This window comes from Dermacentor albipictus, chromosome 2 (assembly GCF_038994185.2).
Source record: "Dermacentor albipictus isolate Rhodes 1998 colony chromosome 2, USDA_Dalb.pri_finalv2, whole genome shotgun sequence".
NCBI classification, from domain to species: domain Eukaryota; kingdom Metazoa; phylum Arthropoda; class Arachnida; order Ixodida; family Ixodidae; genus Dermacentor; species Dermacentor albipictus.
In genome coordinates this window covers 4,267,353-4,411,531 of record NC_091822.1, presented here as the reverse complement: position 1 = coordinate 4,411,531, position 144,179 = coordinate 4,267,353, and the positions used below count along the sequence as shown (strand labels likewise).

Below are 144,179 nucleotides of genomic sequence, written 5' to 3'. Positions count from 1 at the left end.
TGTCAAGCACTCTGGAGTGCAAAACAGGACAGAATATTAAAGAAGGTGCTTCCACCTTAAGGCACCTGTTTTTCATGTCCGTTTTATGCTCTGCAGTTTAGTGCAGATAACATGAATCGACTGGCCCTATTTATTGCCACATTATATGCATGTTCATGGTTGGGAGCAGGGCTCCTTGCAGATGCCAAAACACCTTTTAGTTGTTTCTCCATTTTCAAAAGTTTTTTAGTTGTCTTCTCAACCCCCTTTCCCACATTCTTTTTCTGCTCTTTTTCTCCTTTTATTTAGTCAGTGCCTGCTGAGATATTTATTTATTTATTTATTTATTTATTGTACATACTTTCAAGGCCGGCAGGCACAACAGAAAGGAGTGGTAGAGTACATTATTTGCAGAACGAGAGAAAAAATAAAAAAATAAATAACGAACTATAAGGCACTTTGAACAGCAAGCTTGAAATTGGTGCTGTCACAAATGGTGACTAAGGAGGCGGGAAGGCGGTTCCATGCAGTGGCGGTTCTTGGTAAGAATGAAGAATGGTATAAATTAGTGCGGCAAGTGTGCACTTCAACTTTGTGTTGATTGAAGATCAACACAAAGTTGTGTTGATACATTGAAGATGCAGCAAAAAATGTGCTGAAACATACTTTGATTCCCTATAAGAATGCAAGGATTTTAAGAATTTTGCTGAAAACCTTCTCTCATAAACAAATTTTTACCAACATCTTTCACGCCTTAGAAGATCTCATAATGCAGGGCTTTGTAAATGTTTATTGAATTATGTGTACTTAAAGCTTACCATTGTTTGCATGTTGCATGTGTATAATCTGGCATAAGTTTATGATTTTCTAAATGTGCATATTACTCTCAAAAGGAGCAGCAAATAAAATTTGTTTTTCATAATCGCAAGAGAGATAGAAAAGAAGCATATCAAAAAGTGATGCGCAAGCACATACAGCAATCCCTGCACATTCAAAGGTGGTCTCACGGTCTACTCGTCCGACAAAAACACAGTGGATGCTAGCTCTCTATAATGAAGATGCTCGAAACAAGAGGTTCATTATCCTAGATTATTTCATATCCAAAGCTATCTTGACAAGGGATGTCATATTGTGGCCTGTGGATAAGCTTTGACCATCTACGTTCATTAACATGCATCTAAATCAAAGCACACAAGCCAATGCAGACAATCTGGAGTGACTGAGAGGATAGGATAGGAATAAACTTTATTTGTCCAACGGTTGTTGATGTTGGTGCCCGGGGCTAGGCTGCCAGGGGTCCATCGCCCGAGGAAAATCTTTCGAGATCCTCGGCAACGGCCCTGGCCCGCTGGACGGCCCACTCCTGGTCTTAGGGTGCCTCGCTGAGGAGGGCGGCTTGCCATCTCTCAGCGAGGCGCCCCGCTTCAGAGGGTTCTGCTGTTGTATTCCTCCTTCCTCTTTGTCCTTGTTCCACGTGGCGTCGGCATTCCCAAAGCACATAGGCCATATCGGCCCGTTCATGCTCGCACCACGGGCAGCCGGGTGACTGAGATTACTTGTACAAGTCCGTATGTGAGCAATCCAGGAGTTGAATGTTTTCACACTGTCCACCTGACGTTGCATTCTGGTGCTGAACACAAGGTCGTGGGTTGAATTCCTTGTCGCATTCCAATTAAGTTGAATACAAAAAAGAAAAAAAAGGAATGCTTGTGTACTGCACTTTGTATGCATATGTTAAAGATACCAGGTGGTCAAAATTAATCGGAAGTTCCCCACTACTGCACGTCTCGCAATCCCTACTTTTCATTTATTTATTTATTTATTTATTTATTTATTTAGAAAACTGCATATGCCCGAAGGACAGTATTGTAGTGGGGGTACATTTCACACAGTACAAGTACGCTGTCCAAAGAAGTGGGGAAAGCATAAAACCAAAACCAAAATGAGATAAATTAGAACTGCATAAAGGTACACCAGACAGATGTGTCATATGTGAGTAAAGAAAAAATTGGAAGTACAAGGCGTGTTGCTGCTGATAATACTTCCCGTGCTGTGAATATGAATCATGAATAGTTAATGCAGCATTTAAGTAGTGTGGGGAAAAACGTATTCATTGTGGTTACCACGATGTCAGGCATGTTGTTCCACTGAGTTACTGTGTGAAGGAAGTGCTTGTCAATGGAAATGCTTGTTGTTGTGCACAGGAAATGCTTGAAAAATTAGGCCCCATTGATCAGTGTTTGTTCAATGTCACCCCATTTCATTACAGTTCTTCAATGTTTGCAGGCCTTTGCTTTGTGTGCATTTGTGATTCCTACTGACCTCTGTCGTTGTTGCAGCCAACCAAGGGCTGTCCTCCACTGGCAGGTGACAGCCGGTGATTGCCACTGCCCTACGAAAGTTCAGCTGTGATTCCCCTCCCCCCCTCCAGGAGAGTGGCTGTAACCCTGCTCCGCATCTCCTTCAGCATCGCTTGCACCAGCATCTCCCGCCTGCTGCAGCAGCTCTGCGCATTCCACTACACAAGTTGATGCCACGAGAGGACGTGACATTGGGCTCGCATTTGTAACAAGGTTAACATTAGGGCGAGCCAGTTAAGTTAACCCTTTTCGTGCCACAGACGAACCGGGCTAGTCCAAGCATTTCTGGTAAAAATGGCGAAGGACGAGCTCGGCTTATTAAGGGTACTTTTCATTTTTTACCAATGCCACAAACTTTTGTCTCGGCGTTTTGTCGCGCTTCTGGCCGATGGCACCACGCAATTCATGGGGCAGCTCATGCAAGAGCAAAGTCATTCTGGCGGAGTGAGTAAAACAAGTTGTTAACTGGGGTCGTCAAAAACTTATTTGGCCATTTTTGGTCCATATTTCGGATAATATTTGTATTTTTTGTATTGTATGTTTCTTGCCCTCCCTGCAATAATCCCTTCTTGGGATTGGCAGTATGTTCAAAATGAATAAATTAAATAAATATCATGGCACGGAAGGCTTTAGGGGTAAACAGACGGATGAAGAAAATGCACTTCTGGTGTCCCCTTTGTCCATTCTCATCCATTGTGCTACCCTTAACTTACAGTAGCATTTGTATGCTGTGCAAAGACGGAACAACATTGTGCTGCAAAATTTAGCCAGCACAGTTCAGGGCATGATGCAAGTGCAGAGCACAGGGTCGAAGTGTGGTAAGAAAATTGATTTGTATTTATTTACAGGATACTTCCGGCCTTAGTCTTATGCCTTGGGCAGGAGTGGACAGTGCAATATACAGATGAACAAAAAAAATGAACAGCAAAAATCATTACAAGAATTCAATACATTGCAATAGACATATTCCCTGATGCGCACGAGCCGTACAGAGAATTCAAACGAAAAAGCTTTACAAAATTTCAATATATTTTAGAATACGGATATTCACTGAACAGCACGAGCTGTACAGGGCATATTGATAACGATGCGATATTGATAACAAGGAGTCCATCCATACTGGTATACTAAAAATTATTGCGCATGCTCAGTTGGTTGAGCAGCAAAAATCTACAAATAATAATGACAAGCAAGCGAAAAAAGCTCTTCGGTATAACGTAAATCAAAAAGAAAAAAAAGAACGCATAAATTTATACATAAATATACATATGCATACACATAACATCACGTCTAAATGCTATTCAGCATGTTGCATAATGACTGGATGGTCGGGCATTCCCCTGTACTGGTGGAAAGTGCGTTCCACTCACCTATCGTCTGAGGAAAAAACATGTTAAATACGTTCGTTCTGGAAGCAAATTCCTTTATTGTTTTCAGATGATTAGCTCGTGTTGCACGCCTGGTAACTAAAATAATATACATACCCTTATCTATCCCCAGCATATTGTACAACTGTCTGCCTCGCCGACGCCAACACCAAGTACACCTTCCATTGTCTTTTCATGACAAAACTGGTGGAGGAGTGGGGTATGGTTCATCTGATGCCACAAACCCCTCCTGGTAGCACGAGTACCAGTCCTCTACTAGTGAACATGCCTGTTCACCAGGCAAGCAGGAGAATCCGAGGATTGCCTCCGGAGCTTGATCATCTCTCCGCAACAACATCGATGCCCCCACAGACCGGTATGAAAGGAACGTCGACTTCCCTACCGACCATTAGGTAAGGTACGGCCACAACAGCAACTCAGTATCTGCTGCAGAATCTCTGAGTGCCGAAAGTGTTCCACGGGGATATCTTCAAGGATGTAGAAGACTGGTTAGTCCAGTTTGAGTGCGTTGCTGAGATAAACGAATGGAGCGACACGGCGAAGTTGAGGAACGTCTACTTCAGCTTGGAGGACGGTGCCCGCACTTGGTACGAGAACCAAGAAGGGCTCATGAAATTGTGGCTCGAGTTCCGTCGTGCCTTCCTGGAGACCTACACCAAAGCTGATTGCCGCGAACGAGCCGAACGAGCGCTCCAATCCCGCATTCATCTGCCGAACAAGAGCGTGACATTGTACGTCGAGGATATAACGCGCCTCTTCCATCGGGTGGACCCAACCGTGTCCCAGGAGAAGAAGCTGCGCCATCTAAGGCGGCGAGTTAAGGAACAGCTACTTGCAGGCCTTGTTCGAAGCCCGCCGAAGACCGTGGCTGAATTCTTAACCGAAGCCACCACGGTATAAAAGATGTTACATCAGCGCTCAGCTCTCTATGAAAGGCAATTGAATGCAACTTCACCTTCGAACCAGCGCTCAGCTCCGTATGACAGGCACGCAAACGCTGCTTCACCGACGGACGTGGTTGGTTTTGGAAACATGTACGTTCTCCGAGATCTTATCCGCTCTGTGGTGCGTGATGAGCTTCAACGGCTCACCTGCCCGCCTCAACCTACGCTAGCTTCCATTTCTGCCCTTGTGAGGAATGAAGTGCAGCTAGCGATCCAAGGTCCCGTTCCAAGCAGCAATGCGCCGCCTGTGACAGCACAGTTGCAGCGGCTGTCGTATGCAGAAGTTTTGGGGCGAGTCCCTGTCCGCGCTCCGACCCATTTCGTCCCCGCCGTGTCATATCTCCCGCCGCTCCCATCAGTGCAGTCGATCCAACATATGGAGGATCGACGCCCGCTCGAAAGGAAATCTGACGTCTGGCGTACCCCGGGCTGAAGGCCTCTGTGGATAAGCTGGTCACATATACCACGAGTGCCCATACCGCCGCCTCGGACTGCAAGGTTTTGCCGTGGATTGACCAAGGCCCAGATATGGCGAAAGGCCTAAGGTGATTGAAGCATACCTGAACCAGCAGAGTGCGCCACTGTTCCCGCTGTGGCAGTCGCGCTCGCCGTCCCCCAGGCGATCTTCCCCAGCTCCTAGAAGCCCTCCAATGGCAGCACAGGGATGATTGCCAAGCCTTCACCGGGAAAACTAAGAACAGCGACGAGCAATAAAAACAACGCTAAACGACAGGATGAGGGAAGGGACACAGACTGTATTGTCTGTGTCGCTTCATTCGTCCTGTCATTTAGCGCTGTTTTTATTGCTCGTAATCATGAACCAACCAGCCCAAATGCGTACTCTTCTGAAGAACAGTGACCTTTGGGGGCGAGGCCGCTGATAATCACCTTTCTGAAGACCTCCCATTGACACGAGCACGGTCTATTCAGCACATACCTGTTGTGCTCGACGGTCACCACGTTAGTGCTTTTTGGACATGGGTGCCGACTACTCAATCTTGTGCGGAAAACTAGCGAAAAGTTATCACGCCTTGGTCCGGAACACAAATTTGTATTGCTGGCAGGCATATAGTAACACCATTGAGCATGTGCGCAGTCAGAGTACAAATTCGTGGGTCCACGTTTCCAGCCAGCTGCCTTATCTTGGGTCCTCATCTTTCTGCGAGAGTATGGTGCCATATCATGATAAAGTAAATACATGTACTTCAGTCAGTCTCTATATCACCTTAATTTTAATGTTTCCAGGTTGGTTTTGTAAATAAGAACAGTCGGAGATACGTGCCAGCTATAACAGTTAAATATGAATCAAACAGATTTTTTTTTGAATTTTTTCCAATTCTGTAATGTTCTCTAGCGTGTACGGGTCCCATACTACCGAGGCATACTCAAGAATCGGTCTAATATACGTTTTGTACACTAAAGGACGAATTTCTTGTGTGGACTGTCGTAGCGACCTTCTCAAGTAACCAAGTTGACGCGTTGCCTTTTTTTGTAATATGACATATGTGTCCGTTCCATCTGACGTCGGATGAAATTACGAGGCCTAAGTATTTGTAGCTACTAACCCTATACAGATTATTACCACTGAAACTGTAAGCAAATTTTAAGAGGTGGCGTTTTCGTGTTACTGACATAGCAACCGTTTTCTTTGCATTAATGTTCATTTGCCATGTGGCACACCACGCTTCTACCTTTGCTAGTGAAGTATTCAAATGGACCTGATCATTTATGCTATTAACTTCTTGATATAGTATACAGTCATCTGCAAATAACTGTATTGTCAGGTTTACTTCTTTTATTAAATAATTGACAAAGATTAGAAAGAAAAGAGGCCTAGGGACAGACCCCTGTGGAATGCCTGATTGAACGGGTCCTAATCCAGAATGTGCGCGCCTTAACGACAGATATGCAGAAATCCATGAAATCAAAGAATCATTTTTAAGTATTCTTTGTAGTTTGTTTTAACAGCAATTTAGTCTGAGACACACAGTCGAATGCTTTTCGAAATCTATGAATATTATATCAGTTTGGCCCTGTCTGTCTAGAACTGCTGCGAGTTCGTGGATAGTTTCGAGTAGCTGAGTTGTTGTAGACAGTTGCTTCTGAAACCCATGCTGCCTGGAATCAGTTATATTGTTGTCATTCAGGAAGACCGAAATATGCTTAAATATAATATGCTCAATAGTTTTTGCACATGTGAGTAACAATGAAATCGGTCTGTGCGAAGTCATAAGCGACCTGTTTTCCGATTTGGGTATTGGGGTAACCTTTGCGGACTTCCAGTCATCCAGAACTTCTGCACACGATAAAGACTTGCTATATAGGATGCTCAGATATTTCGAGCACCACTCGGCATATCTCACGAGAAAAGCAGTAGGTATGCGGTCCATTCCAGGCGATTTCTTTGTATTCAAATTTAACAAGAGAGATAAAATGCCTTCTTCGGTCACTGAGATATTTGGAATTTGCGGGCAATCAACTGGAAGGTAATAGCTTGGTTTGCGACCATCATCATCCGTAAATACTGAACAGAAGAATTGATTGAAAGATTTTGCTACCAAACTTTTATCAGTTACGGTTTCCTCGTCGATGCAGAAACTGAACAAGGGCAGCTTTTTCAAAGAAAAATGACGCCAGGACTTTGCCGGGGAAGACATCAGAAAATTTTTCAAAGACACACTTTGATAGTATTCCTTCGCTTTTCTAATGCTTTCCTTTAGTTGCAGACATATGTTGGAAAGTTTACTGGCATTGCTCTCTGTGGTATACTGACGGTGCTGTTTTCTTATTCGTTTAGCCTTTTGTTCCAGCCACACTATTTCCTTTGTAATCCATGGGCATGTGCACTGTTGAATGCTTAGTCTCATTGGAACAAAGTCCCTGATGCATTTTGAGACTAGGTTCCTAAAGAAGCACCACAGCTTGTTCATACAGCACATGCCTGATTCAGAAAGAAGTATGAGATCAGCCAGCGACCTATCCATGGCGTCCAATATGTCAACGTCCTTAGTGCGACAAAAGTTTGGAACAAGGCATCTTTTTTGCTTGATTTCAGTGGGACGGCCAAGTTGAACTGTTAAAGATATCATTTTGTGATCAGATATTCCGTCAAAAATATGCACTTCGGGATCACAACTGAGCACTGCACTGCTTACAAGGAATAGATCTAAAATTAAGGCTGTATCATTCTGACTGCGCATGGATTCCTTTACTAACTGAGCTAAATCATGGAATACTACGAGGTCAACAAAAGGTTCAGCAGCGCTAAAAAGGGGCTCAGGAAAATCGGCACTCCAGTCGATTGAAGGCATATTGAAGTCGCCACCCAAGAGGACAAGAATAGCTTTGCTAGAACAAAGGAATTCGTTAAGCTCGAGAAAAAAGTTATCTTGAGTAGAAAAAAAGTTACCTTGGATGGTAGAAGCTTCCTATAATTACAGTGTGCCCATCCAAATATACTTTAACGAGGACGCACTCAATTGCAGCTGTATCAGGTAACCTAGACACCAGTAGTGACTGATGATAAATGATTGCAACACCACCGCCGCGCAAACTTCTATCTTTTCGATGAATTCTGTAACCTGGTGGTGTTACTTCCTCGTCAGAGATATCGAGGCGAAGCCAAGTTTCCGTGTTTATAAGAATATGTGGCTTGTGTGTTAAAATGATACTTTCAATATCATCAGATTTATTAACGACGCTACGTGCATTAAGGTTGATGAAACGGAGGGGCTTTTGGGCATTGGTTTGTATTCGTTGTGACTGCTGCCTTTCTTCAGTTTGTCTGCCTGTGGGAATTCTTCTGTCACTTGCGCCATCCCATCAGAACAGCTCGCCATTAATCCTAATTTTGTCGTACACTAGTAGGACTTTCCCCCCAGGAACTCTAATTTCGGAGACGCTATCCTGGAGTTTCTTTCTTTTAACTCTTGTGAGTGCTGAGAAGTCTTCCGAGACTGAAATATCTTTATTTTTCAGTTTGAAACAATTGTGTAGTACGGCCATTTTTCGTGGTGGTCGAAAAGCTTGATTATGGCTGGGCATGGTCTAGTACTGTGTCTGCGCCCAATCCTGTGAAGTCGTTCGGCCGAGGAAACTTGCACACTGAGAACGCTCTTAAACACTCCCTCTAACACAGCTTGCTTCAGATCATCATGAGTTTCGGCAGCTGTTTCTTTGACCCCAAAAACCAGAAGGATGTTCCTCCTGGAACGATCTTCAAGATCAACAAATTTGTCCTGCAACCTCTGCACACTTTTCTCGAGGCCAGAGAATTTTTTGCTGACTTCTTTAATAGCCAATGCCGACTTCTCAACCACCTTTAGCTTCATTTAAATTTCATTTCACCGTTTTTATATTTTCTTCTGACCATTAGGTAGTTCTATTAACAGTTCATCAGTCATAGGCCCAGGTCAAGGATTAGGCTCTACGTCCCCAGAAAGCATTAGAAAAGAGAGGACAAAATCCTTAACAACCAAAGAGAGCGTATAAAAGCTGCATGGGCACGTTAGCTGGATGAAACATCTATTGCTGGATTTAACAGTAGAAGCTTTGTTACTGACCTGCATGTAAAAAAGCAACGGGTTGGTCATGTTGACTGGCGGCCAGCCGACGAGCCCACTGGAAGGTGCTGGTGGCGGCTGGCTTCTTATATGTGCTCTTGATGATGTCGATAGGCCGGACGGATTGACGACCAGCGATCGTCATGGTCTGGCGGTGCGTGCGGCCGTGGTGATGACCAAGGACGCTGAATCTTGCAATGCGCTGACCGTTGTCATGCCGAACAGGAAAAACTGCATGCAAAAATGCAATGGATTGATCATGTTGACTGGCGGCCAGCCGACGAGCCCACTGGAAGGTGCTGGTGGCGGCTAGATTCTTATATGTGCTCTTGATGATGTCGATAGGCCGGACGGATTGATGACCAGCGATCGTCATGGTCTGGCGGTGCGTGCTGCCGTGGTGATGACCAAGGACGCTGAATCTTGCAATGCGCTGACCGTTGTCATGCCGAACAGGAAAAACTGCATGCAAAAATGCAATGGATTGATCATGTTGACTGGCGGCCAGCCGACGAGCCCACTGGAAGGTGCTGGTGGCGGCTAGATTCTTATATGTGCTCTTGATGATGTCGATAGGCCGGACGGATTGATGACCAGCGATCGTCATGGTCTGGCGGTGCGTGCTGCCGTGGTGATGACCAAGGACGCTGAATCTTGCAATGCGCTGACCGTTGTCATGCCGAACAGGAAAAACTGCATGCAAAAATGCAATGGATTGATCATGTTGACTGGCGGCCAGCCGACGAGCCCACTGGAAGGTGCTGGTGGCGGCTAGATTCTTATATGTGCTCTTGATGATGTCGATAGGCCGGACGGATTGATGACCAGCGATCGTCATGGTCTGGCGGTGTGTGCTGCCGTGGTGATGACCAAGGACGCTGAATCTTGCAATGCGCTGATCGTTGTCATGCCGAACAGGAAAAACTGCATGCAAAAATGCAATGGATTGATCATGTTGACTGGCGGCCAGCCGACGAGCCCACTGGAAGGTGCTGGTGGCGGCTAGATTCTTATATGTGCTCTTCATGATGTCGATAGGCCGGACGGATTGATGACCAGCGATCGTCATGGTCTGGCGGTGCGTGCTGCCGTGGTGATGACCAAGGACGCTGAATCTTGCAATGCGCTGACCGTTGTCATGCCGAACAGGAAAAACTGCATGCAAAAATGCAATGGATTGATCATGTTGACTGGCGGCCAGCCGACGAGCCCACTGGAAGGTGCTGGTGGCGGCTAGCTTCTTATATGCGCTCTTGATGATGTCGATAGACCTGAACGCGTTGACGACCAGCGATCATCATGGTCTGGCGGTGCGTATGCTCAGTCTCCGTAGGAAGCTGCCGTGGTGATGACCAAGGGTGCTGAATCTTGCAATGCGCTGACCGTTGTTGTGCCGAACAAGCCCACTGATGTGTGGTTAGCAGGGAAAAGTACAAACAGGTACTCACTACCAGCACCTGTGTTTGTGCTTTTTTCCACCGATTCACCTATGTTCTTAACATGCTTCGATGCTTTGCATTGCACTTGCGTCATAAACTTCGGCCAACTCACCAAGATTGCTGTCCTGATACATTTAGGGCAAGGAGCTGCCCTTGATTGAGGGTACTTGTGGCACTCTCAGCACAGAATAGGCAAGGGCAGAGGAACAGCACTGACGACATGCACAATGCATGTCTCCATCCCTGCCTGTGTTTGTAGGAGTCACAGAATTTTATAAAATGCCACCTGGAGGGAAATTATTGAATGCCAGAGTGTGGAAGATACACCTTGTCTTGAATGCAGCTTGGGCTCTAACATGGTCACGGCTTCACAAACACAGTTAACACACAGTTAACACACGGCTTCACAAACACAGCATAATGAGCCTTGGTACTCGCTTAATGCATCTTCCATTTGAGCTTGCTCACTTAAAATATAGCAAGCAATCAAAAAAGAATGAAATGTACAAGTGAAACCACTGAACAGGGAGCATGGGCCTTCATGTCATTTCTCCGAATTTCATCATCATCATCATCATCAGCCTGTTTTATGTCTACTAGCAGGACAAAGGCCTCTCCCTGCGATCTCCAATTACCCCTGTCCTGCGCCGACTGATTCCAACTTGCACCCTCAAATTTCCTAATTTCATCGCTCCACCTAGTCTATTGTCATCCTCGATTACGTTTTCCTTCTCTTGGTACCCATTCTGTAACCCTAATGGTCCAACGGTTATCTAACCGGTGCATTACATTACCTGCCCAGCTCCATTTTTTCCTCTTGATGTCAATTAGAATATTGTCTATACCCGTTTGCTCTCTGATCCAAACCGCTCTCTTCCTGTCTCTTAACGTTATGCCTAGCAGTCTTCGTTCCATCGCTCTTTGCGCAATCCTTAACTTGTTCTCAAGCTTCTTCGTCAGTCTCCAAGTTTCTGTCCCATATGTCAGCACTGGTAAAATGCACTGATTGTGCACCTTCCTTTTCAATGATAATGGTAAGCTTCCAGTCAGGAGCTGGCAATTTCTGCCATATGCAATCCAACCCATCGTTATTCTTCTGTGAATTTTCTTATCATGATCAGGGTTTCCTGTGATTAATTTACCTGGTACTCCTTCACAGACTCTAGAGGCCAACTGGTGATCCTGAACTCTTGTTCCTTTGCCTGGCTATTTATCATTAGCTTTGTCTTCTGCATATTAATTTTCAACCCCACTCTTACACTCTCTCTGTTAAGGTCCTCAATCATTTGTTGTAACTCGTCTGCATTGTTGCTGAATAGAACAATGTCATCGGTGAACCAAAGGTTGCTGAGATATTCGCCGTCTATCTTTCCTCCTAAGCCTTCTCCGAATCTAGTGACTATTTATACTTGGTAGTACTGTTTATGTTTCGGATTAATGTATGCACTAGTGTGAACACTTATGTTTTAAATGGCGTTATACTACATAACAGGTGGTGTTCAAAACATGGTGCCTGTCATTTGTTTATGGTGCCTACAGTACACAACAGCTTGGCTTCCGAGATTAGTTTCTGTTAGTCTGAGTGTGCTGTCACTGATGGGTGCAATACGGACCCTATCTATTACGCAGAGAAAACACCACCTTGCAAGTCGTTTTCACAGAGACTAATCTGACTGACTGAGCACTGATATCAGCGTGTTTTGTCTTTCCAAGAAAGATGCAAATCCAAAGCCCCTACTTCCTGTCACTCTCATGAACATGACAACACCACAGCAGCACTTTTCCCTCTAGGTAAAATTGTAAGAAACTTCGTAATACAAGTACTGGGTGCTGATGGCTGAGATGGTAGTTCAAGTGTTTTTGCGAAGCATGAAAGAACAAGGCAGGAAGGACTGGTCAGCCCTTGTTCTGTTGTTCGATTCCAAGGGTAGCAGACCAAATAATGTGGCACAAGCGCCCTTCCCAAACAAGGCAGAGAGCTATGTGTGCTCACCAGAGTTGCCATCTTAGTGGATTTTGCTGCTAGATCTAGTGGATTTTGCTGCAAACAGCAGTTATAAACTAAGGAAATGGCATCAGTTGTGTTTGAATTTGTTGGTGGATTTATTAATTTGTGACACCTTGGCTTAAATGTGCTGCGCACAATTGATCCGGCTAAAGCAGACTCGGCTCATGCAGGGTGCCTTTGTGCATACAAATAAGAGCGCCAGGTATATGTGACTTTTGCAATTAAACTGTTGGCTCAGACATGCTCAAGTTTTTCACGGGCATGGCATTTCAGCATGCATGCAGCTTTTAATGTATCAAGTTTGAATGAAAAGAGGAGTACTGAGGGGCCCAATTTTTTTTAGTAATGCCCATATGAAGCCAAGGAAAGCATAGGGGAAATTATTTGTTGTTTTGATTGGAGTGTCGAAATGATAAGCTAAAGAGAAATGAAAGCATATGAAAAAACAACTTGCAACCACTAGGAGCCGAACCCACACCTTCCGCATTACGCGTGCATTGCTCAACCAATTGAGCTGTGGCAGGGGCTGTACCCACATATACATTCTTGTACTTAATTATGTCTGCAAGATGTAATCCTGGGAACATTAGCCAGCTCTACTCATCGCCATTGCAGTTGATGTGCCACACCCTTTTCACTGATGGCGTCATATCTTGTCTGTGTGCATTACTTGCATGTTTCATCAGAATAGATGTGAAGTATGTGTTGTCTGTGGCGATGCCTTCCTTTATTGACTTAAGCTAACTTAGAACAAATGGAGGCAACCAAGGTAAAAGCTGCTCTGATGCAGTTTGATGGGTCCTTGGCCCCTGCTACAAAGACCAGCACAGTGTAATGTGTACAACAAGCATTGGTTATCTGATAAAAGTTGCAGATAGAGTTGTTAATGTAAGCGGAGCCAGCGAAAACAAGTCGCTCTTGCAGGAACAGAGCTGCAATGTGATTTCTCACTATAATAGCACACACCATGTTTCACCTTTTTGTTGTGATAGATGGCATGACTGTTTCATTGCAGCAAAATCAAGTTTTGTGCTTTCTTTGTTTCTCTGGCGTACCAACAATTGTGCATCATCATCATCATCGGCCTGTTTTATGTCCACTGCAGGACAAAGGCCTCTCCCTGCGATCTCCAATTACCCCTGTCCTTCGCCAACCGATTCCTACTAGCGCCCGCAAATTTCCTAATATCATCTCTCCACCTACTCTTCTGCCATCCTCGACTGCATTTCCCTTCTCTTGGTATCCATTCTGTAACCCTAACAGTCCAACCGTTATCTAACTGGCACATTACATGACCTGCCTAGCTCCATTTTTTTCTCTTGATGTCAATTAGAATATCATCTATATGCGTTTTTCTCTGATCCAAACCGCTCTCTTCCTGTCTCTTAACGTTATGCCTAGCAATCTTCGTTCCATCGCTCTTTGCGTGGTCCTTAACTTGTTCTCAAGCTTCTTTGTCAGTCTCCGCATATTTCTAGTTTATTCTAGACAAAACAGGCAAATACTAGACACAAGTGAGATATTAAATTGCATGCACCTTGAAATTTGGTTTTTGACTTTGAAGTAGTGTTACGCATATTTCTTTCTTTATTTATTTATTTGTTTCCATTGCTAAATACAATGACGGGGGCTAAGATAAAAGCTGCAATGAGGCAGCTTGAGGTGCCCTTGGCCCCCGTGTTACATGGTGGCAGTGAGTAGCGCAATCAGCCGTACACAAAGAACAATGCATATAAATAATAATTACAATCATCAATCAATTCAAGAGAATTTTCTATAACGGAACAAACAAGAAAGGAACAATGAAATGGGATAAGGACAGATAAAAGTAATTCAGATATTACGCACCACAACATTACATACACTTGGCAATACGTAAGTAAAAGTGAATATCGCGTACACTTGACGATGCATAATTAAATGTGAAAAGATACGATGGTCGATTAATATTGGAATAATTAGGAGAAAGAAAAGGACGAGCAAAAATTATCTCATTACAAACATTTAGCAAGACACATGTGAATACAGGTGAAAAAGAAATTACGCTTGATTCATAATTTAGGAGAAGGTTCTAATAAGTAGCGACAGTTCTGACCGTGTTATGTTAGTGATGTCAATGCCAGCGTCATGTAATGTATTAAGCAGTCTGGGTAATTTATTTTTGGTCATTTGCAAACCAGTTTCTAGTTTATTCTAGACAAAATAGGCAAATACTACACACAAGTAAGATATTAAACTGCATGCACCTTGAAATGTCAGCTCTGTGGTGAATCCATGGGTCCGCCGGCTACTGCATTGTCTTTGAAGGCAAAAGACACAAATTTAATGAACCGGCATGCCACCGCTGCAATTGGAGACCCCAAATAAATGCTCGCTACCTAGCGGCCGTGTCAAGAAATATCCCATCCAGGTTCAGGTTTGAAGCGAAAGAGGGTGTCCTATCATGGCTTGCACTGAATGCCTCGTAGCTCTGAAGTCATCGCTATGCTGCCGCACACAAGCCCGAAAATGAAAAAATATGGATGTCAAGAGACAGCAATGTACGATTTCATCATTTCCAGAAAGAAGTAGACGACACATGTGGGAGAGCAACTTGGATAAGAAACTTCTGCTTTGGGAAAAGGTAACTGATACTATACCGGTTTGTTCAAAACACTTCACCCAGGCCGACTTCTTTATTCCCGGCGAGTATATCATTACTGTCTTTTTGTGTATGTTACATATATTGCTGGAGTTTCTAATCACGAAGTATACTTTCTTCATGCAGGTGCTTTGATAAATTATATTGATGTATGCTTAAGCCACATTCGGTTTTTGTTCGGTTTTCTGCCCCAGCAATAGTGTTACTAATGCTTTAAGCAGCGGGAGTATTCTCATTAATGTACTTTTGTCTGCAAGCACAGTAGCAGGAATGATAACTGCCTTGGAAGGTCCAAAGTTGATCATGACAAATGTTGTGTCACGGAGCGAGATATGCTTTTCATGGCATGCTTTGACTTGGCGATATGAGAATATGTTGTTTTCTCATTCAACGTGGTGAGTTCTCAGTTTATTTGCCCTCAAGAAATTTAGAAGCAACTCGTTCCAGCTTTAGAGCGAGCGTTCGACCTGCGCACATCGCTGCTAATTTGCTTTCCGACACGGTGCACGCAGCTATATTCCATTACAACTGGTTTAATGCATTTCCAAGCCGTGCATTTAAACTAATACAACTCGGCCTGATTGGTTGTTATCCACTTTTCATGTTTCACTGGGTTTGAGAATTTTTACGGGAGCTGGTGTCTGCTGTGTTCCCAAGCCCGGGCTGTACCTCGAGCACTGCATATTGCAAGCACAAACAAGCGCCAGTCACCGGATGCAGACAACCTTATCGCACGTGTCAGCTAACTATAGAAAGAAGGTGCACCCTGACTCACAAACGGAACTCTCATTTGTTTTTATACCAAGACCCACTGACCAGGTAACTTTGCAGTTTCTATCATTTTGTCTGTGCATAATATCCATATATAGCTTAAAAAAGCACTATAGAAGTTACTCCCTATATATTGAGATGCTGCAACACGAGTCGCAGTGTGGAGTTGCTTATGAAGGTAGAAAACAGTCAAGTACCATACCTCTAGCAGTGGAGCAGCGCCACAAGCAAGTGCTTGCACCTTTCAGAGGCCCACTATGCACAGATATTTGCCTTTTTTTAATCTCCGACTCGCTTGAAAGAGTCTTCATCTTTAAAAAATCTGATGTGGCTTGCTGGGCAGGCCACACCCAGTTGGGTGTTTGCACACCCAGCGCAACTATTCCTGCAATTTCATTGCTCAAATCCTTGAGACAGATCAAAATAAGGTGATCAGCGCCAAGGACCCTTTTGGCATCCACGAAACACCTCGATTCAACGCCACAAAAGAGAAACTTAATCACAGCATCAAGCAAAAAAGCCACCGTGAACCTGGATGTCGTAGCCATCTTTGTTTATTTGTTACACAGTGTGGCCAGATCAAGTAACGCAGTGTGAGAAAGGAGTTCCAAGGAGCTCAATGCAAAATTGGAAGGTTAATTAACCATTGGTTTAGCCAGAAGGGTAGGTTATACCTAGCACTCTTATTTGCACAACATTGAGTACAAAGGCCTGTGCCGAGTATGCTTTACAGAAATACGCTGTGTTCAAGTCTGGGCTTCATGTGCAGTCAAGTGAGCTCAACATCTGCAAGGGTGCCTCACTGTCAAGCTTCAAGGCCAGTTCCTTTCAAATCTAAATGGCTTGCGTTATCTCTGTGTTCACGGCAGTCAGCAGCCAAATTGAAGTGCTGACATCTGATTTGGACAGCACTACTTGGATGATGAAGAGAAGCCAAACCTAACAGATCAAAAAGTATTATCAACTTCTCTGCACAGATTTCGTGGCCGATTGGCCAACTGTTCACATCAGCTTTTTAGGCATTCGTGTATATATATATATATATGTATGTATATATGTATATATATATGCAGTGGGCAAAACAATCTTCGTTTGTAAAGTGTTGGACTGCTGATGGGCCATAGGCGGTGCTTAAATTTCACAGAGCTTTTCTTATTGTCATCGCTAGCCTTAAAAGAAAGAAAATGTGTGGAACTGCAGCCAAAACTGCTTGTCAGCTTCTTTTAAAGTTTTGTGCAGAAGTGAACTGCTGCAAGCGTGTCTATTATGCAGTCGTCGCTTATTCACATGCTTTACGATGATTTTGCATCAGCTACTGTAGGCAGGGCTGAAAACAACAAACATCACTCATGCAGAACAGCAAAGCTGAGGTCTAAGTTATAGTCAAGTGGATACAGCTTGTGGCCGTATGCTTCTCAGTGCATAACTTTACTTTTTTATGGGCTAGTGTACTGCAGAAAAGCTATGCCTTCTGGTCATGGCATTTCTCACGTGTTTTTATACGCGTTTGCTTCAGTTTTCCGTTTGACACATGTCACGCTCTTGCAACCAGTGTGTACGTAGGGCAGACTGCGAGATGCATTAAGACGAGGTTAAGGGAGCACTTGTCTAGTCTGAAAGGTCACCCTAGTACGCATTTGGCAATGCATTGCCAAGAACATGATTGCTCACCTTGTCTTTGTAGCACAGACATTTTGTATAGGCATAGGAATCGAACCGCTAGGGAAATTGTGGAAGCACACTGGATTGAAAAACAAAAAGAAAAATGTGTCAGCCATCCTTCTGTTTCATTGTTAGATAAAGAAAATTCACTTCTATCATCACATCTTTAACGCATTTGATTGTAAGTGGTTGTTTTATGCACCTTGCTGTTTTTAGGTTGACCAGGTGGCTTTTGTCCGCGTCTTTTTTTAAGTGTTATATGTACTATTGACGTGCTCTCTTGACTTGATCGCGCAAATCAGCGGGTATCATATGCGCTATAGGCGTGCTCTGTTGACTAGATCGCGCAGATCTGTGGGTATTTAAGCAGGTAGTTCTTCAAAAATAAAACCAGTTGTTAGAAAGTGCTCGTCCTTGTGTTGCCCCTATTCTTCGTCCCTGTTTGTTTGGCACAAAAAGTTTTAAGATGAACAGTGTAGTTTGTAATGTTTCATACTCACATGTTCCCATGGGTGGGCAGCGCAACCCGGACGAAGGATGAGAGGAAGTACACAACACAAGCATGTACTTCCTCTTGTCCTTCGTCCGGGTTGCGCTGCCCACCCATAGGAACATGTTCAATCACCAACTCGCCCAGCTTGCCGTCTTAATTCATACTCACATTTAGTGACATTATTATTTACTCTTAATATTCTGTGGTACATTAGTCAACATCCTCTTAAAGGAGTAGTGACACAAAATGTGTTGGCCGTATTCACTTTTCGTAAAACTGATATCTGTTCAGTTTTTCACAAGCAAAATCTATAAAGTTTCCTACAAAGATTGCTACAAGAAAATCTGCTACTAATGTCTACAGAAGGTCCAAGCATGGCAGTTCAGCCATGCTTGCAATGCTGTGCTTGGAATTACGGGTAGTGTAAGGATTTGACTAAACTTAATCCTTTTTGCTTTAAATAACCATGTGACTTTGTAGATGGGTCATTTTTTTAAATATTACATTATGAATGTAACAATTTGCACCTGTTATGTGTGCAGAGGCTTTTGGTCTTCATGCTCTTGGAAAAATATTGCTTTAAGATTTAAGAAAATAAGGCGTAATAAGTAATGTGACAAGAATGCGTCAAGCCACAAGCTGAAAGATCACGACAAATTCATATGTATTACTACCTGTCATTGCCATGATTTTGAGTAATCTGAGCACAGGAGTTCTATCTAAGTAGAACACTCTGTGGTGTAGTCTATTTATCTCTATTTCTAGTCTGTGGTGTAGTCCGGGGGTCTCTACATTAGGAAAACATGCCCATCTGTGGTTTGTGCTACCACTTGATCGCAAGCTGTGACCATCATGATGTTGGTTCAACCCACAAAGCCATGCTAGAATTCGTGCACTTTATGAACTGGTTATATTAAAGATCATACTTTCTTCTTGCGCTATGTCTTTCTTGTGTGTGAGCAGCAGCGATTTTCATGTGTCCACTTTTCGTTGTTGTTTCTTGGTGTTTGTTTTCTTTCTTTTTCACTTATATTTAAACCTGCTCCTTACCTTATATATCCAGCATAACCTCGTTCATGCGTTTTGGAAAAAACGGCGAGAAAAAAGTACTTACCGGGAAAACGTACGATCCGAAGTAACTGAAAAATCCGACAGACTCAACTCTTGTTGACATCTCCGTAATGCGAAACGTAGCGCGGACCGTTACGGCACGAGACGCCAACGCGCGTCGAGCTGGTGGTGCGCCGGCGGCGCGAGACGCATTTTGTTGTTTTCCTATTGCGTGGTGTTTCAAAACGGTGGCCGGAATGGTGGGCGACGCCGGATGCGGCCGAAGCGAAATGTGATGCCCACATCGCGCCGCCTGAGAACGGCTACGTGTTTGGATTATCGCGCCTAGCTTGCAGTACGGTGGCTCTGGCTACGCACCACGCGCTGTAAAACAGCTCGGCGAAGATCGCAGTAGGTTTGGTGGCGATGAATGTGGCGTGCGAGGTTTGCTGGCGCCGAAACGAGAAACTGAGTGCGCACCGGCGTTTTCACGTGCGACGGGCGGGCGAGTACTGCGGTGAAGCTGCCGCGGCGGGCAGCCGTGTACAGTTCTCGGTCGCGCGCGCCTCGCGCATGTTCTTTACGTGGGGTCTAGCGACCGGAATACGTATCGTGCGATCGCAGTTTGGCGACGTACTGAACGCCGGTGCCGGAAAAGCGTGTTTTCCAGGAACGTATGACCTGGTAGAAAAATGAGCGTAATTATGTTGGGTCATTTTAACGTATCAATGAGATCCTACTGTGTGTGCGCGTGCGTGTGTGTGCGCGCGTGCGTGCGTGCGTGTGTGGCAGTTCTGCACTATCAGAACTGCCATTTTCTTGTATACCCTGATGAAGATTGGTCCATCAGTCGAAACTGTTGAAATTAAATACTTGTTCTGTTGACCTTGTATCATCGCTCAAGTTCTCTTTTAGAGAGAGAATGGAAGGAGGGCGAAGAATAGCAGCAGCTAGGTCCCCGTTTGACACGTGGCAAGGAGGGAGAAAACTGTCGCTGTGCAGCACCAGTGTGCATGCCACCGTTGTAGTGGGAGAGAGGGCAAGTTGAATAGGGGAGCGGTGGGCACAATAGAAAAGGGGCCTGGAAGGAAAGAGCGGCAACTTGTGCAAAATAACACGCTGCCGCTATTCTCCCCCCCCCCCCCCTTCCGTTCTTCAACTTATGTCTCCCTCTTCCTTTCTTTCTTTCTTTTTCTTTTTCGATGGCCTCCTTGCCCTATATACATAGGACTCCGCCTTCCTTTTGTCCTGTATCATGGCCAATAAGGCAGCTGTTAATCTGCTAAAGCGCTGAGGAAAAGTAAATCACTGTCACAACTGTCCCTTTCGGTTTGATGTATCTGAGAACAACCAGGCACCCCTTCATCAGAGTACAGTACTGCACTGAGACTACTGTACTATGACTGTATTGTACTGTACTTTGGCAAAGGATGGTCCACCAGCCAAAAGCATTAGGTAAACACGTCTTACTTCCAAAAGGTTCATCGTCTCTTTCCTGCATACAATGTACACATAATCTGATAATAACAAACCAGTTCATCTCTCCATTGTTTCTGTCCCTGTCTTTTCGTACCACATAGTGCAAGAAGAAAGAATGATCAATCACCAACTCCTAGTTCCTTTTGTTACACATTGAAGAATCACAAGTATAATTGTTTGCCTCGTGCCCGAGTAGCTGAGGCTTCACACTGTGATCAGTGGGCCTCTTAGAGCCTAAAGAAGAGCACAGAAATAAAAATAATTTTATTTCTGTGCTCCTTTGAGAAGGACAGTATACTAATGTTCTAGCTTGTGTAGTTTTTGTTGCTTGAAAACCTGTTCTGGTGGCAGCTGAAAGGGTGCATCCCACAGTACTAGCTAAGCAGCAAACTGGTCAAAAAGATTTTATGTGGTGGAAATTGGGAGAAGGGGAATGGGTAAAGCTATACGTAACGTTTCTTGGCCATAATATGCATGGAGGAAGTTATTCAAAGGATGGTAATATTGAAAGATCCGACCTGTTTCTCAGTTGTGTCTGCAAAGTGAGGGAACGAGTTGGCAGGAACTACATATAGTAACAAGCACATTCTGCAGTAATCAAATCAGTGGTTGCAGTGCTTGTGGCTTCTATTAACCCTTTAATGACTGCATATATGAATACCCTAAAAAATGTTTGTGTTGTAAGACACAAACAGTTGTTGCAAGACACCTCGAGAATAAGCATATTCGGCAAAATGAAAAAAAAATATATTGCGGAAACTTTTTCAGCTGCAGGGGTAAACCCGAGACAGAAAACTAGAGACGGGCTTCACCCCAAGCCACGTATAGCGTCGTTTGGAATTTGTGCAGGCAGCTCTTGTCATATATGAGGTGCACATTTCATTTGCTTTACATCACGTGTGAAGCGGCGCTGCAGCCAGAGGTCTTGCATCGATCAGTCTAATCTGACCATGCTTTCAAAAGAAGACGAATCTAACTTCTTCGTCCTTTTTTACTGCTCGAAGCCAACAAATGATGCTTGTTGCTTGTCATTCAGTGGCAGCCAAACACATTTAGCTAGAAACATACTCAATACTGAAACTCGGCAAAACCCGCCGTGGTTGCTTAGTGGCTTTGGTGTTGTGCTGTGAAGCACGAGGTTGCGGAATCAAAACCCAGTCATGGCACCTGCATTTCGATGGGGGCAAAATGAAAAAAAAAATGTGTTCTTTGATTTACGTGCACATTAAAAAAACATTAATTGGGAGTCCCCCAATATGGTGTGCCTTATAATCAGATTGTGGTTCTGGCACGTAAAACCCCATAATCTAATTTATTTATTTTTAACTGAGACTCTGAACGAAAAAAAAATGTTTTCTGGTATGTTTCCTGAAGGCAACATTCGTCAATAAAGGATTAAAAATACCATGCCATGTACATGCTTGCAGGTTTGGCCATCATCATAATAATGCAACAATAAGCTACAAGCATTGCGACACAATGCAGCCATACACACTGCAAAGTTGGCTTGTACTGAGCATGATAATGTTACGAGCAGTAAAACAGCACTTAACAACTGGACAAGGAGAGGGACACAGACAACAGCGCTGACCAACAACCAAGTGTCTTTATTCTTCCAGTCAGCATATATATACTCTGCCACTATCTCAAAGCACAGAATCAACATGCGTAGGGGAGAAAAATGCAATTAATGCGATAGGAAGGCAATCTCCTTTGGAAGGAGAGAAATGGAGAGAAGGTTTTAGCATCCTTTGCTGCTAACATGAATGTGGAAAGCTTCGAAAATAAGACGTGATTTTGTGCTTTGAGATAGCAGCGGAGTGTATATATGCCAACTGAAATAATAAAGACACTTGGTTGTAAGTCAGCACTGTTGTCTGTGACCCTCTCCTTGTCCAGTTGTTAAGCGCTGTTTTACTGCTCATAATCATGAACCAACCAGCCCAAATGTGTACTCTTCTACATGATAATGTGACATGTCTACAGCCAACTTCCAGCTATATAATTATGGTAATTCATTTAACTGCTGCATCTGCTTTTTCAACATATGGTGGTCTATTGGCAACCATCTGCAGTTAAATAGCATTAATGGCTGCTTTGTCAAGAGTGAGTCATCGGAACGATACCAAGGTGCTGAATGCTGACAGTGTTGCACAAGTTGTATGTGAGCAAGACTATTGCTTTAAAGTTTCTATCATTCGTTGTATGTTCACATAGACAAAAATGTCAGGCATTGAGTTTCTCAAGTTACATTGCTAAACACATGTCAACGGGTAGTTGCATCTTTTTCTTACATGCACGTGCAAGATTTGAAAGTTGTCTAAATCAACTACATCGGTGACGAGTGCAGTTGCAATGTGTTTCAACAATGCTACTTCTCAAACATGTGTCATTTGTCACCACTGTCGGAAATGCTTGCAGAAGAGTAGCCACAGCTATACTATTGCCTCTGCAGCACAGTTACAGAGCTGTCAAGGTTGAAATTGGGCTTGGTTGGACATCTTGGGAGAGAATGGTGAATAGCTTGTTAGCAACTGTGGTGTGCCTCAATCGTCATTCTGAATTTACATTTTCACTTGACAACTCCAAAATGGTGGCATCCCATTGCACCTTGGCTACCTAAATTTGTATGTGCACTTGTTGCTGCTCATCTGTGTGATCACATTTGTGGTTCTGATGTGCACCCTGTAAAGTGTGCACCATTTTCTTCCTTTTGTTTTTAATGCTGATTCTGGTGCCGCACTACCTTTGAGAGCCAGCAGAAGACATCAGCCAAGTTCCAACAAATCAAACCTCGTTCAGTGTATTATTTATTTATTTACAAATACTGCAGGCAGCCAGTGCTGTCCAAGCAAAAGGTTGTTAAGGTGTTAATAGACTGTTCAAAAGCTTCAACAGTAATACATTCTACAGACTCGTCAATTTATGGAGGAAAGCGAAGGTGTTGGACCAGCTTTGTTCATGCGAAGTACGGCCGTAAAACTCGAAGCGTGATTAGACCTCAATGACCTTGTGTACGCAGGTGGTAAATAAGTTTCACAATTTAAACCAATTTTCTTGATATGACTTTCAGCACTGTGCTTTGTGCAGGCCAAGCATGGCCAGGAGCTTCTATAATTTTGCTGGCAAATGATGCAGACTGCAGGACAGGCACTTTCAGAAAGGCTATAGTTGCCTAATGCACAAGGCATGGCCTTTCACTCGGGGCCTTGCAAAGGCAACATGGGAGTATAAAATATTGGTGAAGGTCACTTGAAGGAAAACTTCAAGCATCACCTAAAACAGATGGCCCAGTGACAATGATCACAGCCGATGAATGTGTCAAGGACAGCACAGTGAAAACACAGGGACTCAACATAATGGAGGCGATGATTACTGTGACACACCACAGATGCTGAAGAAAATAACCCTTATCAGCTAACATGGTACAGTTGTGCTTAAGAAGACATTGTAAATGCAAATGCTACAGCTTTGACCAGCACCGCTTGTGCACATTAAATGTATGCACGTGGGATAGCGAATGCACAAATTGACCCTGCAATTCTGGTAGTGAAGAATTACGAGAGCTTTGTATGAGAGTTGGTTTTTGTACCTGTCGCTTATCCACAGGCTGCTCTGTGAATGCCGAAAGCTGTGCACTCCATAAATTGCATTTCAGTAGGCTGTGATAGCACAGAAAATATGTGTCAAATCTGCGACTCAAGCACCTTCTATTCAAAATCTCATTTTTGGCTGTTCATCTAGGCAGTATCATTATAGTAGCATTTACCTGGTTGAGATTAGTTGGTTTAATGGTGGTCCGAAATATAGTTGTCATGCTCACAAAAATGCTGCCTAGTTACGACAAGCAGATATTGAAAGTCAGGGATCTTGAGTCTCTATCAAGGGTAAATTATCATTCGAATTGCTTGTTTATGTGGATGTAGTAAAATATTGCATTTGCATGCTTGTATTTTGTTGTCCCAGGTGTAGTACGTCTCATACAAAATAACACCTAGTCTAACACATTTTCATTAGCTCCTGTTGGGTTAGCATAAACACACTAATTACCTGGAGTGATGTCGACCACAGTGAATTCGAACAGTTTCTTCTAATTGCATGCTTGTTCATCTCGACTGCTTTACTTGTTTATTGTCCTTGTGTTACATTCACCAAGGGCATATTCCAAATGTTTGTAGTGACAGCTAGATCCAAATCTTGAACATACAGCCACCATGTGAAGTACTGTTGAAATTTTGGCATAGACAGTGAAGATGGCATCGAGGAGACATCATTGAAGTTTGCAACAACGCAAGATACTATATAATTTGCTGTTGGTCAAGCAAATGTCACAAACAAGTGATAAGAATGTTGTAGACTAGACATATGTTTGTGTTGAAGAGAAATTGACATGGCCAAGACATAAAGCCTTCTTAAGATTGAATGCTGTTTAAGCGAGAGTCACCAGTCTTGGGAAAATGTAGGTATCAAGATGCAGTGCGCACGAGTCATCTGACTGCATGCAACCAGTAAAATGCAAGAGAAATAAGTGACATTTTACCTCCACTAGTTTTTTGAGAAAATTACTCACATAACCTCTTGGACAAGGGCAATGTGAAGGCGCGGCAGGTTTTCTGGTCAAATTGAAGCACTAGGCACAGAACTTGCCTTTTCGTGTGTAAGTTTTGAAGGGCCCCTCACCAGGCCCCATAGAAAATTTTGGTTATACGCTGGAAATTGGTATGTGTCCTCTAGAAAGCATTATGCCGCAAAAATTTTTCAAATCGGCTCATTAATGGCTGAGATAGACATATTTCAGTGCTGCGAACCCATGATTTCAGCAGGCGGGCTCCACTGCCAAGCAAGATGCTCTCTCCAATCGCCCCGTATAGCCTATGCAAGCGAAATTCCTTCCCTGCGTTCTCCCATACCGGACCTTCAGGATCGCGTGACGCATACGTCACAGGCCCCGCCTTCATTTTTGTTTTCTCACTTTTTTTTTTCGGCGCACGATTTTGCGCACTATGCACAAGGAAACATGACTAGCAGTATAATTCTGTGCTACACGAATACCGAGGCAGAACAAGCGGATCACAGAGCGTGATCACGCGCTGGAACACGGTTGAAAATGGCATAGTTTTGGTACCTGCGCACGTGACCACGACTGTGAGAGCAAGCAGACGAAGTGGAAGTACATCTCTTGCTTCGGTGCAAAGTAAAACAAAAAACACGCAGACATTCCTTTTATGTTTTATTGTTTCTGTAAACTTCAATTCGTCAATTCAAGCAACAGATTGCACAGATAACAGATGTCTTGAATAATTATCGAAGTTGCATATGTCACCACGAGTGACGTCAAACTGCGGACACGACTACGTAGGTGCAGGGCCACGACTACGTCTCCGTTCTGCTTGGAGCGCGGCGGCGGCGAGAAGGAAAAACGGCGTTTGGTTTGAAATTTCAGATCTTTCTGCAGTGCTTAGTGATGTAATACTTTACAGGCATGATCGTTATCGCGCAGTGTATGCTCTGCACTTGTCAGCTCAAAATGGCCAGACCTGGTGAGGGGCCCCTTAAGGTTTGTTGTTGCGTATTCCTCGCTGTTCCACTTTTTTCCGCTTTAGCTGACAAACGTCACTGTTTAAAAGATGTATGGGGAACATTATAAACACTGCTGGATCTGGCCAGCAAACAAAGTACAGAACTATGTAGCATAGAGTAAAGGCTCTGTGTTGCATAGTGTGCTGTAAAATCAAAGCCTGTTGAAGGGTGGTGTCCTAGTGTTACGCTTTCAGGCACAAGTTGTCTTTTTCCTAGTTTAAATACAAATTGCAGTTTTTCTTTCTGCATTATGTATGCAAGTGACCTTGGAGTACTTGTGACCCTCTCAGTGCACAGCAGAAGGACAGGCTCGCAATTTAGCATCACCTAATGTCCTCCAACTGTTTGCAGGTGCACCCTATAGCAGCCAAGAGCTAGCGCAGTCAAGCTTGGCAGATTCGAGACACTTCTGCGAGAAATTAGGCAGTTGTGCCACTGGAGGCGTCCTCAGAAGGTTCAACTCACCTCGTGAGGTAGAGACGCTTTCAAGAGACGGCACTTCAACTTTTAGTTGCCGCCAGTAACATCACGTCGATGTAATCTCAACCTAATTTTGCAAGTTGAAGTTGGGTTGGGCAAGTCGAGGTTGGGTCTTACATATTACATAAAGTTGAATGTACTGCAATATGTTTTTCCCATGCACAAACCCATATAAAAAATTCAACGCCCGTGATACAGATGCCCGAAAGTCACTAGCAAATCACATTTAATGCTTTATAAAAGCACCTATTCAGTAGAAAACTCTAGCTGTGAAATGCACTGTTAGAGCATCATATAAAATAGGTGAACTATACCTTGTGGTGTTCACCCGCGACGCTCACGGCGCGCCGGACGACCACCACCGCGGGTTCGAGCACTCCGAGCCGCCACGCGCGCAGGGCACCGCGCGCCCGCGCCTACTCCGGCCCGCTCCGTGTGCCGACGCGCAGCTGCGCGCGTACGCGCCCCGCCGGCCCCACAGCTTAGGGGAAGGCGAGACCGCGCGCGCGCAGCAAGGGAGACCCTAGGCAAAGCTCTCGAGAAGACAGAAAGTACATTTATTAAGGTTGGATTCAATACAGACACACGTTTTAACATAACACAAAACATAGCCGAATGGTCGCCGGTGGCCGCTAACGGCGCACCGCGACAGGGAGAGAAACAAAGAACCCCCAGCAGTAAGAATTTGCCTATCCTTCGGTCAGCGCCTGCCATCGTGCGCCCCACAGCAGAGAAAAGGGAAATAGAGAGAAACGACAGACGAACAGACGGGGGCACGATCGGCAGACGCTGCCTCAGGACATCGAGACGACGGAAGAGTGCGCGCGCGCCCGCGAGTCCGGGACCCCGACGAGCCGCAGTAACCATCGGCCGGCGGCGGACAAAGGGGGCCGCCGCCGGCAGAGAGGAATACATACGCACCTTCCGACGCCCCGATGTGGTCTCCCCGGGACCCGTCTTGCGCGCGCTTACCCGGAGTGCACGCAAGCCGGGCCCGAATCCCGCCAAAATCTTAGCCAATAGGCAAAGCCTGTGGACCTTCGCGTGGGCGGGGTGACAGCAGAGCGACAGTGTTTTATGACCCGCTGCCACCCCGTCCAGGCAAGGAGGAGAGGGACACGGAGCCCCCCGGCAACACAACGCAATGGCTCCACAGAACCACCGCGAGAGCCAGGAACCCCACATCCCTCCCCCCTTAAATGCTCCCTACCAATGCAAGGCTGGTGGCTCCGATGTCAGCCAAAGAACAAAAGAAAACAAAGAACAAAGAAATAGTCATTACGTGGCCAATACCGGAGCTATCCATTGGCAGTTTGAACCTAAAATCACCAGCCCCGCAAAACATAAACAAAAAGACATCAAAGGAAGAAAAGCAAGCTACTAGAACAAATCAAATAGGGACGTCTGAGCTACACAACACCAACACAGGAAAGTCCACACGAACCCACGCCCCAACGCGAACATGCACAATAAAAACATGCACCGAAGAAAATGTAAGACCAACAAAAAAAAGACAAACGCTCAGCGACATAATGACATTCAGACACAAACGCGGACAAGGGAAAAATGACGAAACGTTGGTCTGTACCATCACTTAAAACAAAAGCGAATAACATAAAGGGTTCAAATGACGTACAAAGAATGTCCACGCGATAAATCGCCGGGGAGTCCAAACACCAAGCCCACATGCCACGCGTGCGACCCCAAGCTGCTCCAACAGCGTCCGGCAACGGCCTCTGGGTCCGGTGCCTCTTGTCCGCTCCATGGTACAGCCATGGTCCGCGCCAATCTTCGTGACCGCACAGCCCGATCCACAGCGCCGCCGTCGCCAGCCTTCGATGGAGGTCGACGTCACCCGTTAACGCAACACGCCAGCGAAAACACACGCGAAACATTCCCGAAACGCAAAACACATTGATACACATAAATGACTAACATAAAAGCAACACGAACCATACCTAAGGAAACACATGCACAAAAGCAAAACGAAGGCGGCTAGGTAGGACACAGAGAAACGAGTAGCCTAACAAAGCAGCACTGAACAAAGGGAAAACAAGGACCGAGAAAGACGGATAGCAGCCTGCCTGATTGCAGCGAAGATGATAGCTGAGAGCTTTTTTATGCGAAGCATATTACGAGAGCTCAACCCAGCTCCTCAGGCGCGGCGGTGTCGCCTTGAAACCACGTGACACCGTGACGTCATGACAGAGGAGAAGTGGCTTTGGCTCAACTCTTGCAAGACGGGCTGGGTGGGAATCGAACCAGGGTCTCCGGAGTGTGGGACGGAGACGCTACCACTGAGCCACGAGTACGATGCTTCAAAGCGGTACAAAAGCGCCTCTAGTGAATGCGGTGTTGCCTTAGAAACGAGCTGTTTCTAAGGCGTGCGTCTCTTGCTCAGGCGCACATTTCGTTGCCGCGCCGAACGCTGCTTTGCTCGACGCTCACCGCGTCCAATGCGGGGCGCGTAGTCGCTGCCCTGTAGCCCATTGTCTTACACCCCTTGGCGGGTCGACGGGAACGCTGTCGCGTTCCACTCTTGAAGGCGAAGCAGTAATGCATGAGTTGTTTCTTCGTCTAGCCGAACCAAATATAGCCAAGCAACAGCAGTTCACCAGGCTAAACAGTGGTTCAACAACTAAAATAAAGGCTAGTATGCTTCGCATCCTGGGCTTAACCTTACCTAAGCCACAGCCATTTTTTTTTTGGAAGAGAAGTAGGTGGCTGATCCAAGGTTGTGGATCCGCATAGGCATGCCTCATCTCAGTATAGATGGTTACTCCGTCTGAGTTCAGCCGGACACAGTAAACGTGGTCTTCACTAGCGCGATGACATACGACTTCGACGCTAGCGGAAATTCCTTCCACGGACGCACACTGTCCATCCGCAAAACCAATCAAAATTGACTTCGAATACGCGATGTCTATTTGATGAGCAGACGTGGAAGGTTCGGCGATAGACGAAGAGTCGCTCCACGCCGGGCCAGGTCACAGCGCGAATCGATTTTAACGAAAACCTTGGCGCTGTGATGACCGTGCGATGCTTGCCGGAGTGGCGCTAAATCGCGTTTCTCCGGCGCCTGGGGTTACCACCTTGAACAAAGCTCTCAGATTGCAGTGTTGGCGGGTGGCACGCGATCTTCATCGGCCGAGCTCGTTGTGACCCCGTAGAGCGAACCCACCCGGGGCAACAGCGACACACGCTGTATCCGGCCCCGCGCGCCCGTTGCAATACCAGCAACGCTACGGCGCCCGCGCCCGTGCAATACCAGCCACGTTCCGGCGCTCCGCCTCCCTGAGGCCGTCGAAGAACTATTTACAATTATTTACAAACGGGTCACTCTGCGGTCCCTTCGGCGCTCTTCGGGCCGTTTAAAAAAAATAGAAAAAGACGATTCCGACACCCTTTGGTGAGGGTGGCGGGTTTCGTTCCCCCCGGCTGGCTTTCCACCCGGGCTGTCCTCCCCGTCATCGCCGCGGGGTAGCGGGGGAGCGTCCCCTTCTGCGCGCGCGACGGAGGGATGTCCGGGGCGCTTGCCTCTTCGCGAAGCGGGCCTGTTTCGTGGCCTTTGTCTCCGCTCGGCTATGCGCTGCCAGCTTTGCCCTCAATTGGTGGTGCAGAAGGCACCACCACTAACCGGTCTTCTTAAAGGTGACAGAGAGCATATTAATAGTGCGTCAGCTATCACGGCTTGAATTTTGCGAGGAAAGGCGCGCATCAACTGAGAACTGGCGGGCAAGCCACTGAGCCGCGCCAACAATAGCAAAACCGCGAACTTCTGCAGAGTTAGCCGGCCTTAGAGGCACTGTACCCGAGCAGTCCGCGCAATTAGCAGCCGCCAGAATGGTAATGATGCTAGAGACCCACGAAAATCCGTCGGACTCACCGAATCGTCGAGCAGATGGAAGGACGGAAAAGTCAGCCCTCCCGGTACGAATCGGCGAGACCTCCGGCCCCGCATGGTCTCCACAATCGATGACGACTGCAGCATCTTGGCGGCCACTTGACTCCTTTCCTCGTCCGCGCTTCGCAGCACGGAACTTCGAAGCGGTTGTCCAATGCGCTTACCACGCTACTTTTACTGAGGCAAGGTATGACAGAAAGAGCGAGAGGAAAATAGAGGAATTCGGCACACGGGGGAGAGACATGGCTCGGTTAACAAAGCGCGTTCGCAACGCAACCTCAGCAACGCAGCGGCCCGGACACTCGGCGGCCAGAGGCTGATTAGGCCTCTGGCCCCACGTTGGGCGCCATTTTGTGGTGTTCACCCGCGACGCTCACGGCGCGCCGGACGACCACCACCGCGGGTTCGAGCACTCCGAGCCGCCGCGCGCGCAGGGCACCGCGCGGCCGCGCCTACTCCAGCCCGCTCCGTGTGCCGACGCGCAGCTGCGCGCGTACGCGCCCCGCCGGCCCCACAGCTTAGGGGAAGGCGAGACCGCGCGCGCGCAGCAAGGGAGACCCTAGGCAAAGCTCTCGAGAAGACAGAAAGTACATTTATTAAGGTTGGATTCAATACAAACACACGTTTTGACATCACGTCCGAATAAGAATCTGATTAGACAAAACATGGCCGAATGGTCGCCGGTGGCCGCTAGAATGGCGCACCACGACAGAGAGAGAACAAAGAACCCCCAGCAGTAAGAATTTGCCTATCCTTCGGTCAGCGCCTGCCATCGTGCTCCCCACAGCAGAGAAAAGGGAAACAGAGAGAAACGACAGACGAACAGACGGGGGCACGATCGGCAGACGCTGCCTCAGGACATCGAGACGACGGAAGAGTGCGCGCACGCCCGCCGAGGCCGGGACCCCGACGAGCCGGAGTAACCATCGGCCGGCGGCGGACAAAGGGGGCCGCCGCCGGCAGAGAGGAACATGTACGCACCCTCCGACGCCCCGATGTGGTCTCCCCCGGGTCCCGTCTTGCGCGCGCTTACCCGGAGTGCACGCAAGCCGGGCCCGAATCCCGCCAAAATCTTAGCCAATAGGCAAAGCCTGTGGACCTTCGCGTGGGCGGGGTGACAGCAGAGCGACAGTGTTTTATGACCCGCTGCCACCCCGTCCAGGCAAGGAGGAGAGGGACACGGAGCCCCCCCGGCAACACAACGCAATGGCTCCACAGAACCACCGCGAGAGCCAGGAACCCCACAACCTACATGTAGGCATGTTTCAAAAATGTGGAAAATTTTTACTGCAAGAAAGTCAACCAAGTTGTGCCCTCGAGACGCTGCAGAAAATGGGCCTCAAAACTCAACCTCGCCAAACTTTGAACACTCTCAAACTTGCACAAGTGGTTGTGTTCAAAATGATGGACTCGCTCACGGAATTTGTGGAAGTCTCCTACCTCACCTCAATTGGCACAATCGACGTCAACCTCATATGGCAGGAACTTTTCAAGGTTGCCCACCTTTTATTGCCCCCACAAGCATAAGCAAAAGGCTGTACTGCTTATCCATACCTTTTCCAAAGCACTGTTCACTCACTGCTGCACGTTTTGGGACACTCAGTGGGCAACACACAGCTTTGCTTCTACTGTGCAAAGAATTTTTGCCAGCACTTGGAAGCATTTAGTTGTACGAGTTCTAGTCAATGCATCATTCTCCGGTCTCGCCTTTTTTTTGAGCCACAAAAACTGTTACTTTGTTGCTTTGTTCTTGAAAATTTTTTTCATTGATGCAAGGAAATGCGAGTCTTTTTTGCTGGCACTTGACTTGTACTTTTCAAGCTTACCCGAGATTTCATTAAATGTATGTGGTGCAGTTGTGTGTACTCCGCATTTTTTGTTTTAAACTTCACATTACGCACTGTAGGGAAGTATATATATATGTCTTGGTTCGTCATCAGAACAACCTTGAACAAAATACATAGAAAGGACAGCTACCCTTAGCATTCTACGAAACACCTAACTTGAATGCCTTCAAGGCATTCGGCCGGGTTTTCTATTAAGCAAAGCTGCTTTTCAACAGTCTTCCCCGCAAATATGCATTGAGTAGCATAGAACGTAGAGGCACGCTTGACCTGGAGCAAATTCTTCAAAGAGCTCAAAAGCACTTCTGCAGACCAGTTTGATCCTGCGACGAAGTCTTGAATTACTGCCACAGTACCTAATCGCACTTGGTTGGCGAGTTCCTCTGACATGGCAGGGAGCCATGTAGTACTAGCGGCCACCAAGCTTGTACCGAAGAATTAGTCATGAACGTCATGGAACAAAGGTCGAATGCGACAATACTCATGCAGCAGGGGCAAGATGCTTGAGGCGAACAGCTGGATCATTGGCCTATTCAGGTCCGCCACTGAACAAAGGCCTCCCCCATTGACCTCTGCTTAACCCAACCTTCCGACACCATGTTGTGTATGCTCATTTTTTAACAATTACTCTATCAAAGCAGGGAGCTTCATTCTGTAGACCACGCTTGTGTTCAAACAAGCTGAACTCGCATGTCATACTACAGATTGGTCGTGCAGGTTTTGCAAGAATGCTGTTCATAAAATAGCAGTGTTTTAGTACCAACTGTGGTATATTGGTTTTGTTCGTTCTAAATATCTTGATTCATGTTATTGCACTCAAATTTGTAAGCTTGCTGTTTTTCTTTATTTTTACAACACTCTGTAGAAAAATTGCTGCCAGAGTTAAAATTTTGCTCCGCCAGATTTTGACTTCCTCCTCAACTCTGCAACTCTCCGTGATTATGTTGTGCAGAGTTTTACAATGGCAAAAAAAGATGAAGGACGAAGCCCATGACGTTTCATCTTCATCCGTCCTTGACCTTTTTGCCAGTGTAAAAATCGGCACAATGTAATGAAAGTGCACCAACCAGCCCCTTTCATCGCTTTACTCTGCAACTCCAATTGGAACTGGTCCCGCATATCCCGACATGTTTCACGAGTATTTTAACACAAATGAACTTGTTGAAAATTCTTTGGAATGCTATCTTTTTTTTTCTTTTTCATGCAACGACTCTCACGGGCAGCATGTTTCCTTTTCATTTCCCTTTTCCTTTTTAATTATACATTGAACATCTTGAAGGGGCAGCGCAATAAGACAAAGACACAAGGCAGGAACACACAGGACAGCACTGAACTCACAACTAACTTTATTCGAAGGCATACACAAACTTCTGTACACAACCCATAGCCACATGCTCACCCATGGCGTCATTATCAGTGTGCAGGCAAAAAAAAAACGCAAAACCCTGTATACACTATGAGGCGGCTTAAAAATTCAAATTCACTGTCATACAAATTTAACGATGGCATGCTTAGACAACACGACCCTTTTTGAAGGTTACGTCGGACCTAGGGGACTTAGATGTTCGCCGCAAAAATCGGAACTGCTTCTATACCAGCCGAAAGGCAGGGCCAGTAAGGAGGAACCACAAATCTCCCTCACAGCTGGGGGTATCCCCATTCCAGAAGTGGACAAAATCAGAGTTCTGGGACTTTTGATTCAGGCCAACAGCTTCAATGGCGAAACAATAAGGAAACTAGATTGCTGCGCACTGCAGACCATGAGGCTGATCCGCAGGATTGCCAACAGGCGGTCCGGGATGAGAGAAGCGAATCTAGTTAGGCTAGTCCAGGCCTTTGTTATAGGTAGAATAGCTTATGTTGCTCCCTTCGTCAGTTTTAGGTCATTCGAGAAGAAGAAGATTGATGGCATCATACGTAAAAGTATAAAACAGGCGCTGGGGCTTCCCATCCGCACTGCAAATGAAAAGCTTTTAGTTCTAGAGCTCCACAACACTCTTGAGGAGATTATTGAAGCAATGAGGATCTCGCAGTATGAGAGACTTGCGGGAAGCCCTACGGGCAGGAAAATCCTAGCTAGACTAGGCATAAACTATGAGGGGCAGAAAGTCATCAAAGTCGACCTGCCGCAAAGCGTGCGGAACCGACTAATAATCCCACCACTACCTCAAAACATGCGCCCAATCCATCACAAGGATCGCAGAGAGAAATGGGCCGAGGCTCTTGAGAAGCGTTTCAAGAACTCAAAGGACGTGCTCTACGTTGATGCTGCAGACTATAGCAACGGCCGCATGGCCCTAGCTGTAGCCCTTTAGCTGTAGCCCTGCGGCCCTAATCTAGTTTTAGCGAGCGCTGAAACTAGATTGATAGCCAGTGGCACAGTTCCAACGGATGGTTCTCAGATTGGAGAAGAATCTGCCATTGCACTTGCAAGTACTTCAGCCAAAATTATAATCGGCGACTCTAAGGTTACGGTGATGAACTTTGCCAGAGGCAGAATTTCTCCCGAGGCGAACAGAATCCTGCAGACCTGCAGAGATAGCAGGAAAATTGAAATAATCTGTGCACCTGCGCACGCCTCTCTCGCTGGGAACGAGGCGGCCCACGAATTAGCTCGAGGACTTGCATTCCGAGCTGGCGGGCTAGCCGAAGGCTTCACGGGGCGGGACCGCTTAGTGCATTGCAGAGAGATCACACAACACTGACTAGGGCGGGTTAAATATCCTCCGGCTGATACATCCTTAAACAAGAGCCAGGCCTCCACTTGACGTCGCCTGCAAACCAACTCGTTTCCAAGCCCGGTGTCATGCAGCCTCTACTACCCGGGTCAGTACTCCAGCCAGTGTAAGCTATGTAAAGCCAGGGCCAATCTTAATCACATTCTGTGGGAATGCCCACAGGCTCCCTCTGAGGGAAGAATAAAGTCTTTAGAACAATGGGAGACCTTATTACTTGGCTCCGATCCGGAGAGTCAACTGAAGACCGTCCAACTGGCCGAAACCGCCACTAGGGTCCAAGGACTCCTGGCCGTCGTCTAGGTGGGAAGGCTTAAAGCCTTCCCTACATCTGTTGGACAAATAAGGTTTTACAATCCAAAAATCCTCATATAGTAGGCTTCAATAATCTCCCTCGTGGTCTGATTTTTATGTGCAGAAAGTATTGTGGTGTTTTTATAGATTGGAGTGCACCCATGCTCAGAGCAACGCCGCGCGACATGCGAGCAGGCATTACCCGTTAGCGAGCGCCTACGCTCAGACAATCCTGTATTCAGTGTGTTAAGGCAACGACCTGTTTGACCAACATAAACGTGACCGCAGGAAAATGGAAGCTCGTAAACAACTCCCACTCTACAGTGCACATACGGGGAAGTGTGCCTAACAGTACAGCCTTTCCCAGCATAAGAGGAGGTAGCCTGGGCCACATAGAGGAGCCCAGGCAGCCTGGGCTCTTTTCATGCTGGGAAATGATGATGATGTGTAGTGTTTTATGGCGCAAGGGCCAGGTATGGCCAAAGAGCGCCATGACAAAGGTAATGTTAACGGAGCATTGTGAATGATGCAGGCAATGAGTTAGACAATTAATTTCTCATATATGTGACATGGCTGTAAAAAGGCCTAAAATCGGTCGCTGTGGATGGCGTAAAACATATAATTGTTAAAATAATGACTCTGACTAAGTAGTGCTGTGGGCTATGGTAATGGGGTTTCGTTAAAAGCATGATGCAATAAAAAATAGCATTGACACTTTAGATTCAAGACAGCCTTTGAGTACAAGGCTGCTATACGTGAGCTAAACATGTCCTGGCCAAATGAATGCAAGAGTGTCTGTTTCAGCTAAAAACTCCAAAGCTAGCTTCGGATTAAAAAGCGGTTCATTGCCGAGAAAAAATTTCGGGTGAAGAGGAATATTTTCGCGATATGCAGAAATGAAATACTTTTTCCTCTGTGTTTCTATTGCCGGGCATTGAATAAGAACGCGCAGTACGGTGAGGTTTTGGCCGCACTTACTACAAGTGGGAGGATACCCCCCAGTCAAGAGGTAAGAGTGAGTGCCGTAAGTGTGTCCTATTCTTAATCGGCAAAGGAGCACTTCGTTATATCGTGACGTTCTCTCCGACACCCAATATCCTAATTTGGGCTTTATCAAGTGTAGTTTATTTGATATCTCAGCAATGTTCCACTGTTGCTGCCAATGGATTTTGAGCTTGTGACGCAAGTATTCTTTAAGATCTGTGGCTGGGATGGGTATGTTTATGTCCGTGTCACTAAAACCTACTGAAGTTGCTTTCTCGTCAGCAGCTTCGTTGCCTTTTATGCCACAGTGGCCACGTACCCAGCATAGCAAGATCATTTGTTTAGCACCATAAGCTGAGCATAGCAATGTATACAGTTCATTAAAGATAGTGTTTTTTATGTTTACGTACATTCATTAAGGCTCGCACTACACTCAATGAGTCTGTGAACACTATAGCCCTAGTCAGATTTGTTTGCTTGATGTGCTTCACTGCAGAGAGTATTGCATATGCTTCCGCTGTAAAGATAGATGTATGTGGGTTCAATGTACCGGATATTAAAAATGCTGGTCCTAGTGCTGCGTAAGCAACACCAGACGAAGGCTTAGAGGCATCTGTGTAAAATTCAGCACAAGAATATTTCTCCTGAAGCTCAAGAAAATGTGACCGTATGTGTGCCTCAGGTGCTGGTTTTGATATTTCTGCAAACGAGACGTCACATTTGATAGTCTGCCACTCCCACGGCGGTGGAAGCCGCGTAGTTGCCATTATGACATTCTCTAAAATCGGCGCACCCGTTTCTTCAGACAATGCTTCTAGCCGAAGGGACAGAGGAGGTCTAGTGCCTGGGCGGTTACGGAAAAGCCTAGCCGTAGACAGGTCATAAATAATTGAATGGCATGGATGATGCAAATCTGATTTCACCTTGAGGGCGTAAGAAAGACTTAAATATGTTCTTTGAAGATACAGGGACCACTCGTTAGATTCAGCATACAGGCTTTCTACGGGGCTAGTCCTAAATGCACCTGTAGCAAGGCGGATACCTAAGTGGTGAATAGGATCTAGCATTTTCAAAGCGCTAGGTGCAGCAGAATTACAAAACTATTGCTCCGTAGTCAAGCCGTGTTAATATTAGGCTTTTGTAAAGTTTTAAAAGGCACCGCCTGTCTCTTCCCCAAGATGTGCGCGACAAGAGCTTCAGCAGATTCATAGTCTTGAGGCACTTTGATTTCAGATACTTCAGATGTGGTACAAAAGTCAGCTTGCTGTCTAAACGGATTCCTAGAAATTTGTGTTCATGGCTCACAGATAGCCGTTTTCCATTTAGATCTACTGCGGGGTCCGCAAGTATGCCTCTCTTGTTAGAAAACAGAACGCATGTACTTTTTTGTGGGTTTAGCTTGAAACCGTTTTTGTCCGCCCACTTAGATAATTTATTTATGCAAAGCTGTACATGTCGCTCGCAGATACTTAGGTTACATGATTTAAAACCTATCTGGATGTCGTCCACATATACAGAATAAAACATAGTATGCGGGATGGAAGTCTGGATCGAGTTCATTTTGACAATAAAAAGAGTGCAGCTTAGCACACCACCTTGTGGAACACCAGTCTCTTCGGTAAATGGACGAGACAGAACGTTACCAACTCTAACACGGAACGTACGATTGGAGAGGTAACTCTGAATCACGTTCAGCAAGTTGCCTCGAACTCCCATTTCACAGAGATCACGGAGAATTCCAAAGCGCCAGGTTGTGTCGCATGCCTTTTCCATATAAAAAAATACTGATAGGAAGAACTGTTTGTGGACAAAGGCATCACGGATATTTGTCTCGATGCGGACAAGGTGATCTGTTGTGGATCTACCCTCCCGAAAACCGCACTAAAATGGATCGAGTATCTTGTTGCTTTCAAGAAAATGGATGAGGCGACGGTTAATCATTTTCTCAAACAGTTTGCATAGACAACTAGTCAGAGCTATGGGCCTGTAACTGTTGGATGAGGAAGGGTCCTTGTCCTCTTTGAGGATAGGGATCACGATTGCTTCTTTCCAAACAGAAGGAATGTAGCCGGCAGAGAACATGGAATTGAAGAGTGACTGTTATAGTGTTTCTTGGGTTTCAGGGTGTGTCTGAACATCTCATACATTATTCTGTCACTTCCTGGAGCGGACTTGTTGCAACAGTTTAGTGAGGCTTGGAACTCAGCCATACCAAATGGACGATTGTATGCTTCGTTGAATGAGCTGTTCCGACCCAAATTCATCTGTTCTGCAAGCCGCTGGTATTTTATAAATGTATCCGTGTAATGAGATGTACTGGAAATGTGCTCAAAATGTGATCCTAGACAATCTGCCTGATCCTCAAGAGTGTCGCCTTGTGTATTTAATAAAGGTAAGGAATGAGTTTCGCGGCCTTTTATTTTGTTCACCCTGTTCCAATATGAATTGATGCTGCTTATGTAGTTTTTCCAACTTTCGCGTTTAGCGCGGCGGCGCATTCTTCTACCTTGCGACTTGATCGGCTTGAAATTAATCAGATTCTCTGTGGTTGGGGAGTTACGGAGGAGGTTCCAAGCCTTGTTTTGCTTTTTCCTGGCTTCCCTACACTCCTCATTCCACCAAGGAATGCGTCGTTTCGAGGGCGACCCATTTGTTTGGGGAATGCATACTGATGCAGCCTCAATAATGAACGCGGTTATGTATGCTACTACGTCGTCTAAGCTAAGTTCACAGATATCATTCCAGGGCAGCTGCGTTAGTTCGCGGAACTTCGTCCAGTCGGCTGAGTCAACTTTCCATCGAGGAAGATGTGCATGACACTCACTTTGTTTTTTAAGGTTTAGAACAATGGGGAAGTGATCACTGCCATAAGGGTTATTAATGACATCCCACTGGAGATATGGCACAATTGTACTAGACGCTATGCTTAGGTCTATCGAAGAAAATGTTTTATGTGTAGAGCTGTAAAATGTTGGCTTTTTCTTGTTAAGCAAGCAGGAACTTGAAGTGAATAGGATGTTTTAATCTATAAGCCGTCCTCTCGCATCACAGCGCGAGTCGCCCCACAGTGTACTATGCGCGTTTAGATCACCGACGACAATGTAAGGGTGACGAAGCTCATCAATAAAGCTTTGAAATGTTGCACTAGAGAGTTGATAACTTGGGGGGATGTATACAGACGTGATAGTAACTAGTTTATTGAATAGAACTGCTTCAATAGCCACTGCCTCAAGAGGAGTTTGGAGTTGCAGTTGCCGACAAGCAACGCCTCTGTCGACTATTATTGCGACACCACCGGACGATGCAACAGCATCATCTCGGTCTTTCCGGAAAATAGCGTATTGCCTAAGAAAGTTTGTTTGCGTAGATTTAAGATGTGTGTTCTGAACACTCAGCACCTTTGGATTGTATTTGTGTAAGAGTTCTTTGATATCATCGAGGTTGTGGATCAGACCTCTCACGTTCCAGTGTATTATTTGTGTATTCATATTGTTTCTGTTTATGTGCTGTGTGTCAAGAGATATGAATTAGGTTGGCTCAAGGGACCTTTCCAGGCCCCTTGATGCGGGGTATAGATGGATGGATGGATGTTATGAGCGTCCCCTTTGGAACGGGGCGGTGGCTTGCGCCACCAAGCTCTTGCTACTATGCTGCCTAATATCCTACCTAGGTTAACCAATGAGAAAAAAAAAACACACTATGAACTACCACGTACAAATTTTCTGATACCCTATTGCGAACTGTGCTTCTGTAAGTCTCCGTCCTTTGTCGTTTCCCTACTTTTCTTCCACCAATCCTCCAATCGCCTCTTACTGATGTCTATTGCGGACCTGTTTGCTTTACCACTGCTCCCGCTGAACCCGAGGGCTTCAAGGAGGCCAGTGGTGCCTAAATCGACCGCTGGATAGATGTCTTCACATTCTAATAAAATATGCTCCGTCGTTTCCCGCAGCAAGCACATGCTTCTTCTTCCTTCTTATATCTCGCTTTATACGTGCGTGTTCTAAGGCATCCCGATCTGGCTGCGAAAAGTAATGAGCTTCCCTTTGAGTTATCATAAATGGTTTCTTTCCTAATTTCGTTTTTTCCCCTTAAGTAGTTACTCATGGCAGGTTTCTTTTCCATTGCCGCCACCCATGAGATTAATTCAGCCTCTCTGACTTTCCGCTTGACTTGGCGCCCTCCAGGGAGCAACGCCGTTCCTTCGGCGTCGGAGACGCCGGCGAAGTTTTTGTTACATCAATCGCCTCGTCAGAGGCGCTGGATGACGCCCGCTCAACGGGCACTCTCGGGAGTTTTTCGGGCCTGTCTGCATGGGCAGTGGCCCTGGGACCGGCAGGCTCGGAGGTCTGCTGGTCCTTCGTGGTAGGGGGCGGAAGAGCAGTGGCTGTTCCCGCCAGGGGGGCTGATGGCGTAACCGTCGTCACACTCCGTGTGACTTGGGCGGCCGCCGAAGGATGTAGCGCTGCCCCCCGGCGCGCCACATTGGTGTAGGAAGGACTAGAGTGCACATGGTTGTGGAGAGCGAAACGTTTACATGCCTCTGGAAAAGATAGGTTTAGTTTGACTTTGAGTTCTATTATTTGTTTCTCCTTTTTCCACGAGGGGCACGATCGCGAGTAGGCGGGGTGATCTCCTTTACAGTTGGCACAGTGGTTTGGTGAAGTGCAGATGTCAGAAGCGTGTTCAGAAGCACTACACTTAGCACAAGTAGCACGTCCTCTGCAGGTTTGAGACCCGGCCATGGTCAAAACGCTGACACTTGAAGCATCGACGCGGATTTGGGATGTATGGTCGAACACGTAGCTTGCAGTAGCCGGTTTCTATTGTTTCAGGCAGGTCGCTGGTTCCGAAAGTAATGATTATGTGTTTGATCGGTATTTGTCATCTCGCCTTAATGTTATTCTTTGCACTTTTACTACGTTCTGGTCTTGCCATCCTTCTAGTAGTTCGCTTCACTCAGTTCGAGAAGGTCATCTTCTGAGACGACCCCGCGCAATGTGTTCATGGATCTGTGTGGGCCCACTGAGATTTCCCCAAATGCTACAAGTTTCGAGAGCTTGCCATATTGTGCTTTGTCGCGAAGTTCGAGAAGAAGATCACCACTTCCCATCTTCGTTACTTTATAGCCTAGCTGGGCCAATTGCTTCCGTGAGGCATTTTGCTACAACAAATGGTGAGATCATTCTGACTGTTTTGCTATCGTGCTGACTGTGTACAACGTGGTACTTGGGAAAAGATTGCTTTGTTTGCATGAAAAACGTGAAAGTTTCATCGGTGCGCCCCCTCTTGAGGGAGCGATCAGGTAATGGTGGAAAGTTGCTTGCCATATGTAGCATTGGAAATTTCGGCGGCGATAGTGGCCACCCACCACCGAGCCCAACAAGGGGACGCTACAAGGTTAGAAGAATACCTGCAGGCGCCAGCCATGCATCGCCGCTATATATACCCAAGGTTGGATATACTACACGGTTAACCCTTGCCACCAAGAAATACGGAAGTAATAAGAAGTGAAGAGGAGACAGGAAAGATGGAAAAGTGGGAGAGAAAGATGAAGATTAGAGAGGAGGACAGGAAAAGGCGACTGCCGGTTTCCTCCAGGTGGGTCAGTCTGGAGGTGCTGTCTATGCGAAGCAGAGGCCAAAGAGGTGTGTTGCCTCCGCTGGGGGGCCTTAAAGGTCCAAACACCCAGCATCGGCTCAACCTCCAGGATCCCCCTTTCCCCAGACACGGCTAAGCCGCGCACGGCTACACGCGGGAGGGTCCAATCCTCGTGTGCTCGGGTACGTGGTGTCGCAACACCTGCTTGCGCAGACGCCCCTGCGGGGTCTCATGCTGGGAAAGGCTGTACACTTCCCCGTATGCACACTGTAGAATGGGAGTTGTTTACGAGCTTCCATTTTCCTGCGGTCACGTTTATGTCGGTCAAACAGGTTGTTGCCTGAATATTAAATTGTCGAGCAATGCCTCCTTTACTCGTTTACTAGATGCCTGCCGCGTGAGTCGAGAAGCTGGTTCTTGCCCCTCTCCTCTTAACTCTTCCCCACCCGGGTTAACCAATGTTAGAGTTACTGTATGTGCTACCTGTGGTAGCACATACCTACGGTAGCATATACAGTAACTCTAACCAAGGTCGGCTGCGAGCGCTAGCTGCGGAGGTCGCTGCAAACCTAGATCACGCAGCCCTGCCTCCGAGATTTTAGCGGCGTCTGTAGCGATCCCGGAGGCTGGACTTGTGGACTCTCGTCAAGCTATTGGTCGAGCGCGCGCCAGCCTAGTAATCGTCACTTCCTCCGCAACAGGAAGTAGGTCGGCTGCGAGCGCCGTCTCTCCGCGACTACACCGAACTACGGGAACCTCCGCTCCAACGGGAAGACTAGTGACGCGGCAGGCATCTAGTAAAGGAGGGATTGGTCTGAGAATAGGCGCTCCCTAACGGGCACGACCTACTGAACTACAGACCTGCACAGATCTCCCTCCTCCAGCACGCCTGGTCTAGTTCGCCCCTTTTGCCGCTAGGGAAAGAACGTACGAGCAGAGTGGCGCTAGTCATAACCTGTTCGCTGTCGTCTGCTTCTGCGATCTGTTCAGCGCTTGTCTTGCCATTTCGGCAGGCACAAAGCGCTTGTTTTGGCGGTAAATGAATAAATTCACAAATATACAAAAGAAGACATATTTGCGAATGCTTTGCGTTTGAATAGTGAAACTAGAAGAGGATGAGCGGTGCAAGAAATGTAAACAACGAGCATATGTGGCCGCTGCAATGCTAGATCAACGGCATAAATTTCCCTTTCCTAGCCTCCTTAAGAGACTGGAAAAATTGTTTAAAAAGATTCATAGGATAATCTAGCTTTCTTTAGTTGATTACAGACAGCCTAATGTCGTAGATGACATTAGTATTTACTGCTGTGTGCCGTAGTGAAAGGAAGATGATCTGGTAAAAGTATAGTAAAAGTATTCACTAGTAAGTCCTCCACCCGATATGTGCAACAGTCTGATCGATTCTGTTTCAAGGGAAGGTGAGCATATCTTGTTTTTAATGTCGTTGGATGTCTAGCTCAGTAGAAAGCGCGCAAAAAATTAAGCGATCGCAATGCTTTAAAACGTACTGCAGTGCAGGCCTTAAAAATCGTGTCATGGAACTCTTTTCAAACTGTAAAGCTAGCTTTTCCGCGTAGTACGGCGGCAGCATAACGGTGGTGCTGAAGATACGTACGCAGTGAAGCTGTGTGCGTAATTCACTTTTTGAGCTCGTGACGCATTCACGGACAACATTTAAGAGTTAAAATGAGTGGTAATCGTTCTGTCGTCGAACATTACGGTGGCTTCAAGTTTCTAAAGAGCGCAGACGCGAATTTTACAACGTGTACAACGAAACTGTTGGGTACGTTGCGAACTCTATACACAATGGGATTTATAATAATCTCCTTGAAAAAGGCAGTGGGAGCGGCTATTTAACGCTATTTTAGAGAGCAGCGGACTACGCTCCGACATTCTTTAGGTTCGGGGAGTCAACTTTTGGAGCCAAGTTACCGATCAAAGCCTTGTGACATCTCTGTCACTGTGTTAGCAAAAATCATCAACTAGAGAAGCAGTTCGTCGCAACACCACAGCTGCCGTACTACTTACAACGCCGCACAACCGCCCACCGCGTAGCAGACGAACAGGTTATAAAAGCGCCACCTACGGCAGTCGGTTGAACGAAAGTGGGCGCAAGCTGCTCCCATAGAAGCCGGATATCTGTGCAGGGTTGGAGTTCCAGTAGGTCGTGCTAACGGGTAATGAATGCCTGCTCGCATGTCGCGCGGCGTTGCTCTGAGCATGGGTGCACTCCAATCTATAAAAACACCACAATAATTTCTGCACATAAAAATCAAACCACGAGGGAGATTATTGAAGCCTACTACGTCAGGAAAAAGGGGTTGCATTGTCTGAGCATGCCATCGTTAAATTTGCATGACAGTGAATTTGAATTTTTAAGCTGCCTCATAGTGTATACAGGGTTTTGCGGTTTTTTTTTTGGCCTGCGCACTGATAATGACGCCATCGATGGGAGAGCACGTAGCTATGGGTTGTGTACATAAGTTTGTGTATGCCTTTGAATAAAGTTAGTTGCGAGTTCAGCGCTGCATGTCCTGTGTGTTCCTGCCTTGCATCTTCGTCTTATTGCACTGGCCCTTCAAGATGTTCAACCAGTACCAACTCACCCAAATGTCGATCCTCCTTAATTATGCATTTCTTGGAACCACGTTTAGCTCCCCCTGCACATTCAGGGCTTCACTGTCTCTTGGCTTCGTATTGCTGCGACCGACGAAAAACTGGTGCCTCGGTTCCTCTTCGTGATATTTCAGTATAGACTTCATGGGTGGGACAGTTACAATCAATTAGCAGCACCAATCTGCTGTTGGTCTACATTGATCTACAACATCGCTCTACACTGAAGGCCACAAGAAATATTGGCCACTTCCATTGGCTGCAAAGTACCAAATTCAGCAGTTCTTTTCAAAACAGCTGCACTAATGAAGAGTTCAAGCACCGTATGTGCCAACAAATATGCCACAGGCGATTAGGTATGGGGATGCTGCGAAGGCAGCGGACCTTGCACAGCATCACTACACGTCTCGGTTGTAGTGGTTTTGCCCACTGTAGTCATTAGGTTAATCTCAGTGTCGGGCTTTTTCGGAGGTGACGCACCCCCAGTGTTCAGTTTTTTTCTTGGATACTGCAAAACGAACACAACGGTTTATTTTTGGTTATGTAGAAGGGAAAAAGTTACACAGGTAATGCCAATGCACTCTTAGCACGGTTCTCACATTTAAATTTTCATTTTGTATCTCCTACCTAGTTTTGTTTTGATGCACACACTTCCACAATAGCGCCTCCATGTCAGGGTAAAAAAAAAGAAGACCTTTTATCAACGCACCACAGATGGCAGAAACACGCAAGAGTTGTGGCCTTGTGCTACAGAGCGAATATTTGAATGGAGCATAGCCACGGTAGCATTGCGCACAGTCCAGGAGTCGCCCTTCCCATCTGAAGATGCGTGCAACCATGCACACGAAGGGGCACTTTCCGCAGTGCACTAACAAAAACTTGGACTGAGCAAACCCAGAGGTCAGAAAATATGCTTCTAGAAATATTGTTACGAATGATGTTTAATTACAGGGTGAAACGAGGTCCGAGATGGAAGCTACAGGCCAGGCAGAGCCGGCGCAGAGTACCCCCGAGATCACGCGCGCACACCCTACTTCTTTCTCTGCCTCAGTCGCGCAGTGCTGCGACATTTTCCCCGGGGGCAGACGAAGCTCGCTGAGCGAGTTAAAGGGACCTGTGATTGTACTGCTCGAGTCTGGCCACGTGAACAACTTGTGTCGCACGTGAACGCCGATTACTTGCCGTCACTTTGGCGACGACATAGTTCACATCACTCAAGCGGCTGAGTATAACGAATGGTCCCGTGTAAGTGGCGAGAAACTTGCGGTCCAATCCCTTTTTGCGAACAGGTGTCCACAACCAAACATAATCACTGGGAGTAAAGCTGACGGGGATATGCCGCCCATCATAGCGAATCTTGCTGTTGCCTTGTGAGGACAACGTCCCAAGATGCGCCAGTCGACGTGCTGCCTCAGCACGGCACCGAGTTTGGGCGATGGAAGGATCTTCTTGGCACGATAAAGGTAGTCCACACAGAATCTCCATGAGTTGTCTTTTTTCTTCACTAGGATCACAGGAGCAGCCCAAGGGCTACATGATTCCTGGATCACTCCTTTCTGTAACATTTCTTTGACCTGCACGGCGATGACTTTTCTTTCTGAAGGTGAAACACGGTAGGGCTTCTGACGAATTGGCGTTGCTTGCCCTGTATGGATGCGGTGTTGCATACAAGACCCCGGTGGTGTATGGGACGCTCGTTGGCCTTGAGCGAAATCAAACACTGTGGCATAGCGAGTGAGCGCAGCTTCCAGCAGACACTGCTCACTAGAAGACAACGACTTGTTAATCATGCGCTTAAAGTCAGCAGAATTATCATGGTTGAAATTGGGGTTGAATTTCTTTTCGGCAGTTGACACTTCGACCGTTCCGACGCTGACAATGGCTTGCTCATCAAAACTTGCCAGTTTAAGTCCTAGCGGCAATGTTATGGATTGGGTTGAAATGGTCACTGTCCACAAACGAGTACAGCCATCAGTGGTGACAACGAGAGAGCGAGGGACTATCGCATTTTTCTTGAACGCATTGTTATAGTCGGGCTCGGCTAAATCACAACAAGAACCTGTACGAGGGCGAGAAGTATTCACAGGTACAAATATTGCAGTCTGAGGGGGCAAACACACATCTTGTGGCACGGAGAGAACGTCGGCAGCATCACTGGTGCTATCTGTCATTGACGTTCATGCGTCACAGCGAAGAGAAATCGCGTCACTTCCACAAACCAAAGTTGCCCCCCACTCACGCAAGAAATCAATTCCTAAAATAATGTCATGCGTTGTACGTTCAAGCACAGTAAATTCACTTCAAAATGTCTGGTCCCCTATCGTAACTGAAACATAACAGACCCCAAGTGGGCGTAAGATTTCCCCACCAACTCCACGAAAGGTAGTGTTCCGATCCCAAGAAAACATAACTTTTTGTCCAAGACGATTTTTGAAGGACAGGCTAATAACAGAAACTGCCGCCCCGGTGTCAACTAAAGCAAAAGCCCTCACATTGTCAACTAAAATGCACACTTTGTTTTTAAACAATTTTACACAAGGGGGTCTTGAAGAAGATTAACATATTTTGGCCTCATCCCCGTCGGTCGCACCAGCTAGTTTCCCAGCGGCGGCGGTGATAACGAGCGTCGACGAGGTGACGGAGAGCGTCGTTGTGTCGGTGGTGGTGTCAGGCTGCAATGGGAAACGGGGGAGTCACTGCGATTCGCGTGTCCCTGCTGCAGCCACTGGAAGGAACTGGGATACGGCCAGGGCTCGTCAGCGGGCACGCGGGGTGTGTAAGAATTAAACCGTGGAGCACGCTGCTGGCGGCGGTGGCAATACCTAGCAATGTGTCCAGGCACACCGCAGCTGTAGCAAGTGCGGGAGTCGCGGCTTGTCGCGGGTGACACCGGTGACATGGGTGTTATGGGTGGAAACGTACTCTCAGGCTGGTTGTAGGAGGGAAGAGCCTGCGGAACAAATCGTTGTTGTGCATCTTGTTGGCGTCCCAGACTTGTCGGTTGTGATGGCAAGTTGCTGCTCTCCGTACGATCAGCATAGGTCCTGCGAGGTTCTCGGTAACCGAGGTGCCCAGGTGGCCGGTGGCACACGAGACCGATGATCAAATGCACACTGATGGCACACATGAGCGTCGTCAACAACTTTAAGGCGTTCAAGCTCTTCTTTAACCACTTGCCGAATCACCGAGGAGATGTCGTCGTGGGTTGGGACGGACACACTTGCAATAGTAGTAACATTGTCTAAGCGTCCAAACTTTGGCCCAATCCTTCTCATTTTCAGCGCTTCAAACGCCCGGCAGTGTTTCCTCAGATCAGATGGAGTACTAAGATCTTCCTTCATTACAAGAAAATTGTAAACATCTTCAGCGATTCCTTTAAGCAGATGTCCTACTTTGTCTTCGTCTGTCATGGTAGCGCTGACAATTCCGCATAATTTCAGAACAACCTCTATGTGCGTTGTACATGTTTCGCCAGGTAATTGAGCTCGTCGGGAAAGCGTCTGCTCAGCCTTCTTTTTCTTAGAGATCGGGTCCCCGAAGCACTTGGTGAATTCTTCTACAAAATTGTCCCAGCTTGTCAAAACGCTCTCGTGGTTTTCAAACCAGAGGAGCGCGGTTTCAACGAGAAAAAAAAATCACGTTATCGAGCTGCTTCGTAGTGCTCCAGTGGTTGTGGCGACTCACTCTGTTGTAGTGTTTAAAGCCAGTCGTCAACGTATTTGTTCACCTTCCCCGAAAAGGTGGGTGGCTCTCGCAGCGGTGTCCAGTAGCCAGCCTGACCTGCATGATTGCTGTCTGGTCCGCCACAGGTGGGGTCGTCACTGCCTTCTCCGGAATTGGCCATGTCCGCTGCTTGTGGTCGTGAACCGGCCAAGCGCCTACTCCGTCGGACAGTTGGCAGAGCTGGGTCGTCCAGGATCGTCCAAGATTTACCCCGCACATCCACCAAAGATGTTACGAATGATGTTTATTTACAGGGTGAAACGAGGTCCGAGATGGAAGCTACAGGCCAGGCCCAGCCGGCGCATAGTACCCCAAGATCACGCGCGCACACCCTACTTCTTTCTCTGCCTCAGTCGCGCAGTGCTGCGACAATATACAACGGATGGCACAGCTACGTTGGCGCTCACCAATTTCGCGTTACTGCAGACATCCGACTGGAGAGATTGGAGAATGTACATCAGTGACATGGAGGGACAGGAACATAGAAACACACTGGCAAGTCGGTGACACAGATAGGGTTAACACCTTAGGTAAAGAATTGCACCACAGAACCTGTAACATCTTAGACCTAACACAAGTGTGCGAGAATGTCAGTGCAATAAAAAAAGCAACTCTCATGGTTCATGGCTATTTTTTTTACTGTGTCATTCGTTGCATGTTGAGGAAAGCCTCCCCCCCACACCAACAAAAATAGAGCAGAAACACAGACTCCTCTATAGAAAGGAAACATCAAGGACACAGTCTTTGCCTGCTGGCATGCTTCAGCAGACTCGTGGGACATGCCCCAGTGCAAGTGATCCTCTTCCAGCACCTGGCCTGTCTGGTGGGCTGTGAGTTTTGCTATAGGACACCAAGGGCTGTTTTTTGTGGATTTTTTTCTTGATCTATTCCTCCAGCACACTAGAAGGCATTTAAGATACTAACAGCATATCACTATACTTGAAATACTAACAGCAGTGCATGTGAAAAACATGCACAAACTGACTGAATGTCATGGAACGACAATACGAACAGCCATGGCAAAAATAATGTGCACACATGCAGTTCAGTAATCAAAATAGACGATCCTGTGGAATTGGGGTACAGGTTGAAGGGAGCCACAGCTTCAGTTGATTTCTTGGCTTGCATCCACATTGAAGGAAACATTTCTGGACATTGTATGGGTGGCTTTATATTGGGCAAATATGGGCAATAAATAGAAGGCATCAAGGGATACAAGCTTGCCAAGGTATCGGCAAGCTAATGAATGAGGCCCTTTCAAATGTCACCAACGTCACCTTGACATAAAATTGAGACGATTGTATTGTTTGTGCCTGTGCAATTTTTATGCAGATGCCAAATAACGAAACAGTTAAAAATATAGCCCCAGGTTCCATGTCGACACTGCGACATGCTTTCTACTCATGCATAATAAGTGCAAACCTCTGATGTCTTGCCAGTCCAAGCAATGGCAGTTACTCCTTATGACACTTCAGAGCAACTTGCCAGTTACATCACATGGAATTTGGCAGTGCTCTTTTCACATATTACTTGCCACGGCAAAGCCAAATGGCACTTTGGCATCATTCACATTTCATACAGTAGACATCTGCAGGTTTCGAATACCCTACACAGCACTAGCACCACAGCCTGGCAATAAAACAGTCTTGCAATTGATTTACCACATTTAACATCCAAGGCTCAAGTAGCTGGATATGCAACTTTTCTACATAATAGTATCCACTAAAGCCTTAAAAACCAACCGCAATTAAATGTTGAACCGCATGGAAAAGCCTAGTTTTGTGTAGTGTAGCTATAAAGCAGCCTTCATGCAAAATTTTACATTTTAAGCGCAAGTGGATGCATTGCAAAAAGCTTGCACAAATAGGATTTTTCTTTTTAATACTGAAACAGAAAAAAATACAGCCATCACCTCCCTGGAAGTTATGCAGCATAATGCGAACCAGCATGGCTCCTCCTCTAAGACTGGGTGGCACCTGCAGCAAACCGAGAATCTGAGGTGATGCTCTGTGATTTATGTTGTATCCACTCAGGTGTATTATTTAAAGGCTGTTTACCACCTGTGCCAAAATTGCTCTAATAATGTATAATACTCACCTATAAAAAATGTAAACAGTGAAATTTCATTGCAGTTGGCCTTCAAGGATTGTGAAAGTTGCATACATAGCATCAGCATGTACATCGATTTATGTCCGTACAATTGACACGACACTTTGATGCTCAACTAAGCCTGACAAAAGTTATTCAAAGGCTTATCACTCCTGTAGCAGTATTAAATGGCAATGCGAGGTCTAACAGGTGTGAAGTGATCAACCTGCAGCAAGTAAAAGTGGTGGCAAGATGCAGGCCTAAAGACAAAGCCTTTAATTAGGGCAAAACTTACTCTCGTAGCATTCACATATTAAAGTAGAACTGCCACACACACACATGCCTCAGAAACTTCACCCAAACTCTTTCCCAGAACAAATCCCGACTCACTGTGACATATAAAACTGTCGTCTTTATCATTATCTCTACAGAAATTCTGCAATGTTTTCTAAACATGCCCGTCAGTTGGGAATATCAACAAAGTAATAAAAAAGATATTAAGGGTCCCCTCCTCATGTGATTGCTTCTGCATGACAGTCCCAAATACACAAAAGGTGGCTTCTCAACACAACTGAATGTCCCTCTTCTAAAATCGCTACAAAGTTTGATACAAAGATCACCAGAAAGCAGCCTGGCACTTCAACGACTGACAGAGCGATGGGCAGTGCACGGAATTCCGCAAGGTTCGATGCCGCTTCGCTGACACAGTATCGTTCCTGGCACTTGTGCTGCGCATTACCCACACTTTTCGAGAGTAGTTCAAGCGTTCTACATTCACAACCACTATATTTTATAACGCAATTTTCAGCATGCAAATAAGTCGACAATTTCAGTTTGCCTATAGACACATCTGGAGAACCTGGACAGTAGCACTTGCCATGTAGGCGATTATTTTCAATGCTTTAAACCGTTTCCAATGTTCTGAAAGCAGTACAATGGGAGACTGCCATACCATACAAGAAATCTGGACAGGTTACATTAAATTAGAAAACGAGAAGACCGCTCAAAGGCAAGGCTGAAGACATGCAAGCTGCCCTTGGTTCCCACGCTGGATGAACCGCTGCGCTTGGAATTCCATGCAGGCAGTGCCACAATTTTTTTTCCTGTGTCAGCATGAAACAATGACACACTGTTTTGACTGTCTGTGCATCATGTGTTGTTGAGCGGAATAAGGGCAGAATGACAAGGATACGAGCAGGACAGAACGTGTCTTGTCCACATTGTTTCTTTCTGCTGAACACAAAACTGTACACTCCTTCACAAGAACCAAGGCAGTAGTGTTGCCATGCATCAAGGCATGCAGTGTTGTGCTGTGCCACGTTTCATGGAAGTACAGGGAGAACCACGAACAATGCCTTAATACTTGCTGGGAACTTCTGGCAATACAGAAACTACACATGCCAATTATATCAGTGAAGCAGACAATGCAGCGTGGCATCTTGCAAACTAGTTCAGGAAATGCAGGTGATGTATAGCCAGTGGCAAAAGATTACGGACCACAAAATCTTTCAAAAAAGTTGGATACTTCCATAGACTGATGTACAGCTTGATATTCTAGTATTTAGTCTGTACTATAGTACAATCTAGCCCGGTTATAACGAAGGGATTACAATTTCCCATTCCCATGTTTGCATTTTTTTCATAGTCCACATATTACGAAATAGCGAATATAGCGAAGTGATTTCCGATTCCCGCCGACTTCGTTATAACCGGGCTAGACTGTATATGCAGACAACAGAGTTCTACGATTTTAGTGGCTATGGTCACAGACTGATTGGAGAATTATTCTCTCAGATTCCAGGATCAGCAAACTTTTGGTGCCAACTGTAGTATCATGGTCAACTGAAACAGCAAGTTAGGGTTAACACAATTTGTTTTTTCATTTCCACTTTCCTCACCTCCTGTGATGTCGGCAAGGTTTCAGCTTGCACACCATGTTTGCGGTATGCACAGACTACAGTGATTAAAGTAGCAAAACAAAATCGTATTCCCTAGTTTTTATTTCAGAGAGTATTTGCACGTTATCTGTCCATGTTAATTAATGCCTTAAGGCCTGTGATAGTTTTTTTTTTTAATATTTTTAAGCACGTCAAGAAGTGGGCGCTAGTGAAGCAATGTCACTGATAGCACTGGAATGAAAGCAACTGATTGGTAGAATAGCAACAAGTAGGCATCAATAATAATAAAAAAAACAGCACACATTACTAGAGAAGTCTTGCATTTCCATACACACAGAAGCCAACATACTCTTGACCTATGCAGAGCAGGTCAGCCCACAGTGCATCTGTGTCTGTAGCATCTATTTCTCTGTGTTTCAGGGGCTTGGTTTTCTTGCGTGTATAATATGCACTGCTCTGCACCTAGCTGTACACAACGTGGGATGTAGGCAATCCTGCATCGTGCAGTTTCTTACAATGCTATATGGAGACAAATGTGGTGCCATCATTTCTGCGAGCTCCTTACAGGGTAATCCAACATCATGGAAATGCAGGGAAATAAAGATTGCAGCCTGCCATGAAAGTAGCTTGGCCCAAAATATGAATGCCACAAAAAAAGCTTTCCTGTACAGCCTTTGCTCTCCCATAATATGTTATGGTGGTTACTTATAACAAGTGAACTGCACTGAAATGAGCAAGACTAGTGACAGTGGTGTGGTGCACAATAAGCACATTCCTTCCTCATCATTGCCTCAAATTTTGTACCCCACCAATGATATTGCTCGCATTCCATTAAAACTATACACACAAAGGGAAGTGCGATTTAATAACAAAATCTTAATATAACAAAGAGCATTTTACATCTTCCAGCACAGACTGAAGCACTGTGGCAGATGAAAGACCTGCCTTCAAGAAGTCCAGGCTCTCCAAGGAACATGCCAGCCCAAACTACCTGGCATTCCCACGCATCAAACAGTGCAGAGGCACCACTTTTCTCTCTGTAGGTGGTTGTAAGAAACTCTCTGCCTAAGGATATAGGGAACCTCGCAGACAGAATAGAGCACTGCTAAACGAGAGCACTTTGTACAGGCTGCCCACCAGACAGGCTGGATGCTCGAAGCGCTGCCACATGTGCTGGGGCAATGCTGCTGGTCCTGGCAAATGTGTCGCCGTCTGATGCGAATCGACCGGCAGGCACTGCTGCTAGAGGGACTAGATGGGAGAAGCTGCACACACAGGACAGGAGGAGCGCAGTTCGTCTCTCTCTTTTTTTTTTTTTTTATTGGAGCAGGAGACGACAGCAGGCCCCCGCCCACCGCCTCGATGGTGGCAAAGGAATGTGTCTGGCCGAGGGGGCCCGGGGCGTCCTTGCGAGCCACGGCGGGCACCCAAAATTTTTTTTTCTCTCTCTTAGCTAGAGGTCCTCAACGCGCAAACAACAACAACAACAGTGACTCAAGAAGATGAACCAGCAGCAGCAGGCAGCTTTTCACTCTTCACCCTTGGTGCCTCGAACTGCGCCCTTCTTGCGTTGCTGCAAGAGACGGCACGGATCACAACTGCTGTCCATTCACTCAGAGCATTCAACCAAGCAAGTGCAACCAAAACATGACAGCTCAGTCACTTCAATTATACTGTCCAACTTTATTTAAATTTAATCTGCAACAGTCTTAATGGCGCTCTATTTTTTTAATCAACTATACCATGCCCTTAATTCTAACATATAACATGTAATTCTAACATTTAACAGGTTTTCACGATCAGGTAAAAGAAAATGAAATTTCAATTATACTGTGCAACTTTATTTAATGTGCACCAGTCATAGTGGCGTTCTGACCACTGACTAAGTGCGAAAAGGAATGTAAATGGCATGCAACTGTTACATTATCATGGCCCTGAAATTAGACACGAGGTTTATTATTGTATAAGCTATTGGATAACTGTTGCTTGCAAACTTTGAGAGCAAACCTATAAGCTGTCACTTTTCAGCTAGCTTGCTCAAAAATTCTTTGAAAATTGTTGGTGCTGGCATAGCTGTTTGTGCCCACAGAAACACTACTTGCCAGTAGAGTTCCCTCCTCGACCAATGCAAGCCTCCTGCTTAGCGCCGAGCAGCAGGGCTCATCGGCAGGTGCACAAGTTTGGCTGAAGCTAAACATTTGGACTTCGCCTCCAAGAGTGGAACACGCTCAAAGATCCCCGACTGCTTCTCCCATTTCCCGGCAAGTGCAGCGGATGTAACTGCAAAGCTTACCGGGAAATGCTGGTGGCATTTTCAGAATTTGCATCTATCAGTCTATCAGCCAAGTTCCTTATCTCGTACGTCAATAATGACGCGTTTATCTTTACTGGGCGACTGCGTTTCACCGCCTAGGAAATGTTATCGATCAGCACAGGATACGTCTGCATGTATCGGAAGTTTCTCGAATGTTATCGATGGTTCTATCCGCGGTTTGTTGTCAGAGAACCTTATGTAATCCTATTGCTTGCATGTGCAACGTGAATTGCGTAGAACTTTCTGGAGGACATACGGGCACCAGCGATTACTGTGGAACCTTTGATGACTCGTGTATAAAAGCCGCCGCGCACTTGCCCCGCAGATCAGATTTTGACGATCGCCGACTGTGTTCTCCGCTATAGTTGTGCTCTGAGTGCAGCCTGTTTTTGTGGGCACTGGTTTGCCCCAAAAAACATTAGTTTCGTTATTCACAGCATTGCTAATGTGTTCTTTACCTTCACTACTACGTGACAATATTTTAGTCATAATAATTTTAAAACAATCGGGCAGAAAATTTGTTTCCATTTTCTCAAAACAGTAATTTCCAACACCCAGCAAGCCTTTTACTTGGTAGATCAGTAGCTATCATAGATACAAGAATAATTACTTTTGCAGAATGACACTAGATGTTTGGACCACATAATATAGAAGAGCAGATCTTTTTATTTGTTCTGAAGTTCTTCAAATTTGTCTTTTATGCAACCACTGCATGACCAAGTTCAAAACGCTTGAGTTAGTGTGCTATAAAACTGAAGAAATACTGAAATCATAAGCATGCTTCTATCATTGCATGTCTTATGCTTTCCGGTACTCATCTATGTGTCATTTGTCTTTTCTTTTTTTGCAGAGGTTATTTGTCCACTTTTCTAAAAACAAAAGTTTGTTTATTACTTCATGAAATAATGAGCCCACAAAAATAATTGAATTTTTAGAATCTGAAGAAACTACAACACATGACAACTTTTATCATATTTGGTGAAATAATCAACTAAGATAGCTTTAAAACCCATGCCTCCCCAACTTAACCGAATTTTCAGTTCATGATGAACTTTTACTGCATTGGGTCTATGAGAAGCCAACCAAATGTTCATACATTGCTCCTCTTATCTGAAAAAGTTTAACCAGATTTTTCTTAATGGAGGCCTACTGTACTTTTACATTTCAATAAAGCAGTTAATTTTTCCAATGCTTTCCTTGACTGTTGACTTCTCTGACTGTTACTGAAGAAAAAGCAAGTCTCTTGATTTCAGGTTCTTCTCACTTGAAACATTTCAATTGCTTCAAGAACTGCTACGAATCTTGTGGGCGGCTGTTCATGAACAGTACATTGTTTACTGCACGTGAGAAGTAAGCTGAAGATGAAAGGCATTTCGAATGTCAAACATTCTCATTGTGCACCAGAGCCAGTAAAGTGCAGAACCAACTCTGGAGTGGTACAAAAAAGAAGGTGGCCTACTTCATCCAATTCTTTTTTGGTCTGCTCTTCCAGCTTGCGGATGTCAGCCATGGTCATACCATGCCACCTGTCAATCCAGCAGAAGACCTGCCGGTGGAAGTTGAGAAAGATCCTTCGCTCCGTCTGCAACAGAAGCACACAAAGCCATTGCTGTAGCTCCTTTCCCAGACAGAACAAGATGGGGTAGATAAAATTAACTGAAAACACAAGGAAAATAAGGTGGGTCTCATTAGATCAGATCAATGCAGGGGTTTGTACAGCCATACATGGACCTACTTTCCAGTTTCTTTGACATCGGTGTCCACGGTAGTCAGGGGATGCGAAATTCCAAAGGAACGCGAGATGCCTTGCTCGCGAAATTCCAGAGGAACGCGAGATGCTTTGCTCTCACACAAGACTAATGATGGGAGTGTGCAGGGAGACAGGCGCTTCAAGTGATCAGCAGTGGTCAAGCAAGGGATGTGGCTGAAGCCAACATTTCAACAAGGTCGCTTTGACTAGTCTACTTGTTGAAATGTTGTCCCAGAGACATCCCTTGTTCGACAATGTTTATCTCTTGGTCACACAGCTACTTTCTGCCCCATCGCACCACCACGCACACAGAGATTAAACCAGAAATTTCACTTTAAATGTGGCTATCAGCAGCTAAGTTCCACCAACAATAGCTGCATTAACCCATCTGAAAATCAATCACTTGCTCACAATGACGAAGAATTATAATCTGTCAAATGAAATATTGGGAAAACACAGCGGGTAGCAGGGCCACTTCATGACAGGCCAGGCATGACAGGCCACATGAATGGCGCTTCTTATAGCGACCACTTTGATACAGCCTGGCCACTTTCTTGGCTGCTTTTTTTTCATCTGTGACCAAGGTTGGTTAGTTTTGCGACTATTGACACGTGTGCTTGTTTGTCTTTATCAGGCGACATATCTCACCGCCTAACAAATGTCGCACGGCGCGGGGCGCACCTGCATGTATCAAGTTTCTGGAATGTTATAGATGCTTCTATCCGCTGTCTGTTGTTGCCAAACCTTGTGTTATCCGATTTCATTGCGTGACGCGAATAGTGTAGAACTTTGTGGAAGACATGAGGGTCCCAGCGATTAGTCTGGAACATTCGACGACTGCTGTATAAAAACCGACGCGTCTGGCCCGCTGATCAGATTTTCGACAATCGCCGACTGTATTCGCTGCTATCGTTGCGCTATAAGTGTAGCCTGCTTTTGTGGGCACAGGTTCGCCCAATAAAAGTTAGTTTTGTCTTTCACAGTATTACTACTATGTTCTTCAATGTCACCACCACCACGTGACACTATGGTATTTCACAGCTACTTCTGGAGTTTGTGCTTGGGCAACCCTGGCTGGCACAGCATGGCCCAGAAGGTAGTGTACTGGAATACTGGGAAGTGTGCTGTGCCCGAGCGAAGAGCGGGCCCTGTGCGCAATGATGCGATAAAGTGGTGCTGTACACCACAGGTGTGCTCAGAATAAGTTGTCAGAAATGAATATCCTGCACACCAGCACGTCTAGCACATTACAATGTACCAAAAACAATGTACAAATACAAATCTGGCTGGCAGATGAAAAGGGACCCTTCCTAATACATCCTACCGTTATAGCTTTCCATTCCTAGTTTAATTACTGCATAAAAATGAAATCGAAGAACCACAGACATTACAACTGTGAGTTCCTTGTTTGGGCAGCAGCATCCAAGTTTTCGCAACTTAGCAAAAAGTGTGTTAAGTCAGACATTCTTTGCGCATTGATCCTCTATGTGCTAAAGAACAATGTAAATGTCTCTTACTGCACACATACACGTATGGTAACAACAGTATCCTTTAGAGGTGACAGATTGTGAGGAAATAATTCTCCAATTGATTCGCTTGGAATGCATGCTGTATGAACTGAGGTTCAAAGTGGAATTCGTGGACAGTGGTTTCTGCACGTAGAGCTACTTTCTCTCAACATTGCATGATCACAATTTGCAGTGATAAGGTACGACTGTGGCACAAAAAAAAAGTTACTGGGCCTCTTCACATGAGCTGTGGAGGCTGTTGCGATCGGGCACAAAGCAAATACCATTTGCTTTACCTCATTTTGGCCATTCTCCTATCTCCCAAGACTTTCTCCAGCTACACAAATACCACACAGCAAGAAAAAAAGTGACTGGGCCTCTTCACATGAGCTGTGGAGGCTGTTGCAATCGGGCACAAAGCAAATACCGTTTGCTTTACCTCATTTTGGCCATTCTCCTATCTCCCAAGACTTTCTCCAGCTACACAAATACCACACAGCAGAGCAAGAACACCATGCATTTTCACAGAAGGCAGCTTTGGCGAAACACGAAGGTGCGGATGGCACAGTCAGCATGCCAGGGCACGCCAGTTGCACACAGCGCCTCTTGCGATTTATTTCGTTCTCTGCACCAGCACCTGCATCTTAGTTCTGTCATGCCACACTCCCCAGTATTCTACTACACTATACCCAGGACATAAATTTCCTGCAATCTACATAAATAAAAAGCTAGCACCCCCATCTATGCAAGTTTCCTAGAGGATGCTGTAACAATGTGTAAATGGATATGGATCGTTCAGCTCGTCTTGAACCCGGCTTGGCCTAAAAGATGGTCACAGTTGCATAAATAAAGCTTTCTTGGAATGAAATCTTCATAGAATGTCTTGGTTCTCTTCAGCATGTTGCATCATTTATTTATGCTTGCTCACAAATATGGTACCAAAAATAGATGTTGATATTGAACCACAAGCTTTCTGATCTTTTCTACAAACTTAAATGACCTAGTGGCTCTGTTTAAGTCTAATGTTGTTACACAGGCTAACATGAGTGCTTACATTTCTATAAACATCATTATGTAACATTAACAAAGAAAAAAACACCTTAGAATGTTTTAGTGTAGCTGCAGTGCGTTTATGTACAGTGAACTCACTTGAGTGAACTTCAAGGGACTCAAGGAAATGGTTCACTTAACTGAAAGTTCACTAAACTGAACATTCACTAGAATATGGAAGAGCATAGGGCACAGCAGACGAGTCAAAAGTGTGAAATGCAATTTATGATAGAGTTATGTACATCAATATACATGAAGAACCTAACAGTTACGTTGCTGCATATTTAATTTTGTAAAAAAGATCTAATTTTCATTTGCAATAGTACTCTTAAAGCGCAAGAAGTAACACAGCTTCCCAAAGAGTATGTTTTTGTGCCCTTCCTCTGGCACGAATTGTTGCTGAGGCAGGAAGACTCGCAACTTTCCAAAGAATCCTACAGCCTCGGCTAGAGTTACAGTATTTGAATCTGCCTCTGCCATTGCATCTTCCTTGTTGCACTCTTTAGGACGAACACTGGAAACAATTTCCAGATCTAATAGTTCAGCGCAGGTAATGAGCTCACTGTCACTGCACATAGTCTTCAAACGAAATGTTGCTGTCAGCATCTAGCTGGTGGCAGACCTTTGTCGACATCCCGGAGTCGATCCCCTTGTCGCTTTCACCACACAGGGGGAAAAGGCCCAATTTATGCCAGCAGTTTCTAATGTTAGCCGGTGTTACTGTCCACCAGGAGGCTCAAGTTTGTTCAACTGAAATATTCATTATTCAGAAATTCATTTAGGATTTTTGCATAGAATGCATAGGAAAACTGCCCGGGATTTTCTAAAGTTCGTTATTCTGAAATATTTGTTAAATCGATGTTCACATAACTGAGAGTTTACTGTAGCACTTAATCATTGTGACAGACAGAACAGTGGTTGCCTGATGTGTCTTCAAGATTTGCTTGCTTTTGGCTTTCATGGCCTAGACTGGACGAACCATCTTCCACTGAGTTGGGACTTGCATAGCCTCCAATACTCTGCCGAGACTGTACACTCCCTGATTAGCTGCAATTGATGTGGTTTGCTGCTTTTGCTTGTGCGGTGGTGTATGACTTGATCACAGTTTTGCTGTGCCAATAACTGATTTACCTGTTTTTCTTGTTGCCTTTTCCTGGTCATGTGCAAACTAGCCATTACTTTTTTTTTGGTAACACACAGCAGATGACAATCTGAAAAGCCCCTCTTCCCAGAATTCCCATGCATGCACAGCATCAATTTAACCCTTTAACGCCGATTGTTGCGAATTCACAACATGCTGAATAAGTGAAGCCTGTGCCACGGCAATATGCTTTCTGGCTCAAGTGCCAGTTGTCACAAATTCGCAACAGTGTTTTCCGGCACTGACATGCAGCACCATCTAAGAGTGTAGTGGGAGGCTGGCAACCATTGTTTAATGTCACGATTGCCTGACGCACCCATACACACGATCCGGTAAGGTCTTCGGGCTTAACAAACGACGAGTGGACGATATCAAATGTTGCTCCTGTGTCACGTAGAACCTTGCAACCGACGCCATTCACCATCAAGTCATAGGTGTAAGGCAAGAGTAAATCACTCTCTTCAGTTAGCAAGTTAACGGACACAGTTGCTTGTCGGCACCCTACTGCGTTATGGCCTGGTTGTTGGCATTTGTGACAGACTAACGGTCGTTTTTTTTCAAAATTTGAACTTTTTCGTTCACTCGAGTTGACCGCATGCACTTGGGCGGGAACGTTGTTGGATTTTCCTTGGTTGCTTTCTCTCGCTCCTTTCCGAAACTTTTTGAATACTCCTGACGGTTTCTTTTGCACTTCTGGAGTTTCCATTCTGCGGGAACAGTACTCGTCAGCCAAAGTGGCTGCCATTTGCAACGTACCTACGTTTGACTTGTCCTGAATCCACAGGCGCATTTGCTCCGGATTAAACGCATAGAATTGTTCTAGCGCGAATACTTCAATTAGGCGTTGCTTGTTCTCGTATGCGTTGGCACTTTTAAGCCATTCTCCCAACAAGCTCATGGATTTATAGGCGAATTCCAAGAATGACTCCCCTTGACTACGCCTCTTGTTACGAAACTTCATCCTTAAGGCTTCTGTAGACAAGCTGTACCTTTACTTTATTGTAGTCACGCGCATATTCATCTGGCATTCTTGTGATTACGTCCGCTGCTTCGTTTGGAAGCAATGTCAAGAGGCGTTGCGACCAGGTCTCTTCTGCAAGTGCTGCTCTAGTACACACCCTCTCAAAGTTGATGAGGTACAAAGTGATGGCGCCACCAGCCCTGAAAGGTTGCATGTATCCACGCATGTCGAAACTGTCAGTTCGTTCAAGGCTATGCAGCCGCATCTCTTTTAACTTCAGTTCTATCTCTCGTTCATTTAGCTGTAGGGAAATATCTTCCAAAATTCCTCAACTTCATCGTTGTTCGCTCCGCATTTGGATATTTCTTCAATAATTGCAGGTTTACGCATCAACTTCTGTACAGGGATACCTAACTCTTCTGCTAGCAACACAGGTTGGGTTTCGTTAACGATGTGAGGTTCATGACTGCTGAGAACAAGTGCTGCTCTTACACGTACTAATATTTAGCAAAGTCAAAAGGCCTCGACTACCAAGTAAATGTCGCTAATGCTCCCAATGAAGTCAAGTAAGCCGTACTCTCACCAAACCGGATGCCAAGGCCACCACAGACGTGCGCTCCATCCGCTGTCCGCAGTCCACTGCCACCAGCTGTTACATATTCAACAGCTAGACGCCGAGGGCGGCAGGACAACTGGCCCAAGGAACAGACGACCCACGCAGCGCCAGGAAGACAACGACGTTTATTCGTTCGGCGACGCGCTTTTTGAGCGCTAAGCAGCCAATCAGGGAGTGGCAAAAGAAAGGAAGATATCGCGGCAAGCGGGGCAATCTTATCTGCAGATTACAATGTAGAATGCGACCAGCACCGCGAATGTTACACAAGGTGCTCGCACATGCAGTGTGAACTATATCCCACAGGTTTTCCAAAAAGAAAAGAAGTTTGTTTTTAAAATTTCTTGAGAATGTTTCCATCCCAGAGATTATGAAAAGTGTGTAGTGAATTTGAGGGTGCAGTTCATTTGTGCTATGGCGAGCCATTGGCAATTAATCGACGATAACGAAATGGCACCTAAGCACGCAGCTCAGTGCACCGCGCGCTCGACCAAGAAACGATCAGCCCAACTGCGTTCAGTGGTTTCGTCTGTACTCGACTGACAAGGTTAAAAAATATGGAAGATCATAAACCACACGTCTTCCAACAAGTGGTGACCCAGACGCTGGATGGCAACATACCACCAGCTCATCCACCCGATTTCACAAGGCCATTCTCATTTCCTGGGCCACGCCGCCAGAAACCTCTTTACAACAGAACACGGACACCGCACCCCACAATGCTACGGCAAGTGACCCTGTCATCGCCAACATCAAGCTACCCAAATTCTGGTAGACAAACTCGGAACTCTGGTTTCTTAGCATTCAGCAGCTTTTTCGGCGGCACCGCATGATGTCACAAGCCACAAAGTTCGACCACGTCATCGGTGCGTTACCGCCTCCTGTCATCACCATCGTCAGGGATATTCTCCGCTCCCCGCCTCCTCAAAACCCATACGATGTTCTGAAACACGACTCATACGCCGGACACACAAGTCGGAACAGCGTAGACTGCAGCAACTACTCAAAGAAGAGGAGCTTAGTGACATAGAACCCACAGAGCTTCTGCGTCACATGCAGCATCTCACTGGAGACAGGTCTGCTGCACTGGACACCTCCATGCCACGCGAGCTGTTCCTGCAGCAACTACCTCAGCCCAAGTTCTAATAGACTATGGCAAGCCATCGGCATTTAATCGACGATAATGAAATAGCATGTGGAGCTGCATGTTAGTAGGCGCCACTTCGTTATCATCGATTAAATGCTGATGGCTCACCATAGTGCATTAGCATTTGGGTTAAGGTAAGTCACGAATTCATGACATTTTATATTTGTGGCCCTCATTAGCTGTAGCAACATGTTGTCTAAGACGTGGAAAGTGCCTTCTTTTTTTGCAGGGGATGAACATTCGAGTCCTCTTGCGTTAAAAAGGAGCTTGGCGCATGCCTTTAGCTGGAGGTTATAAGTGACAACAGCTGCCCAAGAGGAAGAGAAGCCATGTGAAGTCTGTGCCTGTAACCAGCATTAGCACTGACAGCACCGCACACTGGCCAGCTGTCAACAGCACATGCCAACTATGCAAGCGACCAGGGTACAAGGGACAGAAAGTGCAATGTGCACTTCTGTCTGAACAAAAAATGTCAACTGTACTCAGTACTCTCACCAGCCATAAATCACCACAAAAGTTGTGTTGCCCATTCATTAACTATAAATCATCTTTAGTGAAAAATAAACATTTTTGCACAAGTTACGCCTGGAGCTGCCTTAGAGTCTTATTTTCTTCCAATATGTGTCCAACATCTCTTGGCCTATGTTCCACATGTCACTAATTCGCAACCCCAAAAGTTTTGCAGAGTACAAGTCTTCACACAAGACAATGCTGGCGTTCGTTCACAAGGGCTGGCATACGTTCATCATCATCATCATCATCATCATCAGCCTGGTTACGCCCACTGCAGGGCAAAGGCCTCTCCCATATTTCTCCAACAACCCCGGTCATGTACTAATTGTGGCCACGCCGTCCCTGCAAACTTCTTAATCTCATCCGCCCACCTAACTTTCTGCCGCCCTCTGCTACGCTTCCCTACCCTTGGGATCCAGTCCGTAACCCTTAATGACCATCGGTTATCTTCCCTCCTCATTACATGTCCTGCCCATGCCCATTTCTTTTTCTTGATTTCAACTAAGATGTCATTAACTCGCGTTTGATCCCTCACCCAATCTGCTCTTTTCTTATCCCTTAACGTTACACCTATCATTCTTCTTTCCATAGCTCGTTGCGTCGTCCTCAATTTGAGTAGAACTCTTTTCGTAAGCCTCCAGGTTTCTGTCCCGTAGGTGAGTACTAGTAAGACACAGCTATTATATACTTTTCTGTTGAGGGATAATGGCAACCTGCTGTTCATGATCTGAGAATGCCTGCCAAACGCACCCCAGCCCATTCTTATTCTCCTGATTATTTCCGTCTCATGATCCGGATCCGCCGTCACTACCTGCCCCAAGTAGGTGTATTCCTTTACGACTTCCAGTGCCTCGCTGCCTATTGTAAATTGCTGTTCTCTTCCGAGACTGTTAAACATTACTTTAGTTTTCTGCAAATTCATTTTTAGACCCACTCTTCTGCTTTGCCTCTCCAGGTCAGTGAGCATGCATTGCAATTGGTCCCGAGTTACTAAGCAATGCAATATCATCAGCGAATCGAAAGTTACTAAGGTACTCTCCATTAACTTTTATCCCCAATTTTTCCCAATCCAGGTCTCTGAATACCTCCTGTAAACATGCTGTGAATAACATTGGAGAGATCGTATCTCCCTGCCTGACGCCTTTCTTTATTGGGATTTTGTTGCTTGCTTTATGGAGGACTACGGTGGCTGTGGAGCCGCTATAGATATCTTTCAGTATTTTTACATACGGCTCGTCTACACCCTGATTCCGTAATGCCTCCATGACTGCTGAGGTTTCGACAGAATCAAACACTTTCTCGTAATCAATGAAAGCTATATATAAGGGTTGGTTATATACCGCACATTTCTCTATCACCTGATTGATAGTGTGAATATGATCTATTGTTCAGTAGCCTTTACGGAATCCTGCCTGGTCCTTTGCTTGACAGAAGTCTAAGGTGTTCCTGATTCTATTTGCGATTACCTTAGTAAATAGTTTGTAGGCAACGGGCAGTAAGCTGATCGGTCTATAATTTTTCAAGTCTTTGGCGTCTCCTTTCTTATGAATTAGGATTATGTTAGCGTTCTTCCAAGATTCCGGTACGCTTGAGGTCATGAGGCATTGCGTATACAGGGTGGCCAGTTTCTCTAGAACAATCTGTCCACCATCCTTCAACAAATCTTCTGTCCACCATCCTTCAACAAATCTGCTGTTACCTGATCCTCCCCAGCTGCCTTCCCCCTTTGCATATCTCCCAAGGCTTTCTTTACTTCTTCCGGCGTTACCTTTGGGATTTCATCCTCTAGACTATTTTCCCTTCCATTATCGTCGTGGGTGCCACTGGTACTGTATAAATCTCTATAGAACTCCCCAGCCACTTGAACTATCTCATCCATATTAATAATGATATTGCCGGCTTTGTCTCTTAACGCATACATCTGATTCTTGCCGATTCCTAGTTTCTTCTTCACTGTTTTTAGGCTTCCTCCGTTCTTGAGAGCATGTTCAATTCTATCCATATTATACTTTCTTATGTCAGCTGTCTTACGCTTGTTGATTAACTTCGAAAGTTCTGCCAGTTCTATTCTAGCTGTAGGGTTAGAGGCTTTCATACATTGGCGTTTCTTGATGAGATCTTTCGTCTCCTGCGATAATTTGCTGGTATCCTGCCTAATGGAGTTACCACCGACTTCCATTGCACACTCCTTAATGATGCCCATAAGATATTTGTTCATTGTTTCAACACTAAGGTCCTCTTCCTGAGTTAAAGCTGAATACCTGTTCTGTAGCTTGATCTGGAATTCTTCTATTTTCCTTCTTACCGCGAACTCATTAATCTGCTTCGTATGTACTAGTTTCTTCCGTTCCCTCCTCAGCTCTAGGCTAATTCGAGTTCTTACCATCCTGTGGTCACTGCAGCGCACTTTGCCGAGCACGTCCACATCTTGTATGATGCCAGGGTTAGTGCAGAGTATGAAGTCTATTTCATTTCTAGTCTCACCGTTCGGGCTCCTCCACGTCCACTTTCGGCTATCCCGCTTGCGGAAGAAGGTATTCATTATCCTCATATTATTCTGTTCCGCAAACTCTACTAATAACTCTCCCCTGCTATTCCTAGCGCCTATGCCATATTCCCCCACTGCCCTGTCTCCAGCCTGCTTCTTGCCTACCTTGGCATTAAAGTTGCCCATTAGTATAGTGTATTTAGTTTTCACTCTACCCATCGCCGATTCCACGTCTTCATAGAAGCTTTCGACTTCCTGGTCATCATGACTGGATGTAGGGGCGTAGACTTGTACAATCTTCATTTTGTACCTCTTATTAAGTTTCACAACAAGACCTGCCACCCTCTCGTAAATGCTATAAAATTCCTGTATGTTACGAGCTATATTCTTATTAATCAGGAATCATACTCCTAGTTCTCTTCTCTCCGCTAAGCCCCTGTAGCACAGGACGTGCCCGCTTTTTAGTACTGTATATGCTTCTTTTGGCCTCCTAACTTCACTGAGCCCTATTATATCCCATTTAGTGCCCTCTAATTCCTCCAATAGCACCGCTAGACTCGCCTCACTAGATAACGTTCTAGCGTTAAACGTTGCCAGGTTCATATTCCATTGGCGGACTGTCCGGAGCCAGTGATTCTTGGCACCCTCTGCTGCGTTGCAGGTCTGACTGCCGCCGTGGTCAGTTGCTTCGCAGCTGCTGGGGACTGAGGGCCGGGGTTTGATTGTTGTGTTCATATAGGAGGTTGTGGCCAAGTACTGCACCAGGGTGGCCAATCCTGCTCTGGTGAGGGAGTGCGTTACCGGTTCTGGTCACCGGGATCAGGCCACACTCCAGGCCTGTTTGTGCAATTTTATCAACACGCGGATTTCTTTTTTTTTTTTTAATCCGGTGGAAAATTGCCGGCACCGGGATTTGAACCATGGACCTCTTGTACGCGAGGCGGGTGTTCTACCTCTACGCCACCGCTGCACCTTCTACGCCACCGCTGCACCTGGCATACGTTCACTCGCATACGGTCTCGCATACGTTCACTAAGGCTAAATGAAGTTAAAAATCTCCTGCAACAATATCTTCCGCTGCGCCTTTGTTAATTCCTGTGTTAAATGGTTAAAAAGATAGTTTAATTCTCGGATTGTAAGTGCCAAAACTGTGACCCGATTATGAGGCTGTGGTGGACTCCGGATTAATTTTGACCACCTGGGGTTTCTAGTACCCACCTAAATTTAAGTGCACGAGTGCTTGTGCATTTTGACCTTCCCCCTCAAGATGCGGCCGCCACGGACAGCATCGAACCTGCCACCTCGAGCTCGACAACGTCAGTGGCGTAGCTAGGTCATCTGGCACCCGGGGCCCATAGGTCTTCTGTCACCCCCCCGGTGCAGTTGAGGAAGGCGAGGATATCGACAATTACCGGGTTTCAGCGCCAGTACAGCCGCCTTGGATACTGCACACGTCCTCCGGGTCCCCCTCTCCTTCACTTTCTTTCCCAGAGATCGCGAATGCAGCAGGTATTGGCGGCGAGGAGTTACGAAGTAGCCATCTATCGGAAGCGCCTCGCTGGCGTAGTATGAGGGATCACGCGGCGCGCTCCTCATAGGTTTTGCTGTCAGCGCTCACTGAAAACAGCACGCGCGAGCTCTCTCAGACATTTCTGTAAGTACTTTCGAAACGAGGGAATTTTCTTACTGTCTAAATAATAATCTTGGGCAAACTAAAAGCACAGAATCGTTTACAGACGCTATCTCTTTACCGAATACGTACAGTGAACGCCACTGTGCGCGGTCGCCGCGATGGAGTCTCCCGAACCGGCTTCTTGCGTGAAAGGTAGGCAAACGCTGGGAGCAAACTATGTGAAATATGTTCTTATAGTGTTTGTATAACTAAATGGAGCGTAATAGAATGAAGCCTCAATGCAGCGATCGCACTGCTTCACAGCGACCGACTGCGCGTCTGCATTGTTGTCCGTGCACTGTTTTGCTTTCGTCGCGGGCGCGTTTTCGCACCGTGCCATGAGCTTTAGGTCGCAGAATATGAGCATTTGACAGTATACGAGCAACCATTGTTGCGTGGGCACTATCAAAGCTGTTCAAAAATAATTTCTTTGTAGAGACTTCGAAGCTTACGGGGACTGTGATGTGCCGTCGCGACGATTCAATCTTTTTTTCTTCTCTAAAGTCTTGGGACGTTTCAATATTATTTCTCGAGTTGCGTCGCACTATATGTTTATCGGTGTTCTCAGCGTGCAATTTCCCGCTGCTTCTTTTTTTGTAATCCAGTGCATTATCTCATAACACAAACATGACCATATGCCATGCTTTTTTTTTAATGTGCTTCTTACCGCTCCCTTTCCACTCCTGTGAACTTGCCAGTATCTATAGCATCGACAAGTTCATAGACCAAACCGTCATGACACTATTCGGGTAGCGGATTCGGGTGAGCGTCTCAGTGCGCGTTTTTCGAACATCGCAGACCCGGCGCCGTAGCAGAAATCTGCCTCACGTCTGTGCTTGCTGCATACCCAAGTTGTAGCCGATGACTGTTTGCCGGTTTTATGTTTCGCGAGCCAAGCTTCACGCAGCTTCTTGTCCTGCGGCTACGTATGAATAAGGCTGACACTGGGCTCCGTTGCGTACGTCCGGCACTGTGGCACTGAGCAGTAGCCTACCACGTTGCGCGCCTTCAAAGGCAGCCACTACCTATTCTAGTGCTTTCAATCGTTGTAAAGGAGACGCTCGAAGCGGGAAAATCTCGCCACTTAATGAGGACCACAGCGTACGAGGGAACTTAAACACTCGTTTCCGAATCGCCTCGGCGCTCCCGAAGCAGTCGACGTGGCCGCTATGTCCACGTGATCCCTAATAGCACGTCACGCCGACGGTGGCGCCAGCTTTCCTGTGGTGGAGCTCGAGGCCAATACACGCTGTTTTTTCTGCGCCAAATTACACAGGGTGCCGCACTGATAACTTGTGATAAGGGCATGTGCACATCTTGTCAGACTGTAAGGCTTGGCAACCAATATAAATACGGCATCGTGGCAAATACGGCTCATGTCACAAGTAAAAAGGAACATTTTTATAATGTTTTAATTACCAATTTTAGCAGCAACATTGCATTTGCAAAATTGAAGGCTGACATTCATATCGTGCCCGACAACAACTTCACAAAAATCGTCGTAGGTACTATGGCACGCAGTATTTTGGCTGTGGGCAGCCCTGAACGAAAACGAAAATTAAATTGTGTCTCAGTGACGCTGATCTGCCCACCATATCAGAAAAACGGAAAACGCCACCTGCCTCCCTGCTGCGCAGGCGCCAATGCTATGACAATTACTAGTTCTCTTCATTCTGAGCAATAAAGCCTTGTTTTATTTGCTGCTACACGGACAAACGTGATTATCCGAGCTGCGGTACCACCAAAAGATCGGGAACAGAATAGAGCACGCTTCGCGTCGATTCTTGGCATCACCATAAAAAAAAAAGAAGACCACGATGAAGGTTTCGCTGGCACGACCCATGCCAGCGAAACCTGTTGGTCTGCACTCGCAATGGAGAGGGTTGAAGGATTAACGTCACTGGTCCACTATTTCATATTTCTTTCGCTACTGCCATACTGGGCGCCGCCAGCAGTGCCAAAGTACTGTGTGTTGTAGCACCCAAAACAATTTTGTTTAAGAAGTTTTTGTTGAGTTAATAATATGACTCTGAGTCCTCAATTCTTGAAATTGAAGTGCTTCCTCTATAAGTACTAATTAAGGGATTATTAAGGTTATGGTTATTACTTATCTGCCATATTTTTCACGCTACCGAGTTACTAGTAATCACTAAGACACATACCTTCATAGAATATCGGGAAATATCCTTACAAAATTATCATTTAGTTTTGTAAAATTCTGTGCAGCTGACACAGACACTGTACTTGTGACATGAAATCATACAACAACACTTTTCTGAAACTTTCAAGGGTAAGAAGGAAAGCGTGAAACATAACGGCAGGTTTCGCAGTGGCTTCTCGGAGCGAGCGGGAGAGGGGAAGTAAAAGCGAGCTGAACATCGCAGCGCATACAGCCTGTCGAGTCACACACCGCCAAACTCTTCGGCCGCACTGAGTCTGAAGACGATCCAGAGAATCCCATTCGCGACTTTTGACGGCCGCACTTTTGCAACGTCGCTCTCAACGAACGCTTCGACGTAAATGCGAGCGCCGGGCGCGCTGGTTGAACGCCCTCTTTCTACTGTCTTTGTTCGTCCTCACTGTGCGTTCTGAACGGAAGAGGGACCCGAGAGCCTCAACGCCTTAGAACACCTCACTGTATGTTTAGCGACTCCTGCTCCCAGCATGAACGCACGGCCCGAGCGTACCCCCACATGAAACATTCCGCTAAGGCGAATAGTTTAGTGACCATTTTGCGAATTAAATTTTTTAGCCCGAACATTTGTGCAATTATTTCGTGGGGTGTTGCTAGAGCTGCAGCCGACAATTCTGCGGCGCAACGCATCGGGTACTTGAGCTCGGGCTACTGGATACTGGAGCATTCTTTGCCATTTGCGCCCAGTCAAGCCGGCGGAAAGAGGGGTGTATTCAGGTGTATGACATCCCTCCTCCACTGGCCCCTTGCACCCGGGGCCCACGACCTGCCGGCCCCCCGGCCCCCCGTGTTGCTACGCCACTGGACAACGTGTCACGGCCAGTGGGCCACCGTAGCCGGTCACAGCATCGGTTTCCCAGGGAAACCGGAAGAAACTCTACGATCTACACAACTCACTTTCTGAATGTAGGCCTCGATGCGGCTCTGCAGGCCAAACCACTTGAATTCGGCTGTGACAAGCTTGTACGCACACATCACAGGCTTGCAGGTCTTCATCCAGTCGCCCTTCAGGGGACCTCGACCAGTCTTCTTGGATACAAAGGTCGACGGGTCCTCGTCCTCTTTGTAGTCCTGCATCAGCCGTGCACAAGACAGGGCCTCTACGCACACACGCTCATGTCCCCCAAGAACCATGCAAAATGCGGTGGCACAAACCGAACCTACAGGTCTGCCTTAAAATAAAAAACAATTAAGAAAAACAAGGTGCTGAAAAACCTTCACTAGATTCTCCAAATTGGAATTGCTTTTTGAGGTAACGTCACTGAAGTACCAGGATCCAAGTACATTTAAAAAATGCACCAACTATGCCTTTCCATTGATCCAGTCCGATACTATAAGCAATGCTTATAGAAATTCAATTGCATTCATTCTTTACTATTTTATATCACACTGAAGGTTTCATCCCCATGTATGCTACTGTTTTTCTTTCCTCCAAGTTGCTGTCATTTCCCCTGATGCATACATTTTTATTGTCCCGCCTCTCTTTGATGCCTTCAGAGCAAAATATATAATGGACAGCAAATTCACAAGAGCACTGGACATGGCATTAAACATTCACTACACATACAGGTTAGTTCATAAAGTTCCTATTTGTCCATGAGACAGCAGACTTACAAACATTCAATCATGCAAAGCAAGAAATTCTGCATGCATTACAAGTGATAATAGAGTATCCCAGGACCCGTTGTGAAGAGCAGCACATTTATACAAGCAGATTAAAGGAAATTCAACAGCTGATGGGAGGCATGCAAAAAGTGCTTTGAGTGAGCAGCCTGTTGTTACTCCATGCAATTTGGTTCAGTGCAAAAATTATGGAAGAAACCACCAAAGGCAACTGTCAAAGCCAGCAACAGCTTTTTTGAGTAGGCTGCATGTCACCATGCCATCCGTGAATCACGACACCTTATATGGGCACAGCAGAAGATGCATGGTGTGCTAATCTCCCTGCCAGCCAGCCACTTTGCCAAATTATACCACGACGCACTATAGCTTATTGCCATCACTGCACTAGAGTTGAAACTCCGTAGCAAGCCATAGCAAGTATCCTGGCTGCAACTTTGTCGCAATGGCTATCCACGAAGCGGTCGCACTCGAATCTGAGGTGCTGGCACTCGCAGCTGGCATACACCCTCACAACCTCCACAACTAGTATATGACATCACCAGCACATGCGCCAACAAATCAGGTACTTTGCTATTTCTCTGCACCTGCACTTTCTCCCTCCTTTCTGTACTCTCAAGGTATTCATCGTGCGAGATCAACCAATAGCCGTCCAAAGAGGGCAAAGTAGGTAAAAAAAAGCTATCACCATAAATATAAGGACAGCCAGCTCCTTCCATCCATTCAAAGGCAAGGACATTGCAAACCAGCCTGGTGCGCACGCTGACAGTTGCACCTTTTGTATCAGAGAACTAGTGTTGCTGAACACTGAGTAATCTACAGTGTCTGAATTAATTTTTCTTTGGCGTGCATCTTCTTCCTCACTTCAGCAAGTCTAAACACAGCATCACATCAGACCTGTCATTTAGTTCAGAAGTTTGTGCTGTTACTGGCCATCAGAGAGCCTCACCATAAAGAAAGAACTCGTGGAAAATCTGTCAACAGCATGCGCACACTGAAAGTCCGACACTTAATTTCAGCATGGAAGTCAAAAGCGTGGCAGTTTGGGCGAGTTGGTATGTCATGACTTCTTCCTTTTTTTGCTCTTCTGAGCTGCACTACAAGCCCAAAATCAGCATGGAAATTATGAGCAGTACATGGGTTCGCCCAAACTTTGCAGTTTGGCCTTCAAACTGCTTTTGAAACTTCCTGAAAGGGGAAGCAGCGCACGGAACACAATACAAGGTAGAGAATGGACAATGTAACCACACTGCTTTGCCCACACAATAAATTGTATGCTGTGTGCTGCTTTTTCATAAAATCTTTTATCATTTTAACCTAATATGTCATCACGGTTGTACAGCAATGTTTAGCCTGATTTAGCCACCATATCTAATCATACTGTTTCCAAAACACTAAACTATTGAAAGTTACCTCACCTGCCTCCTTTTCTGGGGGTGATAAGTTTTCTAGCACTGGCAACAGTCGTACTCGAAAATGTTGGGACTTACTTATGCACTGCTTGTGACAATGGAACTTGTGTAACAGCGCGAAACATAAGGAAGGGATGACAATAGAAACTGAGTGAAACAGTGCACTTTTCACTAGGTCTCTATTGTCATCCCTCCCTTATGTTTCCTGCTGTTACTTAAGTTGCAATGAACCAACCAGCCCAGCAAGCAACTGGGCTGAAATAGCTCGGAATACAAAAAATCCCAACTGCTCGTCATTGTGCACTAACAAGCAACATAGGCAAACCATAACAAACAATAAGAGGCCACAGTGTGCCTTTTCAGCAAAGCCAAGCTAAGTCGCAGAACAAATTATGCAGTACTGCCCACTGTTCATATGGTGGTTGCAAAAATGTGTACTTAGAATTCCCTCTACTAATCTAGCAGAAAGCTATGCTGCCCACCTCAGAATTTCGCGTTTCTTTAAATCTTCAAGCAGGCTGCGATTACCACTAGAGTCGCACTAGTTGCACACATGGCCTCTCATGAAAAGTGCTTGCAATGTAACACTGCACTCGGGGCTACATCCCACTGCAGCAAATGCACCAACATGTTTGTTCACGTTCACGCTACGAGCAATCCATATTCTGAAATTCATGCAGGCATTACAACAAACGCCGAATGTGTGCACACGGAAAGTGTTCTGTGCAAAGCAGTCACATGAAACACTAGCAAAAAAGGTGCAGTGCCTACACATAAGTGGCCATTTGGCCTGTACCATAAATAACTTCCCAGCACAGCTAATAATGGCTACAGTCAACGTAAAACCTATACAATAAAAAGCATCAAGTTGAAAACAAGTGTTTTGTACAAATCAATCACTCTTTCGAAGCCTTTTTGATGGCTTATGATCCACTTGTTGCATAATAAATTGTATGAGACTTAAATTAGACTTAAGAACAGAGCTTAAAAGCTAGAAATTTATTATATCAATCCTATTCTCATGATAAGTTACTCGTTTCTACATCGTATGTATCTTCACGAACTGACCACAACTTCAAGGTGGGCATCCTCAAACTGGAAATTATTGGAACCATCTCCCTGCCTTCATTGCTCCTATCACCAATGTTAACAAACTTAAGGAAACCACTGCCGATTTTGTGCACCCCTTCTCTCTAATGTTTATGGCCTTCAGAGTATTGAAAAAATATATATATAAATAAATAGCCTTGCCTACAGAAGCTGTGGTTTTGGTTTAACTCCCCTAAAATAACATTCTGCCTTGTTTTTGCTGAAATTCTGCAACAAGATTGCATTTATTGGTTCCCACTGTGCAGCAAAGCATTTGGCACCACTGCTCACCTGTGGCCTATCTACGTTCAGTTGCCAAAACGCAGTGAAGCCTTAGCAACAGTATGCTCGTCCAATGCGAACATGCCCTATGAAACAGTGGTCTCGCCTTTTGCTGCACAAATCAGGCAAGTGAAGATTCCAAGTGTCTCACTATACAGCGTGATCCTACAAATTGGGATCTAACCCCGAAATTTCAGTAAGAACAAAGCAGCAGCAAGTGGAGAATCTTTTTTAAATCTACTAGAATAAAATGGCAGGTCACTGCGTGCTACACCAAAGTTATCCAACTTCTGCAAGTAGTTCACTGTTCTTTCAGCATTTTGCAAGACTGTGTATAATTCTGCGAAATAATCTTGCACATGTCCTTGCCATACTGTGCCAAATGTTTTCTGGAGTTGTAGGTCTCTGCTCAAGCTGCACTGTGTCCAGCTTTCCTGTGCTTTGATGTGGGACAAACTGCCCCAAGCTGTGGTGCAGGATATGAACAGGTCTCCTTGTGTGTCCTTGATGCGTACAGTGTTTGCGCTGTATAGATATGTGCTGTTCCATTCATAAAAATAAACGAAGCTAATTGTCATACAAGGACCAACATTGAATGGAAAACTGCACCCACCATAGTAACTGCCTCAAGGCAACATTAAAGTGACACTGAATTGTTGCACAGCATGTATGAACTTAATGAAGGCAAATCATTTCTTTGGTCTAGTTGATAATACACAATCATTAATGTTTCAGCGCAGAATCTACAAAAAAGCACACAAAGACGCAACCGGGACAGGTGCTAGTGCCTGTCCCGTTTATGTCCCTGTGTGCTTTATTTTTCTAGATTCTGTGCTAAAACATAAGTTACTGAAGGCACTGTACAACGTTGGTGATCAAGTCGCACCAACTAGTCGGCGAGCATACCCTTATGAAAGACACTAAAATGATATCAAGCTTCTGTAACCACGAGAAAAGGCCATTTCACTATAAGTGGAGGCCTGACAAGTCAAACTATGAAAAAATAAAAGGCAGATGGCCACACTACTTTGCAATTCTTGCATCAGCACTCATGCCACAGAACTAGATGTCTGCTCGGGTCTAGTTAACTGTAAGTTGATGAAGGAAAGAACTGCACTGCAAAGTAACAAGTAACAAAATGACAATCTAACAAGTTTTGATGAAATGTAGTGCTCTTAAATGGCCGAACACGCAAGAATAGCATCAAATCTTTGTTGTCAGTCGTACTGGTGCTGCAGTTTGGGTGCAAAACTTGAGGAGTGATTTTCGGCCTTAATTTCCTCTGCAAATAAACTTCAGCCAAATATAGAGTTTTGAAAAATACTTCAAAGAAGTGTAAATTGACTTCACAGTTGAGTCACCCTCCTTGAAAGCAGGCACGACATCACTTGTACACCTGGGCCTATTCGCAAGCTCAGCATAACATTTTAGTGAATTCCTCATACTGAAATATTGTACAAGCAAGATTTCTGTACAAGGATTTTTTTCAAAGCATGCAAACTTGCTGTACCCACTTGCAAACCAATCAGCCTGTGGCAACCAAAGTGGGAATTGAAAAATGCAGTGCTTTCAAACTGTCACTAAGAATGACAGCATCGGAACAATGAAACTGGGACCATAAGGCATGAACAACTCAATGGCACCAGCATCCTTTGCGATGAACTTTCATTGCATTACTTAAGTTACCTTTGGTTCAACTAAATCCTCTCTCTTTGGCCTCCGTAGCAAATGACAAAACATTTAAAGTGGACCTAAATTTCAAAGTAATTGTGAAAACATTACTGAAAGTATTAAGCAGGAGCCAAAAGGACACTCAGAAGCACCTGGGAGTTCTTAAGCTTACTCAGTTGCGGTTGCCGACAAACAAATGCACAAAAACAGATGACGCAAAGATAACCTAGATGGACAAAAGAGCACGACACGTGCACATCTTAGTATCATTACATTTATATTCACCATTCCATTATTACAGTACTATATTTCTGCGTATAGCTTGCAACTTGGTGACACGATAAAGTGTGAAAAGCCTAAGGGCTCATTCACGCCGGCAAGTCGCAGAGGTCGCACGACCAAGTTGGTCGCAAATGGTCACTTGGTTGAAAAATAAATGTTTTGGGTCAGTCGCTCACTGCTCAATTTTTCAGTCGCATGGCTACAGTCGCAAACCGACTGAAACAATCGGCATGATCAGCAGTAAGAGCAGGATGTCTGTGTATCATCACATCATCATCATCATCATCCTATTTATGTCCACTGAAGAACGAAGGCCTCTCCGTGCGACCTCCAAACACCCCTGTCGTGCGCCAATCGATTCCAACTAGCACCTGCAAATTTCCCAATTTCGTCATACCACCTAGTCCTCTGCCGTCCTCTAATGTGCTTCCCTTCTCTCGGTACCTATTCCATCTGTATACGCCGCGACCAGACATCACATTTCAGTGTGGCAACGGGCAGTCTGCGCTTGCCAGTGCAAACAACAGTCATTGCAAATTGCTCCTTGGTCACCAGACGCAGTTGGTTATGCGACCTCTGTCAATCACCAGCTTTAATGCACCCTTACGCATCAAAAAGAAAGCAAGCAACAGTGTAAATGGTAGCTCAAGTTGTACTTCACAGCACTGGGCATAGATTAGAAAGGACACCTGTGTGGTGCACTTTCTTTGTCTGCCTTCACAAACTTAAAGACTAAAGACGCAGGCTGAAGGCCATGAATCAATTTGTCCTGTGGCGGGCATCACTTACAGACTAAGCAGGGCTTTTACTGGTTGGCTTTCTAACGAACATGGCTCCGTTGCCATGTGTTGGAGCCCTTACCGGAAAAGGCCTGGGGCCAAACTACTGCAATCAAGAATGTGAGAGCCGCAAGCAAGCACACACTGCCTTGTGTTTGTTTGGTGAATGAGACTTGATGTATCACTGGTGTTGCAGAAAAGCTACTTTTGCTACTGGCATAGTTTATCAACCAATAAGAAATTTTCTGTTTGAAATGAATATGAACATTCGACAAAAACGACCTATGAACGTCAAATTGAATACCAAGCACCTCCAATCTTTTCGTGAAGTCTGTTTAGCAACAAAACAAAATTATGTGATGCATCTAATGCCATTAACAATTGTATTTCAGGTCAACTGAAGAAAGGCAATTGTACCTGGCACATTATGACAATGGCAGTAGTCAAACAAAGGAACAGCATGTAATCAGGTGCACATAGTAAAGTGTAGTGCTTGCTTAATCGTTTAAGTATACTACAGCACTGCAGATTGTTCTAAGGGAGTTCGAAGTTGCTTAGATGGCCAAGTACCATAAAAAACCACGTATAATACGAGGGTTTTTTTCCTATTATTAGCGTCCCAAATTTTCGCCTTTCACTATATGCGGATCCAAACAAAAATTTCAGTCAGAAATTTGGGCTAGAAGTTTTGGTTTCGTTACTCCTGCATGGCTATGGCTTGACTTCATTACTGCTGCGTGGCTACAGCTTGGCTTTCTTATTGCTGCGTGGCTTCGGCTTGGTTTCGTTATTGCTGCATGACTACGGCATCGTTTCTTTATTGTTGAGTGCGCACCTTGGCAGTGCATATGCAAACCATGCTTCGCGAAGTGCATCTTTTTTATTCTGCATTGAAGGACCAAGACGTCCGGACCACGAAAACAACACTCGGCTGCTTTCAGGAGAAAGGTTATTTCAGCTGCACAGGACATCGGCAACAGTGCGGCCGGTAGGCAGTTTGGTGTCAATAAGGGAAGCATTTGTGAGTGGCGTCGACAGAAGGAAGTCCTTTTCGCTTGCAGCGGAATGCGAAGAAGCTTTTGCGGCCCGAAGAGTGGGACATTCCCGGAATTCGAACTCGCCCTGACGGAGTTCATACGCCAACAGTGAGTCGCACATCTAGCTGTGAGCATGGAGCTCATGCAGGCAAAAGCTAAGAAGCTTGCAAGAGAAAAACGGCTACCAAGCTCCACCTTCAAAGCAAGCAAGCATTGGATTTATTGCTACAAGTGCCGTGCTGGATTTTCCTTACGCCACGGAACTTCGATTTCGCAAAAGCTGCCCGAATCATTCAAAGAGCTGCTTGTGACTTTCCACGCAACATTATTTCGCTGCGCAAGTCCAAGAACTTCCAGCTAGGGCAAATTGGCAATGCTGACCAAATGCCGGTTTATCTGGATAAGCCATCGCTCCTCACCGTGCACCAAAAGGGCTCTAAACAAGTTTATGTCCAGTCCACCGGCAACGAGAAAACACGAGTTACCGTCATGTTATCGTGCACGGCAGACGGACGCAAGCTCCCACCCTATGTCGTCTTCAAGCACAAGACAGTGCCTAAAGGTGAAGAGCTGCCAAAAAAATGTGGTCGTGAGATGCCATGAGAAATGCTTGATGAACGAGAATCTTGTGCTCGGCTGGATAAAGTCCATCTGGTGTAGGCGGCCCGACACACTGCTGTCGTTCCCGTCCATCCTCGTGCTGGACGCATTTTGTTGCCATTTGGCCGACTCAGTGAAGAGGCTGTTGCGCGAATACGGCACTAAACTCGTCGTTATCCTGGGTGGGATGACGTCTCAACTGCAGCCTTTAGATGCTTGCGTGAACAAGCCATTCAAGGATGCGGTCAAGTGGTGTTACGCAGATTGGATGCGCTCAGGTGAGCCTGCAGTGATGCCGACTGAGTGGCTCAAGTGGGCTTCGCCAGCCACGCTATGCAAGTGGATTGTGAACGCATGGGCCAGCATACCAGAGGACCTTGTGTGTCGTGCATTCAAGAAGTGCGGCACCTCGAACGTGCTCGATGGCACAGAGGATGAGTGCCTCTGGGAAGATATGTCCGACAAGGAAGTATCCGAAGAGAGCACAGCTGAGGGAGACAGTGATTGAAGTGCAGAGCGCAATTTAAATAAATTTTTACCTCGAGTTTTCCTAACTCGTATTATAAGCGGATAAAACTTTTTTCCATTTCGCGTCCAAAAAATTTCACCTCGTACTGTATGCGAGTTCGTATTATATGCGGGTTTTTACGGTAAGTGGCTCAGAGGCCAAGTGCCTAAGGCAAGGCATGCTCGATGACAACTGGAAACTACTATACAAAAGCGTTATCACTGCATTTGCTCAAGAACTTGCTCATCTGCACAACACTGTCCTGCAGTCGAATCATTCCGAAGAGTCTCCGCATGCATCAGCCTTTCTCCCGGTAGATTATAACAAGTGTTGTCACTTTTAGTATTCAAATGGTACGAATATACGACAAATTGGAAGAGTGAATTCTCATATCGAAACAAATATTCAAAATTTTTCAAATACTGGCACGCCCTTACATATCAAGTCAGGGCCACACAGGTGACGCCAACATTGATCAAATGCGTTCATTATAACATAGCAACACGGAGACAAAGAGATGCAGTAACGACGGGCATCGGCCTGTGGTCCATGGATGTACCCAATGCTTGGTACACAAATGTTTTTTAGCATTCTGCCCCCCTTGGAATCCCATCTGGGTTGAATGCAGCCACCATGGCCAGAAACTACAGTAGTGTAAAAAAAAATGTTTTGCTTTTAGGTTCTGAGAGCTAATGTGTTCAAAATGTTGGTGCTGTGTTATGCCAGGCCGCAAGCCAAGGGCAGTAGTTTCCTGAACTCGCACTGCCACCTTGCATTATTCCCACCGCATAACCCACCAACTGTGTACACAATATGCACATTCCAGGAATTTATCACAAGGAAATCGTAGATATCCACTTCTATCCTTCTGGCTACACCCCAGCTGGATGTATAACATTTTGGTTATTGATGGTGCCATAAAGCTCCACCTTCAGCTTTGTTAATTTTGTGGTAGTCACTGCTGCTTTTTTCAGAGTTTTTGTGCTAGTGGATATACATATGGGCATTTTTTTATTTTCTCTCGTCTTTTGATTTCTTGTTATATATTAAACACGAAGTAGCATGCCAAGTCTTTTGCTTGGATAACACTCTCCACCTATCATTAACATTTCTCTCACCAGCGAGCACATATTTTTACTAATGTTTGATATTACAGTTGCCTTGTGATACATCACTGGAATACGCAATTCATGTGCACGGTGGGCGGGCTATGCAGCATGAATAATGCAAGATGGCAATGCGAGTTCAGGAGACTTGCCCTGGGCTCGTGACCTGGCATACCTTAGCACCAAAATTCTGAGCAGTTAAGCTCGCAAGACCCAAACGTCCTATATTTTTGCTCGCTAAGGCAGGCCCCCGACCTCGCGTCCAGCAGCACAACGCCACAACCACTGAGTCAATGCAAGACTAACGCAGTAGTGCAGCCAATTATTTATTACCCAACAAATGAATATTACCCTGGCCTAATTGAGTTGACAAGTACACCAAGGTAACACAGTTGCTCAATCAAATACAGCAAAGAAAAAAAAAAGCTTAGAGTTAAAAGCAAACTCCTTGCTCTTTCAATAATCTCTCTACATATGCTTGCCCAAGCAAAGCTTTAGCTGACCCTAAACTGATGGCCCATCACTCACTGCAATCTCAGATTCCTTGGGCTGTAGAGTTAGCTGGTCTTGATCACTATGTGCAATGTACTCTTTTTTTTATGAATGAATGACTGCACTTAGCTGGACACTGATACTGTGCGAGTCCAATATGTGACTTCTATCTTCCTCATCTGTATTTATCATCACCACACTTAAGTCTTCCTGATCTGTACAGATCATCACCAAATGTGCCGCAGCTTCGTTGTCACAGCTCGAGTTTGACAAGAATAAAGTGGCTCCTAAGAATACTACGAATCAAGGGAGTGATTCTAGATGGTACCCCAATGGCATTCTGCATTTCCTCACACCCTGAGCACCCAATCCTCGCAGAAGTAACCAATCTGGTATTTCATAACTGCAACCTACGAGTCCAATCTAACTTGAGCTTTATTACTAAGCCTACATACTACATACATAACAACAATCAACGAAGCAAACATCATAGACAAAGACCAGCAGCACAGAATGTTACATGTCTATACCTAGATGAGCCGTAACTGCTCAGGCGAGTTGAGTTCGCATGCAACATTTAGGTGAAACCCAAGGCACCACATGCAAAGAGGTGAAGACGAAGACAGGCTAGACAATTAGCTGAAGAAAATGCAGAAGTAACCGTACATAAAATTCCAGAAAAGGCAAGATCAAGTGTTCAAATACTCAGCATGAAATACAGCAATGGGTTCACTACAAACACTCAACTACGTAAGCAATTACTGAAGCCCTGGTATAGCAGCAAACGCCACTCATTTTGCAGCACATATTTCCATTGCATTTTTCTTCCCCCCAAGTTCATTTTATTGTCACCCAAGTGCTGCACAGCTAATAAAGCACGAACACATTTAGAAAGCTCGACCCATCTTATATCCTACCACATACAGCTAGACATATTTATTGTACATACTGTAACAGCGCGAAAACAATAGTGACAAAAGGAAGAAAAACATGGTGCTGTCGTGTTTTTTTCCTTCCATTTGTCCCTGTTGCTTTTCCAATGTTACAGAATGTACAATGAATCTTCGCCCACCTTAATATCTAGCTCCAGCAGCTAGACATGCCGCACACACTCGTGTAAGGGCCACCCTTGTGCAGGGGCCACGCCCCCGCTTTGGAGGGCAAAATGTGGGGGAAAATTTCAAAACAGGAAGCGAAGTTCGTTCCATTGCTGCCAGATGATGCCAGTTGCTTTTCTGTCGACACTGCTCAGGCCACCGCCGCCGTGCCATTATTTTTTTGTGTGGCGAGTCATCTCAGCTGTGTCGGCGATGTTTCCAGTCAGATTGGTGGCATTTCGCCTCTGAGAAAGGAACCAGCACTGGTCAGGGACGATGGGCTGGCGCTTGAGGTTGCAGCGTTAAGTCATTTGCGCCTCTCTTACCCTTTGCTACAGTTATGGACATTGGCCTGGTTCATGTAAGGAGCACACCCAGCCAAGATTCTAGAAAAAGAAGTGTGCCCTTTACACGAGCATATGTGGTGTGTTACTAAGAATTCCTACTTTGGAAACTTGCTGCTAAATATCTGTGCACTTTATTTTATTTGTACATACTGCAAGTCCTTCTGGACCCAAGCATGAGAGGAGACTTGTAAATAAGACGATGTATACAGATATGAGAACCAATAATAATAATAATAATAATAATAATAATAATAATAATAATAATAATAATAATAATAATAATAAATTTAAAAATCAGAAGCACCAGAATCTGTAATTGTTCCTTCTGGTTCAAAAACCATGTGAAACATCACTATTCGAAACTGTGCACTCACGTAGGCCACAATTTCAGCATTCTAAAACACCGTGAGCAAAGCCAAGAAACAGATTTTATGCAGACACCCTATGTAAGGACTGCAACCAGTCTGCCACATTGAACAATAACAAGCAATTTCAGAAAAATTTTCCCTTAAAGAAAAAATTTTTGTGCCAAGTAAGCGTTAACCAAACTGCGTGTCTTGCAGCACTGTGACTACAGTGAAATGTTTGCTGCCATTTAGGTAGAATGGCAACTACGAAAACTGGGCAGCCCTACAACAATGTATAAAGTGTGTTGTAAGACAGCATCAAAATGCACCTGTCATCACTTGCATGCAGGGTGGTCAACTCTAGGGAATTTTTCCTAGATCTAGGGATTACTGGCAATAATTTGGAAATGAATCAAATCAAGGGAAAATTCTGCACTTTTAAACTGAGGTGCGAAGCCTTAGCTATTAATTACAAAATTGGCATTACTGCTCACATTGACTTCTTTTCAATATTGTCCATGCGAATATATCTAGAGTATCACCATATTTGCTGGTTGATATTACAAAATCATTTACATAAAAATATATATTTGTGCCATCAAAAAAGAATGCAGGAGTACTTGCATTTAAATTCAGTTTCATTGCATCTTAATACTGGCTGGCCTTTACTATAGGCAGGGTCGACAAACCTAGGGAATCTTGTGATGACTTAGGGATTATTGACTTATTTGGCCTATGCAAATAAAGAGCACTGAATTCATTAAAAGTTGCATTGCAGCATCACTTCAGCTTAAGCAAAACGACTGCAAAATTAAAATCTCTAAACCAAATTTAAAAGGAAAAAATTTGAACTGAAATCTGCCATCCGAATTTTTGCTCCTTTGAAGGGTTTGTTCTACACATAAACATGGCTTGTTAAATTGAAGCATTTGAGTAGCAGCAGGGCCTAGTGAACATGACATGCGCAAGGACACCCTGGGCACCCACAACTGACAGGTGAGTGAGCGTTAGTGGAAGCATGCTGCAGCCACACACAAGACAAAAAAAGAAAATGTGGGGCAAAGGTCACTACCTCTCCTGCACCGCAACCGGCATGCCGCCTGCGTCCATCCTGGAATGTGCACACATTCAGGCCTTTGACAAAAGGGCATGAGAAAAGAAAAAAAAAGAGGGGGACAAAAGGGGGAGAGAACAGCGTGCACACTGCCGGGCTGGCTCGCACTGGCTGCGAGGCACCTCCTCAAAGCACTGCAGCAGACAACATTGCGATGAATGCAGCACATACAGGACAACAAGAGGCAACAGGTGCACCAGGCCATTTTTGTTCAGTGCACGGCATTACACATCCCTTGCTTAAGATAGCAGCTGTATAGGCAAGAAACAAAAGATGTAATCACAAAACACCAAGGCAATGAACCAGTCTTCGACTATATGCTCAAAGGAATGCTTGTCTTAATTTATATTGTTAATTCTGTTTGCTGCTTGTACTAAGTCTACAGTGCATAAGAGCTGCATACTTTCCAATAAAACTGAGTTGCAAATCAGAGCTCGCCTCATGCGCTTCTAGTCGTCCTGTCAAGCACGCACCACTGCATTCATCACAATGAACATCGACCAACTTGCCAAATTATTAACTTTGCTACAGCAGATGACACTGTGACACTGTGGCTCTTTGTTACTACATGCAAACACTAGTACAACCGTGCATCACTCTGCAGCATGAGCCTGCTTCCCAAGAGCTGCCTGCTCCTCTCCTGGCAAAGCTTGCACAAAGGTTACACTTTCTGCAGATGCAAGCTGTCACATGTCAATCAATGCTAGTGAAAGTGCACTACCCTTGTCTGCTCAGTATTTGTCTACCCTTGTCTGCTCAACTTGTTTTGGTCAACATTCTGATGAACTCATTCCCACACTAATCTCTCGAAAAGGCAGAGCTCCAGCAAAAGTAGACAGAACAACAAAAGCACACATACAATGTAAACAATGTATGACATAAATCGATGGAATGTGTCATTGTACACATATCACGATGCACACAGGTGTGTCATGACATACACTGTATACATACATGTCTTAAAGAAAATCATATACAAACGACATATGTTGTAATGTACACATCTACGTCATGACGTATGTGCAATCACATGTGTCATCACTGTACGGTGTTCACTGTTTTCATTGTACACGTATCTGCTGTACTGTCTACTTGGAAGTGGAACACGTAATTGATGGAACACCAGCGTGAATGGCAATGCCACCAACAATGCTCCCATCCATGTGGAAGACGCAAAACAACAATGCAATTCTTTACCCAATATTACAAGATTACCATGAGTTGCGAATAAACCATGCCAAATCCTGACCAACGTCAGCTTGCACCTACAAGTATACTGCCACTGTACAGCCTTTTGGAGGCAACATGCAGGCAGCTTGGGAAAATCAAATTTATGCTTAGTTTGCAACAGCAACAAAATCTGGTACAGGCATGACTAACTCAAACAAAACATAGGTGCAAGAAGTCACATAGCAAAGCAGAAAAAAAGGGGGGGGGAGGGGGTGGCGGAATATGAACTAAAGCCCAGACTCCATGTACACTCAGTGGCTCCAACTACTTCGCTACTACCCACCTTGTCTAGCAATGTATGACAGTGAGAATCTACAAGACACATGCCAGCGCACGTGCTCATCCTTGGTTAGACATCTTGGCAAGCGCTGTTCCGGATTGAACTTAATTGATAGTGCTTTGGAATGCTCATCAAACTCAATAAAATGTGTTTGTTTTGATTTTATGGTAGCGATATCAGGCTGAAAGAGAGAATCGCTTGCTCACAAGACAGCCGATAAAGAAGAAAGCTTGCTTGCACAACACCACGGCTGGACAGCAGCCGCTCCCACAGCAGCGAACCTCCTCAGTGGCAAGGCAAGTCAGACAGCAGCGTGTACTGTACATTAAGTAGCTTTATGCAGGCGTCAACACAAGCCAGCATGAGCGCCCAGTCTGACTAGTACGAATGTCCATAGCCACACACTCTCCTAGTTTTGCACAGCCAGTGGACATGCAGGTGCATATAGATGAGAGCTAGCGTGAGCCAGCAAGCATATGTGGAGTCTGGGCCTAAATACCACAATTTTTTCAGTACACAGTCCCAGTCTATGCATCCACGACAACAGGGCTAAAACAAACTACAAATTTAAAATCAAATACTAGCTAAGGATTCCTACTGTGGCTAAACATGCACTCTGCCAGCAGAATTTATAAGATAATGCATCTAAAGCTGTCCAACTTCTACAACTTCTTACTATCAGACAACGCATGTAAGGATGCACAAATTTTACAACTGCTAACTATCAAGAACATGTAACAGCATTTTAGCTCTCTGCTACAGCACTTCAGCACAGTGTCGTCCCCCCTGTACCACGAGTTCGTCATCTGCTTCACTGTTGATGATGACACTAAGCTCTTGCTTCAGACAGAAGCATGCTGCAGAGAGAAGCAGGGCATGTGACTACTAATTGTCAACAACACTACAATACTTAAAGGGAAGCTGAAGAGTATATTGAATTCAATAAGGCATTCGTATACGGATGCGGGATCCTTATAAACCATGCAGGTAAAATTTTGGGCGGGATTTTTCACTTAGGAGCGACGCGCGCTGCTGCTGACGCCGACGATGCGAGCGGAGACCGGAAACCGCGGTGTAGTGACGTCAGTGCTGGTGTTCCACTCCTGCGCAGTCTCCGCGACCATGCCTGACCGTGCTTGTTTCTGCATGCGTGCGGTCATGATCTGCTTCGCTCGACCCTGCATTCCTTTATTTGTGTGTATGTAGAGTGGTAGTTTACATTATGCAAAAAAGAAGTGAGGCATGCAGACAGGACACAAGAGTAAAGAAGTGGACAACACGAACGCCGGCGTTAGTGTTGTCCACTTCTCTACTCTTGTGTCCTGTCTGCAGCACGCCTCACTTCTTTTTCGCATAATAAATTCTTACCTACTAGCGCAGCTTTTTGTTGTTCTAAGGTAGTTTACATGCGCAGCATAAATTAAAGTGGTGAGCTGATCATGCCGGCGTTCTGTGCAGCCTATGGTTGCACGAATACCAGCGGCCGCAATGATGTTCCATTGCTTCCCGCAAGACAAGAAGCTTGTAGCTAAGTGGGAGGCTGCTGTGAATCGAAAGAACTTGAAGCGCTCAAGAACAACAATGCTGTGCCCTAACCACTTCCGTGACGACGATTACTACCAGAGTTTATCAATAAGGCGTGAATGAGTAAGAGTATGACTTTCTGCTAGCAACCTTTCTAAACGCAGCACGAAAATGTCGGGGCAACGAACGCACAAAGGCGGGACGGGTGCGGGCGGACGGATGGTGACTGGTCTTAGAAGACCTTATGAATACACGAACTCGTCTAAACCTGGATTTCGATTTAATGCTAGCTCCTTCATGTTAGCACGCTGAACGGAAGGTACATGTTCATCTCCCACCCTTGACGCAGGTTTCGTCGCAAACTGCCGTTAATTTTCTATTCGCAAGCTTGTTGTGAAATAGCCTACATGCAGCTACCACAACGCAGTGCAAGTGTAAAGTTTGCATGTTTTAACAGCCGGCGCATGCCAGGACGCTGTGTTCTCCCTCGCGCACAGAGAGCAAACGGCTCTCACACTTAGCCGACGGAATTCGCTGCCTTTACGGCTCCGCTTACGAGTAGCATGTGGATGACGCACTGATGAAGGCCACTACACGTCCTACAAGAGCCGTAAACCTTTTCTTGCATGTAAACCGTCTGTGTAGATTGCCGACAGCTTTGGGGCAGTGCACAAATGCCGACGATCGCATCCCTGCTTACGTTCCACGAGGAGGCATGCAGGAACATAACAATACAGTTGTTTGCCCGGAAACGAACTCACTGGATTGCTGAATACAGCTTTGCAAAGAACATACTCACCAAAGAACATTTCTAACACGAGGAGATGCTAACACTTCGCTTTCGTTCGCGTCAAAAGCACTGCTTGCTACCAGCATCTTTTGCTTCTTGGAGAATCCGGCTACGTATACATGTAGGGAGCAACGCCGAACTCAGAGAAACACAAGCTCTCGAAATTTACCGTTACCGTCTCACCAAACCACAGCGCCAAACCACCTTGCCCCGTGCTTCATGTGTGGCGGCAGCGGTTGGTCCGGACGAACACCATTGTTGACGTCACGAGGCGCCCGATCAATCACAGGCGGAAACGAAGCGCGCAAGCTGCCCCAAGTCTGCTGCTGCACTTTGTCGAAATAAAATCTGTTTGCACTTTCTTTCGCTCAATTTCGATGCAATATTCGAATTCGGAAGGATGAAAACCATTACATACAGCTCTTCACTCATTTTTTCTGGAAAACGCTTCAGCTTCCCTTTAACAGTGAGTAAGAATGAAGTTAATTATCTCAGTTCTTCACTACAACAGTGCAATTATACAAATTAAAGGCGATAGCACAGATATTCCAAAAATGTTGCATGCTCCACTGATCAAGCGAGTAAAGCATCACACTGCTAGCCTAATGATTAGAGAACCACAAGGAAGTAACATTCTGTTCAAGTGATATAGGTGACGCCTCTCACCTGCTAAATTAGCATCACTGCTTAGGACTTTCATTCAAAGGTTAGGGTGCAAAGTGTTCCATGCGTCTGCACAGTGTGAAAGCAGGAGACATGTTTGCTTTCAACCTCTTTTGATAATGTTGTTAAGTATGCCTCACTGTCTCCTTGTTAAATCTGACCTATGATGCTAGTGTAGAGTGCATCATTACAGCTCAGCACTGCATCAATAATACACACAAGTAATGCCAATATCTTGGAAAAGCCACAACTGCACCATTAATTAATCAGGGCATCTTCCACAATGTATGGAAGTCATGCCAAAAAAGCACGGATGAATGACAAGTGTGCTTTAATCAAGGCGTCTATATGAAATGTGACCGGCATGTTTTATTTTACCCGTATGTCTCAACTAAATTCTTTTGTCCTCAAGTAGCATAGAACCAATGAAGAAAGAGCAATCAACGAAGTGCACTAAAGAAGCACCAACTAAGAGCTTCATAAGAAAGCAGAAAAGGACAAATGCACAGTGCAATATAGGGATGAGAAATTGCCTACATGAAAGCTCGGTCATTTCAGCAGCAACTAGGGAGGCCAACGAACTATCAAGTACCATAAAATAAGCACTTACACATAGGTCTAAATATCTGGTCAATATCATCATCATCATCACCTTGGTTAAGCCCACTGCAGGGCAAAGGCCTCTCCCATAGTTCTACAACTACCCTGGTGGTCATGTACTGATTGTGGCCATGTTGTCCCTGCAAACTTCTTAATCTCATCTGCCCACCTAACTTTCTGCCGCTCCCTGCTACGCTTCCCTTCCCTTGGAATCCAGTCTGTAACCCTTAATGACCATCGGTTATATTTTCTCCTCATTACAAGTCCTGCCCATGCCCATTTCTTTTTCTTGATTTCAACTAAGATGTCATTAACTCGTGTCTGTTCCCTCACTCAATCTGCTCTTTTCTTATCCCTTAACGTTACACCCATCATTCCTCTTTCCATAGCTCGTTGCGTCGTCCTCAATTTAAGTGGAACCCATTTCGTAAGCCTCCAAGTTTCTGCCCCGTACGTAGGTACTGGTAAGACACAGCTATTATACACTTTTCTCTGGAGGCATAATGGCAACCTGCTGTTCATGATTTGAGAATGCCTGCCAAACGCACCCCAGCTGATTCTTATTCTTCTGATTATTTCAGTCTCATGATCCGGATCCGCAGTCACTAGCTGCCCTAAGTAGATGTATTCCCTTACCACTTCCAGTGCCTTGCTACCTATTGTAAACTGCTGTTCTCTTCCGAGACTGTTAAACATAACTTTAGTTTTCTGCAGATTAATTTTTAGACCCACTCTTCTGCTTTGACTCTCCAGGTCAGTGAGCATGCATTGCAATTGGTCCCCTGAGTTACTAAGCAAGGCAATATCATCAGCGAATCGCAAGTTACTGAGGTATTCTCCATTAACTCTTATCCCCTATTCTTCCCAATCCAGGTCTGAATACCTCCTGTAAACATGCTGTGAATAGCACTGGAGAGATTGTATCTCCCTGCTTGACGCCTTTTTTTATTGGGATTTTGTTGCTTTCTTTATGGAGGACTATGGTGGCTGTGGAGCCGCTATAGATATCTCAGTATTTTTACATATGGCTCGTCTACACCCTGATTCTGTAATGCCTCCATGACCACCAAGGTTTCGACTGAATCAAACGCTTTCTCGTAATCAATGAAAGCTACATATAAGGGTTGGTTATATTCCGCACATTTCTTTATCACCTGATTGATAGTGTGAATATGGTCCATTGTTGAGTAGCCTTTACGGAATCCTGCCTGGTTCTCTGGTTGATAGTGCAGGTTGATAAGCCCTTTGGTTGACAATATAAGGCACTTCAAATATTTAATTTGTCAAGTGTCATTCCTTACATATTTATTCTAGTGTTTTCAAAAACCTGATATCCATAGTTTCTTGATTGTACTGTACAGCTATTCCAGTAAAAGAACCTATGCTGCAGTTTTGCACAATATCACACTTCGTCCAGTGTAATCATCTCACTGAGCCCTTCCAGGCTTTTTATTTTGTATTTTGACAACTTCTACTGAGAAAATCTTTCCAGGTTTTCATAGCACCATACAGAAAAGATAATAAGGATGCAGAAATAGAACTTGCTGAAGAAACTTTATAGTTTGTGTTAAGTGCAGTTTATACATAAGCTGGCTATAAATAGCCAACAGGGAAAGCTGCCCCCACATTGATTACAGTACTGCTGTTCCACTTTTTTATCTTTTCACTCTAGGAGTGAACCAGCAATTCATCGCTAGAACTGCAATGGCACCAAGCCACAGCTCTTCTCTTCTGCATGCTGGATACCCACCGACATGAGTCAACCACATCCCCAACTAAAACTTCTTTCTAAATTATTTGACCAGGGCAGTACACTGCTGTCATCTATGACCAATAAGCTAAACAAGCATGAAACAACACAAAGCAGGCAAACTGTAATGATCAGGCTGCACTTATCCGAAGCACTGAAGGGGGGTTAACGAAGCACCACTACAGTGGCACCTTCCGCAGCTCAAACTTGGATGGGCATAAACAATTGTCCCTCCTCACAGAAAAGTTTAGTGCAAGAGAGGGATAAAGACAGCACAAGGCAGTCTTTCCAGCAATCACAGTATTACTGTTCTTATTGGTCAATTGCAAGAAGATTCCGCAATCACACCCGGGCTGTGAGGGGCTTGAAATAACAAGCACACAAGCAGCTTTCCCGATTGTTTTTACTCAATAAAGCCTCTGCATCGGAGCAACTAGCAACTTTGTGACTTGCCAGCAACAATTACTTTGGTTTCAGACCACAGCAAAGCCGGCTGGTGCGGCGGGCAATAAGCCGTTGCAGGAAGTTCACCCTTAGAGGGTTTGTACCCATAGACCCCATCGGCGATAGGGCATGACTGTGCATGGGCTGGACCACATGCATGAAGAAGAGTTAGGGTCTGCAAGCAATCAGCTGGCAACTACCACGGACGTGTACCAAGTTCTTGTGTGCACTTACTGCAGGACGAAGCGGCGTAAGCTAGCATGCAGGCATAAGGTCAATAACGCTCCAAACTGATTTTGCGCAGCACAGCCTGTACTGACAGACGCGAGAATCAAGGTCACGTGTACAGTATCTGTACTTCGCAACGACCCACAGTGCACCTCGGGCTGCGCATAGGTGAAGGCGAAATGCACCTGTGGCCACTCATAGACCACCAATATATGAGCAGGCCTTTTGCAAAACCTTTGTAAACAATGCAATGAATTCACGTATGATATAAATTATGAGAGTGGCCTTTTGTGCTAGTTGGTACATGGCTATGCTAGAATGCCAGAAAACTTGAAAAAGGGAAAGAAAATTAGAGGCAGACATACAGAAAGCGACAGGAAGCCATCTTCCTGTCGCTTTGTCTATGTCTGCCTCTCGATTTTTTCCCTTCTTCAAGTTTGCTGGCATTCTCCTAGCATAACCATGGTATAAATTGATATAAATTGTCCTCTTTGGATGCCCTAACAAAGGCAATTTATAGAAATGTAACATCTGTTCTGGATGCAGAGCTATGAATTGGACAACTTCATGCTTCTATTTTTCTTACCAATTTCTGAAAACTTAGAAAAAATTCAGGCCATAAATCAAGATTCCACTTACAACAGTCATTAGAATATAGCTTTCACTCTCAAATGAAACAAATTTCAATAGAACTGGCACAGTGGTTATCTCAAAAAAGTGCTTCTGCATTTTAAGTGTATTTGAATAGGCAGCATTGGCATTGGGCCCAAGCTAAAGCCTCCTCCTAACTGCTTGTTCGATCTGTTGTGCACTGTTCAAATACACGATTAAGTGCTCCAAGTACTCATGCTTGCAACATGCTTGTTTTTCTCAATCCACAGCTATATACTTTCAGCTGCCTGCAACCCCATGGCACCTTCCCACAAGTTATCAGTCATTTAGGCATACCTTAAAGCTAACATCGTCGAATCAAAAGCAATATAGCATAAGTTTACATGCACTCCTGCCCAAGTGCCAATTTCATAGTAGTACACACATTGTAAGGTCACAAGACCTTGTTTTCTAAGCAATGCAGCTCTGTTTTCTTGAAAAGCATAAACCTTCCTAATGTTTCACACAAAAGTGATTTGAGCACACTACACTAAACACTCAACACAGGTAGCACTTCCACTGTATATTTCTCAGTACTTACAACTGATGTGTAATCACAAACTAATTTCTTGTTAAAATGTTTGACACTACTTTGTTGCTGAGTAAAAATTTCGAAATTCAAACTAGCAACATGTACTACTCTGTGGAAAAAATTCCACGGTAACTGCACACACTGATCACGCAAGCTTCAGGTCAACAACTTTTGCACAAATTAAGTAACAATTAGTTAAGCATGTAACCGAATCTCGAGAATGAAAGAATAGCTTTGCAAGTATCAAAGATGCCTTGCACAACTCTTGCATCCAGCCCATCCACACTGCCATTATTGGGTCAATATGTGCACTGGAGACGCACTTACCCGTGGCATCACAGGGTCACTGGCAATGTCGATAATTTCCACCTCACGAATCTTGAGTTTCTCAGGAGGCAGCTCATGAACCTGCACCAGCACAAGAGCTTTATGACCACACAGTAAGCAATGACAAATGAAAACAACCTGTTTGACAAACAGAGGCAGCTGTAAGCGTGAAGCACTTTTTCGCCCATTGTGCATGGTTTCAGAGGGTGGAACCCACAATCTAAACACAGAACCACTGAGATCCCAAGAGCATGAAAAGCAAAACCTCGTTGTAACAAAGTGGAAGGAGGAGCCAGAATTACTTAGTTATATCCATTATTGCATGCACTGCACTATGAATGTATGGGGATTTCAAGGGTAATTTCACTTACCATATATTTACACAAACATAAGTCAAGCAAGACTATATGTCAACTCCTATTATTGAAATCACCGATAAATAAAAAACAGTAATTCAAATATAGATCGACCCACATCTTTTTACAAGAACGACAAACTTTGAACATGACACACTTTTATCTATCGTAAGCTTCGCTACTAAATCTCACTAGTCGATGCTGCAAGCTGTATGCTCATCAGAAATTAGACAAATTTTCGTCAGAAGCCTTGCAGGCGTCCTCAAACAACATCGTCCTCGGTGGCATTGAGTGCGATGGATATGTAGAACTTCTTAAAACCAGTCTGGATAACCTCCAGATTGACCTTACAGCGTGTGCGACAAAGGAACTCCATTAGCTTGGCAATACTGCTAGCTTTGTTCACAAAAAAAATCGGAGAACACCTACGCATTTCTTATGAGCTGTGAATGCGAAAGCATTAATGTTAAATTAACGTCGCTGAGCAGTCCTTTGAGTTATGAATCCTCATGAACAAAAGGACGTTGAGAGGCTTGGCCCATGCCTCCTAGATCGCACAAGATCAGTGAACTTTGATCCGTGACGTCATGCCACCTTGCCCAACTGCCACAGAATCTAATGGGGACACTGCCGAGTAAGCCACAGTGATTTTGACGTCACCACCTTCGTCACATCAGACTTGTAAATGGAACTCTCAGTCCAAGCAGCATGATGTCATAAAGCAGAGTGCACAGCACCTAGGAGGTGCTGATTAGGCCAGTGGGCAATACTCAATACTTCCGAGCACAGGGTCGTAGGTTCAAAACATTTCTCCTTTCCAATTTATTGTCTTTCTATATATTAATTTCTTTACAGCAATTACCGAGGTGCAGTGAGAACACAGACGAAAAATTGCGCGGACAAGGAACGTGTGGGTAACATAGGCTTCCGAGAGCGACGTCGCTTTATGGCAATGCCCTCTCCCCTTAACTAACACCTAGCCCGCTATCACAGCCAGCAGGCTTTCCCTTTCACCCATTCTGCTCCGTCGAGGTGCGCTCGTGACGTGGCATCACAGCCAATGGAAATTTAGGTGCTGTTTTTCACTTGTCCAGACCACAGACGCTGGATTTTTCTTTTTTTCCTTTTTTTGCTCAATGGGCTATTTGACGCTTTCGCATTAATATAAGTCAAGATTCTCTGGTCACGAATATAGGTAGGTAGCTGCTCTCTGTAACATTTTCCAAAAGAAAGTTAACCTATGTTCAAATTAATATGCTACTCCGTTATATTCATTATTCCATTACATCCCGTTTCATTGTTATGAAGTTTGACTGTACATAAAAGAAATCGACAGAAACCTACACAAGCCAAAAAATGTATACCACAAAGCACGAAATACTCTTTTATCACATAGTGCCTGGTTTTGGAAGTGAAACCCACAACCCACGAGTGCCATCGATATTATCATGAAAATTTAATGAAAGCCAGGGAAGTTATACACACGTCGGAAATTGTACACAAGTCATGCAGCCAGTGTAGTTTTTTAGTGGATTATTGTGCATGAAAAATGCTGTCATACCAGTGTGCATGGTTTCACAGGGAGAAATTACAACACATTGAAACAGTACACATGCACATTTTCAAGTAACAACAGTATCAATGGTACAGACAGTATATTTGCATACCTGAATGGCTTAAATGTGCTTGCAATGGCATAGCTAGCAGAAACTCCACATACATGATGGCCATTTCAATTAAGCATGTCTCAAAAATCTTTTGCATGTTTAAAGGCCAACTGCAACAAAATCTGTGACCGTGCAAAAAGCCTAGTTTAAGACAGTGTAGATATAAAGGAGTCTCTGTGTCAAATTTTGAGGTTTCAAATATGAGTGGGAATGTCATGGAAATCTTGCCGAAATATCCATTTTTGATACCAAAACTGAAAAAAATAAATAAAATGCTGCCATTACTGCTTGTCAGAAGTGATGCATGGCCTAGAGTGTGCAGCTTTCCAGCATGACCTTCCGGATTAGGCACTGCATGCGGCGTGCACGAAAAACTGCGTGCGCCACCTGCATGGGTTTTACGAGGCTGCCAGCATACACATGCCCTGCGACTTTGCCAAGATGCTTCAGTGGTATCCGCTACTCATTTGTAACGAATTTAGTGAAGGTAAAATTTTGTTGTAGTTGGCCTTTAAATGCTAATAGTAAGCAGCTTCCAAGTAGCCAGAAGCAAAGGAGTCAGCGGCTTCCTGCACCGCTGTTTTACAGTTGCCATGTGAAGTCCCCTTTCAAGACTCCTGGGTCGAGTCAAGCTGCCGACGGCAGCTTTTAGCCCGGGAGGACGTTCCTAGTCTGTACTAGAAGAATAAACTTGAACTTGAAAGACAGAATTACCCCTTCAGGTGCCACATAACTCTGTCCATCAAATTTTAGTAGTTTCAACTTTTCAGGAAGTTTTGTCACATTCCTAAAATGTGGAGTCAATGGGAGAACCACTACTGTGATACCTAGAGCAAACACCCAAACATCTACCTTCAGATTCCTTTCACTAAAGCACTTTCCATATATTCAAATTAGCAACAAAGGTCTAATCATAAGTGTCTAAAAATGTATGTGAAACATCTTAAACATTCCAATCAATGAGCGAGGGAGGAGCACCGAGGAGGAGGGTAGGTTGGCAATACTTAAGCTGATTAAAGAACATTTGTATGGAGGGACTAATATTGAATTCCAATGGCGGAGTCGGTGCAAGTTTTTCTGCTCGTTTCGGATCAAGTTTGTTCCAATGGCAGAGTGAGGGCAGGAGTAAGGTGTTCCATTGAGAGAGTCGGAGGGGATTCAGAGCGGGAGTCGGTCCGTGAAGCAGAAAAGGATGCTCCGCCAAATTTGGCGGAGTGGACCGGAACTCTGCGTGACGTATTTCCTTTACCACGTTTGTCTGCTGGGAGGCGCCACCGCTCACGACTCATGAGGAAGCAAAAGATGCTGCACGCTTGGCGAGATATCCATTCCGCACTTTTAAAAAAAACAACAGGTGAACGGCGCTGAAGTGACCGGTGCGGTGGTGCTGGGAGCAAATAGCGGAAGGAAATGACAACACGCAAGGTATCCTGGGTAATTCGGCGATATAAGTTCCGCTTCCGCCTTGCTCCGGCGGCGCAGGTTGTGTTTCACTCGTGGATCTGGAGGCGTTGTTCTGCGCCAGAGTCGAGTGCTCACTCGCGGAGTCCATCGGCTAGTCTGACTCCGCCATTGGAATTCAACATAAGTTTATGGATGCTGGAGTGGAGGGATAGAGAATAATTTGAACACCTGGGCATCTTTAACATGCACCCAAAGCACAGCACATGATCGATATTGTGTGTGTGTGATAACTTTATTTGGAATCCGGCGATTGGGAGGCCCGGGCCTGGGGCTGCCTAGATGGCCACTGGGAGCTGCTGCTCCCGTGTGGCTTCCTTGGCTCGCTGGACGGCCCAAAGTTGGTCTTGGAGTTCTGAGCTGAGCAGCACGGCAGACCACCGCGCCCGTAGATTTTCTTGGGAGACTGCCATTTTATTTTGGTATATTTCACATCCCCACAACATGTGTTGAAGGGTGGCTCTAACAGACTTGCATAGCTTGCACATATCGCTCTCGTATATATCGGGGTAGAAAGTTTTTAGTTGCACGGGACTCGTATAAGTTTCTGTTTGTAGTTGCCTCCAAGTAACGGACTCAGCTCTGTTCAGTTTAGTGTGAGGCGGTGGTAATACTCGCTTCCGATTTTGATGAAATTTGGTAATATCACTAAATCTTGTTAATATATCTTTTTCTCTCCAGATTTCCTCCTCCGCGTTCTCCTGACCGATGGAAGTCACTCTTTGCTCAGCTCGGCGAGTAAGACCTCGAGCTTTGCGGTGTGCTACCTCGTTGAGGTTGACTGCGGGAATGTCTGGAGTCGTATGCGCTGGGAACCAGAACAATTGCCTGCCGTTCTTCTCTGCATTGGAGAACTTTGCCTCATTGACTCTGATGATGTGCCATGCCTCAGGAGAGATCCTACCTTTTGCATAATTTCTAATGGCCGCTTGAGAATCGCTAATGATGTACTGAGCATTCGTGGAGACCAATGCTAGTGCAATGGCTACCTCCTCTGCGGTCTCAGAATGTTTGGTATTAACTGATACGCTTGTAAGGGGTTTTTGGGTGTGATCTACGATTACTGCTACATAGCTATTTCTGTCTGGTTATTCAGCCGCGTCTACGAAGGTTGCTCTGTCGTCTGACCCAAAGCTTCGGATAATTTTCTTTGCTCTACTCTTGCGTCTGCCGTCGTTGTAACCTGGATGCATGTTCTTGGGTATATTTGGTACTAGGAGTTTGTCACGAATTTCTCTCGTTATCGTCCTCTTTTCCCCGTATAGATTGTGATAATTAATTCCTAGTTTGCTTAGTATATGCCGTCCCGTATTGGTTTTGGTTAGTCTCTCTGCTTGAGATGTTTGTTGCGCTTCTATGAGTTCATCCAGTGTGTTGTGGAGTCCTAACTTTAGCAAGAGATCCGTGCTCGTACTGATGGGAACCCCTAGCGCTAGTTTGTATGCTTTTTTTATCATGTTGTTAATTTTACGCTTTTCAGCTGCAAACCAATTGTGGAAGGCTGCTATGTATGTGATCTGACTGATTGCGTTCCGCAATTTAAAATGTGGCCACTGTGGCCGGGAATTACACCTGTGACCTTGTGCTCAGCAGCCTAACACCATAGTCACACAACGAGTTGCTGCCTCCCTCGACACCACAATTGATGACGATGATGTGCTGTTTTGTTGTACAAGGGCCACACATGGCCAAAGAGCACCATGAAAGATGCCACAACTGATGCAGATATTTTTTGCAGGCACTGCGAGTGCACTGGCTGGCACAGCTGTGTGCAGCATAATCAAGGAACTCGGACAAGAGAAGGAGGAGAGAAAATGTACCAGTGCAGAGCAAACATCCACGTACAGGTAGCCAGTCCTATACCCAAGTAGTCAACCTTTTCACCTCTCAAACTTATTCCTTGTTCGTATTATACTAAAGCTATGAACCTTCTTGCAGAGCAGTGAATACTGTTAGAAAACCACAATCAGCAACTAGCAACTAGCAACTAGCAATATTGCTCGATGCTATATTGCTAGCTTGTTTTATCAAAGTTGTTGTATTTCCCCAACTTTTGCTGCATTACTGTGCTTTTTTATGCTATCGCTATATTGTGGTAAATTTTTTTCGTTGTGCTTGTTCTTAATCACCACCCCTTCTCCCATAACATATTTATGCATTTGTGTCCCTTGAGGGTACAGTAAGCTAAAAAAATTCACTCCTATCAGTAACATGTGCCAACTGCACAATGCCAAACATTTCTGTACTGGCTGCTTGGAATAAAGCTGTGTTGTAAAATAGCAGATATGTGGCGGCAGCCGACTAGGGACATTACCCAACTTGACTACTCCCTTTAACTATTGCACACAACACAAGAATGCGCGGGCCCACTGTGAAATGTGACTTTCAACATGGGTCAAGTGAGAGAAGGGCCTCAATGTGCGGCCATCCAACCCACTATATCGCACATCAGAGTGCCCACTACGTACACCATGTACAATGTGAAAGCTTTCTCAGAATGTTGGGAGAACAGGATTTTACATGTTTTACTTTTCAATGCACAAAATGCACCTGGCATTGCTGATGTCCCTGTGTCACATATCTCAGCCTCTAGAGCAGACAAGAGGTACTCCTTGACAGTTTCAATGCAGAAAGAACTACATTGCCACCCCTTTTTCAAGCTATTAGAAGTGAGCAGCAAAGATTGCAAGTACAGAATGAATAAACAAAATAAGTTTGTGAGCACCGCCATTGTGGTCACTCATGCATTGCATCAGTGGACTAAAATTCTAAATCGAATTGTAGCTGCAAACAGCAAACACTTGAACAGTCTACCGACAGTGCACATACATCATGACAGTGTAGGTTGCCCACTCACAAAAAGCGTAGAGCCTGCGAGAGTCACACACCATGTAGATACTTCATTTATCAGAAGCACTCACTGCTGGCCCAGTGCCAGTGTGACACTTGCTACCATGTGGAATTAAACGCACATATATCTAGATACATATATATTCAAAAGAAACAAGATGTCCACATGCACTGAGATATGGAAATCTTATCTCTCTACCAGAACAATGAGCAACATTGGATGGCCATGTCAAAACTGTACTGCAGCCTTAACCTATACTCATTGGCTGCAATTTTTAACTCAGTAATAGTTAGCTAAGACCACAGTGAAAAAGCTTCTGTGCCTTTACAAAACATTTTCTCAGGCGTACATCTAGCAGCAGCTTATGTCACTGCAATGGATCTTCTGATCATGCACAACTGCCAGAAAGTATCAGTGCACAACTTCCAATTACAGCACGCTCATCCTAGGCCAGCGCAACTGTAAGAATGGATCAACATGGTCACTTTCACAGTAGCTCCTGCCTCAAAGGTTTGTTCCTATACTTGTGTTTCTCACTACCTTACTCTTACCACTGATGCACAGTAACAATGAAATAACTTTCCAGGCTCTCACTTCAATGTATTAAATGGTACAGCTACAACACTTACCTCTACAGTGTACACAATTTCCTCCTGCAAATCATTCCGCTCAACAGTTTTCCTTCTACCAGGCCAATTCTAGGTTTCACATGCAAATTCATCTTGCCTGAAACTGATGACTAAAACATGCACTTATCCACGTGTTTTGCAGGCATGGGCTCAGAGCCACTTCAGCGATGAAATCGCACCAAATGGGACAAGATGCATTCTTCATAACTGCAACGCAAAGGCCTGTAAACTGGGATACATAGCGCAAGAATGACACAAGGACAAAGCAGACACACGGGACGAGCGCTAACTTTCTTAACTTACTTAACAACTGATTTATTGCAGCTGGTAAGCATATATATACTCACAGGGAAGCCACTGCAACAGACACACTGAATGGAAATAAGAAAGGAAAAGCAGTCATGTGACTACTATGCCAAAAAATTCAAGCTCTTTCTTAGACAAAAAAATAGACGGCGTGCTAACACAATTGTCACCTGCTCTGGCTATCTCAGCTGCTTCGACAATTTCCCTCGTTATCTTATGCCTGTGACGATAGACAGCAACAGTTTGTTTTAAGAGAGGGAAGCATGGTGCCTTCGCGTCATTTTCTACAACGGGCAGCCAGATGCCCATCTATAGTGATGCTCTCTACTTTATTACTATGCTCCGCCAGACGCATGTTTAAACATCTGCCCATCTGGCCCACGTAGTACTTCCCATACCAAAATGAAATCTTATACACCATGTTACGAGTGCATGTTACAAAAGGATCCTTGTGCGCAGTAGTGCAACCTGGCTTAAGTTTCCTCATGGGACAGCTCAACCAACTCAACTTCAAAAGTTTGTTAGGTGCTGTAAAAACAACATTTACACCAGACTGTTGCCCTACCTTTTATAGGTTGTGGGAAACTATGAAAGTAGGGAATTACAGCCACCTTTCGTTTGTTCCTTTGTTCTTTCTTCTTTCTTTCGTCATCCACTCTCTGCTCATCGCTCAGGCGTAAAGTTACCTTCCTTCGATGATGCAGGCTTTCAGCAACCGAGATAATGATATGTCTAGGATAATTTGCTGCTTCCAGACGAGCCACCTGCTTCCTAAGGCCTTCATCCAGCAAGTGACGACATGACTTGGAGAGAGCGGAGAAAGATTGTGCGATACTTCTTTTTATGAGTTTTGAGTGTGCAGAACTGTAACTCAAGGGCAGCTTGTTAGCTCTGCGCTCATATACCTAACACACGTGTTCAGCTTTGAAATGCAACCGCAGGTCTAAAAACCCGATATTGCCCTGCGCAGGAAATTCAGTGGTGAAGGTAAGTGGCCTATAATACTCATTAAATGAGCCAAGTATACTATCAACAGCAGGGTTTGAAAAGTCAGAAGCTCCGCGGAATCTTTCTGAGGCTGGACTGCGAATTTAGGACCAAGGCGCAGAATCCGGCGAACTTTCTCAGGAACGTCGACGTCACCTATAGTGAAGAGCCTGTCGTCGCTAGGCGTGACCTTGCTTTGCCCTTGTGTCCAAACTTCTTCCCTGCCAAAGGCCTGGTTTGTAGGAATGGTGACTGAAGGTTAGAACGACAGAAAGCCGAGCTAGTTGGTAAGGATTCATAATGCAAAAAAGAGGTGAAATGTGCAGACAGGACACAAGAGAAGTGGACAACACGAACGCCAACTATCAATTGAAGGGAGCACTGAGGCGAAAAAAAAAAGAAAGAATACACAAACTCATCTGTGCAAGCTCAGGAATGATATCACCACGTGTCAGTTGGGTAGATGTGCCGGTCTACGTGAGAGATAACTGTTAAGGCACTTAATCTCCCATATGTAAAGTAATCGAAGGCTGACTCACGCATGCACTTCCACCATTATAGATATGCCATGTCTCTACCATAAAACGCGTATCTTCATTCTTATGCCTGTACAATATTGCGCATTCATCTAACTCTGGCGTGCAGTTACAATCTTGGAAATGTAGGGAAAGATTAGAGGGCGATCCACTGGTTAATGACCTTTTATGTTCCATTAGCCTCTGATTGATACACCGTCCCATTTGCCGTACATATAACTGGCCACAGCTAAGGGGAATTTTATAAACCACATCCATACGACAGTCAGTAAAGCTGTTGTTTTTATTGTGCTTCACTGGACAAATATGTTCTTTTTTTGCTTTTTACTTGCTCCTCTTTCCTCTGTATGGCAGCGCATATCTTACCTAGCTTATTGGGAGCAGTGAAAGCAACATTAACATCATATCTACTTGCAACTTTTTTAAGCCTGTGTGACACTGAATGAATGCACGGAATAGCCACTATTCTTTTTTTGCTATTACTGCTTTCTGTAATCACGTCCCCCCTCCCCCCTCGAAACCGACTTCTTTAGGTGCTCAGCCACAGTGGCCACTGCTACACAAGGATAACCTGCTTCTAATAGGCGCCAGACCTGCGCATTAAAACTGGCACTCATTTTGTGCATGCAGCACCTGGTGAGAGAAGACTTAAGGCACGACATGGCGATTCCGTGTTTTATTACTCTGGAATGCTTGGATTGAAAGTTCAGCAACGGCTTCGAAGATCTTGGCGAGTACTGCCAACAAACATGCTTTTGTTCGAAGACCAAGGAAATGTCAAGAAACTGAATTACGCGTCGCTGAGGAAATTCCTTGGTAAACTTTAATCCTCCTCCATAAAGTTTAAATTGCTCACTTACTGAGGTAGCAGCAGAATCGAATTCTTCGCTATTGCAGAAAATCAGGTAATCATCAACGTAACGACCTACCTTGATAATGCTATCACCTAAGGCTTTCTTTAAGCAGCTGTCAACCTCACTCAGGCAAATATTGCTAAGAATAGGGGTCAACCTTTGAGCCAATACAAATGCCAGATTTCTGCAGAAAAACGCCATCTCTCCACCCAATCAGCGTCGACTTCAAGTACATTGAAAGAATTTCTAGAAAAGCTCCCGTGGAAACACCGCATCTGTCAATAAAAGCCCACTCTTGCTCTTGCTCTTTAATGCATTCATTTACGGAATTTAGCAACCCATCATGCGGCAAGGAATAATACAAGTCTTCAATACCCATACTAAAGCTGTACAATCACCAGGATTTTCCTCTCGCAAATACTGAACTACTGCCTGAGAATTACGCAAGCAAAAGGGGTCTGAAAAAACTAGTGAAGCTAAGCAGTTCTGTAGGTAACTAGCGACACAGAGCTGCCATGTCCCTTTCTCTGACACTACAGCACGAAAAGGAGTTCCTTGTTTATGGGTCTTCGCCGAGAAAAACGGTTCTAAGGTGAGGGATTTTGCTTTCTTGACATTAGAGACAACCGTATCAAGATTATGTCTTGACAAGAGGTCAACCGCACATTGCTTAACTGCCGACGGCTTTAGTTTTACTGGCTGTAAATTCTTTTCTATGGCTGAAATCACTTTTTCTGAAAACATGTCATCTGGCATAATTACGAAATGACCTTCCTTGTCAGATATTACTGCTCGAAGTTTATGTTCCACAAGGAAATTAACTAACGGTCGGACAAGGTCAGATGTCTTAAAATGAGAATTTGATTGTTTAATGCTAGCAATACAATCTGAAATACAGCGCGAGCGTTCTTCTTTTGAGATGAACTTGGTTATGCAGCGCGGTATGCTTAAAACGTCAACGGGCTTTACCTTAGGCTTAAAAGAGTGCTTTAGACCTAAAGCAAAGGTTTTCCTGTGGGTATCACTTACGATGGCGTCTTCCAAGAACCAGTACGTTATTTGACGGTGAATTATTAGAAAGGTGTTTACTTGTGTTTTTCCTTTTCCTGTGTTTCCTTTAAAGGTGTTTTCCTGTACTGAAGGCACTGTCCTTGCACATAACTATGTATGGTCATGAATTGTGTGGAACCTACCATATTGTTCAGCCTACAAGTCGCAGTTTTTCCCCACATTTTCCTCGCTGCCTGTAATACAATGGTGCTACTTATGCATGGGATTTGATGCATCATTTGGTAAAAAAGCTAAATGTGTCAGCAATGCACCTGGAATTCTGTTCCGGTGCAAAGAGTAGCGGCTGGTTCAAGAAAGCTGGGCTCCATACAAATGTGCTTGAAACCAACACCAGTGGGAGCAAACTATGTGATAATGAGCCGGAGGACGAGGGAATGTGCCAGTGTCACCTCATCATCATCATCATCAGCCTGGTTACGCCCACTGCAGGGCAAAGGCCTCTCCCATACTTCTCCAACAACCCCAGTCGTGTACTAATTGTGGCCATGCCGTCATCCCATCCGCCCACCTAACTTTCTGCAGCCCTTTGCTACGCTTCCCTTCCCTTGGAATCCATTCCGTAACCCTTAATGACCATTGGTCATCTTCCCTCCTCATTACATGTCCTGCCCATGCCCATTTCTTTTTCTTGATTTCAACTAAGGTGTCATTGACTCGCATTTGTTCCCTCACCCAATCTGCTCTCTTCTTATCCCTTAATGTTACACCTATCATTCTTCTTTCCATAGCTCATTGCGTCGTCCTCAATTTGAGTAGAACCCTTTTCGTAAGCCTCCAGGTTTCTGCCCCGTAGGTGAGTACTGGTAAGACACAGCTATTATATACTTTTCTCTTGAGGGATAATTGCAACCTGCTGTTCATGATCTGAGAATGCCTGCCAAATGCACCCCAGCCCATTCTTATTCTTCTGATTATTTCCGCCCCATGATCCGGATCCGCCGTCACTACCTGCCCTAAGTAGATGTATTCCCTTAGGACTTCCAGTGCCTCGCTGCCTATTTCAATTGCTGTTCTCTTCCGAGACTGTTAAGCATTACTTTAGTTTTCTGCAGATTAATTTTTAGACCCACTCTTCTGCTTTGCCTCTCCAGGTCAGTGAGCATGCATTGCAATTGGTCCCCTGAGTTACTAAGCAAGGCAATATCATCAGCGAATCGCAAGTTACTAAGGTATTCTCCATTAACTTTTATCCCCAATTCTTCCCAATCCAGGTCTCTGAATACCTCCTGTAAACATGCTGTTAATAGCATTGGAGAGATCGTATCTCCCTGTCTCACGCCTTTCTTTATTGGGATTTTGTTGCTCGCTTTATGGAGGACTACGGTGGCTGTGGAGCCGCTATAGATATCTTTCAGTATTTTTACATACGGCTCGTCTACACCCTGATTCCGTAATGCCTCCATGACTGCTGAGGTTTCAAGAGAATCAAACGCTTTCTCGTAATCAATGAAAGCTATATATAAGGGTTGGTTATATTCCGCACACTTTTCTATCACCTGATTGATAGTGTGAATATGGTCTATTGTTGAGTAGCCTTTACGGAATCCTGCCTGGTCCTTTGCTTGACAGAAGTCTAAGGTGTTCCTGATTCTATTTGCGATTGCCTTAGTAAATAGTTTGTAGGCAACGGACAGTAAGCTGATCGGTCCATAATTTTTCAAGTCTTTGGCGTCCCCTTTCTTATGGATTAGGATTATGTTAGCGTTCTTCCACGATTCCGGTACGCTCGAGGTCATGAGGCATTGCGTATACAGGGTGGCCAGTTTCTCTAGAACAATCTGTCCACCATCCTTCAACAAATCTGCTGTTACCTGATCCTCCCCAGCTGCCTTCCCTCTTTCCATATCTCCCAAGGCTTTCTTTACTTCTTCCGGCGTTACCTTTGGAATTTCGAATACCTCTAGACTATTCTCCCTTGCATTATCGTCGTGGGTGCCACTAGTACTGTATAAATCTCTATAGAACTCCCCAGCCACTTGAACTATCTCATCCATATTAATAATGATATTGCCGGCTTTGTCTCTTAACGCGTACATCTGATTCTTCCCAATTCCAAGTTTTTTTCTTCACTGCTTTTAGGCTTCCTCTGTTCCTGAGAGCATGTTCAATTCTATCCATATTATACTTCCTGATGTCAGCTGTCTTACGCTTGTTGATTAACTTCGAAAGTTCTGCCAGTTCTATTCTAGCTGTAGGGTTAGATGCTTTCATACATTGGCGTTTCTTGATCAGATCTTTCGTCTCCTGCGATAGTTTGCTGGTATCCTGCCTAACGGAGTTACCACCGACTTCCATTGCACACTCCTTAATGATGCCCACAAGATTGTCGTTCATTGCTTCAACACTAAGGTCCTCTTCCCGAGTTAAAGCAGAATACCTGTTCTGTAGCTTGATCTGGAATTCCTCTATTTTCCCTCTTACCACTAACTCATTAATCGGCTTCTTATGTACCAGTTTCTTCCGTTCCCTCCTCAGGTCTAGGCTAATTCGAGTTCATACCATCCTGTGGTCACTGCAGCGCACCTTGCCGAGCACGTCTACATCTTGTATGATGCCAGGGTTAGCGCAGAGTATGAAGTCTATTTCATTTCTAGTCTCGCCGTTCGGGCTCCTCTACGTCCACTTTCGGCTATCCCGCTTGCGGATGAAGGTATTCATTATCCTCATATTATTCTGTTCCGCGAACTCTACTAATAACTCTCCCCTGCTATTCCTAGTGCCTATGCCATATTCCCCCACTGCCTTGTTTCCAGCCTGCTTCTTACCTACCTTGGCATTAAAGTCGCCCATCAGTATGGTGTATTTAGTTTTCACTCTACCCATCGCCGATTCCACGTCTTCATAGAAGCTTTCGATTTCCTAGTCATCATGAGTGGATGTACGGGCGTAGACCTGTACAATCTTCATTTTGTACCTCTTATTAAGTTTCACAACAAGACCTGCCACCCTCTCATTAATGCTATAGAATTCCTGTATATTACCAGCTATATTCTTATTAATCAGGAATCCGACTCCTAGTTCTCTTCTCTCTGCTAAGCCCCAGTAGCACAGGACGTGCCCGCTTTTTAGCACTGTATATGCTTCTTTTGGCCTGCTAACTTCACTGAGCTCTATTATATCCCATTCACTGCCCTCTAATTCCTCCAATAGCACTGCTAGACACGCCTCACTAGATAACATTCTAGCGTTAGACAGGATGTCAGTAAGCTATCGCAGGAGACGAAAGATCTGATCAAGAAACGCCAATGTAAGAAAGCCTCTAACCTGACAGCTAGAATAGAAGTGGCACAACTTCCCAAGTTAATCAACAAGCGTAAGACAGCAGACATAAGGATGCATAATATGGATAGAATTGAACATGCTCTCAGGAATGGAGGAAGCCTAAAAGCAGTGAAGAAGAAACTAGGAATACGCAAGAATCAGATGTATCCGTTAAGAGACAAAAGCGGCAATATGGATGAGATAGTTCAAGTGTCTGAGGAGTTCTATAGAGATTTATACAGTACCAGTGGCACCCACGACAATAAGAGAGAATAGTCTCGAGCAATTCGAAAGCCCACAAGTAACGCCGGAAGAAGTAAAGAAAGACTTGGGAGCTATGCAAAGGGGGAAGGCAGCTGGGGAGGATCAAGTAACAGCAGAGTTGTTGTAGGATGGTGGGCAGATTGTTCTAGAAAAACTGCCCACCCTGTATACGCAATGCCTCATGACTTTGAGCATAGAGCATAACGGAATCTTGGAAGAACACTAACATAATCCTAAACCATAAGAACTGCTACGACAAAGACTTGAAGTTTTATAGACTGATCAGCTTACTGTCCTTTGCCTACGAAGTATTTACTAAGGTAATCGCAAATAGAATCAGGAACCCCTAAGACATCTGTCAACCAAAGGACCAGGTAGGATTTCGTAAAGGCTACTCAACAATAAACCATATTCACACTATCAATCAGGTGATAGTGAAATGTGCAGAACATAACCAACCCTTATATATGGCTTTCATTGATTACGAGAAAACATTCGATTCAGTCGAAATCTCAGCAGTCATGGGAGCATTACGGAATCAGGGTGCTGACGAGCAGTATGTAAACATACTGAAAGCTATCTATAGCGGCTCCACAGCCACCATAGTCCTCCATAAAGAAAGCAACAAAATCCCTATAGAGAAAAGCGTTAGACAGGGAGATACGATCTCTCCAATGCTATTCACAGTGTGTTTACAGGAGGTATTCAGAGACCTGGATTGGCAAGAATTGGGGATAAAAGTTAATGCAGAATACCTTAGTAACTTGCGATTCGCTGATGATATTGCCTTGCTTAGTAACTCAGGGGACCAACTGCAATGTATGCTCACTGACCTGGAGAGGCAAAGCAGAAGGGTGGGTCTAAAAATTAATTTGCAGAAAACTAAAGTAATGTTGAACAGTTTCTGAAGAGAACAGCAGCTTACGATAGGTAGCGAGGCACTGGAAGTGGTAAGGGAATACATCTACTTAGGACAGGTAGTGACCGCGGATCCGGATCATGAGACTAAAATAATCAGAAGAATAAGAATGGGCTGGGGTGCGTTTGGCAGGCATTCTCAGATCATGAACAGCAGGTTGCCATTATCCCTCAAGAGAAAAGTGTATAACAGCTGTGTCTTACCAGTACTCACGTACGGGGCAGAAACCTGGAGGCTTACGAAGAGTGTTCTACTTAAATTGAGGACGACGCAATGAGCTGTGGAAAGAAGAATGATGGGTGTAATGTTAAGGGATAAGAAAAGAGCAGATTGGATGAGGGAACAAACGCGAGTTAATGACATCTTAGTTGAAATCAAAGAAAAGAAGTGGGCATGGGCAAGACATGTAATGAGGAGGGAAGATAACCAATGGTCATTAAGGGTTGCGAACGGGATTCCGAGGGAAGGAAAGCGTAGCAGGGAGCAGCAGAAAGTTAGGTGGGCGGATGAGATTCAAGAAGTTTGCCATGGCCAGAATTAGCACATGACCGGGGTAGTTGGAGAAGTATGGGTGAGGCCTTTGCCCTGCAGTGGGCGTAACCAGGCTGATGGTGATGATTAATGCTGGATTGTGATGGACATCACTACTGACACTAGATGTGCAGTGCACATGGCTATGCTTACGGCCAACAAGCAACAACAAAAAATAAAGACAGGTGTGAGCTGGTTAATTTGCCACAGCTTAACTGCTACTAAGGGCTTCATAGTATTACAATATCATCGAGCGATGCTAAAGGGACGAGCCGCCGCGAGAACGACAAAGAAGTGGGTCTGTGCCCTTGGCGCGAGCGAATGTCGGCCTGGCGCTCTGGCTCCAGTCAAGTGTAAATAGCCTGTAAATAGCCTCTTTCGTCTGTGTTTTTCTACACATAACATTCTGGTGGAGGTCACCGATCCCTGTCCTCGCCACGGAACTCCGGAGTGGTCGGTACATCGAGCTTGTCACCATGCCTACCGGTGACGAGCCCGCTTCTGCAACGGCTTCGGCTGGTCCGACTTCTCCAATCATCACAGTTGCCCAACATCGCGACCCTGGTGTGTTCTCTGGCCTGGAGGGACAGGACGTTGATGAATGGATTAAGCTATATAAACATGCCGGCGCTAATAACAGGTGGGACCCAACCATTATGCTCGCCAATGTAATTTTTTATCTTGGCAGCACCCCACGCGTGTGGTACCAGACACATGACGACGAGATAAGCAGTTGCGACACTTTCAAAGAAAAGCTACGGGAACTGTTCGGCGAGCCCATTGGCCGCAAGGTTGCCGCGAGAAAGGCTCTTGCATGCCGTGTTCAGACATCTACAGAGCTGTACGTTTCATACATCCTCGACGTCTTGGCTCTATGCCGGAAAGCTGACGACGCTATGTCTGAGTAAGATTAAGTGTCACATGTTCTAAAAGGCATCGCTGACGACGCTTTCAATTTGCTTGTTTTCGGCAACGTCTCGACAATCGACGCCATCATTAAAGAATGCCGTCGCCTTGAACAAGCCAAGAGCCGGCAAGAGCCGCTGTATCACACACCTGATCACGCGGCTACCCAACACCGCTGCTACGTCGACATGTGAGGGTCGACCACGTCGGGCCACCACCTGTGATGACATAACCTGTATTGTTCGCCGCGAGCTCAAGGCCGCCTGTTCGCCAGTTTTCTCCGTGACACCTCCCGATCCACCAGCAGCCACGATTGCCATGATTGAGGCCATAGTCAGACAGGAATTTGAGAACATGGGTCTGAACTTCGTGTGTTCAACATCTCAACCCAGCGTTCCCCATTTCTCTACCGGCCCTCCTCGTCCCTGACAGTCCTTTTCTACCACATCTCGCCGCAACCCGTCCGAATGGGGTACCCCTGATGACAGACCAATCTGCTTCCACTGCTGTCCCATCGGCCACGCCGCTCGTCACTGCCGCAACCGGTGGCCACCGCCTCCTCGGACATACGCCGCCACATATTCCCACACCTTTGGAGCTTCTGTTCCTTATGCCACCCGCCATGAACCCACTGCCGCTGATGCCCCTGCTCCGAACCTTCGCTACAGCCACTTGCCCTCACCTTGACGCAATCAGTCTCGTTCGCCCCTTCGCTTCTCTTCGCCGCCTATCGTCTCCCGGGCCCAGCCGGAAAACTAGGCACTGCAGCTTCTGGAGGTGAAGCTGCATTGTCCACACTGCGTTCAAATCCTCTGCTCATGTTAAACACAAACCAAAACCTTCTTGACGTTGACGGCTATCCTGTCACGGCACTCATCGATACAGGGGCACATCTTTCTATTATGAGTGCTGCCTTCAGACGATGACTGAACAAGCTCCTCACCCCAGCGTCGGCATGCGTCGTCCGTGTTGCGGATGGCGGTACTGTGCCTATCATCGGCATGTGTACGGCACGTGTTAGCATCGCCAGCCGCCACACTCCTGTCCTCTTCACCGTGATTGCTCATTGCCCCCACGACCTCATTCTCGGCCTCGATTTTCTCTCCGTGCATTCGGCTCTTATTGATTGCTCTGCCAGTACCCTTCGCCTGGAGTTGCCGATTCTCACAGAACCTTTTGACGCGCCCCAGTGCCGCCTCACCCCACCGGCTTTATTCGCCTGCCGCCAAAATCAATAGCCTATATTCATCTCTTGTCTTCCCCACCAGTCCCTGATGGCGAGTACCTCGTCACTCCTCTGCCCGACATTCCACTACAGTATGACATTAGTGCCTCACAGTATACTTACTATTACTGCGAACCGCACTTTCGTGCCTATCTTTAACTTTGGATTGGCAAAGCAAATTCTACCACAAGGTATTTGCCTTGCAAACGTTGATTGTCTCGGCGACCATCACAGGGCAACTTTATCGACCGATGCTTCTTGCGAGCTTAGCAGGCCCATCGTGCCAGCCTCGGCCGCCGATACGACGATACAGAAATTGGTTGCGACGGACCTGTCTTCTGCGCAGGCTGAAGACCTTTACCAAGTATTATCGCCCTACAGAGATATTTTCGACTTCGTCGATCGCCCTTTAGGCCAGACGCTCGCGGTCAACCATCGGATTCTTACTGGCGATGCTACTCCTATTCACCGACGACAGTATCGAGTTTCTGCGTCGGAACGCCAAGTAATTCAAAGCGAAGTGAACAAAATGCTAGACAAAAACATCATTGAGCCTTCTTCGAGTCCCTGGGCGTCTCCTGTAGTGTTGGTTAAGAAGAAGGATAGCACGTGGTGCTTCTGTGTAGACAACCGTCATCTGAACAACATCACTAAGAAGGACGTCTACCCGCTCCCACGTATAGACGACGCCCTTGACTGCCTCCACGGTTCCAGCTATTTCTCTTCTACTGATCTTCGTTCTGGATACTGGCAGATTGCTGTTGATGATATGGACAGAGAAAAAACCGCGTTCATCACACCTGATGGCCTATACCAATTTAAAGTAATGCCATTTGGATTATGCAACTGCCACCTTTGAGCGTATGATGGACTCCTTGCTCAGAGGTTTCAAATGGTCCACATGTCTGTGCTACCTCGACGAGGTCATCGTCTTCTCGCCCACATTCGACACTCACCTTGAGCGTCTAACAGCTGTACTTGATGTATTTCGAAAGGTGAAGTTGCAACTTAACTCGTCCAAATGTCGTTTTGGCCACCGCCAAATTACTGTTCTGGGCCACCTCGTTGACGCTTCCGGAGTACAGCCTGATCCCGACAAAACTCGCGCTGTCCGAGACTTTCCGGTTCCGAAGACAGCCGCAGACATTCGAAGTTTTATAGGGCTATGCTCGTACTTTTGTCGTTTTGTTCAAGACTTTGCGGTAATTGCTAGACCCCTCACTAATCTTTTGAAGAAAGGCGTACAATTCTCGTGGGGTACTGCAGAAGCCGCCGCCTTCTCTCGTCTCGTCACTCTTCTCTCCTTACCACCCATTCTCGCCCACTTCGACCCTGATGCCCCTACAGAATTGCGTACAGATGCCAGCGGTCATGGCGTAGGTGCCATCTTAGCTCAGCGTCAGCGTGGCCACGATCGCGTTATTGCTTATGCGAGCCGCCTCCTGACGCCATCGGATACGGCACGAGAATGCCTTGCTGTAGTCTGGGCGGTTGCGAAGTTCCGTCCTTACCTTTACGGTCGCCCTTTTTCCGTAGTCACTGACCATCATGCTCTCTGCTGGCTCTCATCGCTAAAACATCCTACAGGCCGGCTTGGTCGATGGGCTTTGAGGCTACAAGAATTTTCATATTCCGTGGTCTACAAATCTGGCCGCCTGCACCAAGACGCTGACAGCTTGTCACGTTACCCTGTTGACGACCCTGACTCCTCCAATATTACCGGTGCTGCTTGCGTATTCTCTGTGTCGTAGCTGCTTCATTTCGCCGCCAAGCAACGTCGTGACGCCTACATCAGAGCACTCATAGACCGTTTTGAACACTCTCCGGCCGACGCCACTCTACGCCTCTTCGTCCTCCACGACACTACTCTGTACCGTCGTTACCTTTCATCCGGACGGCTCTGAGCTCCTACTTGTCATACCTAAACACCTCTGCTCAGCCATTCTAGACGAGCTCCACGACGCACCAACGGCAGGACACCTCGGCGTATCTCGAACCTATGACCGTGTACGTCGACATTTTTTCTGGCCGGGCATTGCCTGTTCCGTACGACGTTACGTCACCGCTTGTGAACTTTGCCAACGACGCAAGAAGCCTTCCCAGCTCCCCGCTGGTTACCTGCAGCCGCTCGACATCCCTGCCGAGCCCTTCCATCGTGTCGGCTTAGACCTTCTCGGCCCATTTCCGGAATCTACACCAGGAAACAAGAGGGTTGCAGTCGCGGCGGACTGCGCAACCCGCTACGCCGTAACCCGCGCTCTTCCGACCAGTTGCGCAACTGATGTTGCAGACTTCCTCCTGCATGATATCGTTTTGATTCATGATGCTCCGCGTCAATTGCTAACAGACCGTGGCCGTACGTTCTTAGCCAAAGTCATTGACAACATCATGCGTGCCTGCTCAATACAGCATAAATTTACCACCTCCTACCACCCTCAAACGAACGGCCTCACTGAGTGTTTGAACCGCACCCTTACAGACATGCTATCCAAATACGTTTCAGATGACCACCGTGACTGGGACCAGGCTCTACCTTACATTACCTTTGTGTACAGCTCTTCCCATCTCAACACTGCTGGCTTTTCTCCTTTTCACCTCTTGTATGGCCATGAACCGACGCTACCACTGGACACTGTACTTCCGTCCACCACAGCATCAACTAGCGTGATGCTATCGCCCATGCTCGCCAGCTTGCGCGCGCTCGTCTACAAGTTTCTCAAGGCAAACAAAAGCAACGCTACGACCTCCGTCACCGTGATGTCCATTTTGTACCCGGCACCCTCGTGTTGCTTTGGTCACCATCGCGTAAAGTTGGCCTTTGTGTAAAACTGCTTTCCTGCTACACGGGCCCATATCGCGTGCTTCGCCAAGTGACTTATGTCACCTACGAATTAGTTCTAGCCACGCCCACTACATCCTCTGCTGTGACAACCAGTGACATTGTCCACGTCGCCCTGGATATTTAACAGCACCGTGACGGCACTTTTGCCGCCGGGGGGTAGTATTACGATATCGAGCAATGCTCAAGGGACGAGCCGCCGCGAGAATGACAACGAAGTGTGTCTGTGCCCTTGGCACGAGCAAATATCGGCCTGGCGCTCTGGTGTCCAGTGTAAATAGCCTGTAAATAGCCTCTTTCGTCTGTGTCTTTCTACACATAATATAAAATGGCCACATGGAATAACTGATGGCATTTAGTATACAAAATCAACACAGGGGGACCACTTGGAAAGCATGAAACAATGGTTCTCACATAGTGCCTCCATGGCCGAGGATCAAACCTGCAACCTCGCACTTGGCAGCATAGCGTCAAACGAGTTGGTGTGGCCTGTGCTAGAAACCTACAGAGACACTATAGGCAAACAATAAGTCCAGCTAAAGTGATAGATTATGAGAACGTCTCAGGCATCAATATTATCACAAACAGAGCTTTAGTAATAGAGAAATTGAGGTAAATGCAGGACACTATTAGGGATTCCCCCGAAACACTGGAGTACTAGCTCGAAGGCACTCCTCATAATTGTCACTAGTACTCAACCACTCATAATAAAGATCATTGTATTGCATTATAACATGAAAGAAAATGCTACTGGTCCAGTTCTATTTGATATTTAGAAGAAATAACTCATTAACGTTACCTTTTACAATAACGTGGGTAGTTGAACGGTTTCGTTTTCTCCTAGTTTGCGTCACCTGCGCTTTCGTGTTTCAGTAGTTTGGTTGTTGCTCAGTGCTGCACTTGGTTTGCTGGCTCACGAGACACTCAGAAACTGCAAGTAGCAGGGAATGCCACATCCACGTGATGGTGCACGATTGCCGAACAGTTCCACACCACTTGACCAAGAGCAGCTGCAGCAGCAAATATAACACTCTGTCTTGGCTCAGTTTCTCCGTGGCCACGTGTTTGCGTTTTGCCCAGAAAACCATAATGCCAGCTGTTGGGTGCTGTTTTACTCACTGACGGCAGTAAAGGGTGGTGATGGCGTAAGCAACGTCACCACACCCTGCTTAGTGTGAACGATTTTAATTGCACTAAAGGTATGCGGACCCTTCAGACACAATTTTCTCGTAAACAAAGTTTTTTCTTGGCACAAAAGCGCTGTGAGGTTTCTGGAATGGTATTTTAACAGTCCACGTTGACTTAGTAATTGCCTTCAGTGTTCCTTTAAGCAGTACCTTCAACAACACCAAAGCAGCATATGCAACAGGTCATTCCACTGTAACCACCTACAATATTACCACACAGATAATTTTAACGGATTACTCTACTGCATCACAATAACAGTATTCTCTGTCACACGTCGCACTTTTCAAGGTCAAGTGCTGTCATAACAGCGCAAAATGTAACTAGTGACAATGCCCACTACATTGGCACTGTTTGTGCACTTTCCTGAACCACTCTTATATGCAGAACAAAAATGATCTAATTCTGACCTCAAAGTGAAACCAGTTCTATGCTCCAAAACACCGAGTGCATTTCTAATGGTGTTTATGTCCGTGAAGTAATGTCTCACATAGGCTAGACCATAGCCCCTGTTTTTAGCAGCCTAGTTCTGTCGCACTCCAAGCAATGGTGGCCTTGTGGTCCCACTGCAATGCATGGTACACATGCCAAAGAACAGTGTAGCAGCATTTGAAACCATATGCATCTGACGGTTTCGGCAAGTTTCTCGCACACAGCTCTAGCTAAGCTCAATGTAGTCCTAAGCACCATTATTTTTGCAGTTTCCAAGAGTTACGTCTGTATCAATTATTAAAATTAAAAATTAAATTATGGGGTTCTACGTGTCAAAACTACTATCTGATAATGAGACATGCCGTAGTGGGAGACTGTGGATTAACTTTGACCACCTAGGGTTCTTTAACATGCACCCAAAGTATGATACACAAGTGAACTTGCATTTCGCCCCCATTGAAATGCGGCCACCGCAGCCAGCATGTATCAATTAAGGCCAAATTCAGATACATAGCAACTCAACAATGGAAATATCTGTTGCTCTATAATCTTCATTTGCAGAAGGAATAAAGTTGGGGCTTGTTGGTTGTATGTGTTGAATTGAAATGTGCTACTCAGCAACAAGTATGCATGATAAGGATGCACAAACTGACAACTGTTTATTCTATTAAATCATTGAGTTCAGTAGAATGTCACTGACAAATTCGTACTGGTTACGTTTTTCTTGCTTTTACAATCTGACACACCAATCCCATCTCACAGGTTCATGTACAATAGCTTCCAATTTGTTATGTTTCCTTGTTGTTAGATCCAAAAACAGCAACAGAGTCCTACTTACATGGCACATCTGTCAGTGGCACCTGCCTGTTGTAGCTTCAGAACCTGCCCAAGCAGTGCTATAAGATCCCCCCAGAGCTCGGGATGGATTCAACTGCAGATACTAGGTCAAGTACACACCAACCTCATCCCAATGAATTTGAATTACTTGCTGCTTTTTAGCATGTGCCAATATCTCAGCACTGCATGAGCACTTTTTCATTCTGTCTTCATCGCAATGTGCTCACAGTGGCCAAGAATTGGGCCCATGGCCCCGAATCTTTACTAATTCTGAGAATACAAGAAACAAGGTGAGATTGATATTTCTATGATGTGTGGCGTTTTATGGCGCAAGGGCCATGTATGGCCAAAGAGCACTATGGAAAATGTTAATGTTATCGATGAATTGTGGAAGGCGTGGACAATGAATGAGCCATTAGGAAATGTTCTAAAAATGGGACACCTGTATCTTCTGCCAGTGCTTCCAAATGAAGGTATCTTCATTTGCTTCCAAATAAAAGTTCCAATGCAGCCGCAACAGCTGGGTGGTTACAAAACAGCCTGGCAGTAGACATGTCACGAATAGGTGAGTGATATAGATGTTCCACATCTGATCTAATCTTGAGAGCTTAGGAAAAACTTAAATATGTCATCTGGAGATGTAGGCACCATTCATTAGATTCCACATACAGGCTTTCTACCGGACTAGTCCTGAATGTACCTGTAGAAAGGCGTATATGCAAGTGGTGACCGGGATCTAGCACCTTCAAAGCACTACACACAGCAGAGCTATATACTATAGCTCCGTGGCGAAGGCAGGACCGTATAAGGCTTTTGAAGAGGCTTAAATGGCATCTCCTGTCACTTCCCCAAGATGTGCAGGGCAAGAGCTTTAGATTCATTGACTTCAGACACTTCGCTCTCAGACACCCAAGGTGAGGAACAAAAGTTAGTTTGGAGTCTAAGATAATTCCTAAAAATGTAAGTTCATGGCTGACAGATAGCCGCTCTCCATTGAGATAGATAGCGGGGTCAGGCAGTATACCTCTCTTGTTCGAGAATAGAACACACATGCTTTTTGAGGGTTTAGTTTAAATCCATTCTCATCAGCTCACTTAGATCATTTGTTTAAGCCATGCTGTACATGTCGCTCGAAGATCAAAATACTACACGATTTACATCCTATCTCTACGTCATCCACGTATACAATAAAACAGTGTGTGGTATGACACTACATAGCAAGTGCAGCTCAGCACATCACCTTGTGGTACACTCATTTCTTTTATCAATGGATAACACATTACCAAACCCAACACAGAACTTGCGATTAGAGAGGGAGCTTTGAATCACATTCAAGAGGTTGCCTCCGACTCCCATACCAGCCACATCATGAATTCCAAAACGCCAAGTTGTGTTGTATGCCATCTCCATATCTAAAAATACTTATAATAAGAACTGTTTGTTCACAAAGGCATTGTGGATATTCGCTTCGATGTGGACAAGGTGATCTGTTGTAGTTCCAGCGTCTCTAAAACAAGGGGTCTAGTATTTTGTTGATTTCAAGATAATGGATCAGGCGTCAGTTTATCATTTTCTCAAAGTGTTTGCAAAGGCAGCTTGTCAGGGCTATAGGCCTGTAACTACTGTCTGAATATAGGTCCTTGCCCTCCTTGAGGATAGTTATTATGACTGCTTCTTTCCAAACGGACTGAATGTAGCTGGCAGAAAATATGGCATTAAAAAGTGGTAGGAGTGCTTTGCGTGCTTTGGGGTGTAAGTGTTCGATCACCTTATAAACTATTCAATCGTTTCCAGGGACCGATTTATTACAACAAATTAATGCAGCCTGAAACTCTACCATGTTAAATGGACAGCTGTAAGGTTCATTTCCATTTCCTTTCCGATCCAGAGGCTGTCACTCCGCTTCTCACTGGTATCTCAGGAATGTGTCCAAGTAATGGAATGAACTAGAAACGTATTCAAAATATGACCCTAGAGAATCGGCTAGGTCCTCAAGAGTGCGTCCTTGCGTATTAGTGGTAGAGGATGAGTTTCACGGCTATTTATCTTGTTTACTAAGTTCCAGGCATTTCTTTCGCGTGTATAAGAATTTATGCTAGAGATGTACTTCTGCCAGCTTTCCCTTTTGGTATGGTGGCCAATTCATCTACCTGCCAACTTTTTGTTGAAGCTAATCAAGTTCTCTGTAGTTGGAGAGTCGCGAAGGTGACTCCAAGCCTTATTTTGACTTCTGCGAGCTTCCTTACACTCCCCATTCGACCAGGGAAAACGTCATTTGGAGGGTGATCCATTTGATTCAGGGATACATACTGATGCTGCATCAACAATAAACGCTGTCAAACATGCCACTGCATGATCGATAAAAAGAGTAGGGATGTCTTCCCAGGTCATACGTGAGAGTTGTCTATACTGCTTCCAGTCGGCTGACTAGACTTTCCTATCGGGTGTGGGGAGCACTAATCCCCATTAGTTAATTTTATGACAAACGGAAAATGGTCAAGCCCATATGGATTCTTAATCATGTTGCACTCTAGATACGGCACAAGTGTACTAGATGTAATGCTTAAATCGATTGATGAGAATGTTATGTTTGCCATGCTAAGAATGTAGGCTCTTTCTTATTTTTAGGCATGCACCTGTAGAGAAGAGGAAGTTTTCTGCCAAGTGCCCTCTGGCATCACAACGACAATCTTCCCAAACTATGTTATGTGCCTTAAAATCGATGACGATATAAGGCCCGGGCAATTCACACATAAAGATGAGAAATACTGCTTTCGATAGGTGGTAGTTCGGGGGGACGTGTAGCGACGTAATTTTTACCATCTTATTAAGAGTACTGCACAGACTGCAACTGCCTCTAGGGACGTATTATGCTGTAATTGCCAGCAAGCAACACCCTTATCTACTGCTATGGCCACATTGCCTGACAAGCCAACGGCATCGTTGCTGTCATAGTGGTAAATGGCCTGGTGCAGGAGAAAGTTTCTGTGTGAAGTATTAAGATGCATTTCTTGGACACACAACACCCTTAGATTGAACTCGGAGTTTGAACTTGGAGTTCCTTAACGTCATCTAGATTATGGAGTAAACACCCACCATTCCACTGTAGTATCTGTGTAACCATATACGAGTTTTGTGTGGTCTGTCTAAGAAAAATAGATTAAGTTAGGTGGTGCAGGATTTTTCTTTCTTCCCAGTGCGCTCGAGGCACTGCACTATTCCTTGGCCATCTGCGACGCCGGTGTTGTGGTTGTATCCATCACCTCGTCTGAGGCGGTGGTAGGTGCCCGCTCAGCAGGCATGTTCGCGAGGGTTTCAAGCCTATCTGCATGGGCAGTGGCCCTGGGTCTGGCAGGCCCCAGAGTCTGCTGGCCCTCCTTGGCAGGGGGCGGAACAGCATTGGTTGCTCCAGCAAGGGGGGCTGATGGCGTGACTGCAGTTACTCTCCATATGACTTGTGGCCTTGTGGCCGCCAAAAGATGTGGCACTGCCCCCCCCCCGGCTGGTTCATAGACTGGTTCACAGAGAAGCATTTGCGTGCCTCTTGTAATGAACAGTTTGATTTTGATTTCGATGATTTGCTTTTCTTTTTTTCCACAATGGACACGAACAGGAGTATGTGGGGTGATCTCCGTCACAGTTAGCACAGTGGGTGGTGCAAGTGCAGGTGTCAGACAAGTGTTCATGGGATGCAAATTTTGCACAAGTAGTACACCCTCGACAGCTTTGCGAACCGTGCCTTAACCGCTGACACTTGAAGCATCGTCGGAGATCCAGAATGTATGGCCTTACAGGGAGTTTGCAGTATTTTTCAGGTAGTTTGCTTGTTCCAAAACTTATGATTACATGTTTTGTGGGGATTTCCGTTCACACCTGATGGTTATTCTCTGGACTTTACAACATTCCAATTTTGCCAACCCTCAAGTGGCTCACTTTCACTAAGATCAAGCAGGTCATTTTCATAGATAACATCGCAGACAGTGTTAAGGATTTGTGTGGGCCCACAGAAATCGGAACGTCTCCAAAAGCAATTAGTCTGGGCAATTTTCTGTACTGCGTCTTGTCACGAACTTCAAGAAGAAGGTTGCCACTTCCCATCTTAGTTACTTTGTAGCCTGGGCCAATTGCCTGTCAAAGATTTCGCCACAACAAAAGGAGATATTGTGCAGACTGTCTTGGTTCCTTGCTGACTGCAAATTACATGGTACTTTGGGAAAGTTTCTTTAGGCTGCATAAAGAAGTTTAGGGATTGTTTGATGCACCCCCTCTCGAGGGAGTGATCAAGGGGTGCAGGCAAATTGGATGCCATAAATATAATGCTATATTCAGCTGGTGTGGCCGCCGCCCAGCATGGAGCCTAACCAGGAGATGACACAAGACTTGAAGTATTCAGTTCTGCGCATGCCAGTGGTACATCTCCACTATAACCAAATACATATACCCAAGGCAAGATATGATGCACGAGGTTTACTCTTGCTGCCCGTAAAGTCGGAAGTAAAAGGAAAATAAACAGAGGAGAGGAAAGATTGAAAGTGAGAGAGAAAGACGAAGATTGAAGAAGTGGATAGGAAAAAGCAACTACTAATTTTGCCCAAGTGGGTCATTCCAGGGGTGGTATACGTGAAGCGGAGGCCTAAGAGGTGTGTTGTCTCCCCCGAGGGGCCATAAAGATCTAAATACCTGGCTTCGGCTCAACCCCCCAGACACAACTTTTACCTGGACACGACTAAGCCACATATGGTGAAATGCGGGAGGGGCCAACCGCCACGTCCTCAGGTTCGTGGTGCTGCAACGCACCTGCTAACACAGACACCTCTGCGGGGGAGGAAAATTTCTAAGGATTTAATAGCCGCCTGTCAAGGATGACATTTCATAAACTGAAGGCTCTCCTTGTGTACTTTTGTCTCCAAAGTACAGGTATCTTGTACGAATAGAGTCGACTCCAAGCCCCAGCGGACCTCCTGAGGCATTTTTAGCAATACAATGCTGAGAAAAAACAGTACAGCCTTCTTTACAAAGGTGTCGCAAGGGGCCCTGAAGAGCCACAACACGGCCCAGGAAAGAACACTCTGATCAGGAACATGACAGCCAATATCAAATACTAATATTGCATTTGGTGCTTCCTTAGAAGAGGTGAATGTCTAACATTCTAATATTGCAAGGGGTCACACTAATTACATAGACTTTACACAACTGCACACTTATGCACGACAACCATAATGCTCAATGACTTGAAAGTTTCTTGCACATCAAGTAAATTTGCACAGAAAATGAAGAGCAGGCTGGCTAGGAGTATAGAAATGGCTGCATGAGAAAGTAAGTTTCGCTTATGGATGGTCAGAAGCCCAGCACTAGCACAGAAGTTCCTTCCTGCCTCAAGTGACTGATATGTGCAGCAGATTTTCTTTCGGGCAAATGTTACCAATTTTGATGCAAACGTAATCAATTTATGAAACCATGCATACATCTTCCATGAGATGTATACTTTTGGCAGCAGCAGTTGCGGTCGCGAGCAAGTTGCTAATCTACTTTTACCACAGGACAGCATATGCGGAACAAATCGACGGGCTGAAGCAAGGAAAGGCTACCACCCCTGCACGTGCGGTGCCCAGCTGACCACCTTGTCACGACAGTGACTGCTGCGTCTGCTGCGTCCGCCCTCTACCGACCGAGTTCTAGCATATAAGCAAGCACCATTGGCGCTGTCTCTCACTTTTGGCAGCAGCGGTTACGGTCGCGAGCAAGTTGCTAATCTACTTTTACCACAGGACAGCATATGCAGAACAAATCGACGGGCTGAAGCAAGGAAAGGCTACCACCCCTGCACGTGCGGTGCCCAGCTGACCACCTTGTCACGACAGTGACTGCTGCGTCTGCTGCGTCCGCCCTCTACCGACCGAGTTCTAGCATATAAGCAAGCACCGTTGGCGCTGTCTCTCACTTTTGGCAGCAGCGGTTACGGTCGCGAGCAAGTTGCTAATCTACTTTTACCACAGGACAGCATATGCAGAACAAATCGACGGGCTGAAGCAAGGAAAGGCTACCACCCCTGCACGTGCGGTGCCCAGCTAACCACCTCGTCACGACAGTGACTGCTGCGTCTGCCCTCTACCAGCCGAGTTCCAGCATATAAGCAAGCATCGTTGGCGCTGTCTCTTACTTTTGGCAGCAGCAGTTGCGGTCGCGAGCAAGTTGCTAATCTATTGTACCACAGGTTGGTCTTTATTTTTTTCTCCTTTACTTTCCAACCACATTTTTTCTCTGTGCATACCACTGCCGCTGCTGCCAAACTGCATGCTGTTTACACAATGCCGACCAATGCTGAGTTGGCAAAAGAAATGGACGCTTTACACGCTGAGGTTGCTGCGATGCGTGAAAGCCTTAACATGTTCAATGAACTTTTTGAGACAGTTAAGAAGCAGAATACCGATCTTGCTGTTGAAAACAAGGCTCTGAAAGATGAAAATGGCCACCTGGCACGCAGAGTTTCTGAACTGAAACAGTACTCCCGACTCAATAACGTAGAAATAAAAGGTGTCCCTGCAACTAAAGGTGAAAGCTGTCTTGCGGTTGTTCAGTCTATGGGTGATGCTATAGGATGCAAAATCGCTCCTGAGGATGTCGATACTGCACATCGTGTACCAGCCAAAAAGGAAACAAATATTATTGCCCGCTTTTGCTCCTGAGAAAAAAAAAAAACTGAGTTCGTGAAAAAGGCACGCAAGGCTCACTTGACCACTGCGACCCTTGGGTTTCCACAAAAGGATCAGAAGCCCTTATATGTCAATGAACATCTCACGCTAGAAAGAAAGCGATTGTTCGCACAAGCTCTCGAACTGAAAAAAGCAAAAGGCTGGAAACACCTCTGGACAGACCCCTGCGTAATCAAGGCGCGAAAGACAGATGACAGCCGTGTCTACCGTATCTCTAGTGCGGGTGATCTTGGCGTTTCCACCTAGCCTACTAGTGTTTGCAGCTGCGTATCCTAAACCTGCACAAGAATGTTCTCTTGTCAGGATCTTAAAAAATATTTCAGTGATGAAACTCCGAAGTTATCGCTGATACATTTTAATATTCGTAGTCTACGAAAAAACTATGACAGCCTCTTAGCATTTCTTTCTATAATTAATCACAACTTCTCTTTTATCTGCTTATCTGAGACATGGTTATCACTGGACGATAGAAATTTATATGCGCTACCAGAGCACAATGCTGCTACCTGCTATCTATCTATCGCTATCGCTATCTATCTATCGCTATCGTACTGCTATCGTGCTACGCCACGTGGTGGCAGATCTGCCATATTTATTAAATCATCATTGCCATACAAACGTCGCAATGATCTTGCCTTTTCTAAATTACTCTGCGAGTCTATATGGTTAGAATTTGATCAGAGTGTTTTTACAGTTGATGGCCGGAACACAGTCTTGGCGTGCATTTATCGTTCACCATCACTGTCATACTCTGAGTTTTGTCTGCAGTTTGAAAAGTTGTTGCACACTGTTGCAAACGAAAACAAAAATGTCATTATCTGTGGAGACATCAACATCAACATTATCGACTTTAATATTCCATCATGTTCTGATGATCTCGGGTGCTTTCTTATTATGCAAAATAGAAGTGAGGCGTGCAGACAGGACAAGAGTAGAGAAGTGGAAAACACAAACGCCGACTATCAACTGAAAGGAGCACTGAGGCGAAAAATGAAAGAAGACACAAAACTCATCTGCGCATGCTCAGGAATGGTAACACCACGTGTCAATTGGGTACACGTGCTGGTCTACGTGAGAGATAACTGTTAAGGCACTTAATCTCTTCCTTGTGTAAAGTAATCAAAGGCTGACTCACGCACGCACTTCCACCATTATAGATACGCCATGCCTCTACCATAAGACGCGTATCTTCATTCTTATGCCTGTACAATATCGCGTATTCATCTTACTCTGGCTTGCAGTTACAATCTCGGCAATGTAGCGAAAGATTAGAAGGCGATCCACCGGTTAACCACCTTTTATGCTCCATTAGCCTCTGATTGATACACCGTCCCGTTTGCCCTACGTAGAACTGGCCACAGCTAAGGGGAATTGTATAAACCACACCCATACGACATTCAGTAAAACTGTTGTTCTTATTGTGCTTCACTGGACAAATATCTGTTTTTTGCCTTTTACCCGCTCCTTTTTTATTCTGTACGGCAGCGCATATCTTACCTAGCTTATTGGTAGCAGTGAAAGCAACATTACCATCATATCTACTAGCAACTTTTTTAAGCCTGTGCGACACTGAATGAATATACGGAATAGCCACTACTCTTTTTTTGCTATTACTGCTTTCTGTAATCACGTCCGTCCCTCTCGAAACCGACTTCTTTAGGCGCTCAGCCACAGTGGCCACTGCTACACTAGGATAACCTGCTTCTAATAGGCGCCGGACCTGCGCATTAAAACTGGCGCTCATTTTGTGCATGCAAGATCTTGTGAGGGAAGACTTAAGGCACGACATGGCAATTCCGTTTTTTACTAATTTAGAATGCTTGGATTGAAAGTTTAGCAACGACTTCGAAGATCTTGGTGAGTACTGCCTAAAACATGATTTTGTTCGAAGATCAAGGAAATGTCAAGAAACTGAATTACGCGTCGCTGAGGAAATTCCTTGGTAAACTTTAATCCTCCCCCTTACCAGTAGCTCCTTAGATCCTTACCAACTAGCTCAGCTTTCTGTCGTGCTTTCTTAGCTACGGCCTTGCTTCTTTAATTACTTCAACTAGATGTGACATGACAGGATCTAATATGTTAATTGATCACATATTAACCAACTTTACTGCAGATTATACAGCAGGAGTCATCGAGCACAGCATAACCGACCACTACCCTATATTTTTGACTTTAGATCGATTGAAAAGAAAGAGAAAGTGCATTTTGACTCTCAAAAATTTATCTCTATGATACAGCCAAATGACTGGACCGCCGTACTCTGTGAATTTTGCGCTGAAGAGGCTTATCAGCTGTTCTTGGCTGAAGTTAAACGCTGCATTCATGAATGCACTACTACATCTATCATAACTCGTTTTTTCAGTTCCCCTCGAAAACGTTGGGTCACGAGAGCACTACTTCGATGTATCTTGAAGAAAAATTGGCTCCACAAAAGGGTAATTTGTGAGCCACTGAACTGTGAACTTAAATCTTGTTTCAAAACATATTCTAACACACTTGCAGCCACACTTAAATGTGCCAAACGAGATCACTTTCAGAAGAAGATTTTGAATAATGGGAATAATACGAGGCGCAAGTGGCAGGTCATCAACGAATTCTTAAATAATAAATGTCATGAGAATTTACCGAAAATAAAAACTGAGACACAAACATACGTCCACCCAGCTGATATCGCAAATGCCTTCAGTGAGTATTTTAGTAGTACTTGCGATTCTTTAACAGATCCCCCATTATCGACATTACCTCGTCATCTTCATTCATTCTATTTGCGACCTACGAAGGCAAAGGAAGTTCTTCATGTTATATTGACACATGTACTTGGCTGACGTAGTAGTTCTGCGGAAACCCGCAAGGTGGAGAGAAGGAATTAATAAACTGAAAATGAGACATCCACCTGTTCGTAGCAATTGCTACAAAGGAAACCCATACAGGTTCCTCGAAAGAAAAGCCTCATAGTTGAAGAAAAATTCGTCCTGGTTCGGGACTCGAACCCGGGACCACCGCCTTTCCGGGGCAGCCGCTCTACCATCTGAGCTAACCAGGCGGCCAGCAGATGGCAGGGCGAAGTCGAATTTGTCGACAACACGAAGCAAAGGCAAGAGTTTGACGTAGTAGTTCTGCGGAAACCCACAAGGTGGAGAGACGTAGTAGAGACTATCTATCGTAGTAGTTCTGCGCTTTCCGCAGAACTACTACGTCAAACTCTTGCCTTTGCTTCGTGTTGTCGACAAATTCAACTTCGCCCTGCCATCTGCTAGCCGCCTGGTTAGCTCAGATGGTAGAGCGGCTGCCCCGGAAAGGCGGTGGTCCCGGGTTCGAGTCCCGGACCAGGACGAATTTTTCTTCAATTATGAGGCTTTTCTTTTGAGGAACCCGTATGGGTTTCCTTTGTAGCAATTGCTACGAACAGGTGGATGTCTCATTTTCAGTTTATTCATGTACTTGTCTGTATCGGGCAACCACGTTTCGCCACCTAACAAATGTATTCGCACAGCGTGGGACGCGCGCGCCTGCATGTATCCGAAGTTTCTGGAAAGTTATCGAGGCTTCTAGCCGCTGTCTGTTGTCGCCGAACCTTATGTTATCTGATTTCATTGCGTGACGCGAATGGTGTAGAACTTTGTGGAAGGCACGCGGGTCCGAACGATTAGTCTGGAACATTCGACGACTGCTGTATAAAAGCCGACGCGCTTGACCCGCTGATCAGATTTTCGACCATCGCCGACCGTGTTCGCCGCTATCGTTGTGCTATAAGTGTAGCCCCTTTTGTGGGCACAGGTTCGCCCAATAAAAGTTAGTTCTACACTTAGGTCGCTTAGGTCTACAGGACCTGGCCTAGACTGTTCATCCATCTCATATCAAGTTAGTTTCTAATGAACTGTCTCCGATCATAGCAGATATCGTTAACAAAATGTTTAAAGCAGGCACATTTCCCAGTTCTCTGAAAGTTGGTAAAATAACACCTGTTTACAAAAAAGGCAATCGTGAACTTCTGAACTACAGGCCTATTTGTATTCTTTCATTTTTCAGTAAAATAATTGAACGACTAGTTCATACACGTTTATCATCCTATTTAGCAAATTTAATCTACTATCACCTAAACAGTATGGCTTTCGGCAGGGTTACTCAACTGAGCTTGTGCTTCTAACCTTCACCGATAAAGTCAAGAAAGCAATCGACCAAGGCTTGCTGGTTGGAAGTGTATATATAAATTTAACAAAAGCTTTTGACACCATTTATCACAAAATTCTAATACATAAACTCGAATCTTACGGCATAACTGGCCCGCCACTTCAGTTTATTTCTAGCTACTTAACCAATCATACCAAAATTGTTCAGATTGACAGCAAACTCTCATCTTCTAAGAACATATGTCAAGGCGTTACTCAGGGCTCGATCCTTGGTCCGCTGCTGTTTCTACTATTTATTAATGACCTGCCTAATGTTCTGACCACTACCGACTGTATATTATATGCAGACGACACGACTATTTTTACTTACGCTAATAATGTCGACGAGCTTCAGCGAAACATTAACGTTGATCTGCATAACGTAATTTCCTGGTGCCGAAAGAACATGTTGCGCATCAATCCGCTAAAAACGGTTTTTATGGTTTTTCATTCCTTCCCAAAACTAATTTCGAAATCTATATCTGTGTGTCTCGACAACAACTTAATACCAATATCTGATAGCGCAAAGTTTCTTGGCGTAGTTTTAGACAAGCATCTGAAATTCACTCTCCATGCGCAGTCACTTGTCCGTAAGATTTCTTTTGGAATACGCGCCATAATCAAAACCCGCTCATATTTTCAGCCGCACATTATCCATTCCCTTTATCATGCACACATTCACAGCCATTTATCTTACTGCGTATCAGCCTGGGGAAACACATAGCTCGCTTACCTCAGGCAACTTCAACGCCTGCAGAATCAGGCGCTTCGTCTCATGACTTTCAGCTATTTTCTATCCAATTCAACGCCACTTTATTGCCGTATAAAAATTCATCCTCTTCACCAGCTTTTTCAGTTCAAGTTAACAATCGTGATCTATAAGTTATTTCGCAATATTGCACATATAGATGGCTTTGTTGCTGAAATACTTGTAAATACTAACACTACTAGGTTCTCTGAACTTGATAATCGTCTTTTACCTAAAGTGCGCACAAACTATCGTAAGTTCACTACCACATTTGCGGGAATAAAACTGTGGAATTCAATTCCACATACCATTAAATCACCCCCACAGAGCAGATATTCAAGAACCAAGTCAAGAAATATTTTATGCTCTTCATCTTAACAACTGACTTTTGTGATTGTAATAATATTTCACTTGGCTATTGTACCATGTTATATTACTCCTATATTTATTGTGTTGTAAATTTGCATTACTTCTTCACTACAGAAGTTTTCTTCGCAATTTTTGTCTTACTAAACAGCTTTATATTCTTGTTTTTTCGCACTGTTCGTTATTTTTATGAAATTGTTTGTAAAGTCACCGTAACCAATGCTTGATCTGTATATTATTTTTTTTTTGTTCATGTATGGGAGTCCCCCTGACAGTTTCTAACTTTGGGTCTACCTGTGTAGTGCTAATTCTGTATACAATTCTTTGTAAAACTCACATCGCTGATGAATAAACTTGAAAATTGACTATTCATATAAATTACAGCCTCCTGCTGTATACACACTGGTCTAGAAAGGAAGGAAAACTCTTCCTCCCCTTCAAGAGCTTTCTAAATTCAGAAGTTCCACGGTCACAGCACAGTGGCGCAAGACTTGTACAGTAATGCTCTGGGGGCATCTTTGTTTCTTTTTGACGAAGGCTGCACCTAACCGTGTGCTGCTTCAAACAGTGTAGGTGTACCAGCAGTGTGCAAAACAATATGTGAAGGTCTGCAAAGAGTGTAGAACTCCTATAAAAGGAAAACCGGAAAACATTTCTAGCAGCACTGTGCCCAGACTTTCACGAAGCGACAAACATGCATGCCAACGTACGTTCTCCTGGCTTCCGTTGTCGGGCGCGTGCATGGTCTCGATGCAGATTGTGAAGTTGCCGGCCATGTAGTCCGGGTTGGTGAGCACGGTGCGGCAGTAGGGGTAGGCGTTCCAGGCCTCCTCGTGGACCGCGAGGGAACCCTTAGGCATCAGCATGCGGATGAACGCGGGCACTTTGCTTTCCAGGTGGTAGATCTTGTAGGTGTACTGGCCCTTGGTGAACTTGCCGCCGAGCAGGTCCTTGCCCTCGAAGGGTTCATTCTTGATCACCTCGATGCCCTCGCCGCCGCCCGTCTCGTTCTTGCTCGCCTCAGCCACCGAGTACAGCTGGCCCACCTGGTACTGCAGTTGGCCAGCAACGCGTTCAGCGTCAACCCCGGAAACGGCCGGCCGTGACGTCGGAGCGCGCGCGCACGGCACCGGCCGGCCACTCGGTACGCCCCGATCCGGTCCGCGCGCGCTCCGCGGCCACGCCGTGGGGAGAATGCCGGCCGAAGCTTACCTCTTCCACGGTAATCGGAAGAACGACGCGACTGCAACCAGAGAAAAGGGGTGAGAAATCGCGCCGTACAACGATCCAATCGCAAAAGCTGCAGCCCGTCGGCGACTAGGCAAAGCCTCGGCCACCAACGCGAGCCGTAACACCGAGCGGAAAGGACGCGAGGCGCCACCCCCACACTGTCCATTGAAAGTCGCCGAGCCCCGGCGGAGAGCACCGGCTTGGAAACTACGTTCGCGGCGTCCGCTCGAGCGACCTCGAGCGAAACAACGGGCCCTAGGCTCGCTCGACGGGCCACAGGGAGAATCGTGCGAGAGCTACTCACAATTCCTTGATGATCATCGCGGCGGCTGCTGCTCGGCTATCAGTGCTGCATAGGTCGGGCGGCTGAGGGAGGACTACGTCACTTGACAGGGGAAGAGGCCGGCTGTGACCCGCAGGAAATCGCGATTCGAAACCGAGCACCCCTAGCGTCGGTCGCCCTCACTGCTGGCTCGACGACAGTCCCCTCCGTGCGATTTCTACGCGGCTAGAATTCCTCCGAAGCCATAAAAAGCCCCAAATCGGCGTCGTCTTTCTCCACTTCGAAGCGCCCCGAACTGCAGAACAATCGATACGCGAAGCGCCATCTTCCGGCCACCGCGAAGGATGCGTCATCTCAGACGTCACTTGGATACGGTGTCGTTTCGAAACCTATGCTGCGCTTGCCCCATGGGAGAAAACGCTCGAAGGCCACATGGCCCATGGTCATTTTGCTTCGGCATCACGTGCAGCTTCAGTACAGATGTGGTAATCACGGAGGTGGTAACAAAAGCGGCTCGCGCGTTGCAAGACGAGATCCTCCGTCGGAGGACTCGAGCGGCGCGAAGCCATTCCCGAGATCACCGTCGTGCACTGGCCGTGTACTTGACTGATTATTCGCGAACGCTGCTATCAACAACAAAAAAAGTAGTAGAAAAATGTGCCATGAAAAGGTTTGTGCACGAATACGGCAGAAAACTCACAAATGTTGCGCGAACATATTTTTAAGCTCATTTTTGTCAAGTGTGTGCTATTTAGTATGTCCCATATTATAATAAATAGCGAACTGCGGCATTCACAAACGTTTATACTCCATGTGCGACTGCGGCAGTTCCAGGGCAACAAAATGTGCTACTAAGCAGTAAGGGGCGGTCTTTCAACAGGTACGCCAGGCATTGTTTTTAGGGCGATCTCCAAAGTAGTGCGATAAAAATTGTCTGCTATTTGCAGACATGACTTGATTACTCCTCGACTTTAATTTCGCAATTACATGATACCTAAAGGTAACAATGAAAAGGTTAATTAGCTTATTATATTTATTGAGTAAAATTGTCGTTCGAATTTTTCTTGCAGCATGTGTTCCGCGAAGCCACGTAACGAGAAAGAAGCCAGGAAAGGAGCGTCCGGTATACTTTCCTATACAGGTGCTTAGCGTAACGGAATAGAAAAAGGGATAGAGGACGCACAGGAACACAATCAGTCACTGAGACCTGTGTCACGACCGCTCGATCCAAAAGCACGAGGTGCAGCCCGCTGCGTCGCGCCTGAACGGCGTCTCGGGCCTAGTTCTCCGTGCGCCCGCTGCGGCGCCACTGCTCGGGGAGGGAAACGACAAGGTCGATTCATATAGGTCGCGAAGCTTCGGGCGAAAAGCGGTTCAGTACAGATTGTCACCAACATCAGCATGGGGGGTTATGGGAGCAGCGATTGAAGCGCGACTATGTTTGGAGGGAACCATAGAGTTGCTGGAGGGAACAAACGTTGGGAAAGAAAAACACGTTTTTTTTATTCAAACGAGACACAGTTAGATTCATTCAACGAAAATAAGATTCCTAGTCAATTTTATATATTCGTGATGAGTAGAAAATACGTTTAATTTTATTATTATCAATAAATGCATTTCTTTTCAGCGCCCATCGCTACAGGGGGCGTTGACGCCACTACCACTCGCAGTGCAATGCACGTCTTGAAACGGGCAGAAATAATAATATATGTGGTTTTACGTGCCAAAACCACTTTCTGATTATGAGGCACGCCGTAGTGGAGGACTCCGGAAATTTCGACCACCTGGGGTTCTTTAACGTGCACCTAAATCTAAGTACACGGGTGTTTTCGCATTTCGCCCCCATCGAAATGCGGCCGCCGTGGCCGGGATTCGATCCCGCGACCTCGTGCTCAGCAGCCTAACACCATAGCCACTGAGCAACCACGGCGGGTTAAAACGGGCAGAATGACGCATTCGTAAAGTTCACCTGTTGAAATACGCCCCCCCTCACAATTTGTGCTTTCTTGCTTGTCGAAGTTTGCCTGGATTTGGTGACGCGGGTAGCTTCCTCGCTTCTTAATCTGTTCAGTCAAAAGTAGTGAGTTACGACCGCCAGATAATTGTGTAGTTGTTTTCGTGCGACTGCGCTGGCCGACGGGCTTGGCATCCGACAATAGGATCAGCACTCTACACCTAGAGCTTTCGTCGGCCTCCAAAGAAAGTATGTTCTGTGCAGGGATACGATTTCGACAACCGTACGGCTGGGCTTTTCCTGCATCGCTTTCCACGCTGAAAGCTCGAAACGCCCATCAAGATGAATGGCGGGGCATTTGAATATATAGCTCCAAGGGAAGAACAACAAAACAAATTTCGCGCCTTCGAAAACAAAATGACGTCACTTCTGCTTTTAACGGACATGGCGTCACGTTATTTTTTTTTCCGCCGGAAGTGTTCCCACCACATACAGATGGCGCTAAGCCCCATGAACCGGCGTCAGTAAGAGGCGATTGGAGGATTGGTGGAAGAAAAGTAGGGAAATGACAAAGGACGGAGACGTACGAAAGCACAGTTCGCAATAGGGTATCAGAAAATTTGGACGTAATAGTTCATAGTGTTTTTTTTTCATTGGTTAACCTAGGTAGGATATTAGACAGCATAGTAGCAAGAGCTTGGTGGCGCAAGCCACCGCCCCGTTCCAAAGGGGACGCTCATAACATCCATCCATCCATCGGCGATGGACCGCCATGTTTTGAACGTATGGGCTCCTATGGAAGCTTCGCTACCAGGTATATTTACCTTGGGAAACGACGGAGCATGTTTTATTACACTCTAAGAACAGTTTACACCCTTTGGCTTGCCCCTTCTGCCACACAAAAATAATCGTCATCTGCCTTGATGCGTTTCCTTTCTTTATCGCTGCAAGCCCGGAACTTTCCAGTGACGAACGGCACGCGCGTTATCAGAAGAGGCACTCCAAAGGGTGTAAACTGTTCTATGCTGATAACGCGCGTGCCGTTCGTTACTGGAAAGTTCCGGGCTCGCAGCGATAAAGAAAGGAAACGCATCGAGGCAGATGATGATTATTTTTGTGTGGCAGAAGGGGCAAGCCAAAGGGTGTAAACTGTTCTTAGAGTGTAGAATGTGAAGACGGCTACCCAGCGGTCGATTTAAGCACCACTGGCCTCCTGAATCCCTTGGCTTCAGCGGGAGCAGTGGTAAAGCAAACATATGTCTTTTAGTAAGAGACAATTGGAGGACTGGTGGAAGAAAAGTAGGGAAACGACAAAAGACGGAGACGTACAAAAGCACATTTCGCAGTAGGGGATCAGAAAATTTGGGCGTGGTAGTTCATAGTGTTTTTTTTTTTCATTGTTTAACCTAGGTAGGACATTAGGCAGTATAATAGCTAGAGCTTGGTGGCGCAACCCACCGCCCCGTTCCAAAGGGGACGCTCATAACATCCATCCGGCTGCTGATAGAGAGCGCCTTCACAGCTGCATTCAGACAATGTATCCCACCAGCACGCCCAAACTTCTTCCGTGCTAAAGTTCACAGCTGCGTCGGCACGCGCGATCTCCACTCCATTCAAGGCGTAAATAATGTGTTTTATATTTGGAAACTGCAGATAAAATCTTTTAAGTCGTCATTGGAAGTGCTGATTACGCCACAAACGCCAACAGATTGTCACAAGGGGTGGAAATCTGTTCTAGAATACGCCTGAACGCTATCCGTGACGGTAGCCCGTACGATGCACGACCGGGTAATGCACTTCCATCGAGAGGTTCTGCTTGAAGCAGTACTTTTATTCACTTCTTGTGAACACGTACGCAAAGTAAAAACTTTACATAGTGAGAACTTGTACCGAGTTTCCCAAGTAATGCAAACTAACTTAGATGAAATAAAAACGATTTGTCTCCTTTTTCCGCTTTTTGTAATACCTGAACAAATGACTGAATTTCGTTGTTGTTTTCATAAACTAAGAGGCGGTTTTTCATTTCGTCCTGTTTGGACTGCAATTTTTTTCAACTCTTCTCGTTAACGGGCAACTTTTTTTTTCAATCTCCTGACTGCTTTCTTCACTGTTCCAAGATGTCCACAATATATAATGTAGTTTGGCAGGCCTAGTCAACAGAGAAGCTACGTTCAGAGCATGATTCTAAGGCAGTCTCTGGAACTAGAGGTTCCACCTCGTCGCTGAGAAACTGGGAGACACTTTCGATGGTGGGGCTTTCTTCTGAGCTGCCGCAATTATCGCTTGCCTCAAGTACTATGTGATCAGTAAAGTTTCTTCGATGGCGTTTTTTTGGGCTGCACATTCTCTTTTTGCAGGTACTGTGGATATTTGCAAAACACTGTCGAAAAAGAAAGGAAATGCGGACAAGACCGATGACGATTATCGTTGTGCGGCAAATATACACCCCAAAGGGTGCAACTGTTTTTACACACACTCTTAAAACGGTTGCACTCTTTGGGGTGTGTATTTGTCCCACAACAATAAGCGTCATCTGCCTTGCTGGCGTTTCCTTTCTTGAAAACTCGGTTCTGGCTACTTTCCTGTCGAGAATGCTGCGTCACATTGATAACGCGCATGCCGTTCGTGACTGGGAAGTACCGGGCTCGCAGCGTTAAAGAAAGGAAACGCGGGCAAGACAGATGGCGATTATCGTTGTGGGACAAGATACGCCCCAAAGGGTGTAAATTTTTCTAAGAGTGCACTCTAAAACAGTTGCACCCTTTGGGGTGTATATTTGTCCCACAACGATAATCGTCATCTGTCTTGCCCGCGTTTCCTTTCTTTAACGCTGCGAGCCCGGTACGGCATGCGCGTTATCAGTGTGACGCAGCATTCTCGACAGGAAAGTAGCGAGCGCCGAGTTTTCAAGAAAGGAAACGCAAGCAATGCAGATGACGATTATTGTTGTGGTAGAAATATACACCCCAAACGGTGGAAACTGTTATTTATTTATTTATTTGTACATACTGCAGCCCCTATATGGGGCTATCGCAGGAGTGGGTTAGTCAAAAAAAAGTCATACAAGAAACCAAGTAAACAATAACATTAAAAATTCACAAGAAATAAGGCACATGACACAAATGAAACTCAAAATAGCAGCAACACTGAGAATCAGTACAAGAACGAGAATGAGTAAATACACTGTAAGAACAAGAAAATACATAAAATCAGGTGTGGTTAACTTTTAACAGGAAATCGTGTAATGGCAGTGACCTAATTGTTCCGGGAATTAAGTTTCAGAATTCAATGGTACGTGGGAAAAAGTTGTTTTAGAGCACACTCTAAAACAAAATTATGCCCTTTAGGTGGTATCTTGCCACACAACGATAAACGTCATTTCTCTTGTCCGCATTTTCTTTCTTTAACGCTGCGAGCCCGGTGCTTCCCAGTAACGAACGGCATGCGCGTTATCAGCGTGACATAGCATTCTCGACAGGAAAGTAGCGGGCGCGGCGTTTCAAGAAAGGAAACGCAAGCAAGGCAGATGACGATTATCGTTCAAGATACACTCTTAGAAAAATTTACACCCTTTGGGGCGTATCTTGTCCCACAACAATAATCGTGATCCGTGCTGCCCGCGTTTCCTCTCTTTAACGCTGCGAGCACGGTACTTTCCAGTCACGAACGGCATGCGCCTTATGAGTGTGACGCAGCATTCTCATCAGGAAAGTAGCGAGCGCCGAGTTTTCAGGAAAGGAAACGCAAGCAAGGCAGATGACAATTATTGTTGTGGGACAAATATACACCCCAAAGGGTGCAACCGTTTTAAGAGTGCAGAAAAGGTTACATCCTTTGAACACTCTACACTCCTAGAAAAATTTACACCCTTTGGGGCTTATCTTGTCCCACTACAATAATCGTCATCCGTCTTGCCCGCGTTTCCTTTCTCTAACGTGGCGAGCCCGGTACTTCCCAGTCACGAACGGCATGGCGTTATCAGTGTGACGCAGCATTCTCGACAGCAAAGTAGCGAGCGCCGAGTTTTCAGGAAAGGAAATGCAAGCAAGGCACATGACGATTATTGTTGTGGGACCAATTTACACCTCAAAGGGTGTAACAGTTTTAAGAGTGTACGAACAGTTTACACCCTTTGGAGTGCCCCTTCTGCCACACAACGATAATTGTCATCTGCATTGCTGCGTTCTTTAACGCTGCGAGCCCGGTACTTTCCAGTAACGAACGGCATGCGCGTTATCAGCATGATAACATTTCCGCAGCGTTAAAGAAAGGAAACGCATCAAGGCAGATGACGATTACTTTTGTATGGCAGAAGGGGCACTCCAAAGGGTGTACACTGTTCGTACACTCTTAAAACGGTTGCACCCTTTGGGGTGTATATTTGTCCCACAACAATAATCGTCATCTGCCTTGCTTGCGTTTCGGATCCTTTCTTGAAACTTGGCGCTCGCTACTTTCCTGTCGAGAATGCTGCGTCACACTGATAACGCGCATGCCGTTCGTGACTGGGAAGTACCGGGCTCGCAGCGTTAAAGAAAGGAAACGCGGGCAAGATAGATGACGATTATTGTTGTGGGACAAGACACGCCCCAAAGGGTGTAAATTTTTATAAGAGTGTAGAGTGAAGTGTATACTTACCACACAACGATAATCGTCATCTGTCTTGCCCGCATAATTCCTTTCTTGAAAACGCTGCACTCGTTACTTTCTTGTCGGGAATGCTATGTCATGCTGATAACGCGCATGCCGTTCGTTACTGGAAAGTACCAAGCTCGCCGCGTTAAAGAAAGGAAATGCGTACAAGACAGATAATGATTATCGGTTTGTGGCAAATATACACCCAAAAGGGTGCAACTGTTTTTAGAGTGTGAGTGTGGCAGAGACACACACCAAAGGGTGTAACATTTGCCTAAAAGTGTAAGAGGCTTCGTCTAAAAGGTGTATATGGCTACTTAAATAGCACGTACTTAAAGTCAAATCTTCATAGAATGTTTCCATTCGCGCATATTACATCTTTACTCACCTACAATTCATGACAAAGCCAAGAAAAGCAAGAAGAGACGACAAACTGTTTCAAAGCGAGCGCGAATCTTGTCGTCTATCCTTTAACTTTACACTCTAAGAACCTTTTACACCCTTTGGAGTGCCCCTTCTGCCACACAACGATAATCGGACGACACGCGCGTTATCAGCATGATAGCATTGCTCAATGCTATCATGCTGATAACGCGCGTGTCGTTACTAGAAAATACCGGGCTCTCAGCGTTTAGGAAAGGAAACGCATCAAGGCTGATGACGATTATCGTTGTGTGGCAGAAGGGGCACTCCAAAGGGTGTAAACTGCTCTTAGAGTGTAGTGGCCCGCTGATACTTTTTACGTATCATATAATTGCACATGCAATAACAAGTTCTCATAGTTAAACAAAACGTTTTTTGTGTAATAATAAAGCTAAAGCAGCTTTTTACGTGCCGTTTTACCAGAAATTTAATCATTGTGACAGACGGAACCGGGCTTGCCTGGCTCTCCGAGAACGATGCCAATCCGAAATCACAACATACCAGCATTCCCGTGCATACCACAGCGCAGCCATAGAGAAAGAAATTCAACAAGGGATGCTAGGGTGCTATTCTCGACACGCATGGCGGCTGCATGGCCGCCATTATCCGCCATGTTTACACTCTGATTGGCTGTGGAGAGCTCACGCGCCTTGAAATTTGGGCCGGGAAACGTAAGTTTTGCGAAATGTAATTTTGCGTTTTCGTCAAGGTGACGAAACGTGACGTGGAGCTGCAAATTTTATGGACTAATACATTTTTTTTTGTCCTTGGCAAATATACAGTGATGTTAGCGCTTCAAAAAGAATGCGAGCAGTAGCGTTCAGAAGCCAGTGCAATGCATCTGCAATTGCGCGAATATGTGGTGGCGATCCAAGATATGCGCCATGCCAGCTTGCGGATTGGCTGAAGGAATATCTCGTGAGGAGCGTCACAGGAAGGGCTGTTTCGTAAACGTCATTTTCACGATGCGTGACGTTGCACTGGGCCGCCATTGCTGAGATTTTCCGCCATAATTTTTGCTGCGACGAGCCGCCGCGAATTATGCTAATGAGCAGCCGAGAGGAAACATGCGTATCGCCCCATTTTCCCCGTAGTTTGGCGCCACGAAAATATTTTGTTCATAACGCGTGCTCATAGTATTTGCATCGCTCTCGGGTGGTGTTGGCATTTGTGTTTGGGGCCATCATTTTTTAAAAGAACGCGTTTATACGAAATGATATTGGTTGAACATAGCAAACTTTTGGCAATGTTGTCCACTTTTCACTGCTGCATTTGTATTGTAATCAAGATTAATGCCTTTTCGCATAATCAAAAGTTATGACAACGGCCTCTTTCTAGTTCTAGTACTAGTTTCTAGTTCTAGTTTATGAAAAGAAATGTACGCAAGGCGGCGCCTTGAAGTTTCCTCCCGTAGAGTCACTTGCAAAAATTTCAGAGTACCGCAAAGGTCGGGATTTGACTGGCAACACTGAGCGGCCACCGCCGCCATGCGTGTCGAGCCAGTGGGTAGCGAAATGGAGAACAATGACAACAGCAGGACAGAATTAGAGGAGGAGTACAGAAGGATGACAAGTAAGGAATGGGACAGAACTGAAGACAAGGTCCCCTTGGGAACAGCGACAGGAGCTGATGGCATACCTATGAAATTGATAAAGTAAATTAAAATTACGACAACTTATTGAACAAATAGTATTAGGGGGAGATGTTCCACAGGACTGGAAATCAACCAGAATGATATTAGTTTACAAAGGTAAGGGAAGCAAGGACAACATTAAATCCTACAGGCCAATAACTATCACATCAGTCATATACAGAGTAGCAATGCAGATGGTGAAGGAGAGAATGGAGGAATGGGCAGAACGTGAAGAGATCTTGGGAGAACTGGTTAATGGATTTAGAAGGAACAGAAGGCTAGATGATAATTTATTTGTTAAAACACAGTGCATAGAGATAGCGACAGCCAGGCAGAAACCGCTATGGATAGCTTTTTTTAGACATTAGAGGAGCCTATGATAATATAAACCAAGAAAAGTTATGGAGCCAGTTGAGGGAATATGGTCTAGATAGAAAGATGATTGAGTTCCTACAACAAGTTTATACAGATAATGAGGTAGAGATAACATGGGAGGGGGAAACTACAAAGCCAGCTAAAATAAGAAGAGGTCTCAGGCAGGGCTGTCCATTGTCGCCTCTGCTTTTTATGATCTACATGAGCCAAATGGAAAAGAGACTAGAACAGAGCACAATAGGAACTGACATAAGCTATATGCTGGAAGGGCAGAAGGTAGCTCAAGTACTAGCCGGACTGATGTATGCAGATGATATTGTACTGCTTGCTGACACCCGAGTAGGGCTACAGGAACTAATGAGCATATGTGGAGAGGAGGGAGAAAAATTGGGACTGCAATTCAGTATAGAGAAGTCTGGGATAATAGTATACAATGAGGAAAGGGGGGAACCATTGGAAATACAAAGCACTAAGATTGATCATGTTGAAAAATACAAGTATTTGGGCATATGGCAAAACGAGGGCAAAAAGTACTTGGAAGAACAGGAAAAAATTATGATTGAAAAAGTGAAAAGGAACTCAGCTGTAATGAAATACAAGGCACTTTGGAACTATAATAGGTACGAGGTGGTTAGGGGCGTATGGGAAGGGGTTATGGTACCTGGCCTCACATTCGGAAATTCAGTACTGTACATGAAATCGGAAGTTCAGGCATGCATGGAAACGAGACAGAGAAGTGTAGGCAGGTTGGCCTTAGGAGCACACGGGAACACCCCTAATGAGGGAGTGCAGGGGGACATAGGATGGACGTCATTCGAAGGTATAGAGGCAATAAGTAAACTAAAATTTGAACAGAGACTCCCAGCACCGGAGGAAAAAAGGTGGGCAGGAAAAGTATACAAATATCTGTACATGAAAAATTTGAACACAAAGTGGACACTCAGAACGAGGAAGCTGAGGAAGAGATACCTACAGCCGAGGGAGGGGGCCCAACGGTGTGCTAGGGTGGGAAAGGAGGTGAAGGAGACGGAAAGAAAAATGTGGGAAGAAAGAATGCTCGGAAAGCCAGCGCTATCAATGTATAGGTCACAAAAACAGGAGATTAAGAGAGAGCTCTTATTTGATAACTCGCGGGGCAGCTCACTATTATTCGATGCTAGGACGGGGGTTTTGAGAACGGAAACATACAGGGCTAAATTTGAAGACGTGGACCTTCGGTGCACAGCTTGCGGAGCCGAAACGGAGACCACTGAGCATATAGTGCTAAGATGCACAGACCTTCGCCCGACCCTGGCAGAGGGAACAGTGGCAGATATGGAAGGGGCATTAGGTTTTCCCGGGGAACGAGGGCAAATAGGCGAGAAAAGAGTGGCAGTAACGAAGGGGAGGCTAGAGGATTGGTGGAGGAAGTCAAGGGATAGATAATACCATAAATCGGGGAGATAATGTTTCCTCTACTGTTTTAGATAGTTATTTTGGGGGGGGAGGAGGGGAGTGAAAACTAGGTTAAGGAAAAGAGGATATAAAGAAAGGAAAAAAAAGAATAATAATAAAATAGGAGGGGGAGCAAAAGGCTACGTGGCGCCAGCCGCCGCCCGTTACAAAGGGTATAGCCGCCATCCACCCATCCATCCATATACCTTCCAAGCCGACCGCGTCGCGGGAAGGCCGCAGTGTTGGAAGAGCTTGATATTCGGGGACACATCGGTTTGAGTGTTTACTGAAGTACAAATACTTTGTGCACGGAAATAATGGTTGCTAAGAACGAAAATAAAATGTTATTTTGTGCAAAGTAATGCAGCCGGTGGTTGTTTTGCACGCCGGTCGTGTTTACTGCTGGAACTGTGCTACGATTGTGGGCAACAGCTTAGCGTTGCTATCGGGAGCTTATGCACGCGTTTTTTTTCCTTCCGTGGAGCGAGCTGCGAAGGAAACATTTCGTCACTTCGAGCCGGAATGAGGCAAGCTTGTGCTTTTGGGCATGAACATCGTGGACCGCCGTCGGCTTCTATTGAATGTTTCCAAGCAGGACGAAACTAACACCTGACAATGTCACAGGCACGTACGTTCATTGTATAATTTCACAAGCTAAATCGGATACATTTAATTTAGCTTGTAAACGGATACCGCGCGTTCTCGATTCTGCCGGGCGACTTCGTCCGCCGTATATGCACGACACACTGCGACTGCCGTGTGCGTACCGGTGTTTGGCCGTGATCATAAGACGATCTGTGCACAGCAGGCGTAAAAATCAACTTCGATGACCATTTCGCGCACTAAATTTTGTGGAAGGCCAATATGAACCATTTGCGTAATTACAGCAACGTATATGTACTTCTGTACACTGATAGTGAGCGAGAGTTTGCTACATGGCGATTTACGAACGCGGCTGTCTAGTGCGTTCATGAGCGGCTACTCTTCTCAACTTATTTATGACTGTTTTCTTAGACTGCCAATATTCGCTGCCTGTGTAAAAAAAAAAGCAGGAATGCCCGCTGTTGGAATCTCAGCGCTGACGCCCGTTGTTGCAATCGGACCGCTGGCACGAGTTGTTGAAACTGGGTTGCAAGCCCCAAGGGTAGCGTTGGCCTGGCGGCCTGGGACACAACTGGAAGCATCCGAAGGTCCCGGCAAAGCATGAGTCGACTGCTAACAGAACAACTTGTTTATTCTAGGATCACAAAGAGCGGCCGGTCAGGTCGACCAAAGTGGAGAGACGGGAGAGCGCGCTTCCCGACGGAAGAATTCGGAGCCTCTCCCTTGGCGTCCGGGGGCAGCTGCTTCTATACTCTCGGAGTTGAGGGCAAGAGGGAACGTCACGGGACGAGGCCACGTGACGGCGGGGCACGGACAAGCTGAGAGACATGTTGAGACGAGTGTAGTGACTCATCCGCCGAGCCGGCGCCGGTCAGACCTCCTCGCTTCACACTTGGGGAGCTCCTCTCCCCGGCTGCCGCGCTTTGACAATCGTGGGCACCAACATGCACACACACACACGCACACTTGAAGACACGTGGCACTGAAACATGCCTGGACGCGTTGCGGCAGCTCCAAACGGGCCAAAATGTCCGCCGCTTTGAAAGAAGCCCCGGAGTCCATTGCATCCGCGCCGGCTATACCGCGCGTCATAGGCGAAACGTAACAGACCGCCCCGCCGGGGGAAGGAGATCCCGATGGTCAGGGGACTGCATCCTCTGTCCGGAGGGATGTCGCTAGATGATGCTCATAACCGAAGTCGGTCGTCCCTCGGCGTTTCTTGAGCGCAGCGCACAGAGAAGGCCTCGTTCTCACGTTCAGGTTCACACAGGACACTGCAAAGTGACCTCGGGAGAGTTGCCATTTCTCTCTCGTTCCCAGCAAGCATTAGAACTACGCCGAAACTCAGCCGCTGAGTCAGCAAGCACGGCACAACCCTCACTAAGCCATGCCAGGCTCTTTCCCCCTTTTTTTTCTACTGCCTAGTTCCTTACAGTAGTCTAGCAGCACTCAGAACGCGTCCACAAATTGGAAAATAGCACTAGAAAGCACATCATGACATTGAAACACTAAACAAAAGCAATATGTTAAAAATCCTGCCTCAGGAAGAAAAACATCAATAACAAACAATTTTGAGGCTGATTCCCACGTTAGGGGCTTCGACTTAAGCCATCGGCGTTACCGTTGAGACTCCCCTTTTTGTAACGCACCTCAAAGGAATGTTGTTGCAAAGCGAGGCTCCAGCGCAGGAGGCGGCCATTTGTGAAAGAGATGGTCTGCAGCCATTGGAGAGGGCAGTGATCCGTTCCGAAGCATGCGAAGCGGAGATCGCAGCGAGCGACCGTACACCAGCTCAGCTGGCGAAAACCCTGTAGCCGCATGCGGCGCGGTCCTTAATGCAAACATCACCCCAGGCAGACACAGCTCCCAGTCAGTTTGATGTTCAAAACACAATGCTCTCAACACGCGCTTCATGACGGAGTGGAGCTTCTCAATGGAATTCGACTGGGGGTGGTACACTGAGCTGTGTAACAGCTTTACCCCGCACCTTTCGAGAAAGGCTGTCGTCAAAGCGCTAGTAAACACTGTGCCCTGATCTGATTGGATTTCCGCAGGAAAACCAACTCGCGCAAATATGGACAGTAGTGCATTGACTATCTCAACTGAGCTGAGTTCTTAAAGCGGCACTGCTTCAGGGAACTTTGTCGCTGGGCAGATCACAGTCAAAATGTGTCTGTACCCCGTGGTTGTTACCGGCAGAGGTCCCACTGTATCAATAACGAGCCGTCTAAAAGGCTCCGTAATGATAGGTACCAAATTCAACGGCGCCCTCGATTTGTCCCCTGGTTTGCCCACCCGCTGACAGGTGTCACATGTCTTCACAAAGTGCTCTGCGTCCTGAAAACACCCTGGCCAATAGTACTCTTGCAAGAGACGGTCCTTAGTTTTCTTAACTCCTAGGTGTCCGGACCACGAACCCCCATGCGACAAGCGCAACAGATCCTGACGGTAGCACTGAGGCACGATCAGCTGATCGAACTCCACTCCCCTGCGGTCTAGATACTTCCGGTACAGGACCCCAACTCTTTCCACAAAACGAGCATTTTTCTTGGCGATACCTTCCTTGACAATGCAGCGTATGTTTTCTAGGCTGCCATCCTTTTTTTGCTCGGCTATCAAAGCCGCCCGGCTGAATCTTAGCAACCTATTAAGTCCGTCTGACGTAGGTGCGATGAGCAAATCTGCAGATAGCTCTTCTAACTTTCCCGTGTCGGGCATTTCCTCTCCAGTATCTGGTGCCTTCAACGCTACAGGCTTAATTTTATTCAGTTCGGACGTGCTCTGAATATCAGCTTGCTGCGCCTCTGACCCTTTCTCATTGTTCGACAACGTCGGCCCCGCAACTACCGCCTTTGCAGCGAGCTCCCGAACCTTCGATCTGGTTAAGGCCTGAACGCTAGCCTCACCAAACAAAAGCCCCTTCTCGCGCAGGAGGTGATCGGACCTGTTCGAAACTAGGTACGGGTACTGGAGGCGGGGGGGCAGCATAGATGACACTGCGGCCTCCGTCTCAAGTGCTCCGAAAGGTCCTTCAATAAGCACTTTTGTTACGGGCAGACACATGCTATGAGCTTCCACGGCTTGCTTGATCCATGCGCACTCGCCCGTGAACATATCGGGTTCTACGTAAGAGGGGTGAACTGCATCCATCGTAGCTGCGGAATCGCGAAGCACTCGGCACTCTTTCCCGTTCACGAGGAGGTCTCGCATGTAAGGCTCGAGAAGCTTCATGTTCTCGTCAGTGCTGCATAATGACAAAAACACGACTTTTGTTTTTGTTTCCGGACACTGCACCGAAAAGTGACCCTGCTTTTGGCACGTATAACACACGCGCACTTGCCTCGTCTCGAACCACTTTCTCCCACGAAACACAGAACCTCTTAAAAACTTCTTGAAACGGCTACAAACGGCTATAGACGTCTTGGTCTATGATAAGACTGAAAATAGAATTTCTTCTAAACATAACCTCAGCACTTGGACTATGCTAGTATATATTCTATCTGCGGCAAAACCCACTACTAGTGTCACTAGAGTCTGTTTTGGTAAACGCATTCAGAATGTCTAACTCAAGAACTTTTCTAGATCTTTTTGTCTAAAAGTGCATAAAATGCTAAACGACGTGTTAAATGTGCGGTTACCGTCGGCCGTCGGCGTTAGCGAATAAAAGAAAGAAATAAATAAATTATGGGGTTTTACGCGCCAAAACCACTTTCTGATTATGAGGCACGCCCGAATAAAAGACGCCACAGGCAAATCGAACTCGTTGGAAGCAACATAAGTTAATTGGCTTTAACATTAAATAATTTCACACCAGAACTTCAAC

The 144,179-nt window shown here is 45.6% G+C and overlaps 2 protein-coding genes, 1 long non-coding RNA gene and 1 other non-coding gene across 6 annotated transcripts in view; 2 read left to right on the top strand and 2 right to left on the bottom strand.

The window, feature by feature from the left end:
- Positions 1 to 18,161, top strand: part of LOC139055858 (CUE domain-containing protein 1) — a 187,423-nt gene extending 169,262 nt beyond the window's left edge. For both annotated transcript variants that reach the window (XM_070533423.1, XM_070533422.1), the window contains one exon: positions 2,319 to 18,161. In XM_070533423.1, the coding sequence (XP_070389524.1) occupies positions 2,319 to 2,360 (42 nt within the window). In that variant the 3' untranslated portion in view covers positions 2,361 to 18,161. The remainder of the gene's footprint in view (positions 1 to 2,318) is intronic.
- A 30,993-nt stretch (positions 18,162 to 49,154) lies between these two features.
- On the bottom strand, positions 49,155 to 129,632 carry vib (phosphatidylinositol transfer protein vib). 2 transcript variants are annotated; one of them, XM_070533420.1, is made up of 8 exons: positions 129,321 to 129,632; positions 128,999 to 129,029; positions 128,497 to 128,838; positions 92,674 to 92,754; positions 83,613 to 83,651; positions 70,769 to 70,942; positions 56,294 to 56,416; positions 49,155 to 54,093 (listed from the first exon to the last, which is right to left on the bottom strand). In XM_070533420.1, exons 1-8 carry the CDS (start codon positions 129,335 to 129,337, stop codon positions 54,049 to 54,051), a joined length of 852 nt encoding a protein of 283 aa, XP_070389521.1. In that variant the 5' UTR covers positions 129,338 to 129,632; the 3' UTR covers positions 49,155 to 54,048. The 2 variants fall into 2 exon arrangements, with proteins under 2 accessions (XP_070389521.1, XP_070389522.1); XM_070533421.1 differs by lacking the exon at positions 83,613 to 83,651 and having other exon boundaries at positions 129,321 to 129,627.
- LOC139055857 (uncharacterized) lies at positions 81,167 to 82,408 on the bottom strand. The gene is made up of 2 exons (XR_011511950.1): positions 82,173 to 82,408; positions 81,167 to 82,091 (listed from the first exon to the last, which is right to left on the bottom strand). It is a non-coding gene; the product is annotated as an uncharacterized lncRNA (long non-coding RNA).
- On the top strand, positions 125,763 to 125,837 carry TRNAS-GGA (transfer RNA serine (anticodon GGA)). The gene has a single exon. It is a non-coding gene; the product is annotated as a tRNA-Ser (tRNA).
- Positions 129,633 to 144,179: the final 14,547 nt, after the last annotated feature.

Excerpts from the sequence above, each read along its gene's own strand:
- vib (XM_070533420.1), bottom strand. Across the intron at positions 83,652-92,673 it reads GTGACCCTGTGATGCCACGG|GATGGACGCAGGCGGCATGC; the intron begins GTAAGTGCGTCT and ends TGCACATTCCAG. Across the intron at positions 54,094-56,293 it reads CCAAAAAAGAATTGGATGAA|CAACGCAAGAAGGGCGCAGT; the intron begins GTAGGCCACCTT and ends CGTCTCTTGCAG.